This window comes from Podarcis filfolensis (assembly GCF_964270895.1).
Source record: "Podarcis filfolensis genome assembly, chromosome: 13".
Lineage (NCBI taxonomy): Eukaryota > Metazoa > Chordata > Lepidosauria > Squamata > Lacertidae > Podarcis > Podarcis filfolensis.
In genome coordinates, this window is record NC_139615.1 from 49,201,188 (window position 1) to 49,328,957 (window position 127,770).

The window sequence follows — 127,770 nt, forward strand, 5'->3', positions numbered from 1 at the left end:
GCTCTACTCACGATGCAAACGGGGCTCCGGAACGGTTCCCATCCACATCCAGAGGTACCACTGTATAAATTAAGGGTATCCAAGGCCGTCTTTAGCATATGCGGCGCTGGGGTGAAAAAATTGCCCAGCACCCCCAATTGGGTGGACAGCCATAGTTGTTGAGCTTTTTTAGGGGGGCAGCTCAGAGTTGTTGAGCTTTGGGGGGGCACACAACTCTCTCCCACGCCATTGCGGATGGAGAGAGGAGAGCAATCCTTGCCGAGGCTTGGGAGGGAAGCTGAGTGCCTCATATGAGCAGTGTGCATGCGCTGGGCAGGCATCTCAACGACCCGCCAATCCCAGACGCGCAGGAGGCCAGAGCCGGCCGGCTGCCTCAGCGCCCGCAGCAGAAAAGCCTGTGGCGCTCTGAGAGCTCTGCTCCGCTTGGGAGCAGCTGTCGGCTGGCCTGGCTCTTCAATCCCCGGATTCCAAATCTCGGCCCCGGACTCTCGGCCCTTGCCCCTGAGAGCCCGGCGCCCGGGTGCCCTGCAACCCTAGCGCCTGTGGGTAAGACAGCCCTGAGGGTATCTCAGACTGCAGTTAAACCTATGGATTTTGCCTCCATTTGGCAGCCATTTGTTACGTACCTGATAGGCCAATCACAGGGATGGCAAGTCCCAGTGAGATATGGCATTATTTGGTATTCATAGTATTTGTTTTGTACTCTTTCTGTATCAGGTCGTATTTTGCTGTAACATCTAATTCAATGTGTAATTTCATGAGCATATACCTTATGGTTTGTTTGTTTGTTTGTTTTTGCTTTGGGCTTTCTGGTACCACTGTTCACTTGTTTCAGTTTTTTTGCCTTATTTTATTTCATATTTTCTACTGGATTATTTCAACTACATAATAAAGTCTTGGATTATTTTTTAAGTGTTCTCTTTTACACCTTTTTACCTTTTTAAAAGATGCAAGTAATAAAGAAGAGTAGTTTCCTAATTGTGAAATCTGAGAAGAATTTGACTCCCCATCTCTCCTATTTTTAAAAAACAAACGTTGCTTTAAAAAACAATCTTAATTGTATTTTCAAGAGAGGAATAACAAGCAAAAATTATTTTTCCTCATCCGACCACTTCCTACCTAATGTCTTCCCTGCTGAAGGATCCTGGAGCCCAAATGCTTGCCATCAAAAATTTGTCAGGAAAAAGATCTCAGAATACTGTGAGATCTCATTTCCACGTGGGTAAGAAAAGAAGATGAATGCTAGATATATTGCTATCCAGTACTGCTCAGGGAGGGGTATCTTTTCTGAACAACTTCAATGCGAACTGGTGTGCTGTTGTGCAGTGGCTGAACTGTGTGAACAAGGAGCTCTCAGTTCACGTTCTGCCCTTGCCATGAAACTAGGTGGCCCCAGGCTCAGCTTTTCCTCTGCAAGATGGAGATAATAATGTTCAGCAAGAAACTGAATCTGAATCCTCACAAGATGGAGGTACTTTGGGTGAGAGGTTCTGTGCTGAGGCTCCATGGGACCTGCCAAGGTGGAAAGGATTCCCCGAAATTGGGCAATTTGAAACCAGAGTCATATGCTAAAATAATACAGTATGGCAAAAATCTTCTCTCATTTCATCCATCTCTCTGTTTTTCTTAGTTTTCTGTTTTCTGAAATATTATATTCTAGATGCACTTGGGTTTTCGTTTTGTTTTTATTAGTATGCCCTTCTGCTTTTACTGGCCTTTTACTGTTATCGCTGCTGCTAAGGAGAGTCACCTGTTGTAGCAGTTGTTACCAAAATTGTTGCTTTTATTACAATTATTACCTGAGCAATTTTTTGAAGAGAGCAGGAAGAGAGAAGATAAATATGGCAGCAAAGAAAGGGAATGATTTTATAGTAATGGGCCTCTCAAAAACTTAAGAGCCCTGGATCACAAACCATTTTAATGTGAATAAAAGGGGGGCATAGAATTTATATATTTCCTAGATAGCATACAGAAGTGAAACCAATAAGGTTTTATAACACTTTTAAAGGCTTCTGCGGAGATTACTCTGAAGTCTTCATTAACAGGTTATTTCCTTTTTTGTAGATACTCATGAATTGTCCTGCAAAAAAATTAATCAAATAATGCAGTATTTCAAAGTGCCAAAAGATTATAGCTTTACACTTTTACATTCACCCCAGATCCTTCCCAGCTGCAGTAATTCATTAAAATGATTCAGCTATTCGTCACAAGGCAATAATTTACTTGCTGTCTGTTAGTGAGTGAGGCTGGATGTATGAGAGGAGGAAGAGGAGGAAAATTAATGCCATATATTATTTTCTGAGCTACTCGCTCAAGCTATAATTTCAGTAAGTTGCTAATTTTGGCAAAGTTTGTATTTTTACCTTTAGGGTAGTCATGCATAAAACGTGCAATGCAGATTTATTAGCCCTGATTCGGAAGCAATGATCCACAGATATTTTAACTGTAGCAGAGAGACGGCAGGCTGCCGAACAGAGAAAACCTCCATATCCAATAACCTGCCTATCAAATTGGCATTATTTTCTGGGGGAATAGTATCAGTCAGCTGTTTGGCAAGGTAGAAGAGGCACCATTCTCTCCCAGCCTGTCATCATACGACATTTGATTTGAAGATTTGATATTGGCAGTATTTAATAGCTGACATGTAATTATATTTGCTATCTGACAGATAATGGTATTTATTTAGTATTCGGTTGTTGACATGCACTGACAGCACTACGCAGTGGCTGTGTGTGTGTGTGTGTGTGTGTGTATTCCTGAATCCAAAAGGATTCAAGTGCTAGAATAGCCAGACAAGTTTCTTGGTAATAGTCTAAATATGAGTCATTAAGGTAACAAAGGAAGTGGCTCTGTGCCAGATCGCAAATGGATGCCCCCCCCCGAGGCAGAGCTAACTGCTCCGGTACCCGGAGCAGTGCACATGCTGTGCACCTGGGGGCGGGGCTAGCTGTCCATGGGGGTGGGGCGAGTGTCCAGGGGGGCACCGCCCATGGCAAGCGTCCCAGGGGGGCGATGCAGCAATGACACCCAGGGCAGACAGCACACACCACACACCCCTTCCTCCACCAGTGCCCCCCCCACCGAGTCTAGCAGTTAGAAAGAGCAGAGTTGAGATGTGATTCAGGTAGGTAGCCGTGTTGGTCTGACGCAGTAGAAATATATAATATATATATATATAATTCTCCAGTAGCGCCTTAGAGACCAACTAAGTTTGTTCTTGGTATGAGCTTTCTTTTGCATGCACACTTCTTCAGCGGCCCAGTGTTTCCCAACCAGGGGCCATATTCCAAGGGGGCCACAGGTGAACATCTCGTAAATGGGGGGCCACAACACAAGGCTAGAGGGCCACAGAGGGAAGTCAGAAGTGAAGGGAAAAAACTTTTTAAAGAAAATCTGATTGGCTGCCTACCTGCTTGGCCGATCACAAGCGGGTAAGGGGGCGGCCCACCAGGGTCTAGCTCTCCTTTTTGCCACGTGCATTTTCTTGGAGCAGTCCTGGTTTGTTTCCGGCGGGAGAGGGCGATCACTGAGGCTCCCATTTTGACCAGTAGAGCCCAGAACCAGATCCAGAACCGCCAGGTCAGGTAAATGGTGGTGGTGGGGAGGCAATGGGGAGGGCTGGGCGAGCCGGAGCTGCTTGCTGTTGCTGCCAGTGCTGGGCCCAGTGGCAGCCTGGGCCTGACTCTGCAAGGTGCAGGGTGCAATTATCCACCCCAGCGCCTAGTGGATCAGGGCCTTTGGATGTTGCCAAGGGGCTCAGAGTCCGTCGGCAGCATCAACCTGGCTCTGCAAAGCATGGGGTGAAATCCACCCCAGCGCCTAGCCGGGGGAGGGGGGTTGTCTGGTGCTGTTGACTTGCATCTAGTAAATAGTTATTTACTACTCAGAAGAAAGCCCATTGAGTTCAGTGGGCCTTACTCCCAGGTAAGGGTGTGTGGGGCTATAGTGTTTTATCTAGGCAGCCAGGGCTCCTTCGGATGACAAGATGTTTTTGCACCAGGTCAGTGAGGACCACTTGCTTTTTAAAATTCTCCCATATTGCAGAACTTCCTGTGCACCTTTTGGACTGTATCTGCAGCCCCCCCCCCCCCGTGTGAAATATTTGGAGTCAAATAAGGGGGACGCGGGTGGCGCTGTGGTCTAAACCACAGGGCCTAGGGCATGGGTAGGCAAACTAAGGCCCAGGGGCCAGATCCGGCCCAATCACCTTCTAAATCTGGCCCACGGACAGTCCAGGAATCAATGTGTTTTTACATGAGTAGAATGTGTGCTTTTATTTAAAATGCACTTCTGGGTTATTTGTAGGGCATAGGAATTCGTTCATTTCCCCCCATAAAATATAGTCCGGCCCCCCACAAGGTCTGAGGGACAGTGGACCGGCCCCCTGCCGAAAAAGTTTGCGGACCCCTGGCCTAGGGCTTGTCGATCAGAAGGTTGGCAGTTTGAATCCCCACGACGGGGTGAGCTTCCGTTGCTCGGTCCCTGGTCCTGCCAACCTAGCAGTTCGAAAGCACGTCAAAGTGCAAGTAGATAAATAGGTACCGCTCCGGCGGGAAGGTAAACGGTGTTTCCGTGCGCTGCTCTGGTTTGCCAGAAGCGGCTTAGTCATGCTGACCACATGACCCGGAAAAACTGTCTGCGGACAAACGCCGGCTCCCTCAGCCAATAAAGCGAGATGAGCACCGCAACCCCAGAGTCATCTGCGACTGGACCTAACGGTCAGGGGTCCCTTTACCTTTTAAGTGTTGTTTACTTGTTGTAATACATGCAAGATGGATCTCCCTCGGGAGGTTCTGGACTCTCCTTCCTTGGAGGTTTCTAAGCAGAGACTGGGTGGCCATCTGTCATGGATGCTTTAGCTGAGTTTCCTGCAATGCAGGGGGTTGGACTAGAAAGATGACCCTCGGGGTCCCTTCCAGCTCCAGGATTCTATGTTTTTCTACTTCAGCAATATTTCATTATATTCCTATCATTTTATGGAATTGTATACATTATAAAAATATAAATAAAACATGTTCTATTCACAAGGAAAAAATTTAAATAGCTACCTTCCTACCAGTTGGAATGGGGAAATGGGCGTAGCCAGGATTTTTGTTAGGGGGCAGGCTTTGTTGAGGGGCAGAACCTTAGTTTTCTATTTTCACTTATTGGGGGGCAGCTGCCCCCTGCCCCCCCCTTGACTACACCCATGGGGGGCCACAGGAAGAAACAAGGTCAGGAAACACCAGTCTAGAAGCAGGAAGGAGTAAGCTGGGAAGCCAGAGAGATAGACCCATGCCTGATCTCTGTTTGAGTCCAAGGCTGTGGCTTTGGGAGAAGCAAGACCCCCTTGAGGTGTTAATGCTGTGAGCCTGTCCATCAGGTTGTATATAGGTGTAAATAAACCGAATACAGTGGTACCTCGGGTTAAGTACTTAATTCGTTCCGGAGGTCCGTTCTTAACCTGAAACTGTTCTTAACCTGAAGCACCACTTTACCTAATGGGACCTCCCACTGCTCCTGCGCCACCGGAGCACGATTTCTGTTCTCATCCTGAACCAAAGTTCTTAACCCAAAGTACTATTTCTGGGTTAGCGGAGTCTGTAACCTGAAGCGTATGTAACCTGAGGTACCACTGTATCACAAAGTCACCAGAGTCTTAAATGTCTCCCATTCCAAGGAAACAAAACCTTGTGTAAGCGCCTGGAACCCCTGGACTCTTGCACCACTGTAGAGACTGGAGTGGCGTGCAGCGATATTGATGACTATGACTGGCACAACAGTTTTCCTATTTGGCTGTACGTGTAAGTTGACAAGTATTTAGTGTCTGATAATGCTCTGCATCTGGTGATATGCAAGGTATATAGCATTTGACAGGAGGTGACGCTGACAGCTTATGAAGGCGCATATTTGATGCCCACCAAGACTATCAAGGGTGGCGCTGTGGGTTAAACCACAGAGCCTAGGACTTGCCGATCAGAAGGTCGGCAGTTCGAATCCCCGGGACGGGGTGAGCTCCCGTTGCTCGGTCCCTGCTCCTGCCAACCTAGCAGTTCAAAAGCACATCAAAGTGCAAGTAGATAAATAGGGACTGCTCCGGCGTTTCCGTGCGCTGCTCTGGTTCACCAGAAGCGGCTTAGTCCTGCTGGCCACATGACCTGGAAGCTGTACACCGGCTCCCTCGGCCAATAAAGCGAGATGAGCGCCGCAACCCCAGAGTCATCCGTGACTGGACCTAATGGTCTGGGGTACCTTTACCTATACCTTAAGACTATCAAGAGAAGCCAACACATCTAAAATAACTGAATTTAACAGTAAAATTTCATGTTCAGAGTATGAATGTTGAAATTTAAATTTCTGAATATTCATTTCCATTCCAGAAGCGAGCAGGGAGCAGGAGCCTGTGTTGATAACCTGCTTCCCTAGCATATGGGTTTCTGCACTGGAATGATTTGCAACATGGGCGAAGGGCAATTAGGATTGTACGCAAAGCCCTGTTCCTTCAAAAACTAAGTTCCTGCCAATCAGCTGTTTGGTGGGAAAAGGGGAGCATGTCCCACCCCCTTTCTGGAATAACTGAAAAGGGGTTCCATGAATCCAGCCGCAGTTGGGGAACAGCCAGGAATGCAAATACAAAAGCCTACCAGATGTCAAAGACAAAAACAACTACCAGACTTTCAGAAGACATCTGAAGGTAGCCCTGATTAGGGAAGCTTTTAATGTTTGAAAGACTATTGTATTTTAATATTTTGTTGGAAGCCGCCCAGAGTGACTGGGGAAACCCAGCCAGATGGGCGGGGTAGAAATATATTATTATTATTATTATTATTATTATTATTATTATTATTATTATTATTATTACGATTCCTGTAGCGCACACAGACAAAATGTAAACATGTTTGGCCTTTAGCACATTCAGACTGGTATAGCTTCACTGGGTTTTTCTTTTGGGAAATGTGTGCACATGAATTAATGAGGTTTGGTGCAAAGTGAGAAAAGTGATTGGGGACGCAATCAAATAGGACGGGAAGGAGAAGAGGAAAAAACCCTTCGTTAAAGGCAGCAGTAAGACTCAATGACCTGTGCATACATCAGTCAATACGCTGACGGAGGAAGCACCTGGCCTGAAAAGCATGAGAAATAACCTCAGCTACATCGGTACTAAACAAAGACGGTGTGGTGCCATCTGGAGAATCTTCAGAAAACTGCCAGCAATACTTCCCTTCATATTTCAGCCGTTCTGAAAAGTTATACTGTCTGTTTGGGACATTCATCTACAAAAACCTGATAGTTACTTCTTCCAAGGGGGGAATTTTCCAAATGGCTGGTTTGCACTCTGGTTTACATTCTAGGAAAAAAATTCTCATCATTTTACGTCCAGAGCAGATTGCTATTACTTAACATTTTTCTCACTGAAGTGCTGACCAACTTGCTAGTACACAAAACTTTTTTTTTTTAACGAGACCAGATGATTATGACCTTCCACAGTCCTGTGAAATTGGCTTAGTGTGCCGCCATATGTGCAAAAAGCTGCTGGCGCTTCCTTTTTTCCTGTGTATTTGCAATAAACTGTTACTTTATTCAGGACACTCGTCCGTAGCTATGAATATGGAAAGTTTGCTTTATAAATCCGATCTACAAATATTCATTATATATCTTTAGCTTTGAGTTCTTTCAAGTTTACACTGCAGATACCTCTTCTGCAGAAGCAAACTGCTTTCAAAAGTTCATAGTTTTTAAAATGGGGTTAGGCAGGAAGATCTCATTCTAAACCTCTAAGAGATGGCTTTTAAAACGTGTTATTGTCTTGCTGCTTTCCAGGCAAGTGGATGGGTGGGGGATAGAGTTTAGCACAGGCTTCCTCAAACTTGGCCCTCCAGATGTTTTTGGCCTCCAACTCCCATGACCCCTAGCTAGCAGGACCAGTGGTCAGGGATGATGGGAGTTGTAGTCTCAAAACATCTGGAGGGCCGAGTTTGAGGAGGCTTGGTTTAGCACAGCAGTTCTCAGCCTGTGGGTCCCAGATGTTCTTGGACTACAACTCCCATCATCCCTGAGCTCTGGCCTTGCTAGCTAGGGGTGATGGGAGTTGTAGTTCAACAACATCTGGGGACCCACAGGTTAAGAAAGGCTAGTTTAGCATATCCTTTTGGCCTCTCTGGGGGTAGTCTAAGCCCACTGAAATGTCTTGTCTTTTTGTTGGGGGTGCTGCGTGGTGGAAGAAAGAAGGAAAGTTTTCTCTTTAATATTTTAGCTTATGATCTTCTGGCTCAAAACTTCCAGGAGGAATTGTGTGTCTGGTGCTCTTTGAGGAGGGAGAGTTATTGATTAGCCTTGCTTTTGCTTTTGTTTTATTAGCTATGTGGTGTTTTCATTTTGTGTTTTTATGTTGTGAACCGCCCTATGATCTTTGGCTGAAGGGTAGTACACAAATTTATTATTTATTATTTGTATATTATTAAAAGACATTAAAAACGGAGTTGTCCAGTGCAGCCCAGAGCTGAGAGTCAGAACCCAGGAACAAAATCAGGATTAGAGGGAAAACCTAGAGGGGAGACCAAAGACAAAAGAGGAGTCAGGATGGAAGAGTAAAGCTGGGAAATGTAAGCCCCCTTTTGAAGAGGTCAGGAAGGGGGTGGGATTCCTCAACAAAGTCAGTCACATTATTGGAAAGTGTGAAATTATGTAGGTGATTCCCAACAGCCACAGCTTGTTTCATCCATGTAACTTACAATATAATGATTGGTCCTTGGGATTGGGGTTACTGCTCCTACACATGAACAATAAGATGAGGGAGATGTAGATATATAGATATATAAATATATGGAGGGTGTTATGTACTGAGTTGAATAGGATCCAAACTGCAGCAGTCTGATTGGTCCTAGAACAATAGGATCCAAAAGGCAGCAGTCTGATTGGTCCTAGAAAAATAGGATTCAGAATGCAGCAGTCTGATTGGTCCTAGAACAATGCAGCAGTATGATTGGTTGGCAGGAACCACCCAATCATGCTCCAGATAGAAGTGAATCCACAACCTGATTGGCTTACAGTAGAATTCCGGAATTAGCCAATCATGTGCAGCCCATTGTGTAAATAATGTATATAAAGCAGATACTTTGAGGGGACTTTGATTCATTCCTCCTCACCACTATGAGCTGAATAAAGAGCATGAAATCACTTTGCGACTCTGAGTATATTTCACTGGCGACGAAGGTGGGATCCTGCTGAGCTGACTGCCACACACAGCACCGCAGCACCGCCACCTGCTGCACCGCTGCCTCGCACCGTGTATCCAGGCTTCAGCTCCGGGACAAGGAACTCAGAATGGCAACCTACAGCAGCTTCTCACCATTCAACCCAGCATCTGGAGACTGGGAAGCGTACGCCTCCCGTTTCACCTTCCTCCTAGAAGCCAAAGGGGTCACCGATGAAGAAGACGCCAAGAAGAGGGCAATATTCTTCAGCGTCTGCGGAGAGGAGACGTTTGAAATCGCCCGGGCTCTCCTTGCGCCTGAAGACGTTGCTACTGTTCCATACAAAACAATAATGGAACAGCTGAAGGGGCACTTTTCGCCACAGCCCTCAGTGGTGGCTCGTCGAAATGCCTTCTACGCAAAGCGGCAAGCCCCTGGGGAAACCATAACTGGGTTTGTGACCTCTCTCCGCCAAGCTGCCCGTGCGACTCTGAGTATATTTCAGAGGGGCTTTGAGAGCTGCAAGAAATCTTTTGGCATTACTGTGTCCTAACAGGGAACCCATCGGAGCAGTAGGTTAGCAAAAATTGCTATGGATCCTGTGTAGGAGCTCTGTGTGATCACTACACTTGTGTAGCAGAGTTCCCCAATACAAGGGCAGCTGGTTTTGCATTGGAACTTCTCTGTAGGCAACTGGACGCAACATTCGGTTCTTGCAGCAAAAGGTTGTGCTGTCTGGTGCTGGACTAAAAGCGTCGCCCTGCTCCACTTGCAACATAACTGCTGTGCATGGACAGGGCTACAGTCTGCATCACTTCTGGTTCCTTTGAATGCCTTCCTCCCTCTCTGTGGATTCAGCTGCTATCCGCATTGTGGAAGCCCATAGGTTTCTGTCAGGCAGTTTGGGAGTTTTCTAAAAAATGTCGTTTTCTTTCCATTTGTGAACCATTGTGCTTATTGTACCCAGGGGCACCCTCTTAATTATGGATAAGCCACTATCTTGTTTTTGGTTGGTCTTGTGTCCTTTCCCAGTGGAGGACTTCCTGGCCACTAGAAAATAATGGTGGTGGGGTTGTCTTTATTTTGGGGGCTGCTCCCTGCTTCTCCTACTTCTCCTTTTTCCTTCCCGCTTGTTGTTGTTTAGTCGTTTAGTCGTGTCTGACTCTTCGTGACCCCCTGGAGCAGAGCACGCCAGGCACTCCTGTCTTCCACTGCCTCCCGCAGTTTGGTCAAAGTCATGCTGGTAGCTTCGAGAACACTGTCCAACCATCTCATCCTCTGTCGTCCCCTTCTCCTTGTGCCCTCCATCTTTCCCAACAGCAGGGTCTTTTCCAGGGAGTCTTCTCATGCGGTGGCCAAAGTATTGGAGCCTCAGCTTCAGGATCTGTCCTTCCAGTGAGCACTCAGGGCTGATTTCCTTCAGAATGGATAGGTTTGATCTTCTTGCAGTCCATGGGACTCTCAAGAGTCTCCTCCAGCACCATAATTCAAAAGCATCAATTCTTCGGCGATCAGCCTTCTTTATGGTCCAGCTCTCACTTCCATACATCACTACTGGGAAAACCACAGCTTTAACTATACGGACCTTTGTTGGCAAAGTGATGTCTCTGCTTTTTAAGATGCTGTCTAGGTTTGCCATCGCCTTTCTGCCAAGGAGCAGGCGTCTTTTAATTTCCTTCCCGCTACCTCCATATATTTTACTCAGTGTTTTCTACAAACTGTTTTTAATCATTTGTGCCACTGAGTGTTCTCTCTCTTTGCCTGCCTTCCTCAAGCAACTCCCCAAATCCCACAACAGTTGAGTTCATGTTGCTCATTCGAGGCCGCTGTGTTTGTCTCTTTCCTCTGAACATATTCCGTCCTCTTCTGTGCCCAGATTTCCAATAGCTATTTGCCTAATGAGGAGATTGGCTGGAAGCTCTCTTCCTTTTGGGACTGCTGTAAAAGCATGCCTGGTTGTGTAGAGTCCCTGAGACAGGAATTACTCTGATACAGTCCCCAAGTTTCTCCAGCCAGATACAGTTAAGCCCAGCGAACAAAAGCCCATCTATACAAGCCTCTCGGCGTCAGCACTGGCAGGTTTAAGACAATTAGACCAAATTCTGGGTTAAATCAAATGTTGTTACTAATCCCTCTTCCCAAGTAGGTAATATAATATAATAAAATAATAATAATAATAATAATAATAATAATAATAATAATAATAATTTATTTATACCCCGCCCAGCTGGCTGAGTTTCCGCAGCCACTCTGGGCGGCTTCCAATCGAGTGTTAAAAACAATACAGCATTAAATATTAAAAACTTCCCTAAACAGGGCTGCCTTCAGATGTCTTTTAAAGATAAGATAGCTACTTATTTCCTTCACATCTGAAGAGTGTTCCACAGGGTGGGCGACACTACCAAGAAGGCCCTCATAAAAACTAAGGTGTAAAATATGTAGAGGGGGTGGTGCTGTTGACCAATGAGGATATGGGAGAGAAGGGTAGGGGAGATTTACTCAAGACAATGCCATTATTCCCAGAGGCTGCATTCTCAAACCTCTCTCGATAAATATTGAATAAAAAGCAGATGGTAAGAGCATGCCATGGGAGTCGGTTTCTCTACCGCCTGAAAGATTGTCCCCAGTAAATCTCCACACCCCCTTCTCTCCCACTTCTTCATTCATCAATAGCACCACCCCCTCTATGGTTGCCACTTAGGGCCCTCTGTCTCTGAGCTCTTTGCTCTCCTACTTTTAAGGCTTGCCGGGTTCTGGGAGATGGTGGGTCTGGAATGCTCTCTAGTGATGACGTGTCAGCCAGGTGTTGTTCTGGCTCTCCTGTGATTTCCCAGCTTTCCCCCTCATCTGCCTCTGAGCAGATGACCTCCCTTAAACCCCTGTTGAAATTCTGAACTGTCGTCTTCTTCTCTGGAAGGGGAGGTGGTCTCCACCGTTCCTCCTTTGCCCAGTCCCTGACACTCCTCCTCCTCTCTGTTTTCTTTTTTGCAGAGTTTAAGCTTTCATTCGTTAAAAAAAAAAACCCCACCACAATATTAGCATACTCTACTGAGTCAGCAAACCTTATGCAAAGATTCCGACCTCTCCTCTGTTGAAGCGGGAAATAGTCTGTCAAGTTATGAATCCCTTTGCTACCCAGTGTTAGTGTACTTTTGGCAGTTTGAGGGAGACAATATGTGAAATTAGAAATTAAAAGCAGGCAAGGTAAACCTGCCTGGAGGAGAGAGGTCTGTGAAGCATGAAAGTTGGTGCTCCAGCCAGCATTGTTTTCTCATTTTCTCCTATGTTGTGCATCCCGTTCAAAATCTGATCATTCCGATTCTCCTCCACGCTCCTGCTTTGCAAAACGCAAACCAATTTCCTTACTTTATCCACACATGTGGCTTTGCCCTTTCCAATTTCAGTTTTCTCAAATGTCTTTAAAAAACCAAAACCAGGCATAAAGCATTTTGAAGGGAAGTGATTTTTCCCTTACAGATGCTGCTCTTGAATTATTGTATGATGTGTTAGGAATGGGGATGGATGGAACCACCCAGTTTTGCTTCGCAGAATTTTGGTAGAAGGAGTGGAATGAAATCTGTATGTACTGCCTACTCCTTCAAAGGCACCAGTCCAGGACATTGGAGTGGTGATGAGGACATGGAGTGTGGAGAGCAAGTGAGGAGAGGTCAACTGGGGTGACAGTTGATGGGTCTGGAGAGCAGGACAAGGAGTGAAGAAGAGCAGCTGAGGAGAGAGCCAAGTAGAAGAGGAGAGACGGAGAGACCGGCCTTCAGCCATTGAGGAGCAGTGAACTTCAGCAAGTGTACATCAACATGTTGAAGGCAACATGGCCATGGGCACCTGCAAGGCTGGTTTTCCTGATGTTGTGGCAGAGTACATGCTTACGTAACTAGCATCAGAGAACAGGTCTGCATAACCTGGTAAAAGTTGGTCTACTCAGTTCAGTTAGACTTGGCCCTCCAGAAATTTGCAAACCTTTTGCAAAAGTTTAAAAGGCGCAAGGAAATAGGATAATAATATATTAAGGATGGAATAACAAATAAAGTGAATAACACAACAATAACAAAAATAATAGGTAAAGAAGATTGCACACGGGTGGAGGCTGTACTGGGCCATGGAGGGGGAGAGGTGAAGGGATTAATTGAAATTGTTAAAGATTGGTACAGTATAGGATTTAAGATTTTTATAAATTTATAAATTTTTTATAAAGATTCTATAAGGAAAGCAGAAAGCAGCAAGAAATATCAAGTAAGGGTATCGGAGAGGAGATCAGTGTAAATAATAATAATAATAATAATAATAATAATAATTTATTTATATCCCGCCCTCCCCCGCCGAAGCCAGCCTCAGAGCAGCTAACAACAGTAAAATGATACAACATTCTAAAATCATTTCATTCTAAAATCAGTTCAAATCAGATTAATGGCAACCATTGGGCTAGAGTTCTGTGAGGATTGCCAAAGGAGGGGGTCAGGCTGTGCCTTGGCCAAAGGCCTGGTGGAACAGCTCTGTCTTGCAGGCCCTGCGGAAAGATGTCAAGTCCCGCAGGGCCCTAGCCTCTTGTGACAGAGCATTCCACCAGATCGGGGCCACAGCCGAAAAAGCCCTGGCACTGATTGAGGCCAGCCTAACCTCTCTGTGGCCTGGGAACTCCAAGATGTTTTTGTTTGAAGACCGTAAGGTCCTCCGTGGGACATACCAGGAGAGGCGGCCCCATAGGTACGAGGGTCCTAAGCCGTATAGGGCTTTGAAGGTTAAAACCAGCACCTTAAACCTGATCCTGTACTCCATCGGGAGCCAGTGAAAACATGAGACTTATGGTTTTGTTACGTATTATTTTATTTTGGAGTTGTTTGTTGTAAAAAATGTATATTATGTGAATAAAATAATAAAGGTTTTGCAAACTTAAAAAAATAATTAAAAAAAACCATTTTGTTACAACCAAACGGCCTATAAATTTTTGTAAACTAAAATAAAAACTCTCCATTTGCTATACAGAATACAAAAAAAGAAAAAGAAATTTGCAAACCAGGTGTACCATTTCCTTTTCTCTCTCAATGTCACACACAGAGAGAGCTGCATGTCCCTGCTATTCAGATGACGCTAAAGGTGTGTTCAGGCAAATCCTTTTCTGGGGAGATGAACCAGCACTTGTCCAGTCCCTTCTGATGCTGTGGAGTTGTGTTTTGAGGTGACGCTCCCACACTTCTCCCTGGTATTGCTGGATCCTCTAGTCCTAACAGCATTTCTGTCCCACGTCACTGTCCTGTTCAGTCTTTACCGCAGTCACTGCAAGAACCTGAGCACCAGTCTACCTTTTACTCCTCTTTGAACGCTACTCCCTTCCTTCTTTCCCCAGCTGCCTTAGCTGCCCTTTACTGTTGCTGGAAACCATGGGAGATGACCTTGGAATAGCTGTTGGTAGAGCATGAGACTCTTAATCTCAGGGTCAGAGGGTCGAACCCACACCTTGGGCAAAACATTCCTGCATTGCAGGGGGTGAGTTTAGAAGACTCTGGTGGTCCCTTCCGTCTCAACGATTCTATAATTCCATGAGTCAATGCTCTTGTGTTCATGTTCTGCTCCGTGGTTTCCCACAGGCCACAGTGAGGACAGGATGCTAGACTAGATGGGCCATTGGCCTGGTCCAGGAGACGACATACTTATGACTCTCCCAGTGTTCCAGTTCCCTTGGCAACAGTCACCAAGGCTGGCTGAGAATTCTCACCCTCCCTTGTTATGATTCAGCTTATCTTCTGTTTTTCCCAGGCAACTGACCTTATGAAATGACAACAGCAAGGGCAGACAACGATGTAACACAACCACATGAGGACAGAGAGGGTGGAGACCCTTGGCTGCTCCACTGCCCTTGGAAGTTCAGGCGGTGATGGCTTGGAAGAGGGCCTTCTCAGTGGCAGCCCCTAAGTTTGAGAACTCCCTCCTCACAGAGGTGTGCATGGCATCTTCATTATACTGTTTTCTGTGAATGCAGAAGACACACCTCTTTGCCCTGGCTTTTGACTCCATGAGGTATATATTTTTAGGACTCACCGTAATTTGTGAGCGTAAGTTGATTTAAATATTTTTAACATTGTGCTTTAAGTGCTGTGATCTACCTTAGGACCTTAGGGTAATGAATTAAATCCTTGGCATCATCTGGCACAGCTGTATCCATATATGGCAGGTAGGGGGTACAAACACAAGACCTGTCCCAGTGCCTCCATGTGCGTTGCCCCATGGTCTCAGGGCAGCCCTCCATAGAGCACAGGGCAGCACTCTATCCTGGAGATTACCAGCACATGGAAGACAGAGGACAGACAATGCTGGTCCAGAAACAGCCGCTGCAACCAGCCCAAACTGATAAAAGGCACTCCAAGTGATAAATATGGATTCATGAATCTGCCCAGACTATGAGCCTTCTTTGCCTCAGTCTTCTCTGATAAAGAAAACAATGCCCGACCTGAAGAATTTGGAGCAAATGATTCAGCAGAGGAAACACAGTCCAGAATAACTAAGGAGATAGTAGAAGAATACTTGGCTAGTCTAGATGTATTCAAGTCTCCAGGGCCAGATGAACTGCATCCGAGAGTATTAAAAGAACTGGCAGATGTGATCTCAGAACCACTGGCAGTCATCTTTGAGAATTCCTGGAGAACAGGCGAAGTCCCGGCAGACTGGAGGAGGGCAAATGTTGTCCCTATTTTCAAAAAGGGGAAAAGAGAGGACCCAAATAATTACCGCCCAGTCAGTCTGACATCAATACCAGGGAAGATTCTGGAACAGATCATTAAGCAAACAGTCTGTGAGCACCTAGAAAGGAATACTGTGATCACCAATAGTCAGCATGGATTTCTGAAAAATAAGTCATGTCAGACTAACCTGATCTCATTTTTTGACAGAATTACAAGCCTGGTAGATGAAGGGAACGCAGTGGATGTAGCCTACCTTGCTCTCAGCAAGGCATTTGACAAGGTGCCCCATGATATTCTTGTAAAGAAGCTGGTAAAATGCGGTCTTGACTATGCTACCACTCAGTGGATTTGTAACTGGCTGACTGACCGAACCCAAAGGGTGCTCATCAATGGTTCCTCTTCATCCTGGAGAAGAGTGACTAGTGGGGTGCCACAGGGTTCTGTCTTGGGCCCGGTCTTATGCAACATCTTTATCAACGACTTGGATGATGGACTCAAGTGCATCCTGATCAAATTTGCAGATGACACCAAACTGGGAGGGGTGGCTAACACCCCAGAGGACAGGATCACACTTCAAAACAACCTTGACAGATTAGAGAACTGGGCCAAAACAAACAAGATGAATTTTAACAGGGAGAAATGTAAAGTATTGCACTTGGGCAAAAAAAAATGAGAGGCACAAATACAAGATGGGTGACACCTGGCTTGAGAGCAGTACATGTGAAAAGGATCTAGGAGTCTTGGTTGACCACAAACTTGACATGAGCCAACAGTGTGACGCGGCAGCTAAAAAAGCCAATGCAATTCTGGGCTGCATCAATAGGAGTATAGCATCTAGATCACGGGAAGTAATAGTGCCACTGTATTCTGCTCTGGTCAGACCTCACCTGGAGTACTGTGTCCAGTTCTGGGCACCACAGTTCAAGAAGGACACTGACAAACTGGAACGTGTCCAGAGGAGGGCAACCAAAATGGTCAAAGGCCTGGAAACGATGCCTTATGAGGAACGGCTAAAGGAGCTGGGCATGTTTAGCCTGGAGAAGAGGAGGTTAAGGGGTGATATGATAGCCATGTTCAAATATATAAAAGGATGTCACATAGAGGAGGGAGAAAGGTTGTTTTCTGCTGCTCCAGAGAAGCGGACACGGAGCAATGGATCCAAACTACAAGAAAGAAGATTCCACCTAAACATTAGGAAGAACTTCCTGACAGTAAGAGCTGTTCGACAGTGGAATTTGCTGCCAAGGAGTGTGGTGGAGTCTCCTTCTTTGGAGGTCTTTAAGCAGAGGCTTGACAACCATATGTCAGGAGTGCTCTGATGGTGTTTCCTGCTTGGCAGGGGGTTGGACTCGATGGCCCTTGTGGTCTCTTCCAACTCTATGATTCTATGATTCTATGAACCTGCTTCCAGGAGGAAGCAGGTAATGGAGGAATGATCTGGACTCAGGCTTGTTTGTGATGGTTAACAAGGAAAGGAACTAAGCGCAGCATATTTTGACTGTGGTGTCTTTGGGATATGTGGAGGGGCTCACGCCACTGGCATCCCAACAGATCTTGCTTCTCCATTACGTTTCCAGAGAAGCCACCAAGTCTCAGCTTTGGATTCAGCAAAGAGCAGACATGCCTGTCTTTGTCTCCAGCTTTAGCCCCACCCACCCACCCACCCCCCGGCTATATATAGGTCATCTACCTTGGATGCATCTAGGCAGCTGAGGGGTGTGAGGAAAATTCCTGTCCATTATTCCTGGAGAACACCATCATTTAGTAGTAGCTATTGTAACCTGGCTCATTCTGGTATGAGCACTTAACTGGTTTGCCAAAGCCATTACCTTAACAAATGAACTGATTTGGCAGGTTTCCCTTTCTAGATTCTGCCCAACATATACGAGATCACAGGTTTGGAAGGGGGCACACAGGTATCATCTAGACTGATCTCCTCGCCAAAAAAACCCCCCTCATAACATTACTTAATCAGAGAGCAATTCCCATGGAATTTGGCGTGGTTTCCTTCCAAGTCATTGTTGCATGAACCCAGTATAGATGTTGTGACAGCAAGGGCCCCTTCTGAACCACAGCAAGACACTTAAGTGCCAAGTATTAATACAACTGCAATGTTTAAGTGTCTACTATTTGTTTGTTTTTTGCAAAGGAGGAGAATGAAGAGACACTCAGAATAGATGGAAGCTACACAACTTTTCTCCAAGCAGTGAAGAAACTGTGACAATAGGGACTCCTGAACCAAGGTAAGACACGTTTCAGTTTAGTTAGCTGTTATCTTAGGACAACTTCAGTGCTTAATGTCTCTCGCTTTTTGTTGCAAGAGAACGCCAGAAAAACTTGGCCACACCTCCCTGACCCCCTTGGCCACTAAGCAGCCCCACCAGGTCCAGTGTCCGTGAGCCACCACTGAATCCACTGTGAAGCACCCACATCCGGAAATTATTGGCATCAAGCCCTGCTTTGTAATTTCTAGTGAAGCAACAGGGATGTGATTGTCACTGGGGGGCCTGGGAGCCTGTGTGAGATGTTAGAAAAATGTCTTCACCCACTGTATTTCTCCATGCATTTTCACTATGCAGCAAGTAGTGAGGGATGTTTCACAGGCTGTGACTAATGTGCTGAATCAAAGAGGTGCCTGGACAGGTAAAGAGGCAAAGTTCAATCTTATGAGTGACACTAATTGCGCAACACACATTTCAGCAATGAGTTTCAGATCAGATCAGTAACTGTAAAAACTGCAGAGGCAAAAAGAGACATGAATCATAGAGACATTGTGTCTCCACTGGGAGCCCAGTCAGTGCAGCCAGGATACATATATATAGAATACATAAATGCATACATTCATGGATAATTTTATTTGTATGCTGCCTTTCCATACTTCAAACCATTCTCAAGGTGGCTGACAACATGAAAAAATTACACAGATACAAACATAACAAAAGTAGCTGTAAATAATAAATAAAACATAAACAGTACAAAACCAAATTGAACAATTTCCACATAAATTATAAGTTCTAAGAATAAAAATACAAAAAATAATAATATCAGTAACAGCAACAATGCCCCCTCAACAGAAACCCCTAAACAATACCCCACCCCAAGTGGCCGTTCAGCAGCCTCAGCTTTTATAGCTGGAGTCAGTCCAGGTCCCGTCCCCCCAAACCAGGTGGGAAAAGGCCTGCAAGGCAGCAACAGCGTAGCTAGCCGCTCAGGTGCCTGGGGTGGGTTGTGCCCTGCACCTGGGGGTGGGTTGAGCCAGGGTAGGGTGCACTGCACAAAGTCTGCCCGCCGCCTCTCCCTCAGCTGTAGGGTGGCTGAGGGAGAGGCAGTGGGCAGACGCAAGCCCCACGCTGCCATTTCAGGCAGCGCTGAGCCTGCAGGTGCCCAAGCCACCACGTCACTCCCAGGAGAGACACGTGGCTTGGGCACACTGCAGACCCCATGCTAAGTGCCGGCCCCTGTGGTGTGGCGCCCAGTGCCAGCCGCGTTTCGTTGCGTTTGTTGACTGAACTAAAAAGTTTTGTGAGCCCCCCCCCATTCTTTTATCAACTCATATTTTTGACATTTTGTCACCCCCTCAGTGATGACACCCAGGGTGGCCCGCACCCACCACACACCCCTTCCTACGCCATTACAAGCCAGGGAGTAGGTCTTCCAGGACTCACAGGCAAGATGATGTCTGGCCACCTCCACAGCTTCCGCTTTTGTAGGTGGAGTCAGTCAGGGCCGGGGAGCAGGTCTTCCAGGACTCACAGGCAAGGCTAGCGGAGACAGGAGAAAGTCAGGTCACCAAAGACAGCCCAGATTAAGATCCTAACAAAATGCACTAAGCCTCAGCCTGTTCTGCTGCCCATCTCCACTAGCTGATGTGTGCTGGTCCCAGGGGGAGGTTACCGTGGGGCGAGGTCCAGGACCTGAGTCGAGGGTCAGCAGACGGTCCTCCACGGGCAAAGCGGGGTCCAGGGTGAGGAGCAGGGCAAGGACAGGAACTCTCGAGGAACAGGACAGGGTGCTGGCCGAAACAGCTCTTCAACGACGTTGCTCCTGCAACCTGGGACCGGGCTGACTCGCCTTTATCTTCTCTGAGGCCAGGGGCGGTCCCGGCCCCCAGAAGACCCGCCTCTCCTGGCCTTAAGGCGAGCACTCCTCCTGGGAGAAACCAGTTCCCTCCGCCTCTCTGCCCTGAGCCTCTGCAGCTCCGGAGAGGCTGGAGGGTTAATGGACCCAGGGAGAGACTCACCTTCCCCTGACAGGGCTGGGAGAGGCGCACCTGTAGGCACTGTGTCTTCAATCACCTCTGGAGCCAGAGAGGATTCACCTGGTGCCTGCTCCTGAGGATCCGGCACAGGTGCAGGTGCTTCAGATCCAAGGCCCTGCCCCAGTTCAGCCGGCCCTGGAGGCGGGGACTCCCGTGCAGGCTGGGGTTCCTCCGGTTCAGCCTCTGAATCGGATTCCCAGACCATCACATGATGTCTGCAAGACAATCAACAGCACCGTCTTGAAGACCCTGATTAGGTTTGCCAGGTCTCCTGAGTGTCTATGTCAGGCTTCCTCAACCTCGGCCCTCCAGATGTTTTTGGCTTACAACTCCCATGATCCCTAGCTAGCAGGACCAGTGGTCATGGATGATGGGAATTGTAGTCTCAAAACATCTGGAGGGCCGAGGTTGAGGAAGCCTGGTCTGTGTCATGGGCCAGGAATTGGCTTTACCTGCTGAGCAGCAGCCTGAAGGAGCAGAAGGCAGAGTGAGTCCACCTGCTGCTGATCAGCCTTCTTGCTCCTTATGAGAACCAGCTGGCTTCAGCTTTCTTAAGCAGGGTTTCCAGCCTCAGTCAGTTGCTGGAAACAACATTTGTCATTCCCGGCTAGACCTGGCTGCTTCTTGCTTCTCTTGACCTTGGACTCCCGGCTTTCTCGACTCTCAGACCGTCTGACTGCGTAAACTGAGATACTCCTGACTTTAGGACTGGACTGAACCTTGCATATGGACTCTGCCTCCAGGCATGTTGCCCCCTGAGACTTGACTTGACCTTCTGCCCCTGAGCTCTGCTATGGCTGGGCAGCGTGGGTCTCCTACAGCAGTCTACTCCTGAGTCATGGGTGGCATTGCTTGAGATAACAAGGGCAGCGCCTGTTGAAGCAGGAAATTGATCCTAGTTGATTTTTTTAAAACAGAGGTAATGTAAGATGCCCTCTCTCCCAATTCTTACAGGTTTTCAAAATGTCTTTTATAATGCTTACATCAATGTCCACTTGCTATTCTCACTCCCACAGAAAAAGAGGTGTTTGCAGTGGGGAGAAAATGCAGTATGCTAATCATGCTGAGCTGTGCCTCTCTATGCAATACCCGCTCCATCTCACCTCCAGCTCCCTGATATTTAGACTTGATTTACACTGTGATGTCAAACACCCGATATTCTATGTAACTTCGGCTCCTCCATATGCTGCCTCTCTCTCCTTACATGTCCAGACCCATACTGTGCAGACTGAATGGGGCAGCGAGTTCCCTCTTGCTCTGTAAAGCATAAAGTATACTGTTAGCCCTGAGTAAAATAGGGGAGAAAAACCTGGTCCTCTCCAAATGTTGTAGGGCTTCAGGGATGATGGGAGATGTAGTCCAAGCACACCTAGGGAGGGCCACAGGCTCCGCCCCCATCTCTGATACAAAATACCGTATTTTTTGCTCTATAAGACTCACATTTTCCCTCCTGAAAAGTAAGGGGAAATGTGTGTGCGTCTTATGGAACGAATGCAGGCTGTGCAGCTATCCCAGATGCTAGAACAGCAAGAAGGATTGCTGTTTTCACTGCGCAGCAATCCCTCTTGCTGTTGTGGCTTCTGAGATTCAGAAATTTTTTTTTCTTGTTTTCCTCCAAAAACTAGGTGCGTCTTGTGGTCTGGTGCGTCTTATAGAGCGAAAAATACGGTAATTGATATTATATACCACTGGAAACCAGCTCTTTTTGCATTAAATATTCCTCGATGTATATCTGCTTCATCATACTCGTTTCTCCATCTTTTAGATTTGACTCTTAAGCTACGAATCTTACTATGAACTGGCTTCGAACAGCTCTAAGGAGAGCAATAATTTTGCTTGAAAATGCAGACTTGCTATGAAGGATGCTTCGCTAGTGGCAATTCAAGGAAGCAAAATAAAAAGGTAAAGGTAAAGGGACCCCTGACCGTTAGGTCCAGTTGCAAATGACTCTGGGGTTGCAGCGCTCATCTCGCTCGATAGGATGAGGGAGCCAGCGTTTGTCTGCAGACAGCTTCCGGGTCATGTGGCCAGCAGGACTAAGCCGCTTCTGGCGAACCAGAGCAGCACATGGAAACTCGGTTTACCTTCCCACCGGAGAGGTACCTATTTATCTACTTGCACTTTGACGTGCTTTCAAACTGCTAGGTTGGCAGGAGCAGGGACCGAGCAATGGGAGCTCACCCCGTCACGGGGATTCGAACCACTGACCTTCTGATCGGCAAACCCTAGGCTCTGTGGTTTAGACCACAGCGCCACCCTGATAGGAAGCAAAATAGTCACACACAAAGCCCCACCCCCCAAAAAAAACCCAAACCCTTGTCTGAGAATGTGGCAGACTAGAGAAGTTGAAAAAAGGGTCAACCTTTAGCAAAAATCTATTTTATGTCTTCTGTCATGCTTCAAAGGTACGCTGGCTATTCCTGTCTGCTGTTCTCAGCAGTTCTGGAAGATTCCTGCACTTAAAACCAATTCCTTTGTCAGAAATGGGTGGTTGTTGTTTGAAAGGCATGTTTTCTCCAGTTATGAAACACCCATAACGTTCTAAGTTCTTCTGATTTGCACTCAGAGAATCACTCAGTCCAGCAGAGCAGACACTTTGGCTCCATCTCAAAGGGTTCATGCAAGGAATTAGCAGCCACTCATCTCCCAAGTTGAGCTTCAGAGGGAGAACTCTCTCCCTGTGTGATTATTAGCAATGATGGGCCACATTCACGTAGAATCTCCAAGCAGGGGTTCAGCAAGAGCTGAAATCTGCCCCCCTCTTTTTTTCAGAGCAGGTGCAATTATGTCATTGATGTGACAAGACACCTTTCAGATTTTATTACAATAGCTTCTCAAAGAATGTGAAAAAGAATCAAACAGAGGCTGGATATTTCTTTCCTTTGGTGAGGTTCCTACTTCACGGCAGCAGTTTAAGTGGTAGCAATGCTTTGCGAGAATTGTCTGCATTTCTGATTAAAGGCCAAAGGGTATGCTCCAGTTGACTGAAGACCTTTGGTTAAAACCTGGTATGTTTTACACACTGAATCTACACAGTCTGAAGTAAGCACCTACAATGGTTAGAATTGGTTGTAGGGTTGTTTTTTATAAGAAAGATTCAGCATTTGCATGTTCCGACCCAGAAACCTCCCCCCTAAATAAATTCACACTTGACTCAAATTTTAGTTTTGGTTTTTGGTAGAATTTAGGCCACAACTTTGATTACAGAAAGCGATTGGTTGCATAGGCTCTGGTTTGACTAGCTTCCTGCCATGCAGGTAGCGCTGACCCAGGACACCAGCATAGGTCAGCCAAGGGTGAAAACACCTGGATAAGCAGAAAGCCGGGAACGGGCTATCTCCGCCACCCAGATGTCCCCCTGGACTCAGGCACGGGCACAACCCCCTCTCAGGGGTTGACCAAACCATCAAGTCCCTGGATTCCTTTAACGGAATACCCTTCACATAGGGATGGCGAGAGCGTTCTCCCATCCCTATCTCCTGAACCAGAGCCTATCCGCAACCTTACAAGTTGTGACGCTTTGCTACGCGGCAGGCGAAACCCAAATGGCACCAGCCAATCTGCCAAGTGGGGGGAATTCCTGCCGTGCCCCTGTCCCAACGACAGACGACACACAACGGCATAGCAAGGTCAAGCGCAACAAGCCCTAAAAGTAGGGAGAGGTGGGCGGGTGTTCTGAATGCAAGCGCCGAAAGAAGAAGCTCTGGGACACATGCATGGGCATAAATAGGTCCCTCGAACCATTGGGACTGCGTCCCATTGGCCAGATTGCACCCAGCTACAAGGGACCTACCAATCGGGTGTTGTAATGGATTGCTTTGAAGTCATTTCATTCTGTACCAGGTAAAGTAATTTTTAGCCACCCCAATTCCCACCCCCACATGTCCCAAATTTTGCCTGATGAAAGGTGGCAACCCTATCTGTATCTGATATTCTGCAACAAGTATTCTGAGTGAGTAAATGTTATTTTTACCTTTTACAATGTAGTTTGTGATTATCATTTTAAGGGAGAAATGCCAGGAGAATCCTGTCTGCCTTAAAGCATCTTGGGTTACTTAAACTAAAAAGCTAAAACTAGCCTACCTAAGCTTCCCTTTCAAACTGCAAAGAGATACACTCTGCTGAACTCACAAATGTGAGGAAGGAAAGACAATATCTAATAAATCTATCCTCTCCTAGCACCTACCATAGCTGTCAACCGTCCCTTATTTGGCGAGAAACTCCCTTATCCCAGCGCTGTGTCCCGCTGCTGTCCCTTATTGATGATGTCCCTTAAATTTCCCGGGTTTCATGCTCGCCCGGCTCGGGAGGGAAGCAGCGGCTTGGGGTCCTCCGCCACGAGAGAGAGTGCACACGAGCTGCTGCGTCTCCGTCTCTCCCTTTTCCCCTTCAGGGGTGCATCGTGAGGAGATGGGTGGCAGCGGGCGGGCAGGCAGCCCCTCTCTTGCGAGACTTCCGCCATGCTGTCAGGGGAAGCTGGAGGCGGTGGCAGCTGAGGAGGCGGCCTGAGGAAGGAGGAAGAGGAGGGGATGGGGAGGGACGCAGAAGGGCGGCGCTTCAGCGGCCGCGGCGGCGCTGCAACCCTTACATGCCGGCTCACGGGCAGCGTGGGCAAGAGTCTCTCTCCCTCTCGGGTGGGGAAGAGCCAATGGAACTCCTTGCGCCAGGACGATGGCAGCCCCGACGTGCTGCTTAGCATACCCTCCAACCAATGCAGCATCTTAATGTAGTGATTTCCCCCTCTGCATCCCTTTCATAACTCTATTTTTATAAATCATTTGTCCATCCATAGTTCAAATTTTTACTCCAAGTTTTCTGTCAATCCTACCACTGTATGTAACTCTTTACTATAGCTTTTCAAATAAATTATAAACTTTCCCCATACTTTATTAAAGAGGTCCTCTTCCTGGTTTCTAATTCTGCCTGTAAGCTTTGCCATCTCGACGTCGTTCATCAGTTTTGTCTGCCCCTCTTCTTTGGTCGGAGTTGTAGACCTTTAGGATCATGTAGCCCAACCCCCTGCAAAACACAGTCAGTCGCAGTCAAAGCAGCATGGCTCCATCAGTGGTGAACTGATGTATAAGCTAAGCAAAATCCCTTATTTTGGCTGCTGATCCCTTATTTTCAAGGCTGCTGGTCCCTTATTTTCAAATCTGTAAGTTGACAGCTATGGCACCTATTATTATTTATTTATTTATTTATTTATTTTCTATACTGCCCTATACCCGAAGGTCTCAGGGCAGTTCACATAAAATTTCAAACACATAAAATCTAAACAAAAACAACAACCCAATTAAAAAAAACCCCAAAAGAGTCAGCATTTTTTAAAGGGTATAGGATGTAGATCAAGTCAGGCAAAGGCCTGATTAAAAAGGAACTATGGCCAAACTATCACAGGAAAGCCTTTTTTAATATACATTTGTTTTGTATTGGGGTCGCCTGTACTTCATCCAGTAGGCCATAGCAATATGTAGTAGTAATACTGGGCTCATGTGTTTTAGGTAAAGGTAAAGGGACCCCTGACCATTAGGTCCAGTCGTGGCCGACTCTGACGTTGTGGCGCTCATCTCGCTTTATTGGCCAAGGGAGCTAGTGTACAGCTTCCAGGTCATGTGGCCAACATGACTAAGCCACTTCTGGTGAACCAGAGCAGCGCATGGAAACACCGTTTACGTTCCCGCCGGAGCAGTACCTATTTATCTACTTGCACTTTCGAACTGCTAGGTTGGCAGGAGCTGGGACCGAGCAACGGGAGCTCACCCCATCGCTGGGATTCGAACCGCCGACCTTCTGATCGGCAAGCCCTAAGCTCTGTGGTTTAACCCACAGTACCACCCACATCCCTGTGTTTTACCTGTAAATAAATGGACTAGAAAAGCAGGGATGTTTTAATGAAAATGTTCTGGGACAGGGCCTGGTGTGGTGCAGCCTAGGAAGCCCCTGTGTTCAAGTGTTGCCACCACCATTAGGTCACTAGATGATCTTAGTCAAGTTCTTAGCCTCAGCCTGTCCCCATCTGCAATACATGGATACTATACAGGGTTATTGTAAGAATCACAACAAATTATAGCACACTTTAAACACTATATGAATGCTAGATATTATTAACCGTGTACTTTGTAGTAGGTTACACATTTTAATGAATTGGTCACCATGTGCAAACTCTGGAATTAATCTCTGCAAGACAAAGGCGTAGGGGTTTTACCGAAACTATTTCGATCATTTTGGGAAAAGATGAGGGAATCAGCAGTGTTGTGCAGTAGGCATAGCTGTTCCTTGTGGTTGAGTCTTGCTTCGATAAACCCAAGATGGTTACCATTTTTATGCCACCCATCTGTGTCTCTACATTCATCAGTCTGGCAAAACTTAACCACCCCATTAGAATTATTAATAGAGAAAAGAGCCATCAAGTTGCCGTCCAGTCAGCATTGAAAGGATGGAAATATGAGCCACTCTTTTGATTGAGCTGACTGCCATTAGGACTGGGTTTTCAATGACTCTGTATTCTTGGAACACACACAGGAAGAAAACAAAACTTCCTGGCTCAGCATAGTTTTCACTCTTGAGTCACTGGCTCCCCCCCCCCCAGCCACCGCCACTACCCCTCCTGGTCACCATGGCAACACAATAGGATTCTATGTGCAACCCTACGTGAATTTCACAGCATTTTTGTAGACAGTCCTTTCACATTCCTTCTGATACCGGTTCATTCTGAAGGTTAAGAGGAAGTTAAATTTCCTGAAGTCAACGACATGGGAAGTTGGTGTAACGCTCACTGCCATTGGGGTTGACAGTGGTTTTGCTGACAGCAAGGTTTTCTGGTTCTTGTGGAGAGACAGCTTTGTCTTGGCGTTCCACTGAAGGATGCCTTGGTGATCTCAACTGTCCATTGTTTTTCCTGGGCTCTCCTTTTCTCTGCCGCCTTGTTCCGTTCCGTTTTCTTCTCTTTCGGTGACCCTGTTGCTTCCCTCCCTCCCTCTGCCCGATACACACATCCTTACATGTTGGGGATCTCAAGGTGATCTCCTGGGCTTCAGAAATTACCACTGCACCGCTGCCTCCCAGGTATATTGCCACTTCTAAATTAATAAGCTCTAACCACACATAGCGTTCCCAGTGGATATATTGGCCTGGACAGGCAAGATAAATGCCTAGAGAAATGCTGAACTGCAGAGAAAAGCTGGTCTGGTTTTTATTTATTTTTTTGCTATGCATATTGAATACCTCACTTGGAAATCAATTATTTCCATTTCTTTCCTTGCCTGAGTTCCACTCGTACCTATTCCACTTGCTTGTTTGACTCGTAAAGATTTTGCAGGAGGGTTGGGGGGGGCAGGATTTGTAAGGGGAGAACAGGACTTTCCCCCTGTTCACTTACACTTTTCTGAAAATGCCCCCAACCTGATCATATTAACCCACTTTTCCTTCCAATAACTGGAAGGAAGCCAGTTACTGGCAAACTGCTGTTGTTTAGTCGTTTAGTCATGTCTGCCTCTTCGTGACCCCCTGGACCAGAGCACGCCAGGCACTCCTATCTTCCACTGCCTCCCGCAGTTTGGTCAAACTCATGCTGGTAGCTTTGAGAACACTGTCCAACCATCTCGTCCTCTGTCGTCTCCTTCTCACTGTGCCCTTCATCTTTCCCAACATCAGGGTCTTTTCCAGGGAGTCTTCTCTTCTCATGAGGTGGCCAAAGTATTGGAGCCTCAGCTTCAGGATCTGTCCTTCCAGTGAGCACTCACATTGGCAAAGAGATTTTGCCATATGTGTGGCTCCAGTCAGGTAGCTTCAGCGACATGTACCATATTTTTCGCTCTATAGGACACACTTTTTCCCCTCCAAAAATGAAGGGGAAATGTGTGTATGTCCTATGGAGCGAATGCAGGCTTTTGCTGAAGCACCGACCCCTCTCACTCTCCAGGCTTCAGGCAGCTATCCGCAAGCCTTCGGAGCGCTCCAAAGGCTTGCGGATGGCAGCCTGAAGCCTGAAGCCCAGGGACCGCAGCGCTGTGCTCCCCGGGCTTCAGGCACCTATCTGCAAGCTCCGGGAGTGGTGGCAAGGTTGCGTGCAATCTTGCCGCCGCTCCTGGACCTGTTTTGGGGGCTGGGGTCGGGGGAAGCTCGGGCTTCCCCTGCCTCAGCCCCGCGGCTAAAAACGAAGCCAAGACAGCAAGCAGGATCCATCCCGCTCAGTGTCTTGGCTTCTGCCAAAGCCGCACACAGCCTCTCCTGGCTGGAGAGGTTGCGTGCGGCTAAAGAGGAAGCCAAGACAGCCAGCGGGATGGATTCCGCTCACTGTATTGGCTTCTTTGCTCTTTGGGGCTGGGGGGAGAAATACATTTTTTTTTCTTTAGTTCCCCCCCTAAAAACTAGGTGCGCCCTATGGAGCGAAAAATATGGTATCTTCCTGTAATGCATGTTTTTCGCCATGCCTGGCTGCCCTGTTAGTTCCCTTTGCCAATATGGCAGGGGCAGAGGGACATCAACAAACATACATTGCTAGTTATCACTCCATGAAACTTACATTGGCATCCTACGGTCTCTGGAGATAATGGAGAAGTGAACCTTTGGAGGTGAAGTCGAACTGTGGGAAGGTTGCAGTGCGCTCCCAGCACTAGTTTTTGAAACTTCATTTCAAACTTCATGTTCGCCACAATCCATACTGACCCTGTAAGTTTCTTGACAAAAACATTGTTGGATGTGTTCTTCCCTCGAACCAGTTTCGGTCCAACTAGAAAGCTGGATGCCGAGCAAGCGGTAATGCGAACATTTGAGGCAGCCGCCGTGCATGCGCAGATAAGTGTGCATGTTCAGACGACAGCTTCAAATGCAGCAGGGGGAAATGGCCTTGTGTTTTAAGCAGTGGCGGAGGAGCAGCGAGCGTCGGCAGCCAGCGGTGACGTGGTCATGGGCAGCATGGCAGGGGTGCTTGTTCTGTCCCCCTCCTTCCCTGGGTCAGCTGGCCAGGCACCCTCGCCAGCACTCAGGCTGTCCCTGTAGAAGTTTGGGGATTAGCCCCCTAGGAGGCCCTATGTCCCCACCACAGGAGGGCCCTGCCTCCGCTGGCTTGCCTGCCCATGGGCTGCTTCTGGGCTGCTCTGTGCCAGCAGGAGAAGGAGGGATGTGGAAGAGTGAGGAAGGGAGGGAGCTGGGAAGGCAGACAGGAGGAGGGAGAGAAAATATTGAGGGTGATGTACCCCAGAAGAACATTATTGGGGAGGGCCCACGGGACCCCTGTGCCCTAGAGTGGATTCCTATGCCAGGATAATACAATGTCCTCCTTCCTTCGCAGGACCATGGTTTGGGAAAGGCTCCGGCCAAGCAGCAGCCCAGCGGCGCCATGGGGAAACCCCAAATGTGCAGGTATGCTGGGACCTTCTGTGTGAAGTGTTTCACGGTCACCTTGCCAGCTGGAGGAAGAAGGCCTGATTTAGATATTCCTATAGTTTTACGGGAAGTGTTTCTCTGCGGTCCACCTGGGTAGGACATGGGGGGTGATTCTCTCCCATGCCAATACCATATCCCAAGGCTGGGCCGGGGCAGTTTTAGGATGGCACAACCGGTGTGCTCACACTGGGTACCATGCTGCAGAGAGTGCCAAAACAATGCTGAAAAAGAAGAGGGAGGGTGCCAAATTTTATGGTCGTACAGGCAGGGTCGTAGCTAGGCGTCTCCCCCTGACCCTGGCTGCAGGACACGCCCCCACACCAGGCACCCAAGCAGCTGGCTACGTCACTGGTTTTAAGCTGCTAATGTGAACATGCCCCATGTTTCCTGCATTGCAAACTCATGACTGAAGCAAATGTCAACATGCTTTAGATCTCGTCTTACTATTGTGAGCTTATTTTTGTGCCACCTATCATAGTTACTGATTTCTTTTTCAAAGACTAGCAAAGGCCACATTTTTCTGCTACATACAAATAGGTAGATGCTGGAAAAATGGTTTTCTTAGATGTTCTTCCTTCATCCCTGTTTGTTTATGTATGTGGCAGTGTTTGTGTCACTAATGTAGCGTTCATCTATCTGTCAAGTGTGCACCGAATCCCATTCTTGCAGGTATCAGCTCCCTAGTTTAATGGCATGAGATCATGGATTAATTTAGAGAACTTAGATCCTGTATTTCTTTGGTAAACTCGGGAGATAAAGCTAGACTGAATGAAAAGTTAGTTGTGGAACATTCTGAGGTGAAAATCCAGCAGTTTAGGTGGGAGAACCAATGGGAGTAGGCCCCACCTTGCGATATTTTTGAGGAGGAAATCTAGTAACATGTAGGAGCAGAGAATAAGGTCTCATCCACACTTGCCATGAGCTTTCTAGGTACAGGTCTTTGCTTTCCCAGGCCATCACTTTTTCTTTCTTTCTGTTTTGCCCCCTTGCTTTTGCCAGGAAAACCCAGAATTGGAACAAGAGTTTTCATGGAGAACGGGAGGGGGGTCACTTGGACACGGACCAGAAAAGCACAGAGGAAAACTAGTGTGGATGAGCCCTAAGAAACCTGAAGGGATTTTGATGGTTATGCTAATCTTGGTTTTAAATCTTGGGCTGGCGAAGGAGAAATGAAATTCTGTGCTTTGATTTCACTCATTCTCACTAATCAGGTGGATTGGGCCCTATGCAAGTGCCCTCATTCCAGCACCCAGTGCTATGGACCTATATTCTTTGCTGCTTAGCCACATTAAACGTGGGAGGGAAAAGCTTTAGCAGTATCTTTCCATGGCCATCTGAATGTGAAATGACTTTTCCCAACAGTAAGGGGTGGGGTTGGGGATGCTATCTCGATAGAGTAAATCGGTTATCCCCACACTTTATACCTGTTCGTAGAAGACTTTAAGTACTGGAAAAGCCACATTTCAGTCAGCCAAGCATTACGCTAATTTTCCTGCATCTAATGGAGGTGCTCAATTAAGCTCCCTAAGACAGTCTTTGCTTTTGCTGTCACACTGTAATTGAATGAGCCAACGTGTGCTTGAAAATGAACAATCCGTTTTCTTGTGAATCTGCCAGGTTTCGACATTTAATGCATCAGGTGTTCAACATCCCTACCTCCCCGGTAAATGCACTTTCCACCAGTTCATCAATAAGGCTCTGGTTCATGGTACAAAATGACTGTGAAGTTCTTATTCTTCTGCTCAGTAACAAACTGTTGCCTAAGGAAGCCCTGCCAGAGAGCTGAAAATATTTTTTTCCTGAGTGATTGCACTCCTTCATCCTTAGCACTATAATAATGGAATATTACCAAGCTGCCTACATGCTTCTGTAATCACAGGTGTTTTGAAACCTGGAGCTCAGTGAAGTAACGATGATGTACTCATTTGCTTATTGGTGTAGCACTATTGTCATGACAACAGACGCACCCTGGGAGACTGCTTCAAATGGCCGATTAAACCAGGTGGGGGTAGCCAATAGGTCTCAGACCCTCGATGAGTTAGGGGCTTTCCCTGCATGCAGACACAGGCTCCAGCAGATTGAGCAGATGAGACCAATAGTGGGTCCAGTGCTAGAGAAGGCAGTTTCTCCACATGCTGTAGAGTAGGCATGTCCAACAGGTAGATCGTGATCTACCGGTAGATCACTGGACGTCTGCAGTAGATCACTTGTAGATCATTGGCTCCCCCCAAAGAAGCTGAACAACTGTGGCTTCCCTAAAAAAGCTCAACATTTTACCTCCTCCCTGAAAAAACTCAACAACTTTGACCTGAACCCCCCAAAAGAGGGTAGATCGCTGCCAGTTTTTAACTCTGTGAGTAGATCGCGGTCTCTTGGGAGTTGGACACCCCTGCTGTAGAGCATGGGTAGGCAAACTAAGGCCCGGGGCCTGGATCCGGCCCAATTGCCTTCTAAATCTGGCCTGCGGACAGTCCGGGAATCAGAGTGTTTTTACAGGAGTAGAATGTGTCCTTTTATTTAAAATGCATCTCTGGGTTATTTGTGGGGCATAGGAATTCGTTCATTCCCCCCCCCAAAAAATATATATATATATATTGGCATCCGCCTGTCTCAAAAGACAATGGAAAAGTGTGCCTTTGAGGCTGACGTCAAAGTGTTGGAGAGTTACAGCGCCTGCTGTGGCTGTAGAGACTGATACAGGACAGACATGTTTTGTTGCACCTGGGGCAGAGGAGGGCGTCTGGCTGTGCTGCTGCAGAAGCACCAGCGTGTTTCTTCTCTCTGCCCTCCTCCCAGCTGTTATTTCTCCTCTGGTCACTGGCTGTGGATGCTCAGCCTATCTGTTGCCAGGCACTGCAGTTGTCTGCGAGCGATTCAGACATGATGGAGTTGATGTTCCCAGTCGTCATGTCATGTTTGGAGACATCTTTGTAACTCGGAGTTACAAAGTGCCTGAAGCCAGCTCCTCTTGGGGATCCTGCCATCTTCCATTCTGTATACATGACCAAGCCATGTTCTTTAAAAGCTTTTGAATGGAAGGTTGTTGTTGTTGTTCTTTAAAAAAAAGAGAGCCAAAAAGCCAATTTTTGCTTATTTTTTTTTAATCTCTTGCAAATCAAAGTTCCTTAAGAGCAGAGAATTTCAAAAATGGGAGCAATAGATAGAAGTCAGGGTGGCTGCACAAGGACATGCACAGGAAATGGGGGGGGGCAAATGTCCAAGGGTGAAGATTAGTTTACAAGAGCTGTTAAAATTACAAAAAAGGGGGGGTTAGGGTGGAAGAAAAAGGAAATATGAGGTCTGCTGTGTGAGAAGATAGAGAAGTCTTAGTGGGTGACAGAAGAATACTGTGTCTCATGCTTCTCCCACAAGGGAGATTATCCTCAAAGTGACAAAATGGCCTAAAGGATAAAGAGAGGAAGTCACAGCTCCAGTACAGTGGTACCTCGGGTTACATACGCTTCAGGTTACAGACTCCGCTAACCCAAAAATAATACCTCGGGTTAAGAACTTTGCTTCAGGATGAGAACAGAAATTGTGCTCTGGCGGCGTGGCAGCAGCAGGAGGCCTCATTAGCTAAAGTAGTGCTTCAGGTTAAGAACAGTTTCAGGTTAAGGACAGAACGAATTAATTACTTAACCCGAGGTACCACTGTATAGGAGAAGAGGTTTATCTCCTATCACCTCCTTAGGTGGTAGTCTTGGCCTACAGCCACTATTTTAGCAATGCCTGCCTCAGTTACTTTCAAATCTCTGGCGGCCGGTTGAGAGGGTTGTGGCTCGGACCTCGGGATGGAAGAGGAATCGGGTTTAAAACAGATTTAAATACGGCATATGGTGGCTCCAGTATGATCAAGCTTTCCTCACATCATATCACTCTTTGCACTGTGTGCACTTTCATCTGAGCCACTTGTATGTTGTTGCACATTGTTGTTGTTTAGAAAGCCACACCAATTATACACAAAATTATCCACACACCCACAAATCATATGCATGTATAATACATCTATGTCAAACCCAATGCTGTACTATGTTTCTGCAGCATAATTTAGTTAACATGCAAGTATTTTTATACAGTTATATGCACTGTTGTTGTATGTATCTGTTTAGGGAACATGGAGTAAATAACATGTACATAATATGTCCTAGAATCATAGAGTTGGAAGAGACCATAAGGGCCATCGAGTCCAACCCCCTGCCAAGCAGGAAACATGTCTGTGATAATGCATATAATATGTAGGAATTGTCTATTTTTAGCAGAGCTGGTGGGAGGAAATAACTTTTGTGGAGATCAAGAAGCAAGACGGGAATTAGGAATACCGTATTTTTCGCTCTATAAGATGCACTTTTCCCCTCCTCAAAAGTAAGGTGAAATGTACGTGCGTCTTATGGAGCGAATGCAGGCTGCGCAGCTATCGCTGAAGCCAGGAGAGCAAGAGGGATTGATTCCTCTTGCTCTCCTGGCTTCAGGGATAGCCGTCCGAAGCTTTCTGAGGGCAGCGGGAGAGCTGCCGCTGTGCTAAGGAGGCTTCGCTTTGCTGGAGAGGTGCTGCGCAGAGAGGGAGAGAACATTTTTTTTCTTGTTCTCCTCCTCTTAAACTAGGTGCGTCTTATGGTTGGGTGTGTCTTATAGAGCGAAAAATACGGTGATTTGTGAGGATTAGTTGGGTGGTGAGATTCTCAGAAGAGTCCATCCCTACTTGAGATTCTTAATCTGGGGGTTATGGGTTCAAGCCCCACCTGGGGCAAAATATTCCTGCATTGCAGGGGCTGGACTAGATGACCCTTGTGGCCCCTCCCAGCTCTACAACTCTGTGATTCTACTAGGGACACTTTTGTGCCTTCCAGATATATCAGATTGCTGCCAAAGCACAAAGAACAGTATGTTGTTGATTTTCTGCACTCCAGCCTCTCCGGTTTTGATTAACATGAGTGTTGCTATTTTTTCATTTTATGGATTTAACCTAATGACACACAGTTATTGACCAAAAATTGTTGTTGTTTCTAGCTGCTGAATTTTTGGGAGGTCAGGATAATAATTATTTTAATAATATGATTTTTGCTCCTTCAGCAGCAGCAGTATTTATGAAACCATATTTCTGGTTGCTGCAGTGATTTCTTTACAGCTCATCTCCTTTTTGCTCTCCTAAGCATATTTAAGTTGAAGGTGAATAGATTATTCCTTTGTCAAAACGGATCATTCTTTTTCAGTTGTCTTTCGCAGCACATTGCTACAAAACGGGAAGAAAACTTCTTCCAGCTCAGGTGACAGGTAGAAATCAGATATAGGCAGTGGTTTGTGGCTGAAGTCAATTGTAGGTGGAATTCTTGCATTAGAGATGCCAAGTCTCTTAGAAGAGGTATAATTCAACAGTTGACTTTTCCACTGTAAACAGTCTTATATTATAGCTCCGTGGGAGAACACATGCTTTGTATATTTGAGCATGCAAAGTAAAAGAACATGACTGAGAATGAAGGCAATTTTAAAAAGTCAAAACACACGTTGCTACCATTATTTTAAGTGTATGAGATGACTTTAAGGCAGGCATACAAATTCAGCTCAAAGGCTTAACAGAATAAAAATGTGCTGTGTGTAATGGGGGTTGTCAACCTGGCACTCGCAGGCACAATTGGTGCTACTGGCCAGGGGCCCTAATGTCTGAGCTTTCATTTGCATGTTCAGACCCAGAAACCTACCCCCTAAATAGTCACACTTGACTCAAAATTTTAGTTTTGGTTTTTGGCAGAATTTAGGCCACAACTTTATTGATTACAGAAAGTGACTGGTTGCATAGGCTGTGGTTGGACTAGCTCCCTGCCATGCAGGTAGCGTTGACCCAGGGTTCCAGCATAGTTCAACCAAGGGTGAACACCTGGATAAGTGGAAAGCTGGGAACAGGCTAACTTCGCCTCCCAAATGTCTCCCTGGACTCAGGCATGGGCACAACCCCCTCTCAGGGGTTGACCAAACCATCAAGTCCCTGGATTCCTTTAACGGAATACCCTTCACATAGGGATGGCAAGAGCGTTCTCCCATCCCTATCACCTGAACCAGAGCCTATCTGCAACCTTACAAGTTGTGACGATTTGCTACGCGGCAAATGAAACCCAAATGGCAACAGCCAATCAGCCAAGTGGGGAAATTCCTGCCATGCCCCTGTCCCAATGACAGACGACACACGACGGCATAGCAAGGTCAAGCGCAAAGCCCTAAAAGTAGGGAGAGGTGGGCGGGTGTTCCGAATGCACGTGCCGAAAGAGGAAGCTCTGGGTCACGTGCATGGGCATAAATAGGTCCCTTAAACCATTTGGACTGCGTCCCATTGGCCAGATTGCACCCAGCTTCGAGGGACCTACCAATCGGGTGTTGTGGCTTACCTATTGAACCCACCCACAACACAGGGTGTCGGTTGTCCAGGTCTCACCGCAATACGTGCCCTCTTTAAGAGAGGACCCAATTTTATTTTTTTTAAAAAAAGCTCCCCCTCTCCTCTTTCTCCCTCCTAGAAATAAGGCCATGAAGCAAAATGTGCAGGTACTCTTCTAACATTTATGCTGGTGTGGCTTCTTGGAAGAAGCTTGCCTCTGAAGCTTGGCTCGGAGAAAGCTTGGTTGTAGAGCCTGGCTTCTTAGAGAAATTTGTGGCATTGGAGCTCAAAAGGCAGAGAGAAGACGGTTTGGTTATTGTCCTTGTGAAGCCCAAAGATGTCCTAAAACAGCCTGAGTTCTCCTGGTTCATGTTGGGAAACTAGCAGGAGAAGTTATTCAACACCCTGCTATGACCCAGGAGGTTGATACTCAGGGTTTGGATTATTGATCCTCCCTCTTGCCTGTCCTTTCCCCTTTCTTTAGACCCAGCATAGGAATCCCTGGGGTCCTGAGGAGCTGCTAATTTCCCCCTCCCTTTCGGTGAATTTTCCTGCCTCTCTTATTTTATAGTTAAGTTTTTCCTTCCTTCCCCCCTAGCAACCAGGATGCATCTTTCATGGGGCGATTCATCTGACATTGGACAGTCCCTAAAAGCTACCACACTTTTCCGTGTATAAGACAAGGTTTTTTTCTGTTAAAATAATGTAAAAAAATTGGGGTCGTCTTATACATGGGTAGTTCAGAGTGGGGTCGGGTGATTGGTTGCTGCCGTGAGTAGGAGATTGTCAGCGGCGATTGTTCAGGTGACAGGTGGCTGTGGCAAGGGCTGCTGTCGATTGGCTGTTGTTGCGGCAATTGAAGAAGAAGAAGAGGAGTTTGGATTTTATATCCCGCCTTTCACTCCCTTTAAGGAGTCTCAAAGCGGCTCACATTCTCCTTTCCCTTCCTCCCCCACAACTAACACTCTGTGAGGTGAGTGGGGCTGAGAGACTTCAGAGAAGTGTGACTGGCCCAAGGTCACCCAGCAGCTGCATGTGGAGGAGCGGGGAAGCGAACCTGGTTCACCAGATTACGAGACTAGCAGTGAGCAGGCAGATGATTGTTGGCTTCTGTGATGTGTGTTATTGGCAGCATTGTGGGCAGGTGGGTGAGTGATTCCCCCCCCCAAAAAAAGCTCAACTCTGGGCAATCCCCACCCCCATTTTCTTAATTTTGAGTCCCCAAAATAGGGGGCGTCTTATACACAGGGGCGTCTTATACATGGAAAAGTACGGTATTTTCTGCAAACAATACTGCACAAAAAATATAGGTGACAGTGGGGCCAACTTGAATAAAATATTGGGGGCTGGCAGGTAAGCTATGCCCAGCATAATTGATCACGGGACACGGCATGGGCACACCATTTGAATGGCAGTGCCTCTCAGCTTTGTCAGGGGGTAAAGGTAAAGGTAAAGAGACCCCTGACCATTAAGTCCAGTCGTGACTGACTCTGGGGTTGCAGCGCTCATCTCACTTTATTGGCCGAGGGAGCCGGCGTACAGCTTCTGGGTCATGTGGCCAGCGAACCAGAGCAGCGCACGGAAACGTCGGGCGGGGAGGCCTCCTCAAATATTATTATGGGGGTGGGGGGGCTGAAGGGACCTCAGTCCCTAGGAGTTGGCTCCTATGATGGGTGTCAAAAACAATGCCCCTCCTACAAAAGGCAAATGTGAAAGCTTTGCAAAGAGGTTTAGGCAGGTCTCATCCTGATCAAGCACTCAGTTAAGCATTTACTGTACAATTAACTTTTGGTACAATGGTATACATTTCTACTTAGGAGTAAGTCTCTTTGTGTTTAATAGGGCAGCCTAGGCTTTGGTTTAGGGTTGGCATTTTGGGATCTTGTGCCTTTAACAGCTGTACGGCATGCAGGAACTCACCAGTTTGTCTTTTCTAGAATGAAAAGGCAGTTATGAGGAAACCTCCACCATGACAGTATGATGTTATGTTGTGCCACACCCCCATGGCAGCCATTTTGTGACTTGAACCCAGAATATCTCCCCTGTTGGTTGTTGCTGTTTCTGACTAGCTGTTGATTTGGTTTAATTTTATGTTCTAGCAATGCGTTTGCAATTACATGGCTTACTTGCAGTAGGAACGTAGGAAGTGACCTTGTACTGAGTCAGACCACTGGTCCATCCATTGTCCTCATAGACGGGTGTTGGCTTTCCAGGGTTTGAGGCAAAGGACAGTCACATCCCGACCAAGAGATGGCAAGGAACAAACCTGGCATGCTTGACCACTGAGCTGTTGCACTGTATGTAACTCAGCCTGGAACTCCCTGGTGAAGGACAGGCTATAAGTGTCTATTAATCAGATAAGACCCCTTCATGGATCACTGCCTTGCCGTGGCGAAGGGGCTTGAAGAACTCAGAGAAGCTATGAACTATGCCGAGCAGGGCACCCAAGATGAACAGGTCATAGTGGAGAGTTTTGACCAAACGTGATCCACCTGGAGGAGGAACCGGCAAGCCACTCCAGTATCCCTGCCAAGAAAACTCCATGGACAAAGACAACAGGCATATAAAAGTTATGACGCTGGAAGATGAGCCCCTCAGGTCGGAAGGCGTCCAACATGCTACTGGGGAAGAGCGGAGGGCAAGTACAAGTAGATCCAGAGCTGATGAAGCGGCTGGGCTAAAGCCGAAAGGACGTTCAGTTGCAGATATGCCTGGAAGTGAAAGGAAAGTCCAATGCTGTAAAGAAAAGTATTGCATAGGAACCTGGAATGTAAGAACCATGAACCTGGGTAAGTTGGATGTGGTCAAAAATGAGATGGCAAGAATAAATATTGACATCCTGGGCATCAGTGAACTAAAATGGACAGGAATGGGCGAATTCAGTTCGGATGACCATCATATCTACTACTGTGGGCAAGAAACCCGGAAAAGAAATGGAGTGGCCCTCATAGTCAACAAAAGAGTGGCGAAAGCAGTACTGGGATGCAATCTCAAAAATGATAGAATGATCTTGATACGAATCCAAGGCAGACCTTTTAACATAACAGTAATCCAAGTTTATGCACCAACTACTGGTGCTGAAGAAACTGAAATTGACCAATTCTATGAAGACTTACAACACCTTATAGAAGCGACACCAAAGAAGGATGTTCTTCTCATTATAGGGGATTGGAATGCTAAAGTAGGGAATCAAGAGATAAAAGGAACAACGGGCAAGTTTGGCCTTGGAGAGCAAAATGAAGCAGGGCAAAGGCTAATAGAGTTCTGTCAAGAGAACAAGCTGGTCATCACAAACACACTTTTCCAACAACACAAGAGACGACTCTACACGTGGACATCACCAGATGGGCAGCATCGAAATCAGATTGATTATATTCTCTGCAGCCAAAGATGGAGAAGCTCAATACAGTCAGCAAAAACAAGACCTGGAGCTGACTGTGGCTCGGATCATCAGCTTCTTATAGCAAAATTCAAGCTTAAACTGAAGAAAGTAGGAAAAACCACTGGGCCGGTAAGATACAATCTAAATCAAATCCCTTATGAATACACAGTGGAAGTGAGGAACAGGTTTAAGGATTTAGATTTGCTAGACAGAGTGCCTGAAGAACTATGGATGGAGGCTCGCAACATTATACAGGAGGCAGCAACGAAAACCATCCCAATGAAAAGGAAATGCAAGAAAGCAAAGTGGCTGTCCAATGAGGCCTTACAAATAGCGGGGGAGAGAAGGCAAGCAAAATGCAAGGGAGATAGTGAAAGATACAGGAAATTGAATGCAGATTTCCAAAGAATAGCAAGGAGAGACAAGAAGGCCTTCTTAAACGAGCAATGCAAAGAAATAGAGGAAAACAACAGAATGGGAAGAACCAGAGATCTGTTCAAGAAAATTGGAGATATGAAAGGAACATTTCGTTCAAAGATTGCCATAATAAAGGACAAAAGTGGTAAGGACCTAACAGAAGCAGAAGACATCAAGAAGAGGTGGCAAGAATACACAGAGGAATTATACCAGAAAGAAATGGATGCCTCGTACACCCCAGGTAGTGGGGTTGCTGACCTTGAGCCAGACATCCTGGAGAGTGAAGTCAAATGGGCCTTAGAAAGCACTGCAAATAACAAGGCCAGTGGAAGTGATGGTATTCCAGCTGAGCTATTTAAAATTTTAAAAGATGATGCTGTTAAGGTGCTACACTCAATATGCCAGCAAGTTTGGAAAACTCAGCAGTGGCCAGAGGATTGGAGAAGATCAGTCTACATCCCAATCCCAAAGAAGGGCAGTGCTAAAGAATGCTCCAACTACCGCACAATTGCACTCATTTCACACGCTAGCAAGGTTATGCTTAAAATTCTACAAGGAAGGCTCAAGCAGTATGTGGACCGAGAACTCCCAGAAGTGCAAGCTGGATTTAGAAGAGGCAGAGGAACCAGAGACCAAATTGCAAACATGCGCTGGATTATAGAGAAAGCCAGAGAGTTCCAGAAAGACATCTACTTCTGCTTCATTGACTATGCAAAAGCCTTTGACTGTGTCGACCACAGCAAACTATGGCAAGTTCTTAAAGAAATGGGAGTGCCTGATCACCTCATCTGTCTCCTGAGAAATCTCTATGTGGGACAAGAAGCTACAGTTAGAACTGGATATGGAACAACTGATTGGTTCAAAATTGGGAAAGGAGTACGACAAGGCTGTATATTGTCTCCCTGGTTATTTAACTTATATGCAGAATTCATCATGCGAAAGGCTGGGCTGGATGAATCCCTAGCCGGAATTAAGATTGCTGGAAGAAATATCAACAACCTCAGATATGCAGATGACACAACCTTGATGGCAGAAAGTGAGGAGGAATTAAAGAACCTTTTATTGAGGGTAAAAGAGGAGAGTGCAAAATATGGTCTGAAGCTCAACATCAAAAAAACGAAGATCATGGCCACTGGTCCCATCACCTCCTGGCAAATAGAAGGAGAAGAAATGGAGGCAGTGAGAGATTTTACTTTCTTGGGCTCCATGATCACTGCAGATGGTGACAGCAGCCATGAAATTAAGAGACGCCTGCTTCTTGGGAGGAAAGCAATGACCAACCTAGACAGCATCTTAAAAAGTAGAGACATCACCTTGCCAACAAAGGTCCGTATAGTAAAAGCTATGGTTTTCCCAGTAGTGATGTATGGAAGTGAGAGCTGGACCATAAAGAAGGCTGATCGTCGAAGAATTGATGCTTTTGAATTATGGTGCTGGAGGAGACTCTTGAGAGTCCCATGGACTGCAAGAAGATCAAACCTATCCATTCTTAAGGAAATCAGCCCTGAGTGCTCACTGGAAGGACAGATCGTGAAGCTGGGGCTCCAATACTTTGGCCACCTCATGAGAAGAGAAGACTCCCTGGAAAAGACCCTGATGTTGGGAAAGATGGAGGGCACAAGAAGAAGGGGACGACAGAGGACGAGATGGTTGGATAGTGTCTTCGAAGCTACAAACATGAGTCTGACCAAACTGCGGGAGGCAGTGGTAGACAGAAGTGCCTGGCGTGCTCTGGTCCATGGGGTTACGAAGAGTCGGACACGACTAAACGACTAAACAACAACAACAATCAGATAAGAAGTGAGCTCCAGCCTTCTTCATTTGCTCTACTGTATGTTAACCTTTTAGGAGTATTTATGAATGATTCTGACTCGGAATCTACTCCAGTTCTCTTGCAGGTCTGTGCTGGTAATATTTAGTCTATGATGAATGAGGAGGGAGGAATGGCTAGGGTGGAGATACTAATATACTCTTTTCAGATACTTCAAGTACTGTATAGTACTCTACAACATATTGGCCTTACATGTCTTTTCCAGTTACTCATAAGCTCAGGTTGAGCCACCAGCAGATCCTTTGGGATCTGATACTTTTCTCTCCGGTTTAATTTCATTTGGCAAAGCTGGGGGATTGCAGCACTTCACAGATTACAGTTGCTCCCAGCAGGAAGTAGAGATTTATCGCTCCCTAACTGTTGCCCAAGAAGAGAATGGCTGGGGTTTGCCATGCTGAAGAGGTTCGTAAAATGTGGTTCATTAAGTATTTGGCAGCCTTGACATGATGGATGTCTCACTTCCATGGCAAAACTATAATGAGCAGAAACAACAAAAAACGCAAGAGCATAAATCACTCCAAGTTGGTGGCTTCCAGAATTGCTGTAATACATGTATCTGCTGAAAAAATAGGAACAACTGGAATCCGATAGCAAATATTTTATTAAAATACAACAGGACCATCTGAAATAACTGGCCAGTATTTAAGTATTAAGGGACTATTTGGAAATAGTCATAAAATTGTAAAGTTAGAAGGAACTAGAGGGTCACCTAGTTCATAATTTGCTGAGATCTTGTTGTGCTTGCCTGTCTTCTTCCTCTGTATGCGAGAGTGTGGTTTGGCCAAGGTAGGGCCAAAAAAGTTAGTCATCCCCCCCATGTAAATGCTTAATATGATAAAAGTGTGTAGAGATGTCACCATGGGTTCGCAACACAGTATTATTTTCCCTTATTACATTCCAGTGTATGTGCTTGCTTGCTTGATATTAATTATATGCCACTTTTCAGGAGTGAGTGGTGCCCAAAGCAGCCTACGGAAAATATTCCGTTATTATCAAAATAGAAAGCATTGGGTTTCACACCCTACCCACTTCTCCCTGAAATGACCCATCTAGTCTCCACTCAAGTTAAAATGAAACTAAATACTGAACACCTCTTGCATCAACCCCTTGGTTCCATTTCTATAATTTATGTCCTTGTACTGGAAGAAGCAAAGATCACCAGTGTCAAAGCAATGATTCTTCAACATCAACTTCGTTGGACTGGCCATGTTGTGCGGATGCCTGATGATCGTCTTCCAAAGCAACTACTCTATTCCAAACTTAAAAATGGAAAGTGTAATGCTGGTGGTCAACAAAAGAGGTCTAAAGACTGTCTCAAGGCACATTTTAAAAAATGTAGTATGAACACCAACAATTGGGAAACACTTGCCTGCAGTGGGAGAACAGCCTTTACCAAAGGTGTCATGGACTTTGAAGACGCTCGAACTCAGGACGAAAGGGAGAAACGTGCTAAGAGGAAGGCATGCTTGGCAAACCCTCACCGTGATCAACTCCCACACGGAAACCAATGTCTCCACTGTGGAAGGACGTGTGGATCCAGAATTGGCCTCCACAGTCACTTACGGACTCATTGTTAAAACCGTGTTTATGGAAGACAATCTTACTCGGCTACGAGGGATCGCCGAAGAAGAAGACGACGACGACCGGGGGCTACCCTTCACTCTCCTTGGACTCTGGAAACAATGCCTGCCTTCTAGGCATCTGCCTGGCCATCCTTTCCCAGATGCTGTTTCACTGTGGCAAATTTTGGATGCATGATCTGTTCTTCCCAACCCCAGATGCATTGTCAGCCAGAGCATGAGTCTGTGTGAGCCTAACAAATATTCATATTTTGACTGGCTTCTAACAATGGAGGTTATCTTATCCCATCAGAAAAGTGGAAATAGCCCAAGGGCTCTATGCTTCCATACTGATGGCTGCCACTCCAAAGCCACATTCTATAATTAATAAAGGTACTATATAAACAACTTCTGCTAAATAAGGAGAATCTATGCTTTTGTGTATGCTGCCATCAGTGATCAGATCAGAAGCAGGTTTGTGGTTTCCACAATATAGATCGAGATAATTCTTCCCATATTTGGTTTAATTACACACAATGCTTTCCATTCAAAAGCGAAGAAAACTCTGTAAACAGTATCATTCAGGACTCAATCATTATTGTGAACCCTGGAAATATTGCTATTTGCAACAGCAGCATTCAGATGCTGCCTTTTTGTCTGTGGACTCAATAACAGTCTCAAATCCACTGCCTATTGGGGCAAATATGGAGGTTTTGCATTCAGAGCAGAAAATTACGCATATTCACAACATCCCTATTATCAGAAGCCAACTCTCCAATGAAATCGCTGCCAACACCTTAAACTATAATAAAGCTTAAGTATGTTTTGCTGCATTTGCTGATACTCAGTTTCTGCCATCTTTGCCATCCACTCCTTCCCTTTTATTATTATTTTTTGTAGTGTTGGAAGGGATTCCAAGGGTCATCTAGTCCACCCCTCTGCAATGCAGGAATCTCAGCTAAAGCATCACTAACAGATGGCCATCCAAATTCTACATAGGGAGTCTGGCCATTTTCTAATCGGTAGTGAAACTGGCCATGGAACAACCTCTCCTGTTTTATGCCTTCCCCAATTGTTCTGGGATTCTCAGAAGCATGAGCGTTGGCTCTGAGTGGTTAGGACTTGTTAGGCTGCATGAATTTCCCAGCAAGAAAAGCAAGTCTACCGTTGGGCAGATTTTCAACTGTATCATAAGGCACATACAAGGCTAAAATAACTCACTGAGTGCAGATGTGCCTCATGTTGTGGAGCCAGAGACTTTACAGGATGTTTGCTTCAATAAACACGCACTTTTTGACACAAAAATCCACATTGGTGCCAAGATGAATAGGAAGAGCAGTTCCAAACTGGCATGGGGATGCAAAGCTGAGGATATACCAGTATTCTAAAATACCCTCTTCTTTTTATTTTTTTGCAAGCCATAGTTTTCATGCTACAGAGTAAAAAAAAATACTGCTTAAACGAAAGCTATTAAGATGAACTGGGTGGAGAGTAAGGGAACTTTGGCTGCCAGGGAGGGGGAAAAATGGTGTTAATTGGAAATTGGAATGGAGCAGCGACGTTTTGTGCTTAGTGAGTTAGTTCACACTTTGATTGAAGTCCAGAGCCGGGGAAGATATGCTGAAAGCCAAATGCTGCAGTGCAAGACACAAACAAGAAGATCATCTGTGTTCTTCATGGCTTTATTATTTCTGCAAAAAGCCAGAAACGAGGATTGGACAAGATGCTGGAATGGGTATTTGGAGAAGGAAACCTTTCAAATAGATCTGTGCACTGGATTTGCTTGAAACCTGAACTGAATTGAGCTGATTCAAGGGGATCTGGGATAACACATAAGGGAAACACACAGGTGCAGTCAAAGTGAGCAGGATTGTATCCTCCATTCAGTGGAGGGTTTAATCCTGGTGTCTGCAGGGTGCTACCTTGCAAGCATGTTTCCCAGTGGGAATGAGCCGATGAAGCAGCAAGGAGCAGGATTGAACCCTCCTGCTCTCTGCATACAGTCAGAGGGGAAAGACATGTCCTAATGAAACATTATCCATGTCCCCAAATTGATTCAGGATCAGATCTGGGTGAGGTGCTCCCTGGGTTGGCTTGAGGTGGCCCCGATTCGAAGCTCCAGAACAGGAGCCCAGGTCAGGCCAAGGGTAACAGTATGCCCAGCTCTACTTTTAAATATTAAAATAATCATTTATGTATAAAAATCTAAAAGATATCAATAGTGACTCACAAAACACACAAGAAGTAAAAAGGAAGCTTTGAAATATAATGCTTGCTGTAATAACTATGTACTAATCATTACATCAGATAAACTTGTTGATTTGGTTTCTTGATTTTAGTAGAGCTAAAACAGATTTGCTCCTACATATTATCTCAAAAAAGTGCCTCTGCAAGTGCTCCAGATATGTCTCAAATACTCAGTTAAACATTTAACACTTGTGGGTTACAAATGTTTCATATATGTACTTTAAATCCTCTGTTTGATTTCATAATTTGATGGTGTTTGATGGCATACATGAAATTGTACCTTTTATTTGATAGATGACATGCAATAGTATTAAGCATCTGCCTGCTAATAACTTTTTGTATTTACATTTTACATAGTTGCCAACACAATCGAGAGAAAGTCCTTGAATTTTGCATACACTTACTCATCCAAAATGCAAAGAAATATATATACCCATCTTCTATAAAGATTATAGGTGCCCTTTAAACTCAAAGCTTTCATTTCACAAGCTGTTTCTATAGAATGAAATTAAATTACAGCATGTGGGAAGAAAACTGAAGATACAGAAATTCTGCAATTGCAATATAACCTAAGAGTCGCAGAATTTTTTCATAGGAAGCTGAAATTGTGGCCACCTAGTGGTTAATTTGGTGGTATTAGTTTTCTGTCTTGCTTTGGTTTTTTAAGGAAAAAAACTTTGGAGTACCATGAAAATGAGGGGGGGAAATGGATAGTCAGAAATATTGAATTATTAAAGCAAATGGATAGAGAGGCTGACGACAACATTTGGCCTGTATACTGAAGGTTCACTACCCTGATCAAAAGAGGATACAGTTATCTCTGGTATGCAGAGAAAATAAAATATTTCCTAAAGATGTAAACAACAATGGAAACTCTGTCGACAGGAAACTTATTAGAAGAGTCCAGTTGACTTTTTGGACTCAAGTTTAAGAAAGAAAGAAAGGAACAGAAGGCAAAGTCTGTTAGGGTGCAGTCCTATATGCGCTTATTTGAAAGTAATAAACTTAAGATGACTGACTTCTGTGTAAACTAGCCAGGGATTCTGCTATATAATTGTGGCAAACCTACTGCTGTTTACCTGGGAGCAAGCACCATTGCACTCAGTGAAGCCTTCTCTTAGATTTGATGCACAAGATTGCACTGTGAATTAACCAATTTAATTTCTGCCGCAAGAAGCACATCTGCTTTGTCCTAGCATAAATCCAAGAGAAAGGAGAACGCTACTTTTAAGACGGTGCTTGACATCTACAATAATTGGGGGCACTTTTGTAGTTGAATTTCAAAATTGGTTAATCTGTTTAATTAACTAACTTTGTGCTGTATATTGATTAGGGCCGCAGTTTGAGTGGTGTGAGTTGAAGAGGAAAGATTGCATTCCAGTGATATGTCTTCGGGTTGTGTTACAAATGAAAAGAATTATCATAGCTGAAAATTGCTCTATTGAAATAAGTGCTTCGGTCTAACTGATTAGTATGTTTCATGTCAGGGCAGATTCTTCCCACCAGGTATATCGTTTGATTTTCTTTTCCCCACCTTCCTCTGTAGATATTCAGATGTGCTTACTGAACAGATTCCTTATTCTGCACCTATGGCTCGGTTTCTGCTTGTTGTGGAGTAAGACTGGCACACAGTGGCCAAAAATCCCGCGCCTGCCATTTCCCAACAAAAATGCAGTCACACAGGAAAATTGTGTGTGTGTGATTGGCTGGCGTTTGTAAGTCATTTTGTACAAAGGAATAAAGGTAAAGGGACCCCTGACCATTAGGTCCAGTCGTGGCCGACTCTGGGGTTGCGGCGCTCATCTCGCTTTACTGGCTGAGGGAGCCGGCGTACAGCTTCTGGGTCATGTGGCCAGCATGACTAAGCCGCTTCTGGCGAACCAGAGCAGCGCACGGAAACACTGTTTACCTTCCCGCCAGAGCGGTACCTATTTATCTACTTGCACTTTGACGTGCTTTTGAACTGCTAGGTTGGCAGGAGCAGGGACCGAGCAACAGGAGCTCACCCCGTTGCGGGGATTCGAACCGCCGACCTTCTGATCGGCAAGTCCAAGGCTCTGTGGTTTAACCCACAGCGCCACCCGCGTCCCTGTACAAAGGAATATAAGGCAGGAATTAGGCCAACCTCTCGGACCTTGTGCTCTCCAGGTATTTTGGACCACAGCATAGATGGGGAAGGCTGAGCTACGTGCTATGGCAAACCAGTGGCTGCAAATCAGAGCCACACATCTCTGCCTTCTCCCATTTCCCCCATATTGTTTCATAAGGAAAACATACCAGCTGCTGTGTTGCAAGTTTCCCCACCCCTTTCTGCATTGGTTGCCCCCACTGAGGACAGCGAACACAGAGCCTCATGGGTGTATGCAAAGATGGGTTTCTGTGGTGTGCAGTGCCGGATTTACGTATAAGCTAAACAAGCTATAGCTTAGGGCCCCGCTCTCTTGGGCCCCCCAAAAAATTGAAAGGGAAAAAGACCTGGATGTACATTTCCAAAATATAAGATAAAAAATAAAATAAAACCTACATACAGCAACAGGGTTTTGTGTTGTGTAGGCTCCTATGATGTAAGCAATGGGCCCCACCTGCTAGCCTGCTCCCTAAAACATCACTGGTTTGCTCATTTCTATATATAGAGTTGCATTTCAGTATTAATATACTACTTCTTAATTGTATTTCAGTTCAACAATTACTTTGATAAATACATACAGTGGTACTTCGGGTTGCATATGCTTCAGATTACATACGCTTAAGGTTACAGACTCTGCTAACCCAGAAATAGTACCTCGGGTTAAGAACTTTGCTTCAGGATGAGAATAGAAATTGCGCGGTGGCTGTGTAGCGGAGGCGGGGGGCCCCATTAGCTAAAGTGGTGCTTCAGGTGTAGAACAGTTTCAGGTTAAGAACGGACCTCCAGAACAAATTAAGTTCTTAATCCGAGGTACCACTGTATTTTGTTATGTGCAAATGGCTTTAGATACCTATTAGGTCCATAAATTACCATATAGCATATATACCATATAGCAACACAAAAAGCAGTGACAATTTGTTGTTGACAAAGAACAGCTGGACATATAAAGGGCCCCATTACCTTCAGGAGCTTAGGGCCTCATCAAACCTAAATCCGGCCCTGGTGGTGTGGCTGGAATACTTGCGCCAGGGCCCATGCCTGGTGGCAGGGAGGGTTGGTTGTGACCCTAGAAGGGCTTTTGAAGGAAGGCAGAGGGACAAAATGACAGCAAAGGTGTAAGCAAGGACATGCAGTAAGGAAAGGCGGGGGTGGTGGCAGCAAGGGAGTCAGGGGGCTGGGGGCTGGTTGGGGTAAGCCCCCAATTTGCCCTCCCAAAATGTTGGGGGGGTATGCAGTAACACAGTGTAGAGTGGAATGGCAATGTTCATTTGGATGTGTATCTGAATGTACATGCCACTGGAAGTGTTGAAATGAAGATGGACCATTGCTACAGATTTATTTTTTTGTCTGATTATGTATACTGATTAAAAAAAAAGTCATTCTGACATTTCACTCTCCATATTTGTGCTGCGAACAGAATGCAAAGCAAAGCATGCTGGTCAGCTGTGAAAAGCACATTGCAGAGTTCTCCAATTTCTTTTTAAAAATGCATTTTATGCTCAATTTACATTTTCATTATCGATAGTCTTTTTCAGTAATCCCTCCCGCTAGGAAGAAGATGGCCAGTGTTCTGTAGTTGCTTTACCTGTGCTTCTGGCTCAGAAAACAAAAAAGATGGATTTATTCTGCTCCAGTGAGAACATGATTTTCTAAAATAGCAGCACAATACTCTGGCAACATGACTGTGCCCTATTCCATGGAAAGTGTAATTTCTTTTCTCTTTCTACTTTAATTTTGACTTCAGCTTATTTTACACAATTAGACAAGGTATGTGCAAATAGGACTAGCAAATTTTGAGTTCATGGGAGGTTGATGGGCTAAGGAGTGGAGAAAGGATAGGCTGGGGAAGATCCTGGCGAAGTCTTTCTCCAGATGGCTTTTCAGCTATGAGGTTACCCGCCAGAATGTGGTTTTACTGGTCAGAGCAATAAAATTATGACCATCTGTTGACTGAAACTCAGATAAAAGTAAGACTTCAGGGATCTTACTCCTCATGTGTAAATGAGAGGGCAACTGTTCGAGAAAGAGCTTTGGGAGAGATGAAAGAAGTTTCCAGATGTCTTTTTTAAAAAAAGAACTCGGGTTCCTTACAAAAAGGATCGTGCAGTCTTTGAGTTAGCAATAAAATCTCATTTTAGAGAGATTCAGTTCACTTGTAGGAAACCATGGTCGCATGGAAGTAGCTTAAGTTTGCTGGTGGTGTATAGGTCAAAGGGCCTTGGTTTTCATCTGTGCTCTAAGGAATTTTGTGGTTCCTTGAAATCTTAGGAGGGTTTTTCTCTATGAGAACTTCCAGAGCAGGAGTCATGTTAGCCTTCAAGGGGCCACAAGACCTAGTTGTGTTTTACTGCAACAGACTAACCAATTTATGATGACATAGGTTTCTAGGTCTAGCAGTCTGCTAAAGCTTTTTTTATCTTTAAGGTTCCTCAGTGAGTTCAGGAACTGTGTACAATCTTTCTTGAAGGTCAGATCTTTCCTTGTCATCTGCAGTCTGAGTGTACATTGTGTATGGCTTCAATGATGACCAAAGGTCTTTGGAACCTCTCACTGCATATGTTTTATGTACATAAACTTTTAAATACATTCTACTCATGTAAAGAAGCACCGCGGGTGGCGCTGTGGGTTAAACCACAAAGCCTAGGACTTGCCGATCAGAAGGTCAGCGGTTTGAATCCCCGCGACGGGATGAGCTCCCGTCGCTCGGTTCCTGCTCCTGCCAACCTAGCGGTTCAAAAGCACGCCAAAATTGCAAATAGATAAATAGGTACTGCTCCAGCAGGAAGGTAAACGGCGTTTCCATGCGCTGCTCTGGTTCGCCAGAAGCGGCTTAGTCATGCTGGCCACATGACCCGGAAGCTGTACGCCGGCTCCCTCAGGATGAGCGCCGCAACCCCAGAGTCGGCCGCGACTGGACCTAATGGTCAGGGGTCCCTTTACCTTTACTCATGTAAAAACACCAGGCAGGCCCCCAAAATAACCCAGAGGTTCGGTTTTAAATAAAAGGACACATTCTGCTCATGTAAAAACACACTGATTCCCGGACCATCCGTGGGCCGGATTTAGAAGGTGATTGGGCCCACGAGCCTTAGGTTGCCTACCCCTGGATTACAGCATGGGATTACTAAGTGGGGATGGGTGTTAATGTCATGCAACTCCTGTACTCGTAGCACCTAGCCTCTCTCTGAGCCCAGTCCAAACTGCCAATTTTAACCTTTAAAATGCTTCAAAGGACCATGGCCTGAGAGGCAGCAGCAGTAGTTAAACTGGAAATGCTAAATAATAGCCCCACTTAGCAAACATTGAAGGATGTGGTTTCAGACCCTCTTAAGTGTCTCTGTTTCCCAGGGACATTTCTGGATTTACAGAAGCCATCTCGGTTTCCGATTTGATCCCACGGTGTCCTGCTTTTCCTTAAAAGGTAAAGGGACCCTTGACCATTAGGTCCAGTCGCAGACGACTCTGGGGTTGCAGCGCTCATCTCGCTTTATTGGCCGAGGGAGCCGGCGTACAGCTTCCGGGTCATGTGGCCAGCATAACTCTGGCAAACCAGAGCAGCGCACAGAAACACTGTTTACCTTCCCGCTGGAGCAGTACCTATTGATCTACTTGCACTTTGACGTGCTTTCAAACTGCGAGGTGGGCAGGAGCTGGGACTGAGCAACGGGAGCTCACCCCGTCATGGGGATTCAAACCGCCGGCCTTCTGATCAGCAAGCCCTTGACTCTTGTTTAACCCACAGCACCACCCACGTCCCATGCTTTTCCTTAAGACATTCCTATTTTCATCGGAGCAACGTTGGAGGGTTTGTTGTTTCGCAAGGAAGCATAGGAGCCAACTCCTAGGGGCCGAGGTCCCTTCACAAACACCCCAATAAAATATTTGAGGGTAACAGCCTCCCCCCTCGCAGTTGATGGGGGTTGCCATTCAAATGGTGTGCATGCACTGCATTTTGTGTTCAGTTATGTGGGGCAGGGCTTACCCCTTATTTTATTCAAGTTGGCACCCCTGCAAGAAAGCATCGTTTACGACTGTGGCTCCTCAGCCAAAACTGCAATGCCTGACTCCCAGTCATGTCTGTGATGATGATCACATAATAATTGGTGGTTTTAAAGAAATAAGGAAATGGAAGTTAAACAGATTTAAAGCCAAGGCTGCATGGAATAGCAATTACTAACTCTTGAAAAGACTTTTGCCAATTAATTGCAATCTTTACTGAAACCACTAGATGGTAGTGAAGTATAGTGGCTAAAAAACAAAACAGCAAATGGTTGTTGGGGGGAGAAAAAAATGATGCGATACATAATTTTTTTTGTTCCATCCTACCAACTCAAATCTACCTTCTGAGACATTAGAGGATGCAGTTAAAGTGTAGTATCACTTCACTGTTACAACAATAATTAAATACTGTACTTATATTCTCTTCCCAGGGATCAAAGTTCTACATTAGGGCTTAAGAAGTGGTACTTGGGCTCTGCGTTTGGTATATTTGAACTTGTAAATGCAGCTGGTTTGCTAAGGGTTGAGATTGTGTGTGCAAATGCACTTAAGCCTCTACTTGCACATTTTGGTAAAAGGTTTTCTAGCCTTCTGCACGGACCTTGTTAAGAGCAGCAAACACAGCAACAGAATTTCCTCTACCGTTCCCTAGCTGCCGCTTCACAGATCCCAGAATTAACTTACATAACTTACAGGTTGTGGTGATTGCTACTGATTTACACATCCTTATGAGCTTGGCCCAATATATGTAGGACATAGAATGATCTATCGGCTGCTACTGGCCATAGCACCTCAATGGAGCCTCCAAGTTCAGGGACAGTGTACCTCTAAATATTGGCTGCTTTTGGAAAACAGCAGGGGGGGCTGTTCATGCCCCCTTTCTGGACTTGTCAGAAGTATCTAGCTGACCACTGGTGGAAAAAGGATGCTGGCTTGGACTCCTTTTTGTGTTCTTAGATATGAAGAATCTCTCTCTCTCTCTCACTCACACACACACATATGCTGGACTGAGAGCATGCAGCCCTGGTTAGACATTCTGGACAGTGCGAATGAGCAGCATGGAGACTGGAGGGTTGGAGTTCGTTCCCCTGGTTCTTTAATCTGGAAACAGGTGTTTGGTGCTACTCAGAATATCTAAATCTGTGGTGAGAACCGGGTCTGCCCCACCTCTTGCAGAGCAAGTTTGACAGGTTGGCAGAGCCGGCCACCTGTCAGTTGCTTGACAGAACATTCACCCAGTTTTGCAGGAGCTTTGCAAGATAAGACTTTGCAAAGGGCTCTGCGAATGTCTTGCTTACAAAGCCCCTTTCAAAGTACTGTGCAAGATGGTGCTTTGCGAGGGGTTTTTGAAGATTCATCAATCAGCTGTTGCTATGTAGAAATGCAATCTAAACTTGCATGCATGTTGGCTTGATTAGGCCTTCTATGCCCCCCCATTTTATTACAGTGGTACCTCGGGTTAAGAACTTAATTCATTCTGGAGGTCCGTTCTTAACCTGAAACTGTTCTTAACCTGAAGCACCACTTTAGCTAATGGGGCGTCCCGCTGCTGCCACACAATTTCTGTTCTCATCCTGGAGCAAAGTTCTAAACCCGAGGTACTATTTCTGGGTTAGCGGAGTCTGTAACCTGAAGCGTATGTAACCTGAAGCGTATGTAACCTGAAGCGTCTGTAACCCGAGGTACCACTGTGTTCAAAATAAAAATGTAAACACAGAGAAAATATTTTATTAGGTTAGGTAGGTTGTATTTCCAGCTGGGATATACTAGCCAGAGAACTGAGAGGAACCATTACTTTATTTGGTTACTCTGATTAAAACTTAGAGTACAGTTAAAACCCAGCATATGCAACTTTCCTGCGTGACTGAAAATCGTCAGAATGTTTAAAGCATGTATTAGCAAGCTGACCTTTCCCAAAAAACAGCATTTCTTTTTGTAATTAAATAGAAAGCATGAGGTCTTTTCATTTTAACCAAAGGCACACAAATTCAGGAAAGGGCAGATAAATATGACTTAAATTACCATATTTTTCGCTCTATAGGATACACTTTTTCCCCTCCAAAAATGAAGGGGAAATGTGTATGTGTCCTATGGAGCGAATGCAGGCTTTCGCTGAAGCCTGGAGAGCGAGAGGGGTCGGTGCGCATGTTAAACTTTTCAGGGCTGGAGCTGTGCTTCTGTTTTGCTTTGATTAATAGAGGTAATAAAACCACTGTTTCCAAAAGTATATCCTCGTAAAGGAGGTTCATGTTACCCATAATTATTATTATTTTTAAATTATAAGCTGCTTAATCCAAGAAATCTCTAAGCAGTAGAATTGAAGAGTTGGAAGGGACCCATAGGATCATCTAGTTCAGCCCCTTGAAATGCAAGAATCTCAGCTAGATCATACATGACAGATGGCCACCCAATCTCTGCTTAAAAACCTCCAATTAGAGTCCACAACCTCCCCTAGTGTCAGGAGTGCGTGCAGGAGCCAGGCCCTGGGACCAGTAGGGCTTCGCAAGACTGGGGCCTCCCTAAGTTTGTTCTGGAGAGGCAAGGCTCAGCCACACAGGTGAGGCCACTTGGTAACTCACTGCACCTGGTGGCAGGAACCGGGAAGGGATATAAGGTCAGCATTTCCCTTTGGCTCTTTGCCACAGCAACTCGTTTCCTGCCTTACTGCGTTTGGCTTCTTGCTTCCCGATACTTGCACCTCAGCTTCTTGACTCCTTCCTTCTCGACCCTCGGACCCTTGACTTTGTGACTCCGTGCTTCCTGACCCCCGGACCCCCAGCTTCTGGACTCTCGTTCCTGCTCCCATCCTGCCATCTTGCCCCCAGTATTGACGTCTTCAGCCGAGACTTCGATCGCCCGTGGCACAGAGGGAGTCTGTTCCACTGCCGAACAGCTCTTACTGGCAGAAAGTTCTTCCTGGTGTTTAGTTGGAATCTCCTTTCTTGTCACTTGAATCCATTGGTTCAGGCCCTAGCCTCCAGAACAGGAGAAAACAAGCTTCCTCCATCTTCCACCCTTAAGAGATTTGAAGGTGGGCTATTGTATGGCCTCAGTGTGTCGTTTCCAGGCCAAACATACCCAACAGCCTGATCCCTTCCTCATCAGGCTTGGCTTCAAGACCCTTGATCATCTTGGTTTCCCTGGACTCGGATAGCCTGGTGTCAGTTGTAATAAGATGGGGAGCGGGTATTCCATGAAGGCGACTCACAGGCTCCAGCCAATGTAGACTGTAGCTGCTAGGCTGGTAAGGGGAGAAGCCTGATGGGACCATCATGGTGCCACTGGCTGTGTGCACGCTGCACTGGTTACTAGCGAGCTACCAATTCAAGGTGTTGGTGCAAGCATAAAAAGGTAAAGGACCCCTGACAGTTAAGTCCAGTCGCAAACGACTCTGGGGTTGCAGCGCTCATTTCGCTTTACTGGCCGAGGGAGCCGGCGTTTGTCCACAGACAGTTTTTCCAGGTCATGTGGCCAGCATGACTAAGCCGCTTCTGGTGAACCAGAGCAGCGCACGGAAACGCCGTTCACTTTCCCGCTGGAGTGGTACCTATTTATCTACTAGCACTTTGACGTGCTTTCGAGCATACAAAGTACTAAAACGGCTTGTGCGACCCAGTACTTAAATGTACTAGCAGTTTTATTCCTGCACCTTGAGGATTAGCAATTTTTCTAAATTACAAAATGCCACTTGAGAAGGAACCTATTTGGTTAAATATTGGGCTGGCAGAAGCATCCAAGGTTGTCAGGCGATAATGCTGATGTTTTCCGCAGTATTTGTCTACCTGAAAAGAAGGTTCAAGCTGTCTGCTACGTGCAGTTGAATGGGTAAATGACTGTGCATTGTGCCCTGGATGGAAAACAGGACACAGGTAAATAAAGAAACCAGAGAGGAGCAAACCTGATGCACAGGGAACTGTGTTGTTCTACTGTTGAATTGGTTTATTCAGTGCTTGCAGCGGACAGGAAAAAACTGGCTGACAACTCAGGTTTGTCTACTTTTAACGCTGCTCTATTCTGCTTTAAGTAGCCAGCTTCATTTCAATATATCCTGACGTGTTGTCATAAAAGTTGACAAATCCAGCCTTCAGAAGACAAGGGGCTTAACAGTGTAACTTTATTAATGAGGTGTCTCAATTTACAGAAAGTGTCGGTACTGCTATCGGCTTCCCCACTTGCTCCCTCACCCCAGTGGACTGATCTCTCTTAGAGCTTTGGGATGGGCTCTACCTCAGCGATGGCAGCCAAAACAAAGGAGACCACCTTCAGTTGAGGAAAGAGATGAGAAAATAAGTTAACTGTGTCATTCAAATAGTAATAATAATTTATTATTTATACCCCGCCCATCTGGCTGGGCTTCCCCAGCCACTCTGGGTGGCTTCCAACAGAACACTAAAATACAATGACCTATTAAACATTAAAAGCTTCCCTAAACAGGGCTCCCTTCAGATGTCTTCTAAAAGTTTGGTAGTTATTTTTCTCTTTGACATCTGGTGGGAGGGTGTTCCACAGGGCGGGTGCCACTACCGAGAAGGCCCTCTGCCTGGTTCCCTGTAACATGGCTTCTCGCAGCGAGGGAACCTCCAGAAGGCTCTCGGCGCTGGACCTTGGTGTTTGGGCAGAATGATGGAGGTGGAGACGCTCCTTCAGGTATACTGGACCGAGGCCGCTTAGGGCTTTAGTGGGCTGAAAGCGAGGTAATTTTCTCAGCCAGATTTTTAAAAAGTTCTTGTTGCCAACAAGCATATAGAAAAGGAATTGACTGCTCATGCCTCATTATTTTATCATGTTCATGGTATGTGTACAAGTGACAACTGGGGATTCTTTCTCTCACTCACCACACCGGGAACTAAACCACACCTATATGGTACTCTAAAGCTGGGGTACAAAATTATATAGACCAGCTATTAAGAGTCATAAATCAGTATATTCTCTAAAAGGTAGCACATTTCTAATAGACAATATTGAAAACTGTCACCTAATTTCAAGCTGTTTCATTCTGAATGTTAATGTATCATTAGCTGCTGCAAAAATAGATGTGGTTCACATATCTAGGTAGGAAAAAGTAAGGCCTGAAGGGGGAACAGGTTTGTGGGTGAGACAGAAGCTTCAAATCCCTCTTTTCTTGGATGGGCAAGAGTGTATGAACAGGCCTGTTGTCTCTGGCTGGTGTCTTCATGGCCAGGCTGACAGCTCAGCTCCCATCCAGCTGCACAAAGAGCTAGGAAGAATGGTCAGGCGAAGCTCAGAGGCTCTTTCTCCTACCTGCCTGCCTTGAAAGGTGCTGTGAGCGGTCTCATCTCCTGCTGTTTTTTGAGGGAAGAGAGGGACAGAAGCAGGAAACTTGGTGGGTAGCAGCTGAAGCTCAAATAAACCAGGAGGTTTATCTCCATTTCTGAGTCCTGCACAAGCCATTTTTAGATTGTGCTTCTTTCTGTTCTTCAGGGTTTCAGGGAAAGCAAAGAACTGACAAGTTTTAAATGCACTTTATTAAATGGATCTTTTGCCCTCGATGACAAGACCAAGAAGAGGCAAGAGAAGTATTTCAAAATAACATTGCAACCTTTCAAGTTCTCAGACTTTGGGACATTTGAAGTGAAAGCTATGAGATACACTTTAATAAGTGGCAGGACCCTGGTGAACAGTTAACTTCTGCTAGCCAGAGGGTAGATGTTGAACTGAGTCCTCTGGCAAAGCCCCTCAAAACAGAGATACCAAAGAAGATCAAAGTGGCATACGTTCCTTAAAATGGACACACTTTCTGTGACTATTTTGGCTTGTGTGCAGAAAGCTGTCACTTCATTAGCACTGAACTAGTTTATAGACATTTTGGCTTTAAAATCTATTTAATGTAATTAAAACCTCCAATCACACAGCCGTGGTATTTTGTTATTTTACAGCTCAGAGCCAAGTACAATAGCAATGAAATGGAGTCTGCAGCAAACACCAAAATAGTACCGAGTACTCATTTAGAGAGAAGAGAATGAACTTTTAACCAACGGTATGATGTAGGAGAAGGTTGCTCCAAGAGCTCGTTGAGAAACCAATAAAAAATAGCTTAAACCATCTGCATTAATTAGCGGGGAAACCAAACAGCTGATCAAACACCACCAGTTTCACTGGATGGCAGTATAAACAGCTTGCTGTGGCTGGTGTTTGTAGCCAGTATTAACTCCAGCACAAGCCATCCCTGTACTCAATTCATAATGATGTAATGTACTTACTACTTTGTATAGTTCTATTGTAAGTCGCCTTCCCTTTGTGCAAAATTCAATTGGGATTTTTTCGTTTACCAGGAGGCAGACAATTCCAGAACTCCAGTTTTTGTTATATAACTGGCCTTCGTTATATCAAAATCTATCCGTTTTCAGTCTTGCTAAGGGACAGAGCTTATGCAGATTGATGGCTGCTGAAAACCAAGCTATCCCCTTTTGTCCTATAGGTTAAACAGTTCCGGATCAATAAAACAAAATGGTAAAACCTGTTCCCTCTCGTAAGTAGTTAGGATCCTAATGACTTATTTGGTTGCAAAAAATGTATACCACTGTTCATTGATAATCAAAGCAGTAAAAACATTAGAATTTAAAATCGGCCATCAGGCTGCGTTAGCTGGAACTGATCCCACAACACTGGAGTCAATGTTGCATTGGACAACTCATCTGGTGCTGCCATGGCAGCAGCATCTCAATCACTGCAGATGTTGAGAGAATGTGTTCTCTACCGTCCGTCGTGGAAGCGAATGGGTAACACTAGTGAGAAAAGCAAAATGCCTTTGGGGCCATGTGTGCTGGGTCACTTATCCTTTACGGAGGAGTTGCAGCATGTGCCCTTAATGGGTGAATCCATCCAACACCAAATGATTAATTGGCAAAGTGTTCTTTCATCAAATAAATGCCCTACTTCTGCACAAAACATAATAAGCACTGACTTCCTACTGCTTAATTGAAGGCCTTGCTATCAACTGCTTTATGGCTTCTGTTACTTGGATCACATTCTTCTCAAGGCAGCTACTCTTCTTACAGGTTCAGCCAAATCCATAACCTGCAGCCATACCTAAACCTGAAGAGTAAGTTCACACTTTATGGAGTACATGCAACTTCACAGTATTGACAGCATGGCTTACAGTAAACACATACATGTGCCTATTGGCTGTTTGCAGGTATAGATTTCCCTTTCATACATGAATGGTGCTTAGTATGTTATTGTGGGATCTTTGTTTCTCACCCCCCCTTCCCTAGGGGTACAGGCTCTAAGTCTTTATCTGCCTCATCTCTTGAGCACCCTTTCTTTTTTAAAGAACTCCTTCTCCACCTCCAGCTATTACTTGCACCCATGCAGCTATAGACCAGTGTTGCTGAATTGGGGCAGTTAAAGCAGGGATTATGCAGACAGGCCAGTTATTTCTGAAACATGCATCACAGAATGAAGTGAAACTTTCCATTCTTTGTAACAGCAAGTGCTCTCTTGCCTTAATTATAGAGCATGGTAGATGCCACCCATAACAAAGGGTCATAGAAACGAAACCAAAAAATGGCAGGTATTTATTCCCTGTGCATTCTGCCCTGCCCTGAAGCAACTGAGTGCAGTTATAACCTCACAAGAACACAACAAAGTAGGTTAGGCTCCTTATGTGGCCCAAGGCCACCCACAGTGAACTTTACAACTTGGTGGCCCTTAGAACCTGGGGTTTTCCCAAGGAAACATCAACTCATACTGTATACACCATCTACCATGGAGGAAATGCCTTGCCCATTAGCCCATCCAATCTTAGGTCAGTCTGAGGAAACGTGTCCTTTTAAAAATAGTAGTAGTTCTACTAATAAAGAATAGTTAGTAATAAATGATTATGAGCAGTGGTGCTCATGGCACTGCCTCTTGGATTCTGCCACTTTTCATGGGTACCTGCCCATATAATCTGAGATGGGACCATCGGTCCAATTCAGTGAGCTGGTTTTTACAGTGGAGGAAAAATGCTTATTGCTCTCCTGCTGATCCTGATCCTTGTTTTCAGTCAGCTTGGAAAAAATATTTGACTGTGAAGTTGCAGCGTTAGGGGTTTTCCATGGTTTTCCTAGTAGCATAGCTAGGGGAGGCGGGGAGACTGGGCATCCCCAGCAGCACTTACCTTTGCAGGCGCACAAGCCTTGGCACACCAGAGCCCAGTGCACCACTCCCAAAAGCAGCGTGGCCTGGGCTCATAGTGTGCCAATCTACAGCGTCCGTCGTCGTCGTCGTCGTCCCCCCCCCCCCCCGCTACCAGAGGACGGCCGACATGGACACAATCAGCATGTGCTGGCCTCCAGGTGGATGCAGTGGGTGAACGCCTGTCACCTCCGCCTCAGCCACCCTCCACCTGGAGGGCACCTGAGACACGCTGCGGCTTGGGTGCTGGCCCTGTGTTGCTTTTGCAGGGAATGCAGGGCCAGCGCACCCATGCCCCGTTCCCCTCAGCTGCCCTCCAGGTGGAGGGACGCTGCTCCAACAGCGCAGCGCGCCCCAGCATGCCCCGCTCCCATGGTGCAGCAGATAACACCAAGGCTCCACTGGGTTTACCATATCCCTATGGGGTATGAATCTGCCAGAGCAATACCCACAGAGCATATTGCTAGCGTTGAATGCCAATAGGCTATAGGCTTAACCTCAAATAGCATGCTAACTAACTTCAGTCCTGTAAACGGGGGGAACTACCTTTATGTGCTCTCTGCTCAAAAACATTGCTAAGCCTTTACATTTGAATGTTCTTCCATCAGCAGTTCTGAAGGGGAGGTTCCAAAAAAAACCCTGTCAACATAAATACTCATTTTAATCTGGAGGGGCGCTCTTTCTATTACATCTTCTTTACACAATTTCTCAGTACGATCAGATGCATTTTATGCTTCTGCACTGCTTTCAGATCAGAATGCATCCATCTCTGGTTAGATATTTGCTGCCGCGTGAAAAAAAATCAATAGCAATTAATTTTAGCAGACTTACAACTTTGTTTTCTGTGCCTGGTGTTCTATAGTATGGTACAGTTATTAGTAATTTTATTTCTATGGTTTTCTATTTTGTTTTGCTTGTACAAATATATAAAATACCAGTTTCAGAATGTTGGTCATTGTCCATAATAAAGAGGGTGAACTGATCCAATCGTGGTGTTTCAGACTCATCTAAAAAAGGAGCACGGGAACTAACAACGAAGTCCCACTTTTCCAATGGCCAAGGCTTATGTCCCCATTTCCTGGGCTTCACTTAATGTGAGCTATTCAGTGCCTCTGCTACACATTTCAAAATCAGGAAGTGACCAGCTTGAGGCATACACAAACTTTAAAGAAAATGCTTATCAGAATGGAGGAAGGTATATAGGATCCAAGATTAGTTGGCTTAGTTTGTTCATAACTCATATTCCAGTCCTCTGATCTGTATGTTACATGGAGCTGGGAGAAAGCTAAAACCCATCAGGAGTAACAGAAGGGAAGCCAGGAATAAACAGACAAGGAAGAACAAATGAAAAATCCCTTCTCAGATGGCATGCCACCTCTTCTCTTTTGCTGTGCCTGGAGCAGCCGGCAGGAAGTAGAACTGAAGGGGGTTGTCTCAGCCCCCAAGTTGTATTCTCTATAACATTTAACTTCCTGCCAGTGGAGAGATAGGCAGAGACATCCCTACAGGAGAAAGGGTTTTATTTTGTTCTCACTCAAGGACATTCCTCGACTAGCCACTGCCCCCAATTGCAGTTAACTGCTTTAGCAACATTAAGACTGCTATCAAGTATATGTCATCAAATTGAGTTATGAGTAAACATAGGATTAGGACGAGCAGTATCTGGCAGTAGCTAAAACACTGCCGAGATGCACACCTCTTTCAAACTTACTGGGTTCCTAGAAGGACAGGATGCAGAAATAAGAAAACAAGCAACATTCTAGAGCAACTGCAGATTATTCCTGGCCTAATAGCCCTCCCCGCCGGCTTGCTTTTTATGTGCACGTTTTAATGTAGAACACATGCAGTTCTTACGGCTAGAAGTATGCTTTAGTTTAGAAGAACTTTTTCTTGTCTCTGTGGTATTACCAAACAAATTACACATCTGAAAGGCACATAGTAGATATGAACAACTCAGGCAAATATCATGGAAAAGCTCTGCAGCATATATCAAGGTTCCTTAGTTCCGACTACTTAGCTAACGTTTAACTGAAGAGAACATTACTAGGACAGTTGATTCACATTTATATAAAACACATAGCGCTCAAACTGCACATAACAGTGATATGATGGACAGAACTGTGAGGGGACAGCTTCCCCATTTTGTGTTGAAAAGCATTCTGGTTCTGTTTTATAGATGTGTCACATAATGGGTTCAAAATGAGAGAATGGCTGATCAAAGCAGCATATAACCAACTGGAATGGAAACAGGACTCCACATTCTTTTCAAAATTATCCTAGTCATTTCCATGTTTCTTTCTTTAAAAGACAGCTCATTTTGAATGTTAGGAACCATAATATTACCCAGTCCCCACTGCTCTGATTTTTCAGAGATTGCTGAAAGAAGCTATTCAAGTTCAAAATGCTGGACTAATGTAACAGCAAATCATAGGGCCTTCAGTTACATCAATTTTTAAAAGGCCATTTCTACAGGTTTCTTTAGATTTTATTAGGAAAAAAAAGCAGATCAACATTACAATTCAAAAAATGCAATCTAAATATGAATGCAATCAAAGTATGGAGTGGAAAAATGTTTTCAAGAAACATTCAGTTGTCAACTACTTATTACCTGAATAAGCAATATTTGTAGGCTCTGACTGGAGTCAAAAAATGAAAGATTTATTGCTGTGAAAACAAAACCTGTAGTACAGTAGTAAGAGAGTTGGCCATTAAGCATTATCAGTCAAGTTAACAGATTTTACTAACAAATTCTTAAGTTGGTGATGGAAGGTCAAAAGCTGATTGACCCAAGTACAACTGAAATAGCAAGTCACATCAAAGGATGCATCTCCAGTTTTCAGATCATTAAAAAAAAGATTTATTAACAGTTCCAACAGCCTGCAAGCCAAAATGAAAGTTTAAAAATGTTGAACTGACATTCAGAGAGCCAATTTTATTTATACTCAATTTTACTTTTGCTCCTAATAAGCTCAAGACCCATCAGGGGAGGAAGAAAGAATATTAATGGACTACCACACAATTGAACAGAAATTGTGTCTCACTTGGTTATTTCCCCCCCACCGAAGTAAAAAATCTACATATAAATCTGATATTTAGTATTACAAATTGTACTTCTTATATAGTTCTGATTTGTTTTTTTGCCTCTGAACCCTGATTCTTGCTTCAGTGATTCCCCCCCCCCCCTTGTGATATTAAAACTTCTCCATTTATATTTGCATTTATGTTTGATACCTTGGTTAACATTAAACCTTGTAAAAGAATCTTTGTAACAGCACCTTTGGTCAAGGCTGCTGATGTACAAGAGAACTCGGTTGTGCCACTCTCCAGAGTGCATATTTCCTTGATTGTTTCCACGGTCCAAATGTTCTATTAAATGATTCTTTGATGAACTATTTTCAATCTTGTAAACATCAGTGTGCGCAGGTTCACAAGTACTCATGTAGTCCCACTCCCTTAACACCAGGATGGCTGGCTCTTCAAGATTTAGAAATCTGCTCCAGTGGCCAATAAACCTTGCAGCCTTTGCTTGCTACATAAAAACGTAGCCCACGTACTTGCTGAGGTAGTCCAGTCAATCCTCCTCTTTGACTCCTTTCAGAATATTTCTGGAAGGGTGACGTTACGAAGAAGCCACTGCTGAGAGCGGCCACCACTGCAGTCTTTGATGCTGGGTACCTGGCTGTCTTCTTCAGTGGCTTTATCCAGGCACTGGTTACTGTTCACATGCAAAAGGGTTAATTTCTTTTTCGGCGGGGGAGAGAGGAAAGAAAAGGGGGGAAAAGAGTATATTTTAATTAGAAGAGGAAGAGATAATCCACACCAGCCAGTAGGTTCATTTAGGACCACTGCTAGGAAAAGGATAGTTGTGTTTTCCTCTCTCCACATCCTTTGAGAGCATATATGGAACTCAGTACCTCTTAGGTATCTTGGAAATGCCACTAAAGATTCTTAAGGGCTTGTGGGAGGGTGTTTAGGATTTTTTAATTATTATTTTTTTAACATGAGCAGCCTCCCTTGCAGTGCACACTGCTTTTGAAACTCTAAAGTTTTAAAAGAAACTTGCAATGTAGTGCAGGGGGGCTTTTTTAAAGTAATGACTTAGCATAGACTTAAATCATGATTTAAATCAACAAGAAAAAGGGCCAACTTAAAACACTAGGTAATATCTAACAAAAATCATACTCAGAACAGGTGCACTGTAATAAATGGACCATGGGCCCACAGATTTAAAAACGTACTACTAGAAATTGACTATAATCTTTTATACAAATTGACATTTTAATCCAACCCGTAACCATGTTCAAACAGCAATTTCTAGCTTTACCTTGATGCTGCTGTAACAGAAATTTAAATGCACCACTGCAGAATGAGAAATGGGGAAGAGTTGGAAAGGGTTTGCATTCAAGTGGCCAGCAAAAAGGTCATTGGTACCTTTTGTTCAGGCCCTTTGGAAAACAAAACAGGATGTGACTGCAAGCTTCAAGGCCGCCAGCGCTTCCTTTAATCATGCAAGGAATTACTGTAGTTTGAGAAAAGCAGGTAAAACTAGCATTGCAGTTTGTGGAAAAAATAGGGAGTGTTATTTGTTAGGGTACAGCTGTAATTTGTGTGTGTGTCCTTTGTAATCCATGGGACACAGGAATGAATTATCTCCTTAGATGAGTTCCTTCCCTTTGCTTACACAACTTCATTACTAAAAAAGCAGCTTTAATTCCAACACAGTTTAAAAATTGCAACACATCATGTTACTTATCTTAATTTATTACTCCCATCTCCTAGTTCCAACCAGCATTCTCCACAATACTATAATTATACCAACATCTATAGTCAATGAATTTTCTAATCACTTGAGCTTCAGTCATAAGACAACTTACCACTGGATCATATTCCCAAAGTTGATTGCCTTTTAAGTGGTGGCACTTGAGCATTGTGACAGGACCATTAAGTTTGGAGACATCTAAGCACAAATCATCTGTTCGAATTTCTTTGTTGGCTGTATATGAGAAAACCTTGATGGAAAGCAATAGCCTGTTATGACCATGATATATACCACATTATATGTTTTTCTGAACATTAAACCTGTCCTCAATGTACACATATGTACACATATGGAAAACAGCTTTAGAATAATTAATCTCTTTGCATAAAAGAGTTTCTTAAACTAGTGGTAGATATAGTCACTGGGTGCTTGGATAGAGGGCAGGGCTGCTGCAGAACTTTCATTTTTTGAGGGGGAATCACAACTTTCCCTGCCATATTGCCCAACAGCACCCATCCATGTCCTAAAACAAACAGGTCTACAGCATGAAACAGGATGATCTCCCTCTAGCTGCACAAGCTTGCAACCTCACAACAGTCAAATTAATATTATTCCAAGCAAGACCTACAGGAATCAAAGCATACTATAAAAAAGTTGTACAGTGCAATCCTATTTCCATTTAGAAGTGGGTCCCACTGAATTTAAGAAGGCTTACTTCCCAGTAACTGTGGAATCTTTTTTTGAGGTCAAGGGTCACATTGTCTTTGAGAGATAGTGACTGGAACCACATACCACTGGCAGAAGGAGTGGCCAATGCACAAATAAGTGGGGGCACTCCTCTTTCTCCTCCATTCTCTCACTCCCCCATATATCTCACCCCCACAGATCTGTGTGCACACATATATGCACAAATACAATCACACATGTACACAGAGGCCTACAGATGCATACATTCTTGCATTACACTGTACACTCAAACATGCACGCACACACGCAAGCATACTGTCATGCAGACATACGCACGCTCACTCCCCAAAACATTAATTTCCTCCGCACTCTGTGGCACATATGTGCACATATGTACACACAGTGCTCATGCATGCACACACAGACATATGCACTCTCACATTCACATACACAATGACTTGTCTAATTCTATACAGTTTAAAAAGCTAATATTTTAGTTTTCGGAATTTTATATTGTTACCTGATTGCCACCCATCCCGTGACAATTAAAAATGCCAACTTTTTCATTTTCTTTCCTTGCCATGTTATCCAGACACTGATTTGTTTCCATGTTTCTGATCTGAAGACAAGAACAATAATTCAGCACACCCAGTTTGCTATACGTATTTACATTAGAAAGACAATCTGCATGCAAGCCTTGGAAATCACAAGCAAGAAAGCCTTTGCATATGTGCCCTGTTCAGTTACCCTGTCCATCCTATATTTCTCCATATGAGACCTGTGGGTATAGGGCGGTATATAAATTGAATAAATAATGATAATATGACCCAACCTGAGGCCATTCTTTGCGGGCCTCCTCCACAAGAGGTCCAGAGGGTGGCAACACGAGAACGGGGCCTTTTCTGCAGTGGCTCCCCATTTGTGGATTGCTCTCCCCAGGAGGCTTGCCTGGCACCTTCATTATACATCTTTAGGCCAGGTGAAAACATTCCTCTTCAACCAGGCCTTGGCTGATAACATTTTATGTCATGTTAAATGTGCTTCCAGAGGGTGGTGGTTATTGGTTTGTTTTATTGTTTTCTTGTTTTAGTTATGCATTTTGCGTTTTTAATTTGTATTTATATGCTGTGAACTGGCCTGAGATATTTGGGTGAAGGGTGGTATACGAATTCAACAAACAAGCAAATAAATAAAGAGATCAGGAGCAGTCTTGAGGCTCTTTCCACGCACCTTCTTTATGCCCTTCGCTGTACACAACAAAGAACCACAATGGAAGAGCCGAGAAATAGGGAATAAGCTGTGGAATGGGGGCCAAGTGGGAATGCAGGGCAATACCAGGCAATACCAATACCTTGCAGCAGTATGCTTCCAAATCAAATTATCAAGGCAGCACACACAATTTTAAAAACCACCAATAAAACGAAAGGCATAAAAAAGCAGCATGGTGTTCAAGAGCTATTTAGATCCTTAGATTCCTAACAGTCCATAAAGAGCAATTAATCAGTGATTGCCCCTTGAAACATAATAGTCTTCAGTGTCTTATTATAGCTCACTTTTCCCCACTGGTTGAACTTTGGACCACTTGCCTCTCTCTCCGTTTCTCTAGTCCACTGCTTTTTCTTACCTTTCTCTTCAGCTGCTCTACTCTACTACTTCTCCCCAACTGTCACCTAACTGACTTTTTCCTCCCCACATTCCAAGGCTCTCCTTTCAGTAAACCAGTATTCTACAGTGTTGTACTAGTGGAAGCCATGTTCTGAATCAGTTGAATTTTCCAATCTTCCAAGGAAACCCCACATGGCATGAATTACAGTACTGTAAACTTAACTTTAGTTAGGACATGGATAATATGGCCAGATTACACTTTCCCCAAGAATGGTTATAACTTGCAGACCAGCTAAGTTACCCATGCCTGTCCAACATCTGAGATTTTAATAACACTAAGACTTCTAACTTAAACTCATTGAACCCCTTATAAAAGCAAGGATATTCTTGTATAGTCCAACAGATGTTTCAGAGTCAATGTGATTTTTAAAATGTGGAAAGTTTTATCTAAAGCTTAGTGAAAATCAGTACAATTATTTAGACGACAACATGTGATCATGAGAATCACGGAGTAGCAACTACGGCATTCATTCTAAATTATCAAATTAGTTTACCCTTAAGATGGGCGAGAGAGAGGAAGGGTAGGAGTGAGATTACCTGTCCAACCTGAAATGGGATAGGATGATTAATCAGATCAAGCTAAACATTATAATAGCATTACTTAGCTTTGTTAATCCAAGATCAGATTCTAATCATCATTTTGGGTATGACTCTAAAGCCCTGTCTATATTCTTCCTTGGCTTCATTTTAGAGGCAAGCAACAGTCCTTTTATTCCACAAGGCAGTTGGGCTTGATTGACCAGAGAGTGGGTATCTTTACTGTTGGTTCTGCCTTTTAAATAAGTTAAATATAATATAGCATATAATGTAGGGCTGCTATTTTTAAGGAAAATCGCCAGTAACAACAATGCCAACATGGGTTGCCATAAAGTCCAGATTTTCCCGGACATTTTAGCAATTTCTGCCCAGACACTGCTTCTGACTATAGTATTCAGGATATATCTGGGAAATTCTGGACATATAATGCATATAAAATTAATAAAATTTATCCCCAGGGAAATGCTTTTGATGTCCACTGGGAGCATCATTTTTATTGTTTCTTATTTTAATAATTGGGAATTCTAATGTTTATTATATATGTTGCAAACTGCATTGTGAGGGTAGATACTCTGTATGGTAGGTTAAAGATTTATTAAATAAAATACAGGAGTTTTAAGCTGTTTCTGTTAACCACTTTGGGAATATTTGTATTAAGAGGCAGGTTTCTCCCTACCAGATTTAAAGATATATTATGAAGCATCCTGTATCTGTTGGATTCGGGACTGGATTAAATTAGAAAACACAGATCTTTTAGATTTATAAGGACATGAAAGTAAATTTGGTTGGCATGCGTATTTATGGTATAATAAAGCCAAAGTGCACAAAGGATTCCAGAACCACATAATAAGAAATGCAATTTTAAAAGTATGGGAGAGATGTAAGGATTTACAGTGGTACCTCGGGTTAAGTACTTAATTCGTTCTGGAGGTCCGTTCTTAACCTAAAACTGTTCTTAACCTGAAGCACCACTTTAGCTAATGGGGCCTCCCGCTGCCACCGTGCCGCTGCTGCGTGATTTCTGTTCTCATCCTGAAGCAAAGTTCTTAACCCGAGGTACTATTTCTGGGTTAGCGGAGTCTGTAACCTGAAGTGTGTGTAACCTGAAGCGTATGTAAACCACTGTATTAATAATAATAATAATAATATTTTTTTATTTATACCCCACCCTCCCCAGCCAAGGCCGGGCTCAGAGCGGCTTACAAGCAATAATAAAACAAGATTAATGATTACAACTTAAAAACAAAAATAAAATACAACATTAAAATAATGGAACATTAAAATATTAAAATGTAGCCTCATCGCAGGAGGAGAAGGAAAAGAAAAAAGAAAGAGAGCGAGGGAGGGAGGGAATCAAATTGGCTCCAAGCCAAAGGCCAGGCGGAACAACTCTGTCTTACAGGCCCTGCGGAAAGAAATCAGATCCTGCAGGGCTCTGGTCTCATGAGGCAGAGCGTTCCACCAGGCCGGAGCCAGAGTTGAAAAGGCCCTGGCTCTGGTTGAGGCCAATCTAACTTCATTAGGGCCTGGGACCACTAGGGTGTTGTTATTTATGGACCTTGAGGCTCTCCGTGGGGCATACCAGGAGAGGCGGTCCCGTAGGTACGAGGGTCCTAGGCCATGAAGGGCTTTAAAGGTCAAAAGCAGCACCTTAAATCTGAACCTGTACTCCACCGGGAGCCAGTGCAGCTTGAAAAGCACTGGGTGAATATGCTCCCATGGCAGAGACCCCGTGAGGAGCCTCGCTGCAGCATTCTGTACCCGCTGGAGTTTCTGGGACAGCTTCAAGGGCAGCCCCACGTAGAGCGAATTACAGTAGTCAAGCCTGGAGATGACCGTCGCATGGATCACTGTGGCAGGTCGGGGCGGGAAAGGTAAGGGACCAACTTACAAAAGACACCATGGTGGGTCTCACCGACAGAAGTAATATCAGTAAAAAAGGTTAGCATAAGGACTAAACGGCCAATGTACAAAGAGCTGTTAACAGAAGTGGATAATCAATTAAAGTTGAAAGATTTGAGGAAATCGGCGAGAAAGTAATAGATTGGTTACAACACTTTCAACTAAACGAAACTTTTAAAAATGACAAAAAGGATTTAGTTACACCATATCAAGATTTCAAAGAGAAATGGTGGAGGATAATATGAAATTACTGTCGAAAATGTATAATTTGCTGTTGGAATGGAAAAACAAAGACGAAGAGGTTAAGTGTGTAATGAAGTCGGCAAAGGATGTGGGACATAATATACAAGTGAATGATTGGGAAAAACTGTGGATCTCAAATTTACTGCATGTACCACACTTAAAGAGAACTATATGAAATGATGTATGTGGTATATGACACCGATTAAACTTGCTAAAATGTATGAAACAAGTTCTAATAAGTGCTGGAAATGCAGAGAAAAAGAGGGTACATTCTATCATATGTGATGGGAATGTAAGGTTATTAAAAGCTACTGGGAAATGATATAGAATGAATTGAAGAGAATGTTTAAACTAACTTTTTTAAAAAAACAAAACCTGAAGCATTTTTATTAGGTGTAACAGGAACAGAAATTCCCAAAGAACAGAAGAAATTATTTATGTACGCCACAACAGCAGCCCGGATCCTGTTAGCCCAAAGATGGGAAGAAGAACAGTTGCCAACAATAGAAGAATGGCAAATCAAACTTATGGAATATGCAGAAATGGCAAAACTGACGGCAAAACTCAGAGACTCTGACAATGAGAAGTTTAAAAACAATGGAAAAAACCTTATTGCATATGTGCAGAAATGTTGTGAACAAGTTGGTACATTGGCAGGGTTCGATTAAGCACTTGTAAGAAGTAAGGAACTAGAAAATGTTAAGGAGTAACAACTGGATAAAAATGCTAACAAAATGCAGAAAATGATGTAAGTTGTAAAGAATCAGTAGAAGGGGGTGGAAAGAAGTCTTGAGGTGTAAAAAAACTCAAAAGAAGGCTTTAGGAATCCTTATTAGAAGTTCAAATGTTAGATTGTGGTTTGGTTTTTGTATCCTTATTTTGTTGTTTACTATCTGTGAAAATAAATAAAAATTTATTTACGAAAAAGGCAGTATAGAAACATGCTGAACATAATAAGAGGAAAAGAACTTGTTCTGATAAAACAAGCTTTTCCTCTTTAGAATCCCTGCTACACCACTAGCCTGTGGTTACTTAAGTTTAGAAGCTGTTAGCACAGTGCACATTAGCAGCAGCATGTAAATTCCCTGCTTCTGGAAAAGAATTTCCTTCCAAATATTAATTTAGATTTTATATGACCTAAGGATTTGAATTCTTATATTACAGCATTACAGAAAGACTTACACACGGGAGAAATAAATCTGCTTTAATCTTTTTACCCCAACTTTAAAGCTTTGCACATTAGAAAAAAAGCACAGGTGTGCCGTTCACACATATTTTTTTACTTCAACGCTTGAGGCATATTAAAGAATTCTACAGTTAATTAAGAGTTCTCAAAACTGTATGGGTCTTAAAATTGTTACCTCTCCCAAAGAGAAATAGAGTCGTGGTATTTGGGAATCAGGATAAACAGTCTCTAGGTACCAGGAAAAAGGTTTGCACTGCAGCTTGTGTCTAAGTCCAAGTCGTGATGATATGTCTCCATAATCTACCTTTGTAACCCCTGCAGAGAGTTGCATCTCAGTTAGTTACAGTTTTAGTTGAATAAATACAGTAATAGATTACCTGCACAAAAATTAGACTGGGTGAGAAGAGTAATCTTTACACAGATCTTTGAGGACAGGTTCTAGGTCTCTTACTATCACAAGGAAGTCTTACAACCAGTTTTATCTGAAACTGTGAGGCCGCATCAATTATCTACAGACCAATTTCCATGAAAATTGCTTACAGAGCTACAAATGAACATTTAATATAAGGTAGCAGGAGTCTGAACATTCCAAGGAAATTGCAACCAAACAGGGTAGTTTTGGTACAGTCTTTGAATTATGCCTAAAGATGCTACTTTATTTGAGCCCCGTAACAGAATCTAGACCAACCTTCTGCTTAATGTAGGAAATCTAGAGCTAAAGCATCTGCAATACATGGCTGTCTAGCCTCTACCTGGAGTCTTCCAGTGAGAGAGCCCGCCATCCCTAGGTACATGGCTCTATTGTTGGATTAATCTTACTGAAGTTTCTCCTAATGTTCTACTGAAATCTCTACTTCTGCAGTTCTACTTCTGCCACTTGGGAGTAGCAGAGATTCCTTTCTATTGTATGACAGCCCTTCGGCCCCTTCAAACCTTCTGCTCTCATGGCTAAACATACACAGCTCATATAACCTTTTCTCATATGATGTCTCATCAATCCCACAGACCACCTTGGTTGCCCTCTAATTTTTCTACATCCTTCTCACAGTCCTCCTCCACAACTGGACACAATACTCCAAAGATGAGGTCTGTCTAGTATAAAATGAATTGTAACTATTATTTCTCATGAGATGGAAACTATGGTTTCTATTAATGCAGCCTAAAACTGCATTAGCATCACATTTCAGAGCCAGGTGAATCAATAGTCTGAGCAGAAGATGGCTTTATACATTCACCGTATCAGTTTAAGACACTATATTATGCTGAAGATTCCTTGCTTACCTGGGGAAATTATGTAGAAGAAATTCTTGAAGCCATCCATCCAAACTTCTGCAAGTCGTCTATTATTTTTATTAATAATCTGCCCTGTCCCTCCTGGGAAAGTGTAAGGAGTGGCTTTTCGAAAAACGTGTCCAACATGCGAACATGTTACAATTTCCAAAGTTCCCCCACACTGCCAAATCTGAAAAAGTCAAGAGTTCACCATAAACATATTTCTATTGTCTTTTAGAAAAAAGGTTCTGATTACTATGCAAACAATAACTGCATAAGTAATAATTCTGCATTATAATTTTACTAATTATATTTAAATTATATTTGCACATCACTCTTGACCAATGGATATCACCCTTCACCATTTCATGGAGAACTCATCACAGATGTACCACTTCCAGCCCATGTGAAATCATATCCAGATTACGTAGCGAGACCATTCTGTTGCAGCAAGAACATTGGGCACTTACCAGTATTACTGAAACATCATAGATGGTAGCATGACAGCTCTACCCAAGTCTAACTATTCTTCAGTCAACTGCACATGCAGATACTGGGATGTCCTGGAGCTTTTGATCAGAGCTGTGAACCATGTGGTTTGCAGTACTGCACCAGAGCACTCTGGCAAAGCAGCTGTTATCTCTCTTCCCTGAATTTGTTTTTAATTTAAAAAATAGTCTATTGTTGAAAGATAGCATTTGCATCTTCTCTCTGGTAACATTCAACATATGTCTGTCTACCATAAACTAAGCTGCAGTACCTGGGAATAAAAATGAAGTTTACTTACTCTGAATGAAATTTCTAGGTTTTCTCCTCCCCATATATCCATTCCTGCGTCGTATGTCCCAATTTCTTGAAAATAGTCCCTATCTATAGAAAAAAGGCCTCCTGCCATTGTAGGCGTCCTAAAGGAATATGAAAATGTTTTAAATCCAACTCTGACATTTATTATTACATTTATTAATCTTAGCAGTGAACTCTATCCCAATGAAAATATAGCTAAAATTGGGCCAGAGGGTGAAAAAGAGGGAGGCATTTGCCAGTCTGGGAGTACAGGAAGGCAGCACAGATTTGATGGATAAGGTATGTTGCAGCATCCTGAACTGCATCTAATGCCAGTTCAACTCAGAACATTAATATCAATAAAATTAATACATGATTAACTTAGGTCCATTAATTTCCATAGGCAGTATCCAGTTAAGCAATTATGTTTGCACAAGCACTTCCTCTCCTTGTGCACCCCATAACCATGCTCTGGAGGGTTGGGGAAAACCCCCAGAGCATGTTTAAGGAAGAAGTTCTGTTGTGCCAAAACAGCGTTGTTTCACTGCCGCAGGTTTAGAAAAGGTGGCATACTAATCACTAACTTGGAATGGACCTCCCTGTCCAAACTACAGTGGTACCTCGGGTTACAGATGTTTCAGGTTACAGACACTTCAGGTTGCAGACTCCGCTAACCCAGAAATAGTACCTCGGGTTAAGAACTTTGCTTCAGGATGAGAACAGAAATCGTGCTCTGGCTGCGCGGCGGCAATGGGAGGCCCCATTAGCTAAAGTGGTGCTTCAGGTTAAGAACAGTTTCAGGTTAAGAACGTACCTCCAGAACGAATTAAGTTCTTAACCCGAGGTACCACTGCAGATGCTCACAGTTAAGGGAGAACACACTTCCTAGTGTTCAACCTGCAATTATTTATTACTAAGAGTTGTATGATCTACCTGTTTCAGCAGGCTTTCTAAGATGTGTCTTAATTTACTGGGTTTTTTAAAATCAAGTTAACGGTTGCTGATTACATATCATATTTGCCTCACAGTTCCTTGCACCTTCATAGTTCTTTTTAATGTAGAAATGGCCTTGGGAACTGAGTAAACCTGGATTATATTATTAGACACATGCATGAAGGGACATCCCAATTACTGCTCATCAGCTCCCTTTACCTGACTGGAAGGGTCCTGTCACCTTTCCTTCGGTCCATTTCTCTCTGTGGAACAGGATACCACCGGAAATTCAACTTCCAGTTGAATCCACCATAAGTCATATCAGAACCTGCCATATATTCAAATGTATCATCGCTGATTACATCAATAATTGGACAAACTACTGTTCTCCTAAAGAAAGAAATGGCATAGACCATTAGAAAAGGCAAGAATACAGGAACAAAATACAGCCCTTGTTACATACAATATCAGCCCTATACCACAAATTGAGCATCTCATTTTCCGTCCATCTCTGAAAAAGTTTCAGTCTTACTACATGATAGGCATGATCCAGCTCATGTTAAATATCTACAAGTGTCTTTGAACTAGCTTCAGTTATTTCAATGGGGCTTAAAAGGTTCGTTTTTGTCCTGATCATGCTCACTTTATACCACAGCAACACAGAATACAAGAAACTATGCTATGTTATTTTAAAAAGTAATGATCAAACACTTGAAATAGTCCTTTATCTGCAAGAGCTGTCACTTCTATTCTACGTGGGGTGAAGGGTAGATAAGAAATCTTATAAATAATAGAATCATAGAATCATAGAGTTGGAAGAGACCACAAGGGCCATCGAGTCCAACCCCCTGCCAAGCAGGAAACACCATCAATAGATGGAAAGAAGATGCAGTTCCAACCAAGGATGAATGGCAGGCAAAATTAATGGGCTATGCAGAAATGGCTAAGCTTACTGGACCAATAAGGAACCAAGATGAGGGAACTTTTAAAAAGGAATGGGGAAATTATCTGGCGTATTTTAAAAATCATTGCAAACAGTTAACTGCATTAACAGGATTAACTGAAGATGAGCAGTTAAACTATTAACCTTTTCAAAGTTGATAGTAACAATTATAAGGAGTTATAAGGGAGATGCATAAATCAAAAGTGAAAATAGAAGAAATCACAGAAAGGGGGGAGGGAAGTCAAACTATGATGTATGTATGTGTGATGAGGTATTGGTTATTGTAAAATTGGGAAAAAAATTAAAAGAAGAAGAAATCTTAGAAATTAAATAATGGATAATTAAATAAGGATAGTAGACTGAAGCTCAAATTAACCACATTCAAAAGTGTTATCTCTCTAAACAAAGTATTTGTATTCAGAGCCAGATGGGGTCATAGCCCCTAGCAGCTAGGGCAGGAAAATCCTTAAATGAAACAAAGGTTTAACTTGGTAGAATGGTAGGTTCCTATGTACCTCAGAGAACAGGTTGCTTGATTTCCAGAGAAACGTGATGCAAGGCATGAGCATAACACAGAAAATAATAGTAACAGGCTATGGGAGGATATCTGAGATGTCACAGTTATTAATTGTATAGTTGTACAGTGGTACCTCGGTTTAAGAACAGCCCAGTTTAAGAACAATTTGGTTTACAAACTCCGCAAAACCGGAAATAGTGTCTTGGTTTGATAACTTTACCTCGGTCTAAGAACGGAATCCAAATGGTGGAAGGGCACCGGTGGTGGGAGGCCTCATTAGGGAAAGCGTGCCTCGGTTTAAGAACGGTTTTGGTTTAAGAACGGACTTCTGGAATGGATTACGTTCGTAGACTGAGGTACCACTGTATCTGCAATACATCCATACTGCATTTGAAGATTACCAAGGTCTGCCGCTGCTCTTTAATTAATCCTTTGTGCAAATATTCTTCTACGACAAATTTCTCATATTCTAAGGATTAATGAAGTTTACCCACTATGTCCATGGATGAGTCACACTTAAAAAAGCAGATTAGCTGCATTAGTCAGTATTAACCTTTAACATGTTTTATAAAATAACCACCTGTCTAATTTTATCCGTGCTAGCAGTGGCTCCAGCCATCCTACTGTACATTCACAATGAGCATCTAAAAAGGTGATGACTTGGCCTTTAGAAGCAGCAGCTCCTTTCAATCTGGCTCTGATCAGTCCAGAACGCTGCTCCATTCGAATCACATAAACTGGTACTCGTAATTTCTTCACATAGTTCTCCAAGGGTCTCTTCAAGAACTCTAAAAAGTATGGCAAACGAAAGATAAAATAAATGTAGCATTCAAGCTACATGTACACTCATAATTTTAGTAAGAACTCTTAAAATGGCTTATGTCTAAATGAACTCTCAACAAGAATAGTCAAAAGGAGGCAGAACAATCAACACTAAATTTAAGACTGAATATCCTACGAATACTGTGCAATAACAGAACCAGGACAAACACATTATGCTCCAAATTGCAGATTTTAATAGAAGATTAAAACTCTCTTTTTCTCTTTCTGATTCAGGATGGTGACTTTTTCCACATGTAAGCAAAACAACTAATCGATATTTATCCACTATTTTTCTTCTAAATGAAAAATTAGCCCTTCTAAATTATGCGAAGAGTAAGTCTTGTATTCTTGATGGTTTTTTTTCCAGTGCAAAAGTGAAATATTATGCAAATCTACTGGGAATATGGCAGCAGCAGATACAAAGGTGAAGCTGAATGTTTGCTTTACTCAGTTCAGCCAACTGATGCTAAAATTTGAAACCCACTCTCTCCAGATTAGGAAATTTTTGTAGAAGCCTAATTTCCTACTTACAGAGTATTTAACCAGCATGTAAACAGAGATTGCATTTTCTGCCTGCATCCTTCAGTTTGATAAACTTCAAACCCAATTTCTTTTAAACAAAGTTCCATGTGAGTCACAGAAGCACCATCAAGGAAAATATTGATATAGTACTATGCAGCTATGTACAACGAAGAATCAGGTATACATGGTTTCAAAGTACTATACACAGTACTATACACAGTTTACTTAAGTACTATAAAACTCTTAGGGACACGAGTGGCACTGTGGTCTAAACCATTGAGCTGATCAGAAGGTCGGCGGTTCAAATCCCCGCAACGGGGTGAGCTCCTGTTGCTCGGTCCCAGCTCCTGCACGTCAAAGTGCAAGTACATAAATAGGTAATATAATAATAATAATTTATTATTTATACCCCGCCCATCTGGCTGGGCCTCCCCAGCCACTCTGGGCGGCTTCCACAGAAACCAAAAATACACTAAAATATCACACGTTAAAAACTTCCCTGAACAGGGCTGCCTTAAGATGTCTTCTGAATGTCAGGTAGTTGTTTATCGCTTTGACATCTGCTGGAAGGGCGTTCCACAGGGCGGGCGCCACTACCGAGAAGGCCCTCTGCCTGGTTCCCTGTAGCTTTGCTTCTCGCAATGAGGGAACCACCAGAAGGCCCTCGGCGCTGGACCTCAGCGTCTGGGCAGAACGATGGGGGTGGAGACGCTCCTTCAGGTATACTGGACCGAGGCCGTTTAGGGCTTTAAAGGTCAGCACCAACACTTTGAATTGTGCTCGGAAACGTACCGCTCTGGCGGGAAGGTAAACGGTGTTTCCGTGCGCTGCTCTGGTTTCACCAGAAGCGGCTTAGTCATGCTGGCCACATGACCTGGAAAAACTGTCTGCGGACAAACGTCGGCTCCCTCGGCCAGTAAAGTGAGATGAGCGCCGCAACCCCACAATCGTTCGCGACTGGAATTAACTGTCAGGGGTCCTTTACCAGGTTTTACCTTTATAAAACTCTTAAAAGCAAAGCTCACATAACAGCTTTTTATTCCAACGCTGCTTCAATGAAGAAATCCATAATAATAAGAATTCTACATAAAGGCAAAAGAATTCTCTTAAGAAGCAGGTTCAGCACCATTCCAAAGGAAAAACAGAATGTGGATGCACTGTACTTATCAATACGGCAAAATCCAACTAAAAAGTGATTTAGAGATTAAACAAGCACTATTTAATGAATATTCATTTCATGCATGTTTGAGCATTAAGGGCACCCTAGGTTATTTGAGGAGTGTGATTTACTTTACCCTGGCATAGAGTAATCTCTATTTCAACATATGCAGTCTGTGAAGTGTTCAAAAGACTGCTTCCAGTGGGTAGCTTTAATGAATTCATTAAATTCAAAGGAGTGAATGTTATGTACCTGTATGGATAATGTTTTTAGCACAGAAAAGCATGGATTATATATTATGCTATATACTTGCTATACAAGTTTATATAAGGGCTATGGTAAGTAAAAAATTGATAATTACAAACAGGGTTCAAAATTAGCGGGGCACCAGGCGCATTTTGTGCCTAAAAATTCTCCATTTGTCAGCACCTCAAAAAGCCTGGCTGCCATTTTTTGCGCCTGGCTGACACTCAAGGATTACTGAAATGTATGTGCTTTGAAGTTTCAAAGTATATGTTAAGGATAGACAATATGTTAAGGAGTTTAACAATAAAGAGTAGAGTGTTTTGAAAAATGAAGTATGGTACCAGTATTTTTATGATAAACACTAAATTAAACATGTATTAACAATTTCTGTTAAAAATGTGATATTAACAATATCTCACTTATGAGAATTGTGTATTAGTTCATGCTTATTAAAATAATAAATAGAAAGTGTTGCTGCCCCACCCCAAAATGGCAACTAGACATTCTTGTTTTGGCGCCCACAACCCAAGTTCCAGGAGCCATTTCGCTCCTAGCTTTTCTATCCCAGTTTTTAATACCGATTACAAAACCACCTAAAAGAATCAGGTTGCTTTTTAAAATTGATTTTTTTTAAGTGTGAATACTGCATTTCTCTTAAATAATAATGAATTCAATATTAAAGAACCTGTATACAAGAACATTAGTGCTATGATTACTCTAAAACAGGTGCGGGGAACCAATGATCTATGGATCTATTTAGATCTTCCAGGCCGCTTTGGTCAAGCACTGTGGACCTGCCATCATATATGATGTCAGGTTTAGGGAAAGTACAAAAGACCTGGCCCAGCCAAAATGGGGTTTGCAGACCTGCAAAGTTATGCACAAAGTGTTTTGCAACACCACACTTCCCCACTGCTATCTATAACTTGAATCAATTCCTCTACCAGATGCATCTGACTTAAAGAAGGCTTTCTCAAATATAAATATTTACACTATACCTATTCATAACAGGCATTTCATTTTCACCTGATGAAAACTGCTCTAATCTGTCCAGTAACTACAGTCATATCAGCAACCGGCATTTCATTTTTGTTTGCTACTCAGTTTTTTGAATTCATGCAATATGCCCAAACTGCACCTTATGCAATCTTACCTCTTTCACTAGCATCATCTACCAGAATAATTTCTTCCAGCATGTGTCGCGGTGACCGGTTGATGACACTATGTACAGTTCGCAAGAGAGTACTCCAAGCTTCATTGTGAAAGACAATTACAACACTTGTTGTAGGAAGGTTATCTGGATATACTTTTGTCTTACACCTAAGACAAAACACAAATAAAGCAAAGCAGTAATAAGTGAACCATTTATTATTACATTTGAATAAAAAAAATATTCTCTAATATTCTCTTTATATTAAAAAATATAAGGTAGGGACAAGGAGAACTTCCCTGGGGACGGTGTTTCATCAATGGATTGTCATCAATGAAAAGGCCTTTCCCCAAGCTTTTAGCAATAGGCCCTTGTTCACTGATGCATTCAGAACTCACCTGTAAAAATGCCCTTTGACCCATGCTACACTAGCCATTTCAATTGACTACTTCAACTGAAACACTGAAGCAAGAAGGCTGGTAATAGCACTAACTTTCATAGGTCATCAATGAATGCAAAAGAAAATTGTGGGCACAATTAGCTGTGTGAAACATGCTTCATGAAGAATAGAATGTCCGGATGCAGAATGAATTTCCTGACAGGTCTATTGCTCAATTAAAATAGTTCTTACACATGAAGAGGATTTCCAGGTTACGGCTAAAGATTGCAAAGAGTAATCCTTTATAATTAATCAGAGACTAGCTGAAGATGCCATTGGTGACCTCGCCACCATCAATGCTCCAAGTACTGAGTGAACCATCGTATCAGAAACTCTGGCCCAATAACAGCTAATCAGAACAGCACTACAACTTGCAAAGTACTGGATCAAGCTCTACATACACAAGAGGCAGAAACAGTCTTGAATGAGGCAGACCAGTATCTCAAATGTTATTCTAACAATGGGGTTTCGCAATATCTGTAATGCTATACCCATCCTAGAGAAGTGCTTTCAGGATGCTGGTATTTCTAAAGAACTATATTCGTCTGCCACACTAAGTACGTTCTTAGTGCCTTGATCCAAAAGGTTCTCCATTTTGTCTCTGAAGATATATTAAGCTGAGTTTTAGATACCCCGCACAAGAAAGCAGCAAATGCGCCTCAGGTCTCCTCCATTAGCATGGAATATAGCCGCTCCTATTACTCCTATGAAAACGGTGTAAGACCCCAAGAATATGCAAACAGCTTCCTTCCTGTCCAGTTTCAAATGTACTACTTATCCTAGAAGCCTATTCTCCCAGTCTCATGAGACAACAGTTCCCCCTGGTAGGGAGGTGCACCTCAAAAACCCCAGTATCCATCAAATGCAAAAGAGGATCACAATTTGTTTGCTAACAAGAAAGTATTTTTGTTAGTGAGCCTGGAAGCTCCTTACAAGGAAAATTAAACTGTTTGGCTTTTAACCAGTTAAACTAACTTACATGTCACAAAACATCAAGTAGCTTTGACAACTCTGAAAGGAGAGGACGTTCTCATTCAAGTGGAAAAAAACTTACAATCTAATAAAGAGAAGCTATTGCCGACAGTTAGAATGTAATCTTTTCAGTATATTTAAGAATACAGAATATTCTGTTAAAGCAGCATCCCAGTAACAAAATGGTTTAAAATTAAAGGAATTGAGTACTACACTAAGTTGCCCTGGTTTAAGACATACTGACACATATTTCAAAGTTCTGTTACTTACAGTTATTATTAAAAAGAAAGCCACAATAATTTCAGTAGGAAAGGCAAGCAGCCTTCAAATCTGGATAGGAACTCAAAGGACAGGGTATTTTCAAACTCCCCACAAGAAAAGGAAATTGGTGAACCTGTGCATCAAGCAGAGAGCTGTGTTTTTTTCTGTTTTTTTCTGCTAGAAGTGAAGAACTGATTGAGTCAGGATTGAGAACTGGTAAAGCAGAATAGATTACAATATGTCAAAGCATGAAAGGCAGTCCTTGATATTTTGATACTTTGATTATTGTTTCTATTGACTGAGGTAAATGTGGGAATGAATCCTATTAGCCAAAAAATATTGAATAGATTAAAATATACAATGCATGGTAGCTACACACACAGCAATTGAAATCCCCTCCCTCTAGCAAGACAAGGCAAATGAAGCTGCTGCCTGGCTGACCAAGACAGACCTTTACAAAAACAGATTTGATAGGATGATCATGAGAACCATTTAAATTCCAAGTCACAATATAGTAATGTGGAGACGTGGAAAAGGGCTTCCATACAGCAGGCTCTTTTGGCTGTATGAGAAAACTTCTGAAGCTCCTTTAGTGCCTGAAGCAACACTAACCTGCTTTATTATGCTAGTTATAACATATATTTAAAGCCACCTAGCTGTGAAGCAGAGGTACAGTCAAACCTTGATTCCTGAACGGCTTAGTTGCTGAACAAATTGGATCCTGAACGCTACAAACCCAGAAGTAAGTGTTCCGGTTTGCAAATGTTTTTTGGAAGCTGAACGTCCAACGCAGCTTCCGCTTGGGTGCAGGAAGCTCCTGCAGCCAATCAGAAGCCGCGCCTTGGTTTTCAAAGGGTTCCAGGAGTTGAACAGACTCCCAGAATGGATTCATTTCGAGAACCAAGGTACCACTGTGTAATATTCTTAATCTAGGAGGAAATGTCTATGTAGATCACCTAAAACGCAATAAAATATTCTACAGCAGTCTTCAAAGACCCAGTGTCTTGAGCTGGCTCTATGTTAACAGCAGAATAAGGTTAACAAAGGACCACTGGCATCCAATTAGACAGTCCAATATAAGACATTTCAAGTCTAAAGATACCCTATTGGCTAATCAATCAATACTCAACTGATTACATTCTACGTACCCACAAACAGGTAAAGTTCATCAATTGTGATTACCACGGATTATCGGAAGCGGAACTGGTCAAAACTGCTAATAATTCTAGGCAACTCTCAGACGAGGCCAAGCATGTCACTGGTTCAAAATAGTTTAAAAATGCCACAAATGAAAAAAGTACTGCAGGAAACACATAACACACACACACACACACACTCCCCAAGGTATATTTTATAGATGTACAGCACAATCTTATATACATCATAGGAGCCAACTCCTAGGGGCCAAGGGGGCTTTCGCCCACCAATAAAATATTTGAAGGGGTCAGGGCCCCCCAAGGTTGATGGGCATTGCTATTCAAATGTTGTGAGTGTGTCATGTCATGTGATCAATTGTGGGGTGGGGCTAACCTGGGCCCCCACAATATTTCATTCAGGTTGGCACCCTTGTTAATACATATCTACTCAAAATAAGTCACAATGAAGTAAGTGGGACATTATCCCATATAAATGGGCACAGGACTGCATCTAAAAGACATGAAGTGTTCACTGAGATTTTGTTCCATACAGGATATATCAAGCTTGAACGCCTGTTTTGTAATCCAACCCAACAGGCAGTATGATAACAATGAACTTAATTGCCAATAGTTCGGAAAACAGGCACAAGACAAATGCATAGTGGAACATTTCCTGAAGAAACAGCAGGGCTAAACAGCAATACTTTTACAAAAATCGATAGGAATTTGTGTGTTAAGTCTCCAAGAGACACTACTCCATCTAGTAGCCTATGTATACTAAATCTTTTCAGCATCCGCACACTGGTTTGTAGTCAAGTTCAAGTCTGACCTTAACAGTTATTTCATAATTTACCTGACATCAAGAGAATGAAATTTTCCTCTCTTCTGATATAAGAAAGTTGCAATATCTCATGATTCAAGTAGAAATCTTCTTTAGACCCTAGAAACAAAATCCAAAATGGTCCTTAAAACCATTGTGGTTAGAGATTCAAGCAGAATTCATATAAAGAAAGTTCTGAAGGTTTTCTGGTGCTTATGGCATAAGCCAGCTGCCCCCCAAGAGAGCTTTCTGGTGAAAAACTTAAAAATCTGTTCTTTGCCGTATAAAATTATTTTACATGTTAACTAGATGAAGGCTGAAATACCAGACTGTATGTATTAGTAAAAGATGTTACAAATCTAGGATATGTAAAGTTAGTTACTTTTGAGAAGAAAAATAAAAAAGATTTAGACTTCTGGTTTTTTTCCAGGAAAATCCACTTTTAAAATGTAGGTGCCTAAAGAAAATCCTAGGTCAATTCTGTCATGGGCTCCAAACATGGAGTATTGCTGTGTATTTAAGAGAAGCAACTCTTAAAGAGTCTCCAATTCTCCTCTAGGACAGAAGTTCCTAGAAAGAACAAGAAGTACAGTGGACTGATGTATTAGCACCTCCTTTGCTTGCGATCAACTAGGAATGTTGGAGGCTGATCTCATCAGTTTACTTTATTGTCAGGGCTTTTTTTCAGCCAGAACTCACTAGAACTCAGTTCCGACACCTCTCAGGTAGGCGCCATTGTCATTGTAAGAGAACGAGGCAGGCATTCATGGTGAGTTCCGGCTCCTCTTTTTCTAGAAAAATAGCACTCCTTATTGTGAAACCTACTTAAAATCTAGTTCAAAGCTGAACCTTGTGTGGGTCTTGAGCAACCATAACTCTAAACATTGGAGGTGATGTTCCTATCATCCTTCTTACTAATACATTACCTCCACAGAGGTTATCGAAGTACACACTTTAAGACATTTTGGTTGGTCTCGTAAAGCTTTTGCCCTAATGAGGATTTTTGAATTTTTATTGTGGGCCAAAATGGACACTTTTGGTGTTAAAGCTGCTTTACCTTTCCCAGAATTACCTGAAATATTATCTAAAGGAATACAGTAGTCATGGAAAAGAGAGCACACAAGAGAAATAAGCATGAATTTTTGAATGAATGCACATCAAGACTGGGGAGAGGATAACGCCCTACCAATGGAATAAACCTCAAGCCACAGATGCATTCAACTTTGGGGTTGTGGACAAGACAAAATCTGGCATCCAAAGATCAAAATCATCCATCAAAACCTTTTCCACTGTTGAGACTTCAGAAAATTTCCAAAAGATCACCCAATTCATACAACTGAAAATATATTACATAAACACTAGTGGGATAATATTCTTCATTTTTTACATGGAATTCCAAATTAAATAAAATGGCTCTGAATGCCAAGAAATCAAGATTTAAAGTTAAGGACTAGATGTGCACATTAGACCAGACAAAAAATAATTCATCAAATTATTTTCAAAACATTACTTTTACTAGATCAGATCAACGTGCTTAATAATTATGCTAATTACAAAAAAATAGTTCATTCCATTGTTTGACAATAGCAACTAACTTTTTAAAGGCACATATGCTCAGTAGGTAAACGGTCTTAGAAACATAATGGGTATTAACCAAGATGCAAGACCTTGTTCATACATCTAAATAAGAACACAATCCATACATAACTAATTTAATGTATGTGAAAAGTCCAAAATAGAGTTGTATATCCATGCACAAGTTAAAAACAAGATGTGTCTCCAAGCGAGTTTTACATGCCCTGATCTAAGAGTATGGGCAGCACTCAAGTGGTAGTGTTGCTGAGCAGGTGATTTTGATAACTTTTTGTACTGCTTTTCAACTTTAAAATGAAAATATAAACCAAAGAACAAAAAAACCTATCAGATATGAACAGCAGAATCAAACAATTCAACTACCAAAGGAGGAACAGAAAAGAAAAGCTTTTAACCTGCCTCAAGAAAGAAAGAAAAGATAATCATACAAATCTAAGGGTGGACATACCAGGTCTGCAACAGAGAAGGCACCATTTCTTGCAAAGACTAATCAAGCCTTCACATGTGATCTTTAGCATATCTTTGTTAGTAGATGATGGTGATTTATTTTGTACCCTGCCTATCTGACTAGGTCACCGCAGCTACTCTAGGTGGCTTCCAACAGAATTTACAAATACAAACACACATCAGATATTAAAAACTTCCTGATACAGGGCTGCCTTTAGATGTCTCCAGAAGATGCTCCTTCAGGTATGCAGGGCCAAAGCCATTTAGGGCTTTAAAGGTCAGCACCAACACTTTAAATAGTGCTCGGAAACATACTGGGAACCAGTGTAGATCTATTATGACCAGTGTTACATGGTCCCAACAGCCACTCCCAGTCACCTGTCTGGCAGCAGCATTCTGGATTAGTTGTAGATTCCGAGTCACTTTCAAAGGTAGAGCACATTGCAGTAGTTCAAGTGGGAGATAACTAGAGCATATACCACTCTGGTCTCAGCCAACATGCCAGATGGGGCTGGTAGATAGCTGCCCTGGACACAGAATTGACCTGTGCCTCCATGGGCAGCTGTGAGTCCAAAATGACTCCCAGGCTGCTCTCCTGGTCCTACAATGCCACAGTTACTCCATTCAGGACCATGGAGTCCCCCACACCACCCACTGAACATAGGGGGAGATAGTTAGAACTTTTGTATCTTTTAAAAAGATGCCTGAATCTCTCCCTTCACCTGAATCATCTTTCATCTATTGGTAGATTCTGCCCCTTTTGTAGGTGAGATGATCCTTTTTACCTAGATTCAGTCTGAGTTGAGATTGGAAAGGCTTGCAGATCAGAGAAAAACTTCATGCAGAACAAAGCTGCCCACCCCCTGTCCATCGGAAACAGTACTTCTGTCTTGTCGAGATCTACTGACTGCCATCCATCCTACAACTACCTCCAGACACTCACACAGGATGTCCACTGCCTTCACTTATGAGAGGTAGAGCTGGGTATCATTCACATACTGGTGAACACCCAGCCCAAATTCCCTGATGATCTCTCCCAGTAGTTTCATACAGATGTTGAAAAGCATGGGGAGGTGAGTGCCCAGGGGTCCGAATACTCATCTCCCAACATCACTTTCTGGATACGGCCCAGAAGGAGCAGTACCACTGGACCTATATGGTCCAGAAGGACACCATGGCCAATGGTGTCAAAAGCTGCTGAGAGATCCAGCAGAACCAGAAAAGTTTTCACCTCTTTTCCTGGCCTGCAAAAGATCATCAACCAGTGTGACCAGGACAATTTCAGTCCCAGGGTGGGGTCCAAATGGTCTTCATCCTCCAGACATGCTTGGAATTATTCCACAACCACTCGCTCAATCACCTTGCCCAGGAATGGAAGATTTGAGACTGGGTGATGACTGGCTATAGTGGCCAGGTCCATAAATGGCTTTTTAAAAGAAGCGTTTTAATAACCGTTTCTTTAAGGGGTTCTGGAAAGACTCTCTTATAGAGGGAGGAATTCACACACCCCCCCCCACACACACACATCCCATTGCCCAGCCCTGTCTTGCTCACTATTATGAACCAGAACAGGCAAGTGTCAAGAAGATAAGTGGCATGTTTCACTGGTTACACTAGCAAGCAGCCTGTCCACATCTTTGGGGGCAACAGGTCAGAAGGAGCAATTATTCTGAGATAATCAAGACCCAAATAATTAGGAGTTTGTAAAAGATGAAAACCAGCACTAGAATTGGGCTCAGAAATACCTTGCTTGCCACGATTTGTGAGAAAAGGGAGTGGAGGGTTGCCTCCTGGAATAGTTCATTTCATTGACTGTCACTTATTTGATAGCCCCAGCTGTTAAATTAGGCTGCCGAATTTCCATTCACAGTGCTTTGTATGCACCTGATCCAGCAATACTGGAATCGGAAAAGTTGACCTTACCATGAAGTTCCTTACTGTTTGTGTTTATAGACCAGACAGCATTTATCCTGCCTTTCTAATTGGTTCCTATTACTCACATAGGTTTACATCAAATAAACTCCTGCAATTCATAATACAAAATATATAACACCCAAACAATACAAAAATACTTTAAAAGGCAGAGTCAAAGACTTTGTGACCTATCTAGAAAGAACATTCTCAGAGTCAAGGCTTACTTCAGTATCCTCCAGCAACATGAGGCACAAAACAGTGCCATTTTTCTAGAAAAAGAAGTGCTGGAAGTCACCATAAACACATCCCTTGCTCTCTTATAATGGCAATGGCGCCCACTGGAGAGGTGCCAGAGCTAAGTTATGGTGATGTTCCAGCTGAAAAAAAGCCCTGGATACAAAGGACAATTACTAAAGCAGGAGCAAATAGGCAATCAGGGAATCAGGAGATGGGATAAAGTAAGGTGTCAGAAGGCAGAACAGAGGAGTTTCTTATGGAAACCTTGATCTACTCTGGCTATGAACCTTGTACTCACTGGAACTGAACTCATGGGTGGTCTGCCTGCCCTCCTAAAATAGGGGTTGCCAATTTTTTTGAGCCAAGCATATATGGAATGTTGAGCAACTGCCATGAGTGCTGCTTATAAAGATGTCTGACATGCCTTTTAAGACTTGGGTCAGAGCCCTTGATCTAAGACACCCTAGATAAAAGCCATCTATGACAGAAGCAAAGGAGGGAATAACTGGTTGACATTTGTGCCAGTGTTGGAGAACCTTACTTGTGGATGCACAAAGTAAGGCCAACATATATGTATCACTGCAGAGGAGCAAACCTCTTTCCAGCTCTGCAAGATCTGAACACCATGGTCTCTGTGGCTATCATGAAGCCAACAGAATCACCTCCATCCCGTGTTCTCACCTTAAGAAGGACACTTGGAAAAACTGGGGGAAAGAAAACAAGCAGCCCTTTTGACCACAGAACCAATAAAGCATCAGGCACTTCTGGTTCTTAAAACCTGGTTGTTTACTCAAGCACCCCATCTGTTCATGATCACCCTGAAAACATCTTGGTGGAGTCCATTCTTCCAATCTTTCTTCTGGCAGTTGAAGCAGTCTGTCTGAGTATTAAATATATTCTCATTCTCCACTGAGATAGAAAGCTGATTCTTTTAAAACTGTGTAGTAGTCAAAACATGAAGCAGTGATTTTTTTTTACTTGATGAGGAAACCATGACAGACTACACAATTGAAAGCAGTGTCCTAGATTCCCTTGCCCTTCACTGGAGCTCCAACCAGAAGAATGCCCAACTATGAATATGCATGGAGCCTCTTGGTTCCTAGGCACGCAACTAGGGCTGCAGTTAGCTCTGTAAAAGCCCCAGAAGCAGAGGGCAAGGCAAAGAGATGAAGCCTTGAATTGCTTTATATCACACACAAAATGGGGAAAGCAGCTAAAACTGAAGCATAGAAATGTGCAAATTGGCTTCTGCCTGGTCTACAAATGGCATGAAGTACCTTGGGCTCTGTGAGAAACTGAGGCTGAATCATGACAGGATGGTGTTGCTGTGGGTGAGAAATTTGGGGTGTAAGGATTGGGTAGACAGCCAGTTTTGGAAAGTGTCGCAATCTCCTTGAAGGAACATGTACATAACTTGGGTACAGTGGTACCTCGGGTTACATACGCTTCAGGTTAAATACGCTTCAGGTTATAGACTCCGCTAACCCAGAAATATTACCTCGGGTTAAGAACTTTGCTTCAGGATAAGAACAGAAATCGTGCAGTGGCAGCAGGAGGTCCCATTAGCTAAAGTGGTGTTTCAGGTTAAGAACAGACCTCCAGAACGAATTAAGTTCTTAACCCGAGGTACCACTGTACTTGATTCAATATTGTCACTGATTCCCCAAGTAGTATTAGTGACATATTTCCAACTTTGGCTAGTTTGCTAGCTACAGCTGTACCTGGGGGCAAGGGTAGCAATGCCACAGTAATCCATGAAGGTAAGGGGGAAAATACAAGTTTTTAAAAATAAATCTTACCTTTCTTGCTGTACCCTTTACTTCAAAGATACACCAAGAATATCACACACATAGTGTAAAAGGAAAGATAAAAATAGAATATACATAAAAATACACCATCATGGATATACAATTTTTAGTCTTGTACCTTATTATACTACTAACCAATAAATACACTCAATTTTTCCACAAAGAGATCAGATTGTCTTCCTTCTTTGACTCTTCCAATATTTATCAATTTAACCATATTCACAATATCCCATACTTTTTCCTCCAGTGCTCACTTTTTCCCAAATACAACAGATGATCAGTCTAGCAGCTGTCAATAAACTTTGAATTCCCTACTTCCAATAATAAATGATGCTTTGTTAGTCCAAATAATTAAAGGATCCGTTGGCAGACACCATTATCACTTCAATAACTTTTACTATGCCAGCCGAAGATTTCACAATCTTAGGGCAAGTCCAAAATACACCGTATTTGTCCGTGTATAAGATGATGCTTTTTGCTTTTAAAATAGGCAAAAATTGGGTGTCGTCTTATACACGGATAGTGAATGCAGAGGGGGGGATGTGTGATTAATTGCAGCAGCAACTGGGCGGGTGATTAGTGGCTGCAACAAGGCCTGCTGGCGATTAGCTGTGGCTGTGGTGATTGGGCAGGTGACTGGCGGCTGCGGCAAGGTGGGCAGGCAATTGGCGGCTGCGGCAAGTGGGTGGGTGGGCTGTTGGTGGCAATGAGCGGGCAGATAATTGGCAGCTGTGGCGAGATGTGCGATCGGCAGTGGCTGTGGCAAGCGATCAGCAGTGGCGGGCAAGTGAGTGAGCAATTGGCGGAAGTGACCTCCCCCACCCCCCCAAAAAGCTAAACAACTTAATTCCTTAATTTTGAGTTTTTTAAAAAATAGGGGTCGTCTTATACATGGGAGCATCTTATACACAGAAAAATACAGTACTTAACATTCCAGCATCAGCTGCCTTACATCTCCAATTTAATTACTTGTATCATAGATATGACTGAGTCATAATGGTATTAAATAAACAAAAGACGAATGTATAAAAACTTGCTTTAGGTCTTGAGCTGATTGTATAAGGGACATTTTGCCAAATCCAACTCCACTGACCCAGTAACATCTCATGTCCCACGTCTCCCTACCATTTACTTTGAGAAGTACAAGTAGAGACCATTTAGCGTGTGTTCAATTAACACGCGACAGCCGACACATAGGTCATTTTGGACACAGAAAAGGACAGAACAAAGTGGGCTTGTGCATGCTCTCCCAATGCACGGGGAGTGCCAGGAACGCAACACCCAGGCAAATTGGGGATTCCCTGTATTGTTATAGAAATAATCTTAATGGTTTTGTATAATTTGCTTAGTAAATTTTATGAGTTTCCTCTCATCAAATTTACAAATTCTATCCTTTCTCTAAACTGCCCATGTCTTACCAATAAGGTATTGGCTATATTTCTAAACTGCAAGTATTGATAAAATATCATTAACAATCTGATTGCAAGTTTTAACAGTACCCTCTTTAAATAACTTTCTATGTTCAAAATGTCCATGAATCTTTCATAAATTAATATTATACCCCCCCCAAAAAAAATCTCTTCCTGTATTTCTTCATTACGTTAAAGTTCTGTGAGAGGTGATAGTTCTGGACTTGATTTATGTTTATATATACTTCAAAGATCTAATAAAGTTTTGGTACATGGATTTAATTTAACACCCTTATCAAATTTTGTGCAGTGTCAGTCTTTTTTAAAAATTCTGCTGAAACAATGAATTGTTCTAATATGATAGATCTGTCTGGGTGGCCCCACTGCGGTAAATTTGTAAGCACAACTGCATCATATTATTTACTTAAAGAAGGGAAGGCTAGTCTACCATTCTTAAAATTTGATCATTTTTACAACTTTTGAGCTTTTTCTTAACCCAAACATAATACTGCCAGCTAGTAATTATTTTATAATTTATTCCTAATGGAAGATTTAAAAGAAAGCATCTCTGGAAGCACCAACATTTTAAGAGCCACTTTTTTGCCCATACATAAAATTTCCATTTGGGTCCAATGGACTATTTCTTTCTTACCTCCACCACTAATCTGCCATGAATATACGGTACTTTGAACGCCCAGGAAGCAAAGCAATCCAGAAGCGGGGCAGGGCCTATGACTTACATCAAATAGGAATGCCGCCCCCCCCACCGGATTGGAGTGCTATAGCACTAGCCCCCACCTGGGAATCTGGACCAAAGCAGCTCTATCCAGCTTCCTTTAACAGGATATCCCTTTCCTTCAGAGGGGAATGCAAAGGCTACAACCTCCCCTCTGACCAAGACTTACCCAATGTCTAAACCGCCAAAGTTGTAAAGATTGCTATGAAGGAGGCAAAACCACAAGGAGAGAGCCAATTTGCTGGGTGGGAAATTCCTGCCCGGCCTCAAATACAATGACCAATGATGTCCATAGCAAAGTCAGGCACAGAGCAGAATACAAGCAGAGGAGGGGTGGGAGATCTGGCAGCAAGTAGACAAGGGGCAGGGGCAACCCTTCTTATATACCCCAGGAACAGATCCAAGCAAAGCCTGCAGGCTCAGCTGGGTCTGTCCCTTGGTCTCAGACAGCCCCCTAGCCTGCCTGCAATGGGCCAATTTGCGGGCAGCCTTGTATCCACAGCCAAGGCTGTCAAGGTAGGCTGCAAGCCTCCAAAGGCCAGCATCTGCTGCCAAAAGGCACCCTGTCACTGGATTGTGTTGGGAGGGTGGCAATGGCCCCCAACACTGCTGCGGCTGGAAAGGGCAAGCATACTTACTACATCTCCTAAATTTTGCATTTTTAATATATTCCCAGATATGGAAACTTAGGGTGCTATTCTAACCTGTTTATTCATATTCAAGCCCTCACTAATTCAATGTTCAGATTTTTTTGAATTAGTCTTATATCCATATGCCATGCTAAATTCATTAATTAACATAAGTACATTCCCAAATGATTTTTTCTGGATCTCTTACAATCAATCACTGCTACATTATTTGAATAAAATTAATGTTGAATTCTTCTCTCCCTATTGTTACTCTCTTAATTGTTCTATCTGGTCTAAAAGCTTCCGCTAATGAGTCTACAGACAATGCAAAAACTAATCGTGACAAAGTGCATCCTTATTGGGTTCCTGTATTCATTTGGAATGGGTCAAAACTTGTTCGATTCATGAAGATGCAAGCATTTGGGTCAGCATATATTAGCTCAATCCAGGCAGTAAAATCTCCATTCAATCTGATATGATCTTACAACTTGATAAAGAAACTCCCACTGCAAACAGCTGAAGACTGGATTTGTTGATTATACGTAGGAATGAGGTACAAGGTAATGCCCAACCACATAGCTTTCGGCATCTTGCAAAGGTAGATCACTACAAATTAGCTATATGGTCTACCACTGTCATCCTTTTCTTTTTCTACTGCTTATTGTTTAGTAGATATTAAAAATGCTTTGCTTGTTTTTTTTCCTGAAAGGATGATGATGCTACAGTTTTACTACAGGGTTTTCCCCCCTGCAAACAACTTGCAGAGACATCACTTTTATACAACTGTTTTGTTTTCCACAATACAGAAAACAGAGGAACTCCATGTTCTTGAGGACTAAGCTGAAGTGATTACCTTGCACTGTATCCAACACTGCAGCTCTGCTAACACAAGGGACTTCCATGTGCCCAGTGGAACTTTCTCTTCCTCTCAAGCTTCCCCAAACACCCTCAGAATCAGTTTCAGGATTGGAGGATGCTCAGGAGCAAATTTTGATTCCCCCTCCTTCTCTGTGCCCCCAAAGTCACATTGCATCAACACAACCCACTGGCACAGCACTGGATATAATCCCTTACTTTTAAAAATAATTTAGGTATGAAATTAATTGGTACCTAAAAACAAAACCTTGAAAACTTATTTACTGAAACAAAAGGTTGAGGTACTACAGCTATTGTGGAAAATAATTAAAGATCTAGAACTCTTCTGAATACGCAACATGATACATTCTATGCTACTTCTAAAACAAACTCAGGAACAAACACACTAGATATCATTTCACTAACATTAACTCTCATGCACTATCAAAGTTTTTAATATAAGATTTATTATGACCAAAGCTTTGGCAAGTGCATAGTTATTATTTGTGGAGTTCTAGATCAGTGGTTCCCAAACTTTCCCCCACAGATTTCAAAATTGTTCATGGACTTAGCAGACCACTTTATTATTTCTCTGCCTGCTGCAGCAATTGTAGTATGCTGTGCTATATATCCTGCATGATATTTCAAACATCCCAAATGCAGTTTGTGGACCACAGGTGGTCCAAGGACCACAATTTGGGAACCCATGTACTTGATTGCAATTTTCAAGTTACTATAAAATATGCATATGCTATTAAGCTAACAGCAAGTAATTCTACTCGTCTAGTTTCTGAGGTCTAAAATTTTCCATCATCAATTACACTCAACATATGTAAGCAAGTTCCATGTGTTGGATTCCTGAAAAAGGAAGCAATGACTGTCTACCATATGTTCTAATGAGCAGGGAGGGCTGGACAGTTCCTGCTTCTTCTCGCCTCTTCCCTGGTCGCAGGGTATTGCTGAGGCACACTGACTCTTAGCAACACTGGCAACAGATCAAGATCATTCCCTGCAGATATGATGAAGTCACAAATACACATATTTTATAAATTGTATTTATGTAGGAAAACAGTTTTTGTTTAGCCATCCTTAACCTGCATGGCTAAATACTGTAGCTGAAAATATTTGTTGTATCACCAGCATGGGAGAGATCGTGGCAGTGTGATTCAATACCACACATTAACTAGCAGCAGGACCAATACTTCATAGGCTATCAATATAGTTCTCTCCATGAGTAGACACAACTGATGAAGTCTCAGCACATGTGAGTTCTCTTTCCTACTACAAATAGTCCTTCAAACACAAACTGTGGTACTTGCAACATTCATGGACAAGGCAGGAACACATCACAAGATACTTTTCTAGACTTCTAGAATTATAAGCAAAACAATCTGGGCTTCTGCTCAGGCTTGACTCCACCTAATTTCATGATACATCTAGTTAAAACACTCTTGCCATAAAAGTTCATAGAAGCTTCCAACAGGGTTGGGCTGTGCCACACAATAGAGTTGATGTGGAAATTCATTCAGTTCGCATTTTAATGCAAACCAACCAAATGTGCACTTCTCAAAACAATCCACAAAATGAAACATACTTTGGAATCTGTACTTTTCAATTTTGCAATGCAAAAAATGTAATGTAAAAATGTGTACAAAAAACACAGAGGAAAACGCACAAAAATACAGAGATTAGGGAAAACAATGTATAAAATTGCATTAGCGAGAACTGCTTGCAAAAATGTGTATTGGGGAAAATGCACACAAAAAGGTGTACAGGTTTTCAGTAGAAATGTTTGTAAAAAGTTTGCAAACTGATATAGAAATAAACTGAAGTTTGGGAAAATGAGAAACAGAAACAAAAATTGCAATTTGATCACCTGTAGTTCCTTCCACCTATGATTCTTCAATACAGGAAAAGCTGTAGGACATGCTTATGGGTAAGGTGTTTTTAAAAAGTAAGTTACTGGAACCTTATTCCACTAAATAAGATTTAAATCAAGAAGTGAGTAAGTCTCAATTCTGCAGAAAAATTAGAAAGCATTATCTGAATAGCACTTGGGAGATAGAGGAAAAGAATATTTGAACTTAAGTGGTATGCTAGCATGCTTCCGGTTAGCTTTCAGTAACTCATGATTCCTATATAGTAAGAAATTAGTATGACACTGAAAATAATGGTTAATTTCTGGATGTCAACTCTTGATTTCAGATGTCAGAGTAAGTAGATGAAGTTCTATTATTTTAGAGAAAGGAGATACATATATTCTAGAGAAAAGAGATACATTTGTCTTGAAAATATGTATATATGTAGAGAAGAATCATAACCCTAAATTATGCCAGCCTCTGTGGGAAACTTTCTGTTTAATGGGGACAGAGTTTCAACTTGTGGGGGGTTGTTTTAAAGTGTTCTAACCTGGGAATTAACTGTTTTAACTTGCATTTTTTTTCAGTTTGCCTTTTTACATTAGTTAGGTGTATACATTATTTTGTTTTAAGGGGGAAAGGACAGGGCTGCCCTGGAGTGGGCCCCAGTCAACAGAATGGCTGGGGCAGGTTCTACTAGAGGGAATGCATTCAGACACCCGATCTCAGTGATCACAGGTAGGAGAAGGAGTTACACTAGGACCAGACCATGTAACTACCAGGGTGGCAGGTTTAGTCATCGTCTGAAGACCATCCCTGCCTCCGGGTCTGGTCATGACCAGAAGGATACAGGTATCAACAAGGGTGACCCCCATGACCTTAAGCTGCTGCTGTGCAATGCCGTGTCAATGATTCACAAGACCACTGCCATCTATTAATTGATTGTGGATGGAGAAATTGACCTGGCATGTGTAACAGACACTTGGCTGGACATGGCAGACAGGCCTGTTCTTGCTGCTGCTTGTCCACCAGGTTTCTCTTATGCACAGCAACCCAGGTCATGTGGGTGGGGAGGCAGGGTGCAGTGATTTTTAGGAAGTCATTAGCTTGTGCCAGGCTTCTTACTGGGGAGACCCAGTTTTCTGAGCGCATGTTCTGGAAGTTGGGCAATAGGGGCAGTACAGGATTCCTATTGGTGTACTGACTTCCCTGCTGCACCAAGGATTCCCTGCCCAGCTGCTTCAGGTCATGTCGGATGTTCTCCTGGGGACACCAGACTGGTGGTCTTAGGAGATTTGAACATCCATGCCAACACAACCTTACAAGGGGCTGCTCGGGATAGTGAAAAGCATGGCTTCCATGGGACTGTCCCTGAGTACGTTTGGCCCAACACATAGCTGTGGACATGTCTTAGACCTGGCGTTTATGTCTATGGACATGGGTGATCTGACACTAAGTTCCAGTGAAACCAAAGAAGTGCCATAGTCAGGTCATTTCTTGGTGCAACTAGACATCTCAGTGACCTTTCCCCTCAAGGGAGGTGGGACTGATTTGAATGGTCCACCCCTGCCACTTAATGGATCTAAATGGCTTCCAGAGAGTGGTATGGGGTGTCTTATTCCATGTTGATGGCCTTTCAGCCACTTCCCTTGTGGCCTGCTGGAATGCAAAGTTAGCCAGGGCTACCAACTATCTGACTCCAAAGTGCCCTCTCCAATTGCATGGAACCCAGATGGACCCATGGTTTCCCGCAGAGCTGAAGGCGATGAAACAATTGTTGAGATGGCTAGAGCACCAGTGGCGAAAAACTCTTTCTGAATCAGAACGAACACAGGTTAGAGCTCTAACCTATCACCTACTAAGTGGCGATAGTTACGGCGAAGAGGATCTTCTTTGCCGCCTCTATTAAATCTGCAGAAAACAGTACCAGGAGACTCTGTGAGGTGATTCGTAGTCTAACAGAACTACCTTTGCCATTGGGGTCGGGTGAGGATCCCAAGATCTTCTGTGATGATTTTGCAATAATAATAATAATAATAATAATAATAATAATAATAATGCAGATAAACTTTGTTCAGATTCAGAAAGAGGTAGACTCCACCATGGTAGCAGGGCTGGGGTGGGAGAGTGCCAGTGTTCTGTCAAGTCAAGTTGTATGTGATCAATTTCAACCTGCTGCCTCCAAGGATCTGGACAGGCTGCTTGCACAAGTGAAACGGACCACCTGCCTCCTTGATCCCTGCCCATCCTGGCTCATAAAAGCAAGCCAGGCAGGGCTGGACAATGGTCTCCATGGCGTGGTGAATGCTTCCCTCTGTGAGAAGGTATTCCCAGACCAGCTAAGGAAGTGGTTATTGAACCACTTCTTAGAAAACCATCACTGGAGGCGGCCATTATGGCCAATTATCACCCGGTCTCAAATCTTCCATTCCTGGGCAAGGTGATTGAGTGGGTGGTCGGTGAACAATTCCAGGCATGCAGACCATTTGGATCCCTTCCAATTTGGACTCAGACCCCACCATGGTCACACTGGGTGGTGATCTCTCGCAGGCCATGGACAAAGGTGAAAACTGTTTCCTGGTTCTACTAGATCTCTCAGCAGCTTTTGATACCATTGGCCATGTTATCCTTCTGGACCATATAGGGGGGCTGGGAATTGGGAGCACTGTTATGCAGTGGTACTGCTCCTTCTGGGCATATCCAGAAAGTGGTGTTGAGAGATGAGTGTTCGGACCCCTGGGCACTCACCTCCCCATGCTTTTCAACATCTGTATGAAACCACTGGGAGAGATCATGAGGGGATTTGGCTGGGTGTTCACCAATATGTGAATGATACCCAGCTCTACCTCTCATATAAATTGGAACCAGTGAACATCCTGTGTGAGTGTCTGGAGGTAGTTGTAGGATGGATGGCAGTCAGTGTATTGAGGCTGCATCTCGACAAGACAGAAGTACTGTTTCTGAGGGACAGGGAGCGGGCAGGTGTGGGGGACCCCCTGGTCCTGAATGGGGTAACTGTGCCCCTAAAGGACCAGGTACGTAGCCTTGGGGTCATCTTGGACTCACAGTTGTCCATGCAGACGCAGGTTAATTCTTTGTCCAGGGTGGCTATCTACCAGCTCCTTCGGGCTCTTCTCTTTCTCCTATTCCATTCACATATCCAGGATTATGACTTGTGTGAAGTTTAGTTTCACTTACCAAAAAACATACTATGTTGTTACATGCAAATCTGAGATAGTTTAAACCTCAAACTCTCATCAGCTTCACAAACCAGCTTCATAAACTTTAATCTAACTTTTTAGAAACTAACCTGTTTGTTTTCAAACACGATCTCTAGTCTGCCTGCAAAAACAAGTCAGGTTTGTGGGAAGCTAATCTAAATTCTTCTAGTCCTCCTCCTGTCTGACTGAGTGAAGGAAAAGTGTTTATTTTCCCTCAAAAATTTCATATTTGGAAAATACTCCAGTGTTAAGATACTTCATATACTGATTTGGTGCTAAAGTGTCATTCACACTGAAGAATACAGAAAGTGCAATATATAAACAAATTCTGAGACTCTTTTTCAATGCTGCTCTTTCCAACACTGTTTATATAAGATAATTCAAAAAGAGTCCATTTTAAACTAAATATACCTTTATAGCACTGTAAATGCACTTACCCTTCTAATCTGACATCAGGTAAAGATCTATTGAGTGCAATCCTTTCACTTGCCATTAAATTAAACTGGTTAATTTTAAACATTTCCTTCATTTTTTCTTGGTCCTCTTTAGGAATGACAACAGGTTTCCCCATTTCTCCAGGGCCTTCATGAGGTTTTTGTACAAGTTCTGGAACTAAAAAAAATGTTTGTATTAAAAAAAGAATTTAAAAGATGTTAAACTTAACATCTGTACTTACACTGGTATAACCCCAGTTATAACATACTGATTATGACACGTATATGACTGGAGAAGATGAACAGATGAAAACAAAATGCCAAAGCAAATTAACAAAATGGAAACATAATAGATACTCAAGTAGTTTGCCTGCCAATATATAAATGTTAAGAAGCTCCTCTTCTTTGGCGATCACTTGTAACCAAATAAGATTGTCTTCCATGAAAATGGTTTTAACGATGTATGTCCGTAGGTGACTGTGGAGGCCAACTCTGGATCCGCACGTCCTTCCACAGTGGGGACATAGGTTTCCAGGAGGGAGTTGATCATGGTGAGGGTTTGCCAAATGTGCCTTCCTCATAGCACGTTTCTCCCTTTCGTCCTGAGTTTGAGCGTCTTCAAAGTCCACAACACCTTTGGTAAAGGCTGTTCTCCATCGAGCACTTGCAGACCTGTGTTTCCCAACTGTCTGTGTTTATACTACATTTTTTAAGATGTGCCTTGAGAGAGCTTTTAAACCTCTTTTGTTGACCATCAGCATTATGCTTTCTGTTTTTAAGTTCAGAATAAAATAGTTGCTTTGGAAGACGATAATCAGGCATCCAAACAACATGACCAGTCCAACAAAGTTGATGTTGAAGAATCATTGAAGGACATGGTGATCTCTGCTTCTTCTGGTACACTGGCATCTGTTCACCTGTTTTCCCAAGTGATATGTAAAAATTTTCAAAGACACCTTTGATGGAATCTTTCAAGGAGTTGGAGATGGCATTTATAAGTGGTCCATATTTCACAAGCATACGGTAAGGTTGGTAGTAGAATAGCTTTGTAAGCAAGCATATTGGTTTCCCTTCGAATGTCCCCGTCTGCACTTCAATCAGGAGAAAGCTGCACTCACAGAGCTCAGGTGATGCTGGATTTCAGCATAATAACTGTCCAGGTAGGAGAAGTGATCCACACTTTCCAACACTGCACGACTGAGTTGGATTTGTGGCACTGCAGAGCGGTTGTTTTGTGTTTGTTGGTGCAGCACTTTGGTTTTTGGGATGCTGAACGATAGGCCAAGCTTTTCGTAAGCTTCTGCTTAGGATAGTTTGGAGGTCATCCTCTGAGTGTGCACGCACTACATTGTCATCAGCATATTGAAGTTATACAGTCGTACCTTGCAAGTCGAACCAAAGCATGGAAACCAAAGCACAGCTTCTGATTGGCTGCAGGAAGCTCAGAAAGCTGCAGAAGCCCTGTCAGAGTTTGGCTTCCAAAAATAGCTCACAATCCAAAACAGTCACTTCCGGGTTGGTGGTGTTCAGGAGCCAAAACATTTGAGAACTAAGCTGTTCAAAAACCAAGGTACAATTGTATGACGGAAGTTACAGTAACCTTACTTTTAATGCTGTATTTTAATTTTGTTTTTAAGTTGTAATCATTCAACTTGTTTTTATTATTGCTTGTAAGCCGCTCTGAGCCCGGCCTTGGCTGAGGAGGGCGGGGTATAAGTAAAAATAATAATAATAATTATTATTACTCTTTGTTTTCAGCCCACTCAGATTAAAGAGCTTTCTATTCAATATATGATTTGTTGAGTTTCCCTTCGACAAAGTGTAGGATCATAGCAATGAAAATAATGAATAGCGTTGGGGCGATAACACAACCCTGTTTAACACCTGTGAATGGTTCACTTTGAGAGCCACTGTTATCTGCTATTGTTGCCATTATATTATCATGGAGGAGCCGAAGGATGTTCACAAATTTATCTGGGCAGCTGATTTTCAGGACAGTCTACAGGGCATTACAGTTTACAGTGTCAAAGGCCTTAGCCAGGTCAATAAACAACATATTCAGAGGTTGGTTTTGCTCTCTGCATTTTTCTTGAAGCTGTTGAGCGATGAAAATCATGTCCACTGACTGTCCCTCTAGAAGGTCGAAAACCATTTTTGGATTCAGGACGGGCAGCCTCAGATAGTTTCCTAAGAGATTTGCAAGAATTTTGCTGGCCACAGCTAATAAAGAGATGCCTTAATAGTTTCCGCAATCCATTCTATCACCTTTTTTTAAAAGGTTGAGAATTTTGGCATCTCAGGTCTGCTGAGATCTCCTCTCTCCCCCAGATTTTTTTGATGAGCTGTGAAGTTGTTGTGCAAGTTCATTCTGCCCACTTTGAAGACTTCAGCAGGTATCCCATCAGGTCTGCTGGCTTTGTTGTTTTTCATTTGGTTCATTTGTGCACAACTCTCCCAGATTTGGAGATTCTGCAAGCTCATCTCTAATTTGTTTTTGCAGAATTTGTATGGGGACCTCAGCAGCTACTGGGGAGTTGCAGTAAAGGAGATGCTTTCCAGGGGAGTGCAATAGCTTCTATATCTTTTAGAAGTGTGGTACCATCTGTTGAATGTAGGAGGCATATACCATGATTTATTGGCCCATAGATGGTCTTTGTGGCTTTAAAGAAGCTCTGCATCCTGAGTGTTGGCTAAGTGCTGGATCTCTTTAGCTTTTTTAAATCCACCAGGTGTTCTTTAGTTCTCTGGTTCTCCTTTGAACCTCAGCCTTAGCGTTGGCATAGGTTTTTTTCTTAGTGGTGCAGTTTCTATCTCTTTGCCAGATCTGAAAGGGCTTCCTTTTCTTGTCAATAACGTGTTCAATCTCACTATCATTCTCATCAAATCAGTCTTGGTGTTTCTTAGTTTGGTATCCAATAGTCTGTTTACAGGCTGCAATAATGGATGTTTTTAGCTTGGTTCAGTGTTCCTCAATGTTATCAGGGAATTCTGAAAACAGATGGTCCTTAAGAGTTGTTTGGAAGCAATCCCACTTAATAGATGTTGGACGGCTTGAGTGTTCATTTTGCACCTTGGTTCCTTCCTTGAAGCCCGCGTTGAGGCTTAGCCATTGTGGAATGCATTAATCAGAGATCTGTCTAGCAGTCGTCAGCACTCGTCATAGCTCTGGTAAGGAACACATCACAGCAATCTTCAGCTCAGACAATTACATAGTCTAAAGTGGTTCGACCGAGGATGCCTCCATGATGTTTTACATTTATTTTTTTGTCGAAAGAACAATATAGCACATATAGTCAAAAGTAAAAGTAAAATTCCATTCTGATTACTGTTGCCAATTCCTGCTTTCCCAATAGTCCCAGGCCACAAATCAAAATCTCGCCCAATTCTTGCATTAAAATCACCCAGGATAATTTTATCCTCCATAGGCATCTCTGATAGGATGGTATCCAGCTGAGAATATTTTTTTTCTTTAATGTCTTCATCGGCATCCAGTGTTGGTGCATACGTGCTTAAAATAGTAGCCTGATGGTTTTTGGCAAGTTTTATTCGAAGGATTGAAAGTCGCTCATTAATGCCGGTAGGGACTTCTGACAAGAGCTTCACAAGATTGTTTTTGATAGCAAAGCCTATTCTATGTATTTGACATTCTTGTTCAGGTAGACCTTTCCAAAAGAATGTGTAGCTTCTTTTTTCTTCCTTGTCCCTCTCCTGCTCTTCAAGTTTCTTGAAGCACTGCAATATCCATGTTAAAACGTCGCAACTCTCTTGCAAGGATGGCAATATGATGGCAGTACTGCATTCAAGACACTCATTATCTGTTATCCAACAAAGTCCGTATATTCCATGATCAAATTTCGATTGTCTTTTACGACTCCTGGGTGGTGACCCCACTGGGCATGGTAATCCAGTCAGGGGGAAATGGGAGGCAGACTGTTTAGGGCACCTTTTCTAGTCCCTCCCCCTTTTCAGGTGAGCAGAGTGGATCCTAAATAGGACTGTTCAGTCATGGATACAGCTGCTGAGCTACTCAACTTGAGTCAGAGCGACTGAGTCTGTATCCACCACCCATGAGCTGGTTCATGATTACGGGCTTCCAGATTTCACAGTCCTGCCCCCGTTACCATTTGCCAATCACAATGGGACTTTTTGGGGGTTGGGTTGGGTTTTTGGAAGACACCTGCACGTGAGTTTGTTTTATGTTTGTAAATCAGTGCACGGTGACCAACACAAAGCCTTCGCAGTAAGGCTCTATTCCGATGGCCTGAGAATCACAACGACCGGTAGATTCTTATCTGCTGCAGCCTTCATCTATCTTCACAGCCGTTGTAACATACTGCTTGTTATCTTCTGCCTGTTCTACCACTGATGACTTCTTGGATCATTCTTTGTCTAGCTCCTCCCCTTTGACCTTACCACCTTGGGTGACCCTGCTGGGAGTAGAGACTCCTGACAGCTTCACTCACAAGGGTCATAGGAACGTTAAGCCCACTCACCACAACAAGGTGATAATCCAGCTGCATTGATCAGCGTGCACTGATCTACAGACATAAAACAAATTCCCACACAGGCGTCTTCCAAAAACCCATCCCATTAAGAAGGAATTGTCTACTGGCCTGAGGGGTCTGATTCTGTGTTCAGATTACTCTCAAAGCTATTAATTTCCAGTCATCTCAATTTGCATCAAGCCATTGTGCAATTGACACTGCTGTGTGACACACCTTTGTCATGTTTCAGGTTTTTCTTACCAACCATTTGTACAAATCCAGATATATCTTTCTTCCTACTAAAATAATGTAATAACTTTAGAAAAGATCCACATTAGTGTCTGCAACATTTGTCTAGTTCAGACAGTAACCATACTGGTGAACTGGGCCAGTGTCTTAACCATGAAAGCTGCTTTTTTACAATAAGTAAGTGAGGGTTTACACCTGAAGTTTACTGTCTAGAAGAGAGCAAAGCAGTTTAGATGAAATGTAGGAAACACAAGGGAGGGCAGAAGATGGAGTGGGAGGGCAGTGGTGCCATAGGGGAAAGAATGAGATGATGGTGTTTACTGGGGAAGAAAGAGCCATATGCAGCCAAAGTAGAGCTGAACAGGCCCCAAGGTTCTGCACCACCTACATAAAATTATAGGGCTGGATGGGACTATAGCTTATTCTGCCCTCCTCTCCCTCCCACTATTATTCCACAGAAGAAATCATTTTTTGAGAGCCAGCAATCAAATGTTAGTTCAGTGTATCCAAGCAAATTCTGTGCACGCGTTTCTCAACCAGCTGTTAAAATGCTTTTGAAATGAAAGAAATGCAAACAGTCTCTGATGCCACATAAAAGGTCAACTGTGCAGTGGGCGGGGGGGGGGGGACCACACTAATTCTGGTCCAGATAATTTAAGAAGAAAACAAACACATATTCCTCCTATCTGTTGTAGTCTTGAACTGGCCATTACTTCACTTATTTTATGTGGTATTTGAAAACTTAATCTCTGGTCACTAAATGCTATTATTACTTACCATCTCCAGGCGGTAGGCCTCTCTCTTTTTTCTCATCACATTTGTTGCATTCGCTGAAGTAAAGTAACAAAAACATATCCAGAAGGACCCAAACCAGTGAGGTGGCAAGGACCACCTTACAATACGCAAATTTTCTCATGGCACTTTAAGTCAAAAACAAAAATGAAGTGTATATTGAAGTCAGTGACGCTGCTTTAATCCCATTTCAGAGATCATGTTCCACATCTATGGAGGAAAAAAAGAAAAGAGTTACAAAGGATCTGAGGAATAAGTATCCTTCTCAAAATATAACAGACAAGTTTAATGCAAGTATGATTATTAAATAGATGCTTAGGCAATGTGAGGTGCCTCAAGCATAGGCACTCTAGTGAGCCAGATCTTACCGAAAATGACAATTCCATTCTCAGCAGAACTCCTCCCCAAAGCAAAATGGGCTGTAATTGAAATCTGGTGTCTCATTATCCTAATACTTTCCAGAGTATGGTAGCTCCAAATAAAAATGTAGGGGGAAAATACTTGATCTTATGTACTCTAAGATGGGCATCCAATAGCATTGTTTTCATTACTGCATGAGCCAGCTCTTCCATTTCCCCACACCTAAGAGAATGGTTTAAAAATGCCTTCTCTGCATCACACGTACAAAAATGTGGGAGAACGGCCTAACTTCCCCATCAATTTCTGAAGCTCAGAAGAACTATTAAAGACGTTCTGAAGCAAACTACTTCTCCAAGCAAACTATTCCAATTAAGTAATTTACCCAGCAACCCTGTGTGCAAGCTATACACACAAATCCATCCTGAAAGCAGTGATCTCTACCAAACCGAGAACTGGCGCTTGAACAAATAACCCCAGGAACTAACAAAATATATAGTGGTACCTCGGGTTAAGAACTTAATTCGTTCTGGAGGTCCGTACTTAACCTGAAAGTGTTCTTAACCTGAAGCACCACTTTAGCTAATGGGGCCTCCTGCTGCTGCCGCGCTGTTGCTGCGCGATTTCTGTTCTCATCCTGAAGCAAAGTTCTTAACCCGAGGTACTATTTCTGGGTTAGCGGAGTCTGTAACCTGAAGCGTCTGTAACCTGAAGCATCTGTAACCCGAGGTACCACTGTATCTGTTTTCATATTTAAAGCATTTTGTAAGGTTGTTCCATCATATGATGTTCAGTTAGCATTTAAAACAAAGTGTTAGAGGCATGACTAGACATATGTAGGCTGGGGAAAATGCCTATATGGAAGATTAAGGTCAGATCCCAGATTATATAAAGACAGGGTCTGAAACTTTTCTGGGACTCTTGGAACTTTTGGAATTTTCAGCATGTGTTGTGGGCGCTATAACAAAATAACTGCCAGGTGATATGCCTGTTTACATAATGACAACTACAGTGCATATGGCAAGTCACAAAACACCCATTTCATACAAGGCAAACTGGTTACAGGGGAAGAAAAGTAGGGTTTAAACCCCAAAACAGAAAACCACTCATTTTAATCTACAGTACTCTGCTCCATCACATCACCAAATTCCACAAAGGCAACTCAACTCCACCAACCTCTTTATCCAAGGACACCTAGACACCTACCCAGAGAGAAGTGGGGGGAGACACAAACTCCCTTCCTTGGTTACCTTTTCAAAGGATGACAACTGCCTTAATGTAGCTGTGTGACCCTGTGTCACCAACAAAAGATACCTTATCTGGAAATATTGAAACTATGAGGGTGGCTATTATTCTGCTTTGATAGTTCATACATTGAGACATGAGTAGTAAACATTAACTACTGTTTAATATGATATACAAACACAACTACTACAAATAAGTTTGAATTTTTGGTTCTGAATCATCACCAACCCTTCAGAATAAAAAGCTACTAATCACTGTATTAAAAGTGACAGCAACATAAGTCTCAACTCTGTGTCCACAGTAATTCCCAAAACTGAATAGTTATAAGAACTGAGGTGTCACAAGAATTGACTTTTGCAAGATTATTAACATATAATTTATAAAACAGAAATTAAGGGGAAGTATGACTAAGCATAACTGAACAATATGTACCATGACAAAATAAATGAGTTTCATTAATTTTCCCCCCTGATATTTTCATATTCTCTTAATGATCAGTTCCTTCTGTCACTTATGGTCAAACATCAGTTGCTTCAAAGAGCTGAAGCTTTAGTGTTTAGTGTATTGTTCAAAATTACTGCTTTTTTAATAACCTTAGGAAGTTTACATAAATTTGTAGAACAGTTTTAGAAAATCCTTAAATTTGAAATCCTTAGTAAAAAATTCATCAAGTACAGCAGGAGTTGCCACCATTCTGGACCAATGAGCACATTTTGAACTTTGAGTGTGCGCTGTGGGGGGCATCGCATAACACAAAATCGAGACTACAGTCCTTGTTTTTCTCCACCATCACTCACCCTGCAACAACCTCATGCTTCTCAAGAGAAGTCCTGCTGGTCTTAATAGTGGAGATAATAGATTTTAAAGGCACAAGAACCTCCCTTTCCCCAATGCCAACCCTAAACCAAAGCCTATGCTGCCATCATATACCCACTTCTTTAAGACCAACTGTGTAGTAGCATTAGCAGAAAGTAACTAATAAGAGTGCTCTTGTGTTGCCACTCTCCGGACCTCTCGTGGAGGAAGTAAGATGATAATCGCAGAGTCCCAGATGGTTTATGTGGTCCTGAGACGTTTAAGTCTTTGTTTATTCTGTTAAATACTATTGTATATTGATAATGCAAAGCAGTGCAAAACTGATTTCAAATACATGTGTTTGCATCTTATTTCAAGGCAAGGCTGAGATAAGTCTAGTCAAATTACAAGCTCATTTTGAGTAGCATTAACATGAAAGCTTATCTCCTTCTGTGAGACACAATATGGAACAGCAAAGAGGTACTGACATGGGCTGTGGTGATAAGAGATCAAAACTCCACTCAGCAATGAAGCTCACTGCGAGACCTTGAGCCTGTTCCTCTCACATGCTTATGATGACAGGACAGAGTAGGGAGAACTATGTACACTTTCCACAGCCATTTGAGGAAGGGTAAGAAAAATAAGACATTTTAAAGTGACTCAATTAATATTTTTCAAAACTAGTAACTATGAAATTAGCTGCTGCCGTGGCCAATTAAAATTTATTGAGGCACCATATTATTAAAACAAGCCTGGAGTGGCATAGTTGCTAGCGCTACTATGGGAGAGATTGTTGGTACCATCAAGGGGCAAGCTTCTTCAACTGCCTGGGACCCTTATCAGAAAGAGATGTTGCCTAAGTATTTATGCTTGCTCTCTGACATTTTTTGGGGACTGCCCAAAAGGAGGGCTTTACGTCAATGCCAATCAGTGGTGACTTCAAGCCCTGCTTGGATCAACTGTACTCATCTTTTGCAATGTGTCTTGAGTTCAAGGTATGTTAAAAAAATAAATTGTCATCTGCCGATCTGTCAAAGTGATCTGCTGGGAGTGAGGGTAGGGAGAATGCAGGATCTGGTCCTCCAACTGGATCCTGTTCCCCACTGCTGTACTATGAGATATATATCATCCACCACAATTCAAGCCCTTATTTTGTGAGCTTCTAAAAATTCAGCTCTCTGAAATGCATTTTCTTTGATTAAGATAGTGGGAAACTTCTCTACTACACCGTGAATAAAGCTAGGCAGGACTGCCAAATGCCAAATAAAATTACTCCAGGGTACAGATTCTGGTTGGAATCCACTATGTACCTATTAGCAATACATCATTGTTCATATCGTATTTAACAAAGCCACTAGTCTTTTACCTAAATCCAAATTATAGACAATTGAAGTAGTTTTGTTACACATAATTCCATGTTCAAAGTTGTTTACAGTACAGTAACCTAGATTTTCTGGTCTTTATGTACTATAGTGCAAACAAAAGCGCATTGAACTGAGTTTACAGTTTACTGAAGCAGCTTCAATTACTTTTAAGTTCCTCAGAACTGTTTCAGGTTTTCTATTGATGACTAACTGGAAGGAAACAGTCTTGGTAAAAGATCAGATATTACAAGAAAAATTAACCCAAACTGCATGTCACTCAAATACAGTGGCAATAAAGGGTTTAAAACTACGACAGTACAGTATAAACAAATAGAATAGAATACCAGAACATCACTTTTCAATATTCTTTCTCCAAAATATCAGAGACAGCAGAAAACAGTTAAGTAGCCCCTTTCACTTACTGAAGTCTTCAAGCATTTTATTGCATTCAAAAAGCATTCCTGACACAAAACTGGCAGTCTAGAAAAAATAGGCACAGCACCCTCATATTAGCTTGCATTACTCCTTATAGGAAAAATTCTGCCAGGGGGAAACTATTTAGACAGTTTTTCTGGATATGAATCCTGATGCACATTGTACTCAAACTACGCATGCAAAGGTACTGACTGGAAGGCCGAAAAACTGTCTATGGGCAACAAAACATGTTTCCTTTAACCACACCAGCAGAAGGGGAATAGGAAAGCTTTATCTGTCCTTAAGAATCAATCATGTAGCAAAATCTAACAGAATATTGAACCTTAACACTGTATCTTTAACATCATCTTCACTACAGAACATGAAAATAAATATTCTAAAAATGTGAATGAAACATCAGCCCATCAACCCATAAATGGCCATATAGGTAATGAACACATGAACCTGTCTTATGCAAAGTCAACTCACTTATCTATCCTCATGGGCAGCCTTCTAGAGATCGCATGCCAGCAATGGGCAGAGCAACAGATGCAATTCTTACCAATGAATAGTAAGCTATGCTCGGTCAGAGGCTTCAATGAGTACTTAAACACCTATTCATCCAGGCATGCCAGAAGTATCATCACAGTTCAAGAACATGCAAGTGCACTCAAGGAGGGTGTGAAGCAGGCATGGTTAGAAAGACCTGGAGAATCGCATTTTGCCCCTGGGTTTAAGGTTCCCTATCCCTGGTCTGCACTGTTTTACTGTTAATCTCAGTGTTGTGGGTTCGAGTCCCACATTAGGCAAATGTTTCCTGCATTACAGAGAGTTGGACTAAATTACCTTCACCGTGTCCCAACTCTACAATTCTGATTCCTGTCCCTACCTGACCAAATAGCAAATAATGTATTACTTTTCATCACAAAAACTGTGACTGCAGAAGGATTGATTTGTGCTTCAAAGAGGGCAAGAAGTCAGTCAAAATAGGCATCTCAGAATGGGTAGACACATCCACAAAATCACTGCAGATGGCAATACAAGGCCCCACAGATAACCTCAAAATAAGAAACACTTCAAAAACCAATGTGACTGGTAAGAAGAAAGTTGAAAGGGAAAGTGAAGAGGGTCAGAGTTCTTCAGAACCCTTGGGGGTTATTCAAATTCAAAATAATAGAAGCTCAATTCAAATGTGCATTTCTACAGTAAAGGATGTAAAAAACAAACTTGGGGAAAATATCTATAAGAATAAAAGAACTCCTTAGAAATTGGAATTAAAAATCAGCACAAGAAATCAGCTAAGATTTAGGGGGCTGGAGCAACTCCCATATGTGCAAATGCCACGCTTAGGTTTTGTTAGTACAGTACAGGGAGAAAATACAAGGAGAGGCATGACCAGTGTATAAAATATGCATGTGCAGGGGGTTAGACTAGATGATTCTCGGGGTCCCTTCCAACATAGAGTTGGATTCTATGTGGCAAAAGTGAAAGAAAAAGAGCTTTTTTCTTCTCCAAAACCAGAACCTGGGATCATCCAATGAAGCTGATCAATGAGTATATCAGGAAAGAGAAACTAATTATTTTCTTCACACAGCAATATCAAATTTGTTACAAGAAATAATGACGGTCACCAGCTTGGATGGTATTAGACAAATTCATAGAAGATATGACCACTAGCCATAATGGAAATATTACCACGAGTCATAGGTATTATGGTGCAGGGGTCGGCAAGGCTTACCGGGCATGGACCGGATCACTCCTGCGGAGATCCTCCATGGGCCAGACTGGTGCAGCACAACGCCGGAAGTTACGTCTGCACATGTCCGCGGCACCGGAAATCGCTTCTGTGCATGCCCAGACGCTGAAAATCCTGCCTGCACAGAAGCAATTTTCGGCTTCCGGGCATGTGCAGAAGCGATTTCTGGCACCGCAGACATGCGCAGACGCGACTTTGGGTGTCTGGGCATGCGCAGAAGCGATTTCCGGTGCCGCGGAAGAGAGTCCCCGTGCTGCGCTGGTTCAGGGCAGCTCATGGGCCGGTTAAATGGACTCTGTGGGCCGCTTCCGGCCCATGGGCCTTAGGTTGCCGACCCCTGGCTCAGAGTAACATTGTTATGGATGGCAAACAATTAAGTGCTAGGTTGGCCAGTGGGAGAACAAAATGCAGGACTCTTCTGATCCAGCAGGGGTGTTCTTATATTAATTCAGAAGGGCACTGCTAGCAGATGCAAGAAGACAGAGGTGTATGAATATATGCATGGTGCAGAGAAAATGTACAGGAATGAATTCTCTCTTCTCTCACAATACTCCAACCTGGATTCTTTCCAAGAAATAGAATGGGGGGAAATTCAGGACAGAAAAAAAGAAAACCTTTCCACAGAGAACCCAGTTAAAACTAAGAAATTCATTATCACAAGATAGGGTGATGACCAGTAACTAACACAGGCTTAGAATGGGGGCCGGAACAAATTTATGAAGGATAAGGCTTTCAATGGCTACGAGTCATGATAACCATAGACAACCCCCAGGATCAGATGTATCATGTCTTTTGTGGTTGCTGAGGAATAAGTGAGAGAAGGCTGTTGCATTCCTATCTTGATTGTTCACTTCTGGGATGCATCCACTTAGCCACTGTAAAAACAGAGTACTCAACTAAATATAACTTAACTGATCCAGGAGGTTTGAGTTTATATTCCTACAGTACAGTGACAAAAGAAGAGGATTCTCTTCTAACTTTTAATCACAAATGACCTATGAAATGTTCTGATTTCAGACACAAAAACCTCTCATGGAGACAGGGCAACTTTGTACCATGCAAACTTACAGAAGTTAAAGCCAGAAGGCTTGAAGCTGTTATGTATTCCATTTGATACTGATGTGAGAGACACAGCTGACAGTTCTGCAGTAATATGAGTTGCAATAAATGCAAAGCGATTCAGATGAGAGAGGTAAAGGCACCAGAGAGATGCTGCCTTTTATAGTGCCACTATACTAAATACTATGCATTCAGAGATACCTTCTGCTGGTTTGCTCCCACCCTGTCAATTATCCCATTATAATAGTATAAATGAACTCTAATTCATTAGGAAAAAGTTCAAAGCTAGCATACTTTATTAGAAAGAAACATAACCCTTATTATATAATCTGTTCTATTTGTCTAGGGAAAGAGAGAATTAAGCCCCTCCATCAGCAATACTGTACTGAAAGACCAGCAACTTTTGATTACTTTTAACTTCTCACGAAGAAGATGTTCTTTTCAACCTTAGTTATCTAGTCCTTGCTTTAAAATGTTTACAAAAGGGGGAGACGGACTTCCTCTTTGCGCCTTCCCCGCTCGTGCCGAATCACAAAGGAGATTTTTAATATCCAATTTCCGTATTACTCACGGGTTGTTACTTTTAGTCCAAATGTTCAAAGGAAGAAGTCAGCGCTCTCCAACCATGGCATGCGGCTTCGCTTCGCGGAGACGGGTAGACAGCTCTCAGCTCCGCGCCGCTCACCCCCGATCTGTTCCGGAGCCTTTAAAAAGGCTCCTTTGCAGCGGGGGGGGACGCAAATGGAGCCCGCCGAGCCTTCAGTTCACAGGCTTCCCCGCCTGTGATTTTTTTCGGGTCCCCGCTTCGCCGTAGCGGTAGAACCCTAACTCCACGAAGCAGATTTCCTCCGGAGATCGGAGGAAATCCGCCATTACAGTTGCTGGCGCTGACCGGAAGCCAGCAATGATTCTATTCCAGTTACAGGTAGGTAGCTGTGTTTGTCTGCCATAGTAGAAACAAAATAAAAAAAATCCTTCCAGTAGCACCTTAAAAAGGTAAAAGGACCCCTGACCGTTAGGTCCAATCACGGACGACTCTGGGGTTGCGGTGCTAATCTCGCTTTACTGGCCAAGGGAGCTGTCGTACAGCTCCCGGGTGATGTGGCCAGCATGACTAAGCCGCTTCTGGCGAACCAGAGCAGCACACGGAAACGCCGTTTACCTTCCCGCCAGAGCGGTACCTATTTATCTACTTGCACTCTGACGTGCTTTCGAACTGCTAGGTTGGCAGGAGCAGGGAACGAGCAACTGGAGCTCACCCTGTCACGGGGATTCGAACCGCCGACCTTCTGATCGGCAAGCCCTAGGCTCTGTGGTTTAGACCACGGTGCCACCCGCATCTCTAAGGTTAGTCTCTAAGGTGCTACTGGAAGGAATTTTTTTATTGTGTTTATTCTATTCCAGTTGACATTACAAGAACCTTATAAATAAGAATGCTGTCTGATTTCCTTCTCCGTTCCAAACCCTTTGTGCTGTGTCTTTTAGACTGTATGTGTTAGAACAAGGCTGCCTTATTTTCATTTGTAAGCTGCCTGGGAGCATATTTTTGGCTAAAGAGCAGGATAAAAAATTCTTTAAATTCATATATAACAGCTGAGAACAGTCTTTGGCCTCTCCTAAAAATCCAGCCTGTAACTTACAATCAGATAAGAAACAAAACTAAAGATAAACTGAGGAAAAGGGGTGGAGAATGGAATTGAGAGTCATTATACTCTGGACCAAAGCCAGAGTATAAAAGCTCTATTTCATTGCAAACTGTTAATTGTTTTAGCAGCCAATTAATATGACTATATGAGTTATAACAGAGATGGACAAGCTGTGGCTCTCCACGAGTTGTGAGTTATAGTTCAACAACATCAGAAAGTTGACAGGCTTTCCATCTCCAAGTCAGACATTTGTAAACTCCATTTTTCATCAGTGATTGAATGCTAGAGCTCTTTAAAGTATAATGAATTTTATATCATGAATGTAAGTGCAGAATGTGGACATGCAAACCATGTGCACTCCCATTCTGCTCCTACAACCAACTGAAACAGGAAAAAAAGTCTTGCTGTGCAGGGAAGCAATGGCTCAGTTGCCTGGGTAACAAGGATGCATTTTCTCCTTTAGAGTGAAGTGTTCGTTTGCCCTCTGTGACATTGACACAATTGTCTGGGATCTTGGATTGAAAAACATTTTCAACTTTAAAAAAGCACTGAAGCAGTAGCAGCAGACTGGGGGGGGGGGGTGGCGACAGCTGAAAATAGATGTGAAAATGCAGAGTGGAAGATGGGAGCTTTTTTATAGAACTTTTTCTCCCTTCCTGTGCCCACCTGCTGCATCAAAACCCAAACCTTGAGAAAACCTAGAAAAGCAATATGCTGTGAGAATGAGCCCCTTCTGCATGAGAAAAGCGAGAGGCCAAACAGTGGTTCAAGCCCAATATAAATTTTGGAGTCACCTGGGGATTTTTTGAGGACTGGTGGCAGACTGAAAGTTAATGCAATTATAATGTGTGTGTGTGTGTGTGTATGTATATATATATATATATATATATACACATACACATATATATATATATATATATCTCAGAAAAGCTTCATCTAATCAACAGCCACTTAATTTAATTTTAATCTCTAGGAAGTGGGGGTGGCATTTGATGTTAGGAATCGGGATTCTGTAATTAATGATACTAAGCAAAGTAGAACTTAAACAAAACATTAAAAAACCTAAAATTATGGATAAAGATATCAATTCCATGATCCCAGATTAGAAAAAAACTTATTGACTTTATCTCATAAAGATCATATTATTGATTTTAATGTTTTAACATTACCACTATCAAATCTGATGTTCTTAATTCTAATGATTATGACGGGGCTTGGTCTAGGCAAATTTAAATAAAATCCAAAAAGCTGAGTACTAGCTAGCCTTCTAATAATAATTTAATGGCTGAGCAGCATTCTGTACAGCTCCTCACTTAGCAATATCAATGCAACTATAGTCGTACCTTGGATCCCGAACACCTTGCAAGTTGAACATTTTGGCTCCCAAACGCCGCAAACCTGGAAGTGAGTGTTCCAGTTTGTGAATGTTCTTTGGAACCTGAACATCCGACGCTGCTTCCGATAGGCTGTAGGATATTCCTGCAACCAACTGGAACCCACACCTTGGTTCCCAAACATTTTGAAAGTCGAACAGACTTCCGGAACGGATTCTGCTCAATTTCCGAGGTACGACTATACAAATTCCTGTCAAACTGGATACATTGTAACTTCTGTCTAGATCAATTAAGCAGTTTCCTCAGGAAGCTATGCCTCTTTTTCCTTTATCTACTGATGCAGATCCCCATAGACTCAACTAAAACCCTAATAGTATTTAAAGTAAAAGGGTAAAAAAAAATTGAATCCATGCAATGGGGTGAATTTCTGCTGCTTTGTCCCAGCTCCTGCCAACCTAGTAGTTCAAAAGCATACCAGCATGAGTAGATACACTGCTGCAAATATGCTGTAGATATACCTGTGGCAGGCAGGTAAACGGCACTTCAATGCGCTCTGGCACTCGTCACAGTGTTCCGTGCCCCGGAAGTGGTTTAGACATGCTGCCCACATGCCCCGGAAAAACTGTCTGCAGACAAATGCCGGCTCCCTCAGCTTGAAAGCAGAGATGAATGCCACACCCCATAATCGAATTTGACCAGACTTAACTATCCAGGGGTTCTTTACCTTTAGTATTTACAATCTAAGGTTTCAGTCCCAATCCATAATTTTAACAATTTTCTCTTAAAGATGTTATCTCCACAGCCATCCATCATTTGAAAGCCCTTTTAGGATGTCAAATTAAGTATATAAATGTATTAACAAGGACCTTGGTTCCTAAAAGATTTCTTCTAACATGCAAGATTTCTTCTTGGGTAATGACCCTTAAGATTATAGAGGAATGAGAGTTATCCCTAGAGAGTTCTTTGAATACTTGATAGTCAGCCTCCCACCCCTCCTTAAGAACCTTCTGCCTTAAACTGGGAATACACAGCATTTTAAAAATTTGTTCAGAAAACTTTCTGAGTAACTGGGATGATCCACTGGCTATGACTTCCAAATTTCCAACCTTAAGCACTCTTATTCAACTAACCCCTCCCTGTCATTCATCACTTTGCTAGTCTAATTTCTGACATTTGGAAGCCAGGAGCGTGTGAGAGTCTGGCATCTTTACATTTGTACAGGTGGAGCTGTGAAACATTGCTGAGAGATGACAAAAGATACGCTGAAACATCTAAGTTTCCCTGCAGGCTAACTTCATTAAATCTGCTGAGGCAGCTTTGCCTCCTCTATCAGGCCTAAAAGTTCTCTGCCTTATATGCAAAATTAAGAAATCTGAATATAATGGGGTGTGTTTAACACTACTAACTCTCCAGAACCTATTGTTTTTTCACTGGCTTTTAACTTTGTCAAAGTGACAGATGCTTTCATGCTGCAAGGACTAGTCAAGTTCTGTTTCCTCGTGAATTAGGTTCCCCTGCTTCCCCTGGCCCTACTTTTAAAACTTGCTAACCAACAAACGCTGCCAGAAACAATTCTGCTGTGCAAAAGCAGGGATCCAATTTGGCCAGCAATGCCATTTCTCCTAAACCATGCCAACCTAGTCAAACAGCTGGTGTCACTTGTTACATCAGCTGCTACATGAGAGGCTGGGCTCCAATTCTACATTGGTTGTGGGTGCCTGTTCCCAGTAGGGAAAGATGCCTGCTCTACCACTTCCCAGCAAGGACACTGATTGGCGCCAGGCATCAGTCGCAAAATGCAATTGGCCTTTTGTGACTGGAAATGTCCAGGCACCACCCTTGGCACCTAGCATCACCACCTGCCTGGCTGCATTCAGCTGGTTTGCCAGGCACAGCAGCAGCAAAAAAGATGCGTCTTTTGCTGCCACGCTACCCTGCAGACCCTGATTCACCAAGCAGCGAAAACATAAAAATCTAAATTGCTACCACACTGCCAGGTGAATCAGGTGTTTTGCAGGGTAGCACGGTAGCAAAAGACACATCTTTTGCTGCCACACCTCCCTGCAGACTACCTGATTGCCCAGCAGCATTCCCCCCCCCCCCCCGGTCTGCCTGGCAGCAGGGCAGCAAAAGAAAAAGAAACCTTGACATTTTGTTTTGGCGCCCACAACCTAGGTCCAAGGAGCCACATGGCTCCTAGCATTCCTCTCCCAGTTTCTAACACTGATTGGCATTATGGGGACAGCATTCCAAATTGGGCAGCTACGTATGAAATAGAAGACTTGTTCTCTTGTTGCCACCCTCCAAATTTATTTTGGAAGAGGCACACAAAAGGGCCTTGGATGTTGATCTCTAGGTCCAGGAGAGTTCACATGGGAACCATGCAAGGCTTCCTATGTCAAAATTCTTAACTGCAATCAAAAATGAATTGGCAGTCCATGTGATTGGCTCAAAACTGGATACATGTTCAGATATGGAGTTTCTGAACAGTCCCCCAGAGGCAGTCCAATGCAGAACAGGTTGCAGTAATCTGACCCAGAAGTTACCAGGGTACATGCCTTCTGAAGTTCTAAATGGCAAGTCTGAAGTAGGAATTGCATTGAAGAAATTGAAAATATTCAGCTCTGCTCTGCATGTTTTTCTCTGATCTGCAAGCCTTTCCAATCTCAACTCAGACTGAATCTAGGTAAAAAGGATCATCTCACCTACAAAAGGGGCAGAATCTAGCAACAGATGAAAGATGATTCAGGTGAAGGGAGAGATTCAAGCTTCTTTTTAAAAGATACAAAAGTTCTAACTATCTCCCCCTATGTTCAATGGGTGGTGTGGGGGACACCATGGTCCTGAATGGGGTAACTGTGCCATTGTAGGACCAGGAGAGCAGCCTGGGAGTCATTTTGGACTCACAGCTGCCCATGGAGGCACAGGTCAATTCTGTGTCCAGGGCAGCTATCTACCAGCCCCATCTGGCATGTTGGCTGAGACCCTACCTGCCGGTGCCCTGTCTCACCAGAGTGGTATATGCTCTAGTTATCTCCCACTTGAACTACTGCAATGTGCTCTACTTTGAAAGTGACTCGGAAACTACAACTAATCCAGAATGCGGCAGCTACACCGTTGACCGAGAGTGGTTGTCAAGACCATATAACATCATCTAGACTCGCTCCCAGTATGTTTCCAAGCACAATTCAGAGTGACACTTAAAGCCTTAAATGGCCTTGACCCTGTATACCTGAAGGTATACCCCCATCATTCAGCCCAGACACTGAGTCCACTTCCCAAGGGATTTCTGATGGCTCCCTCACGGTGAGAAGTGAAGTTACAGGGAACCAGGTAGAGGGCCTTCTCGGCAGCAACACCCTCCCCTCAGATGATAAAGAACAAGACATCTGAAAGCAGCCCTGTATCAGGAAGTTTTTATCATTTGATGTTTTATTATGCTTTTATATTCTGCTGGAAGCCACCAAGAGTGGCTGGGAAAACCCAGCCAGATGGGCGGGGTATAAATAATTAAATTATTATTACTATAACTAATTTCAATATCACAGTAATCATTAACAATGTATTCAGAGACTCTCTCAAAAGATAGATCACAATAAATGAATAGTCAAAATGTAATCTGAACAAACAAGACTTTTATTGGGAAGGGGGAAGGTAATGTGTGCCTAATTTATACCATATGGAACAAGCATGCATTATACTATATGCAGCATGCACCAAGCATTCACTTTCTTTTTGAAAGTACAAACTACTACTATTGAGTCACCTATTGTAGTAAAGTGCTTGGATGGAAATTCCTAGTCCACATCTTTATTATAACCTTGGTAACAAGAACACTTAAGTACATACACTGTTCTACTTCTCAAATATATATAAGCTCAGATATGGCAGTTGACAAAATTAACACATGGTATTTGAGCTTAGCAGACATTGTTAACAAACTAATTTTATAAAGGTTAACCTGCAGTGTGTTATCATTCACATGTTTGTTGCCAGGTACAGCAGACATGCATCTGCCAATGTCACACAATTTAATAATAATCTTTCCAGGATTCTTGGGGATATGCTGCCACCATTTTGCAAAATGGGAATGATTTATTAAAATACTGCAAAAGTTGCTTCCACACAAGCCTTTTTCCAGTTATTTATTCATTTAATTTCACACGGCACAAAGGAAACAAAGGACTAAACAAACCTTTCAGTATACAGCTACTGTACTGCTACTAGTACACACAGATGCACACACCGAGCAAAGCATACTCTTGCACACTAAACTGAATAAAGGTATCCCAATGCTGTACTTTTGAGATCACTATTAATGAGAAACTGTACTCCTTCAGGAAATGACTGGAGTACAGTACTCAACACTTAATGTATTAATATCCTTAAAATACCAAACATAACAGCATAACTATGAAAAGCACCCATTTTTTTGAAAGTCAACACTCATGGGTACCCGATGGGCAGAGATGATGGGAGTTGTAGTCCAACAACATATGGAGGCACAATGCTACCTACCACTAACCTGAAGCAAAACAGAGTTCTCCAACTTTCTCTTCTCCCTCACTAAAAAAGACCCAAAAAAGAAAATAACAGAACACCTCTAGTCATCACATACAGCTCCCAAGTTAAAACAGTACAACGCATCATCAGAGATCTACAACCTCTCCTGGACAATGACAGTTCTCTTTCTCAAGCTCTGGGAGGAAGACCTTTCATTGCCTACAGACAGCCACCCAATCTTAAACAACTCCTAACCCACAATAATACTACAACCAGACGTAACACGGACACTGGCACCAGAGCCTGCAATAAACCCAGATGCCAACTTTGCTGCCACATACACCCGGACAACACCATTACTGGCCCCAACAACATCACACATACCATCTCGGGACTATTTAATTGCTCATCGTCTAACATTGTATATGCCATCAAATGCCAACAGTGTCCTTCAGCTCTCTATATTGGACAAACAGGCCAAACCTTACGCCAAAGAATAAACGGACATAAATCGGACATCAAGAATCACAAGACAGAGAAACCAGTAGGAGAACACTTCAATCTCCCAGGACATTCTATACAAGATCTCAAAGTAGCTGTATTACTACAAAGGAATTTCAGAAATAGACTGGAAAGAGAAGCTGCTGAATTGCAACTCATTACCAAACTTAAAACCATGGAGAGACCTGGTCTGAACAAAGACATTGGATTCTTATCTCATTATACATGACAAAGCCATTTTTCACCTTCTCACCCCTTGCTTTTTCCTGTAAGACCTATTGCAGTCGTTAAGAGTCGTCAACAGGCTCATCACAGCTATCTGCCAATCACCCATTCCCACCACCCTTCTGAGTAATACCCCTCCCCACCTTCTCACTATATAGAAGGATCTGGCAACTTCTGTTTCAGTGTATCTGAAGAAGTGTGCATGCACACGAAAGCTCATACCAAGAACTAACTTAGTTGGTCTTTAAGGTGCTACTGGAAGGAAAAAAAATTTTTGTTTTGACTATGGCAGACCAACACGGCTACCTATCTGTAACTAAAAAATCATGGGCACACAAGCATCAAACTTTTGCAGGGAACCTAATTTCATGAGCACCTGGTATCTCCCCTGAGCTAGCCATCTAGCTCCCACCTTTCCACTTGACCAAAGAAAACAAGCTCTGTCACATTTACTGTCTAGTACCTGCATGAAGAGACACCCAGGTCCTAGAAAGGAAAATGGGACGCACATCACTTACCAAAACAAAGACCAGAAATCCACTCTCTATATCCTCTTTACAGGTTTATCTATGATGTACCAATTAAAGACACATGTGCCTTCAATCATCAAAACACACAAAGCAGCACTGAAAGACTGAATAAACCAGCACTGGTGAATGAAAGTATTCTCTCCCCCAAATAACATTTTATGAAAATATCGCTTTAATATTAGAAGAACAAACCATTTCCTAAGTTTACATATATATATATATATATATATATATATATATATATACACACACACACACACACACACACACACAGAGAGAGAGAGAGAGAGAGAGAGAGAGAAATTATTAAGGTCTGTCAAGTCTGCTACCAAGATTGCAAAATTGTACAAAAATTCTCAAAAACTAGTTGCAAACATAATGCTAGCAGCATGATGGTATTGTTTCCCCAAACATGTCCATTTCCCCATCCCTCCCTAAAAAAAAGAAAATCCTTCTACTTGCTGTAAACAAAGGCCATTATACTCTTTGGTCATGGAAACATTTCTAATTATCTGAAGTTCCTTAGATACATAGTAAAATACATTATCTTACTATCCCCAGCACAGCCTAGAGAAGCTTTTCTGGGTCACCTTTTTCCTACCTCAAAAGAGTTTTGAAGAGGGCTTCCTGTTTAGGCAGCTGCCTTTATGTGTTTCACTCAAACTTTTAATATGTTTGAAATGGAGGGGTAATCAAGCCAGCAAGAAGAAATTGGGCATATTTAGTAGTCAATCTTACAGTGAAAGAGAAACTTGTTTCTTTTTAAAGAGAACAGGAACACACCATTTTAAAATAGCCAGCGGCACAGCCTGCTTCAGGATCATTAATTTCCTCCACAGCTATGTAAAACAAGCAAACTTTGAGACAGCAGTGCCAAGCGGTACAATTATAGGATGAATAGTGGCAATTATTATGCCATATTTTGTATCAAACTGTCCAAGCAAAGATAGTCAAATTCACTTGCTTCAAACACTTGCAAAGAGGACAGCACAGCACAGGACAGCTAAAACGAATAACGTTTAGTAAAGGAAAGAAGAAAAGGGCATATGGGTGGCCCACACTCTCACACAGGGCCAGCCCTGCAGCAGTGGGACCATTATGGGGTGATGGATAAATAGCAGATGAAGGCAGGAACTGATGCCTTAATGCTGAAGCAAGAATTTTTAAACCATGTTTGTGGGTTTACAATTTTGACTCAGTTTCAGGCAACAAAATAACCCTTACACTTGGGAAAAGGGCAGAAGGAAAATTATGCAAAAAATTATAATTAGGGGGGCTGGCTTGGGGTTGGGGTCCAGCAACAGCCAGAAAGCCAAACACCCGTTTTGTGGGCAGGGGAGAGAGACCCTATTGCTGGAGGAGAGTAAGGCCGTGACGCTACACATGCTTTCTTCTAAGTAAGCACCGCTGAATACTGCCATACTTGTTTCAGGTGCACCAACTTGGGCAAATCCACCCATTCGCAGTCAATGCTGTAAAGGGCGATGCCCCAGCCCTGACTTGGCGGGGCGGGGGATGGGTTCAGATCTCACCCTAGCCAATGTCGATGGTCCAGCCACCTCTCGACCTGCCCTGTTAAACTCGCTCCTCAGTGATAAGAGATCTAAGCGCCGGCGACAAATGAGAGGGTAATCCGTTAAAAATGAAATGAAACAAACGCGTTAGGAGCCGCAACTACTCGAGCCATTCGGGAGAGGCGAAAAGTTTCCGCCAGGCCGTGTTAAGACGACGCGTGCAGACGACGCGTTTGGAACTCCTGCGAAGCCCGCAAGCGACGCGGGCACGCCGTACGTGTGAACCTGCCCTTTCCCAGGCTGGGTTTGGGTTCCCTCTTCCTTTTTTCTAAGGAGGGAGGGAGGGAAAGAGAGAGAGAGCAGCGCTACGGAAGAGACCCACCTCCATCGAGCTGGCCTCGGAGGGGGAGGGGGAAGCAGCGAACGCCCCCCGTCTTCGAGTAGCCCTTGGCGGCCGCCGGCCGTTGCCGCCAGCGTCTTCGGGAAGCGGGCTGAGGAGACGCCGCCGCCGCCGCCGCTCTCCCGCCAACGGAGCCCCCCTGGCGGCGGAGGGGAAGGCGCCGCCGCCAGCTCGGCACGGGCCGAGTCCGTCCCCTCAGGAAACGCGAGCAGCCCCCTTCGCCGCCGAGACGAGGACGGCGCCGCCGCGACGGCGGGAGGCGGCCGCTGGGACTCCGCGCCTCGCCGGAGACGGAGGGGGAGATGGAGGTCGCTCCCTCGCTCGCTCAGCCGGCCACCGCCGACGCCCTCAGCCGCGCAGCCCGCTCGGCATCTCCCTCAGCCGCGCTGAGTCTTCACGGCCGGCGGCGGCGGCAGCGGCGACTTCCTCCTCCTCGTCGTCGTCGTCCTCCTCCCCTCGAGCGGGCTGAGGCGTTCAACGGTCCCACCTCAAAGCGCAAGCGCGCGCGCGCGCGGCCGGGCGTGCACCCCGACTTCTCAGAACGCAGTCGCGGTCGGCGCGCGCGCGCACGTCAGGCTCGCTCGCCGGCCCCACCCAGTAACACCTGACTCCTCCCACTCCCCCGTCAAGGAAAAGGAGAAGGAAGCCACGGTTGGCTATGGGTGGTCTTGTTTCCGCCTGCAGGTGACCCGGATGTCGGCGTCACGTGCCGCCGCCCTCCCTCGCTTTGGAGTGAAGGGAGGCGAGGAGAGGGGATTGGGCGGCGGGGAGCGAGGGGGCGGGGCGCGCCACGCCAATCAATCCATCCATCCGTCCATCAAAGAGACTGCACAGAAACCTGAAATTGCAGAGCTCGAAGTTCATTCCGCGCTGTGGGTCGGGGCGGGGAGACGGATGCTGTTGCAAAATGGATGGGACTTGCCTGCCTCCTTCCCCCGATTTGTGTTTTTCCCCGTTGTTCGCTGCACATCGAAAACGTGCATAATGTGGGCACTGGGCGTGATCCCCCAGGACTGAAGTCGTCTTTCCATCTGGAAGAAGAGGGAGCTGAGGAGCCCCTTGCTCGCATTTGGCCAGCTCTCAGCAACCAGCCCCCGCTATGTCCGCAGCATCCCTTAGTTTAAAAAGGAGGGGAAATGAGAAAGCACACATGCACACCGGCGCAGCTCCAAGTTACACACCGCAAGCATCAATCGGGCGGAGCCCACAACTATGTCTGTGTGCCACGTGGAGATAGGAAGCAGCCGATGATGTTACGGGCGATCCAGGCAGGCACTCTGCCAGCATTGGACGGCACGCAGCCACGCCATAAGGCATGGCTCTGGGAAGCTGCAAAGAGGAGTTCCGGTCCTTCTGTAATAAGAATTTTAAGGTCTTAATATATATAATAAATGTTCATAAGTGTACCAAGCACACACGTACATAAATATACAAACCACATATCTGAAGCAGCAGGGGAAGACAGTCCTGAAACCATTTTGACTCTCAAACTGACCAAATGTTTCTCTGCAAGGAGGGAGGGGGTGAGGGAACCTTCCCATTGTCTCAGGAATTGGGTAATTACCATCTCAAAGGAATGGCCAGACTACCAGGAAAGCCAATCGGACAGTGGCGTAGCGTGGGGGGTGCAGGGGGTGCCGGCCGCACCGGGCACAACATCTGGGGGTTAGGGTTAGGGGGCGCAAATCCACGGGTTAGGGGGTGCAAATTACTTGCCTTGCCCCGGGTGCTGACAACCCACGCTACGCCACTGCAATCGGATAAGGCATTATCAGATAACCTGGTAAACAGGAAAAACAACAACATTCAAATTTCTATTGTAGACCGCCTTTTCTGTGATGTAGGTATGATGTTTGTGGGGGGTGGCCTTGGCTCTACCCCTTCTGTGATGTATGTATGATGTATGGAGGGGTGGTCTTGAGCTCCAGGACAGCGAATTTCAAAATGGCTATATAAGGGCAAGCACACATGGTTCATGGTCCTCCTCTCTCCTGCGTGTGGGGGGAGCACCCTGTTGCAACAGCTTTAATAAAGATCAGGCTTACTAGCTGCTTTGCTTCTCAATGTTCTCTGGTTGGCCTCTGTTATTTTCTCCTACCAATGGAGAACCTACAAAGGACTCTCTAAGGGCTCTTGTGTACCCCCTAAGGGAATAAGGGCAGGTTTTGTTTACAACACTTCGCACCACACGCACACCTGCTGGAGCGGGGTGGGGGAATAAGTAAACGCAGACTGGGGCAATAAGGGAAAGGGTTGTGCCAAAACTGGAAGCTACGCTGCAAACTCCACCAGGCAACTTCACTACCGGCTAAGCCAAAGCGGCAGGCATCAAGCACAATCAATGGTGGGTCATTTGTGACATAAGAAGAGCCTGCTGGATCAGGCCAGTGGACCCTCTAGTCCATCATCCTGTTCTCAGGGTGGCCAACTAGGTGTTTGTTGCAAGCCCGCAAGCAGGATTCAAGCAAAAGAGCACTCCCTGCTCCTGTGGTTTACAGCAACTGGTATTAATAATAATAATAATAATAATAATAATAATACACTTTATTTATACTCCGCCCTCCCCAGCCAAGACCGGGCTCAGGGTGGCTAACACCAGATATAAAACAATTGATTAAGATACAACATTAAAAACAAGATTAAAATACAACATTAAAATGCAGCCTCCTTTCAATAGAAACTCAAATCAGAAACTTTTGGGGGATGAAAATGTCAAAACTTCACCAAGGCCAACTATTCAGACTGGTCCTACATGGGCCAGAAAAAGCCAGGGAAGTCCCCAAATAGGAGTTCCATCACAGAAGGAAAAAGGAAAGAGGGGGAGGGGAGCAAGTTGATTCCAAACAAATTGCTGCTTTCATCTGTGAAAACAGAGAATAGCCGTCATGACTAGTAGCCATGGATAGCCCTCTCCTCGATGAATTGGTCTAATCCTCTTTTAAGGCCATCTAGCTTGGGGGCCATTTGGCTCCCTGCTCCCAGCCCCAACACCCAATCTTTGACGCGAGAGGAGCTATGGTCTGGTCGAACAGTGTGATTTCCACACCAGAGGCCTCTCTCATCCCTACAGTGCACAAACAGTCCTGTCTTCCAATAAACAGCCCATGTCAAATCTTCTATTGAACAGTATCTGGGATAGAGATGTTGCCGAAGGAAACATATGAGGGCTCATGACTACTACAGGGCTCCTGTGCCTTGGGCACTGACTTGTCAGGAAATAGTGCCACTTGTAGCATAAGCCCCCAACTGAGAAACATCTGGACCCATTGTGTAACTGCCTTTAACAGATATTGCCAAGTGTAGAGGAAACCGCCTGGAGTAAGCAGGTTAATAATCTCGTGGAAGAACAGCCAGGATCACTGCTACAGCCCTGGAGTGAGCCTTCTTCCTGATCTGTACTAAAACGGGTGTGAGAATATATATTCCTGGTATAAAGTCCTGCCTTTGCTGTGGATATTTCATGGGAATAAAGGGGCTTTGGATGTGGCGTAACTATGCCACGCCCACAACCCACCCATTTTTTACCCATACAGCCAATGTGCATGCTGGTGGCATTCTGGGAGAGGGATCCTGGAGTTTTGCCAATGTATCTGACATCCCAGATCAGATCATTTAATATGGTCAGAACCATTACAACTTCCACTGTACATAACCAATACATTAGCACCATGCAGGCATTTGTTGATTGTGTCCACAGAGGGACCATGTGTGCCAGACCTGCCTGCTCCACCCCTAAACTTCCCACATTGACATCTGAAACACAATCGTCTGAAAGTGGTTACAATTCTCCCCCAAAACAGGAAGCCTGTGTAATCGGTTCCTGATCACAAGAAGGTGGAAACTTAAGAGGCAGCTCACCCTCCACGGATGCAATTACTGAATGACTGAATAGGGCTATAATTGGCATTGATACTGCTTCTCCAGAAATGTACTGGAAATATTAATGTAACTGGAGGAGACGGGAACCATTATATTTAAGAGCAGCACAAAACTGGAAGCAGCAACACAGAAAAGAGTCATGACTCAGCATTTCTTCTTTATCATGACATTCTGAAAGCTTCAAAGACACCTCCACAATTAAGTCTAAGTGTAAACCATGTCATATAGACACAAAAGTTTCTGAACTTTTGTTTGAGTTCTTCACACATTTAATATATGGCTCATATCCAAAAGAAATGTTAGGAGGCTGTGATATTTTTTCCAAGGTGTTGTGTGTGCTGTGATGGGCATGTGAAGTCATCAAAACTTTTCCAACTTGGTGTTGCCATGAAAATTATCATTCTTTATCAATCTTCTGAGAAAAATACAAAAACTTATGCAAAGCCACAAAGACTTACAAACTACCCAACCCAAGATGAACTTATGTCTGATTTCAATGGATTTTTCAAGTGCTTAACTCAGTCTTTTGTTTTCTTTATCTTTTTAGGTAAGTTCATGAAGATACCAACAAAAGGTAAGTTCGATGTTGTTCACAATACCGAGAGATGCTAGTAAAGTTGTAGATGGATGTTAATGAAGTTGTAGACAGGGTGCCGGCATTTTGCACCTGTTTCACCCTGGCGGTCCAAGTAATCGAAAGGCCACTGTTCGCCCCCGATGGGGTCCTTTTACTGAGGCTTGCAAGGTAGCACACTCCCAAGGTAGTTTTCCGGGCTTCTTCAGTGGTCTAATCTCAAAGCCTTGATACGTGTATTGATATTCAGTTTCATAGAGAATACTATTTCTTGGCTTAAGCTTAAGAGACTGATTTGCTTAGCAAATCTTCATGAATTCACCTAAAAAGGTAAAGAAAACAAAAGACTGAGATAAGCACTTGAAAAATCCATTGAAATCAGACATGATAAGTTCATCTTAGGTTGGGTAGTTCGTAAGTCTCTGTGGCTTTGCACCAGTTTTTGTCCTTTTCTCAGAAGATTGATAAAGAATGTATAATCATTTTGGTAATTATTGTGTGTATATTAATCGCCAACGTGTTGCATGAGTTGTACTACTTCTATCAGCAGCACAGGTTGCATTTTTCTAGCATGAAAATTATCATTGGCAATAGAAAAGTACTTAATATCCATAATCCCGTCAGGCACTGTGTCAGCTACAACTGTGTTGAAGAAGTGGAGAAGGAATGAGAATACGTATCACTTGATGGACAGTGGGCAATTCCAGAAGTAATGAAATCACCACCAGTTAGTAATGGGAGTTGCCATAAATAATTATGACGCATGTGCTGGAAAGGGATTCGCCATACAGTTGCTATCTGCTTTCAGAATGTTGCATGGGAAGCCTTGCAGGAGGAAATGCTCGAGACTTTGTCAAGGCCTTCAATAGCAAAAAAAGAAAAGAACCATATGGGAAGACCATATGGAACATCAAGGAGTACATTTTCACCACACGATGACAGTTGAAGATCTGTGATTCTGGACAATTAAGAAGATTTAATTGTGCATAACACTGTGTGGATGATGTCACTGGTATTTATGAAAAAGGGAACTACAATGTGGGCAGACTGGAATTTCAAAGGGTTGTTAGATGAACTTCCCCAAAAGAAAGACAGATCAACCAGTCCCCAACATCACTACAAATTGTGGCAGAAACTATTAAAAGATCCCCCAGAAAAGCAGAGTGCCAGCTGAAGAACATGGCAAAACATAAATCTGACATATGGTTTGGCCAGGGGCATAGTGCCAGTCGCCAGCGCCCAGGGCGGGTGCCCGCACATGAGTGCCAGGCAGGCAAGGAGTGAACTCTCCATCCTTTGCTGCTACCAGGTTGGCACTCATGCTTGTGCACCAGGCAGGAGCAGGGCACTGAGGGTGAAGGGTGTCCTCCACACGCTCCAGCCCTTGCTACCGCTGGGCGGGTTATTGCACACCAGGCAGGGGCAGGGCACAGAGGGGCTGGAGTTTATTGGTTTATTTTTTGTTTTGATTGTGTATTTTTTTATCTTGTATTTTTATACTGTGAACCGCCCTGAGATCTACAGATGAAGGGCACTATACCAATTTTATAATTTAAATAAATAAATAAATAAATAAATAAAGGCTACACTATCTTCTAACTGCAGCCATGGAAAACATATATTTCAATAAACTCTATAGCAATTGTGACATCCCTTCTGATATAGTTAAGGAGCTTCAGGCATTCAACCTCCAAAAATGAAGATTTGACTGAGGAAATGAGGGACATAGGAACATGGCAAACTATGCAGAATCATACCATTGATTCATCTAGCTCACTACAGTGGTACCTTGGGTTACATACGCTTCAGATTATAGACTCCGCTAACCCAGAAATAGTACCTCGGGTTAAGAACTTTGCTTCAGGATGAGAACAGAAATCGTGCTCCAGCGGCGCGGCTGCTGCAGGAGGCCCCATTAGCTAAAGTGGTGCTTCAGGTTAAGAACAGTTTCAGGTTAAGAATGGACCTCCAGAACGAATTAAGTACGTAACCAGAGGTACCACTGTATAGTCTATTTTGACTGGCAGCAGCCTTCCAAGATTTCAGACAAGGCTCTTTCCCTACCTGGGAAATCCCAGCAACTGAATCTGGGACATTTTGCATGCAAAGCAGTGGCTTTACCACTGAGTTCCCCTATATAGTATCAATGCATTTCTGGAATTTTTAAAGAAGACTGAATCAGGTGAGCTTGGGGAAATAGTGTTGGCAACCACAACTTGCAGACAGACAGACCAGATAAGTGATAGTCAGATGTCAAGCTTCTGTTTTGTCAGCTGAATTATGACTGATGGCTTTTCTGACTACAACACAGTTCCGAAAATGAAGGAGACTCACCCTGGCATTACAATATATTTCATACAAGGGGCTCCTATCAAAGAACTTTCCTTATATTCCCCCCAAAATATTTTTCAACGAATCATAAGGGCAGTGGCAACTAAAAATGAACTAAACTCTATGTACACATCCACATG

General features: G+C 43.5%; 1 protein-coding gene and 2 long non-coding RNA genes across 6 annotated transcripts; 2 read left to right on the plus strand and 1 right to left on the minus strand.

Moving 5' to 3' along the window:
- Window positions 1-14,909: 14,909 nt before the first annotated feature.
- LOC310748157 lies at window positions 14,910-21,938 on the plus strand. The gene is made up of 3 exons (XR_014541134.1): window positions 14,910-15,241; window positions 18,018-18,111; window positions 21,892-21,938. It is a non-coding gene; the product is annotated as an uncharacterized lncRNA (long non-coding RNA).
- Window positions 21,939-21,983: 45 nt separating this feature from the next.
- LOC310748208 lies at window positions 21,984-82,563 on the plus strand. Of its 3 annotated transcripts, XR_014541200.1 has the most exons (4): window positions 21,984-22,028; window positions 29,419-29,489; window positions 76,199-76,255; window positions 82,314-82,563. It is a non-coding gene; the product is annotated as an uncharacterized lncRNA (long non-coding RNA). The 3 variants fall into 3 exon arrangements; XR_014541201.1 differs by lacking the exons at window positions 76,199-76,255; window positions 82,314-82,563 and adding an exon at window positions 57,341-57,937; XR_014541202.1 differs by lacking the exon at window positions 21,984-22,028 and having other exon boundaries at window positions 29,034-29,489.
- Window positions 62,046-121,549, minus strand: GALNT1 (polypeptide N-acetylgalactosaminyltransferase 1). Of its 2 annotated transcripts, XM_083583089.1 has the most exons (12): window positions 120,829-121,549; window positions 103,189-103,413; window positions 97,682-97,856; window positions 78,912-79,078; window positions 75,590-75,797; window positions 73,769-73,939; window positions 72,621-72,738; window positions 71,843-72,023; window positions 70,737-70,876; window positions 65,549-65,647; window positions 64,457-64,591; window positions 62,046-63,323 (listed from the first exon to the last, which is right to left on the minus strand). In XM_083583089.1, the coding sequence occupies exons 2-12, from the start codon at window positions 103,325-103,327 to the stop codon at window positions 63,177-63,179; spliced, it is 1,680 nt and encodes a 559-aa protein (XP_083439215.1). In that variant the 5' UTR covers window positions 103,328-103,413; window positions 120,829-121,549; the 3' UTR covers window positions 62,046-63,176. The 2 variants fall into 2 exon arrangements, with proteins under 2 accessions (XP_083439215.1, XP_083439216.1); XM_083583090.1 differs by lacking the exons at window positions 97,682-97,856; window positions 103,189-103,413; window positions 120,829-121,549 and adding an exon at window positions 82,570-82,656.
- Between the last annotated feature and the right edge of the window lie 6,221 nt (window positions 121,550-127,770).

Excerpts from the sequence above, each read along its gene's own strand:
- GALNT1 (XM_083583089.1), bottom strand. The coding sequence starts at position 103,327 with ATGAGAAAATTTGCGTATTGTAAGGTGGTCCTTGCCACCTCACTGGTT. Across the intron at positions 72,024-72,620 it reads ACCTAGAAATTTCATTCAGA|ATTTGGCAGTGTGGGGGAAC; the intron begins GTAAGTAAACTT and ends TGACTTTTTCAG. Across the intron at positions 63,324-64,456 it reads TTTGGGAATATGATCCAGTG|AAATTAACCCTTTTGCATGT; the intron begins GTAAGTTGTCTT and ends CCGCCGAAAAAG.